The 144,179-nt window shown below is 42.8% G+C and overlaps 2 protein-coding genes across 2 annotated transcripts; one reads left to right on the top strand and one right to left on the bottom strand.

The window, feature by feature from the left end:
* The first annotated feature begins 61,359 nt into the window (after positions 1-61,359).
* On the top strand, positions 61,360-70,618 carry LOC122759538 (nesprin-3-like). The gene is made up of 11 exons (XM_044014464.1): positions 61,360-61,458; positions 63,398-63,566; positions 64,728-64,900; positions 65,186-65,495; positions 66,116-66,271; positions 66,362-66,721; positions 67,345-67,481; positions 68,174-68,348; positions 68,649-68,831; positions 69,971-70,143; positions 70,534-70,618. The coding sequence occupies exons 2-11, from the start codon at positions 63,423-63,425 to the stop codon at positions 70,616-70,618; spliced, it is 1,896 nt and encodes a 631-aa protein (XP_043870399.1). The 5' UTR covers positions 61,360-61,458; positions 63,398-63,422.
* Positions 70,619-88,422: 17,804 nt separating this feature from the next.
* LOC122758886 (heparan sulfate glucosamine 3-O-sulfotransferase 3A1-like) lies at positions 88,423-118,677 on the bottom strand. The gene is made up of 2 exons (XM_044013272.1): positions 117,856-118,677; positions 88,423-90,417 (listed from the first exon to the last, which is right to left on the bottom strand). The coding sequence occupies exons 1-2, from the start codon at positions 118,383-118,385 to the stop codon at positions 89,796-89,798; spliced, it is 1,152 nt and encodes a 383-aa protein (XP_043869207.1). The 5' UTR covers positions 118,386-118,677; the 3' UTR covers positions 88,423-89,795.
* Positions 118,678-144,179: the final 25,502 nt, after the last annotated feature.

The following is a 144,179-nucleotide window of genomic DNA, read 5'->3' as shown; positions in this document are numbered from 1 at the left end:
TAATATTTAATATATATAATGTATGTATATATATGTATATATATATATATATATATATATATATATATATATATATACATATACCTGTATGTGGCAGAATGTATTGTCTTTTTTTCCCTTGGATGTAATGACTTGCCGATCTTTTCTTGTTCAATGCTGAAACCCCACCCACCAACATCCCGAGTCTTCACATCTATCCACACACCTGAGAGTAGAAGTCACACAGGGCAAATACAGACGTCACCGGGTCCATTAGTGCTCACCCACTGCAGGGCAAATTTGCTGCAAACCGACGTCCCCGTCGTGCATTTTCGTGCCTTTCAATTCGTCATACGCCGTTGATTGCTTATTTCCAGTCCTGTGTAGTTTGTCCTCTCTGTGTTGTGTGTGTGTGTGTGTGTGTGTGTGTCTGGAATGCATAGTGGCGGCAACCCAGCAAGTGCCACACAACCAGTCTGTGGGCGTAGGGGCTAGCAAGCATGCAAGATGGAGGGATTGAGAGATTGAGAGAGACAGGAGGAAGAGGGAGGGCGCAGGGAGACGGAGCCTGCACAGTTACTGGATCCATAAAGGATGAATAGGTCCTTGGCAGCCGTCTTAAGGGGCTAATAAAATAAAGTTCTCTCAGATTAGTTAGCTAATAGAGCTGTAACATAGTGTTGCGTCTTAATGCTGAGGGGAACACACGGCCCTCTGTGCGCTGCCAGTGATATAGGGGACGTGATGAGGCAGGAGAGGGTAGGTGGGCATGTTAGCATGGGGTTGGGGGGGGTGGGGGGAGGGTTAGGCACTAACAGAGCACCTGCTGTGAAGAAGCCACCCGGGTCTGGTTATTCAGTGATGGGTGAGATGAAGAGAGGGAGTCTACCTGGCATGAAATTACTCTCCCAGTAGCTCTACTGCTTACCGTATGAGATCAATGCACACGACATAGCAGCTACATGTGTTTCTGTATGCTCGAGGAAATTAGAGCTTGCCATCTTAAGCAGCTCAATAGCAAATGCTATACCTGTCAAAACAGTCATTGTAACCAAAGCAGTCAGCCTCACACCCATCCCATGTAAAAAAAAAAGGAGAAAAAAAGTTGACATTATCTGCTGACCTTCCTTGATTGTCGGATCCACTCCTCTGGTGTTGCATTAATGTCCGTGTCCAGTGTTCTCCTTTTTAACTATACCCCCGAGAACTGAGAGTCATTCCGTTTGTAGGTGTTCTGTCGCATTTGAATGGGTAGCCTATTTCCAGGTGACAAGACATCCACTGTCTTTTCTCTTGACGGCGTCTCCGCCAGACAGGAGTGACCATGCCTCACAGACTATCTTCCTCTGTGTCAGTGCTTATCATAGTGAGGGTTTGCGATGAGTGTCGACTGTGTGCATAGATGGAGTTGGATTATTTATCACAATATGTAAATAAAGTCTGAAGGTGTACTGCGCTCAGGGGAACTGCTGCTGTCTCACTGCGATGTCCCTCAGACATGAAGAGAGAAACAGCAGGTTGACATGGCCCGAGAGGGAAAAGAGGAGTGGGAGAGGAAGAGAGCGAGAATAATAGAAAACTCTCTTCAGCGACTGAAGTGTGCAGAGGAAAAGTGAAGATATGAGGAACCATGTCTCCAATAACAGACTGCGAGTGGCTTCCTCAATGCTGTCATTATCATGGAAATAGTTAATGTGAAGCCTCTCTGAGTGGAGGCTGATTGAATGTGTTATCTTTTATCATTCATTCCCCGTGCCACCAAAAGGGTTCTGTGCTCCCTTGATTTCCCTCGTTTCTTTCTCACATCTCACTCTCTGTAGACCTCCATCTTGGCTCCCGTTCTGAGAAACACTCACTGCTCTGTGATGCCGTACTGGTCATTTTTCTGCTTGCGGAAAATGGCGCTAGTTCATGTGCGATGCTGTTCAGCGGTGGGATGGTTTGTGCATATACATCGGTATAGATGTCATTTGCCGTGTGTACTACATGCGTGCACATTTTCTTAGTTTCTAAACTTTGCCTCCGTTAACTTGACGTGTGTGCAGGGCAGAGAGATGGCACATAGGGAAAGATGTAGCTGAAGAAGCTGGGGGTTTTAAAACGCTTAAATAAAACTTGCACTTTTACTTGCAACATTTAAAAACGAGGCCGAGACTGACAGGAGTCTAGACATACAGAGAATAGTGCTAACAATGGACGAGACAGGTCTTGCTAAGCATAATTGCCAATGCCTGGACTTGTAACAAGGACAAGAACCTGAGCTGCACCCAAATCATTGGAGCATACTTGTTAAAACAGCAGTGTTCTTTTTCTTGCGCTCCATTGGAAATCGTGAACATTTTCCCCTCCCCCCACACACACACACACACACACACTTGCAATATCCGAGCAGCACAGCAGCAATTTCAGCTCCGCGCTCAAAATCATTGCGTAATCACTCTCCTCTAGGCCACTTCAGGTTTTCTATTTTCCGCTCTTCAACTGGTGTCCGCTCACAGCGAGGGGGAAAACCTCCTCTAATTCTCTCCATAGAGACATCGGATGATAAAGGCCGCGCCTTTGTTGCGTACACGTGTTTATACGGCACAATGCGTAGCGCAGGAGCGCAGTGGTGGCATCGGGACTTTGTGGGCGTTAAATCAGGCTTGTGTTCTCAAATGTTCTCAAATTAAACGAGAAAGTTGCTGCTGTCGCCAGAGACGGCTGCAAAAAGAGATGGCTACCTGCAAATGGCTTCCTTTCACTTAATGCAAACAAGTCACCACTACAATATTGAGCTTGCAAAATATGCTGCATTAATAAGTTTCTTTAAGACAGACATTTGGCAAAAAAAAAACCCTCTCTGAAGCACTTAATGTATTAAAATAAAAGTTTCTTAATTCATCACTGAGCTACAATGAGGTAGCCTAACTTGCTACAGCAATATTCATTATAAATTGACGGTCATGTGTTATTATTTATTATTCATTAAATATTCGGCATTGTTATGCCTTTATTGTAAATAATAAAGAGATGCGGGATAACGTCCTGATTTCCCCTGATGCTACAAAGTCTGCGTATCAGAGACAGAAACTTTTAAGCGCATTCACTCTCCCTGAAACATGACGAATAAAATCCCCTAACGTTCCCTAAAATCTGTGTCAGTGACATTTTCTCTACATAATGAATTCAGCGAGCACAGCGTTCCCAGGACATTCTTTTGTCCCTATATTAAGCTAATTCTCTATCCGAGAGCGAGCGGGAGAGTTAACTTCTTACTGTAGCGGATTACGTGGCGCCTGATTCTAAACTTTAAAGCTATTCTGGACATTTGGAAATGAAATTAATTGAATGCAATTTGTAGTCATTGATGGTCGCTGTGTCGGTTCCAAGGCCCTAATTTACCCTTCCTATGCTGCTGACCACTTATTTGCTCACGGTTCCCCCTCTGGATTTTCGATCTATGCTTTATGGCGCTGCCGCTTGACCACAAATGGAGGGAGTAAAAAAATAAATAAATAAATAAATAAAGTGGGTAGTCTGGTGCTGTTGCTGATGCTGTAATGATTAATGAGGACTGGGCTTTAGCCTCAGTGGTGGTATCTCTGTTGAATTAGACTCTGATTATGCCTGGCTGGGTCATACATGACTAATGGCTCTTGGGTCTAATTTATACTTGCTTGAGCCCGGCGAACCATGTGGCGTATGCTGAATGCAACCGTCTGTGTTTGATCCCATGTCTGTCATGAGAGCTGGCATGCGTTCTCTTAAGTCTATTTACATGAATTTATACAGTATGCTCCCCTTTTTCCATGTGTAGCTTTTAATTCCGTGATGATGGTTCCTGTGCCCCACGGGAGAGCCCAATTTATCCATAATTTAGATTTCCCCGTTATAATGTGGATCAGTGTGGCGCCTGATTTGCAATAATATATTTCCACTTCCCTACGTTTTATTTTTTTTCTCCAATTAAGTCTCCGTGAAATGAATTTCTGTTTACTCATCATATTTTGGTTGTTGTTGCTGGATTGTAATTTGCTAACGCGAGGAGGAGGAGAGAGGCAGGAGCTGTTGGTAGGACACTATGAAGAAGATTATTGTCATGCCCTCTGCCCTCAAAGACAAACTCGGGGAAATTGATTCAGGATGGAAAATATGACGCACAGAAACATAGGATGTTAAATCTGCGGTGCTATGCTATAGCTGTGCTATATCTCTCCCCAAGGAGAGATTATGCTACTGGAAGATTTATTCGTTGGACTCAGGGAAATGACTAATTGTTTGATGCTCTGACCTACAGTAAACTTTGACCAGCAAATGAACAGAACTGGTTCTGGCTTTTCCAACACGGACGCCGCACAAGAGTTCTTTTGTGTTGCAACGACTTCATGGGTCAAGTTTGCAGTTGCAGCAAATAAACTGCAGTTGAACTTGTGACTCTGGTCTCGTGCATAAAAGTCAACCGAACAAACGGAACCTCCCGCGCTGTAAATGAATGGGCAGCGTTGCACGAGATCTTTTATCAAGAAAGTGTTTGCAGGCTTGTTTAGGTAAAGCCAGTAGCTGAGGTCCCTTGATTGCACATTTGTAAGAACTTAAAATTGTAGGATAGCATAATATATATATCCATCTATGAAATAAAATCCCATGTAGTGACTGATATAATTAGTGTTATTAGTCATAAATGATATGTCAGTGATGTTCTGAAAAGAGGATCGAGGATACTGTGTCATTCACCGCTGTGCGTAATCCCTCACAAGCCTGGCTTTGTGACTTAATGACCCTGTTGACCTTTTTATTGATGAGAGGATTGTGGGAAAACGACTCTCCTAGGTTATCTCTGACGGCAACTAAAGAAACGCTGACACCCCCCTCACGACTGCCACGCCTCCATCACTGCCACACAGCGATGGAGGCCGTCCTGGTACTCTGATTATACCCCATCAGACTGGCTGTTGGGGTGTCCACTGTTAAAAGGGAGTTTTATCTCAAACCATTTGAGCTGAAGAACATGGTTTCTGTTCGATTTACTGACCACATTTTAGAAGGCCACTGGTTCGGGCACTGGCGATGGTTTCGTCCTAGGTGTGTCTTGTCTGTGGTTCTGCTCTGGACGCATTTCTATCAACAGAATCTATTACTCTTTCATTAACCAGTGATCACCCACACTCAGGCCTGCGGACTCATTTTTGCCTTCGCCGGTCACCATTCCGCTCCGTTTCCTCAGCTGCAATCACAACACCAGTCTCTGCGATGGCGGCCCATTGCGCCGTGGCTGTACTTGCTGGACGCGAGCCATGCGGAAGCATCGGGCATGCTTCTCAGGCCAGAGAGAGGCAGCAGCGTGTGTTTTTCCACTCAGGAGGGGTTGCTGTTGTTCACTGCTCAGCACTGGCAGCGTGGATCTCCACTGGGCTATTTTGTCACCCCATAAACACTGGACAGTGGCTGGAACACAGACTGGGATTTAGTGAGCTTGTTATGTTCTGGCAAGGATTGAGGGAGATTAGAGCAAATAGAAAGATGAACAGATAGGGAGGGGTTAACAGGTTTGTCCAACAAGAAGAGACGGAAGTATAAAAAGGGCTTTAGGAGAAAATGTAAGGTGAATGATGAAGAAATGTGCAGATTAGCACATGTGTGTGGTGGCTCCTCTTTGTCATTTCTTTTCTGTTGTAGTTGTTGGAGAGTAAGCTTGTTTTCTACTCTGAGGGTCTGTTGCTCATTAGGGTCCCGGCAGACGCCGAACACACATTCCTCAGCTGACCCAGGGACTGTGTGTGTGACTGCGGGACAGTTTTCTCCTACATATGCCAACATCCCCTGTGATGGAATTGGCATAACGACGATGCTTTTCAAATAGAATGCCAAAATATGAAATATTTCCTCCTTTTCTTTAATCCTTCTGGTTTTTTTCCCCCCACATTGTACTACAGTATGTTTTCATCTTTTATTTTCCCATCTCTCTTTTCTCCCACTGCCACAGGCATATTCCCCTTTCTCCATCATCACTCACATATCTGCTATCTTGTTTTCTTCTCTCGATGCCTCTTCTCCCACAAAGCCTCTCCAGGTTGCTTTATCTGTGTTTTTCCCCCTTATCATCTGCATTCACATTTCTCTCCCCCCCACCCCACTAAAGAACTTAAATTATATCCAGGTTGGACCAGAAAATCTACTCAAGTACCTCGGGGTGTCTACAGAAGTTGCTCATGCTTGGCCCATGTGGACGTCATCTGTCTTACAGGAGTGAAAATTGTATGAGCACTTGTCTCGGTGCCCTCGGGCTAGACACAAACAGCATTACCCAGGGCTCTGTGGCAGAATGTTTAAATGATGCATTCCCTCACACTTTCTGTATAACAGGGGCGCAGGTATGTAAGCATGTGCATATGCTGTGGTATGGAACGTTGCTGTTTAAGGAAGGAGCAGCAAGCCTTTCCAGAATGAGTCTTTATGTCCCGTACGTCCCTGTCTTGTTGAAAGTAAAGTGTTTTTGTGGCTGCTGAGATTTAGGGCTTCTAGTTTATGTAGCATATTTCTGCATGACATAAAAAACACCCTTTTTCCCCTCAGAGGAAAGGCTGCAGAGGGGTTTTTGTGGAGAGTAGAGTATATCCAGGGCCTTTAAGAATGACATGTTTTATTGTAACCTTGAACAAGCCCCCTCTCCACTGTTAACGGAAAAAAAAAAAAATGGCCCAAGGCGTGAATGCCTTGAGGCCTGGACATACCGCATGTGCACGACTTCCCATTCATGCTACATTTAAGTGCCCACAAACCTCGCAGGTTTTCTTCCAGACACCTGTGGCAGGAGGAAATTGTAAGGCACACGGGTCTGCTGAACTAATTAACTTTATCACCATTTCACAAAAAAAAAATAAAAAAATCCATTCTTTAAATGTTTTACACTTCAAAGCTGGATTACAAATAGGAAGGAATAACAGCAGGTGACATGCAGGAGGTGGAGTTGGATAATTGTAGTGGTTATGGAGAGTTCTGATTAAAACAAAGCCTGTTCGTCCAAGAATTGGGGTGAAATGAGGAAGTCATTGTGGATTTACAGAGATAGCGGCGGTCGGATCCGCTTCTTCTTCTTCTAATTGAAACAAGACATGAGTGAAACCCACATGAGGGGCTGCGGTGAAAATTCACTCCTTTTCATCCCAGTCAAAACTTAAGCTCTCCTTTTGCTGTCATGCCCCGGTGAAGATTTTTCTCAAATCCTTCTTGTTTCTCAGCCTGATATTAACAGTGTGGGTTGCAGTGACCCTGAAAAAGTTCTTACTCAAGGGAGAGGTGTGTACAATCCCTGCACTGTGTGGCTACTTCCTCTCTCTCTCTCTCTCTCTTTCTCTTTCTCTCTCTTTCTCTCTTTCTTATTTATTTTTTGGGAGTCAGGTGAATTCATTTGCATGGGGTAAGTGTCCGCAGTCGAAAGAATTAGACGCAGTATTGTGTCAAGTAGAAAGAGGGGTCAGGTGAGCTGACTGCACTTGTTCAGCATGCAGTGTAGAAGAACAAAGCCCTAACTGATTAACACTGTTATTCATTCATGAGAAGGAGCCCGGCGACGCAGAGCCATTTGTCTTAGATACATTTAACAAATGCAAAACCAGTAGGGTGAAAAAGGAAACACAAATCTCCTAACGAGAAACAATCAAATAATTATACCCCCTCAGCTCAAATCAAAGTGACAGGGTTCTAAAGCTTTCAGCACCCCTTTGTCTTAATATCGTGTTTCATCATGGCGGCATCGGGTTTCAGGTGATTTTACTGAAGCCTACACTTTGTCTGTGCGTCAACCATTATATTCAAGGTTTCATTCCATATATTCCATATATATATATATACACATATATATACTGTATATACATACATATGTATATGTATATATACACATATATATATACACACACACATATATACATATGTATATATATATATATATATATATATATATGCATTTCAACACACAAGCCAATCGCTCTGTCGCGATGCCGTCGCCTCAGTTGTTTCCCGGACTGTGTCGTTTATAAAGCGATGTGTGACATTTGTAGCGACGCCGTTTGCAGATCAGCAAACACTTGTCACGATGCGCTTCAAAGATTAGCATGCAATCTGTTTATTTTTGTTGGGAATAAGCGGTGAAACAGAAGTGGGCGAAAATGTCGTTTGGCTTTCTCTTCGTCTGTCTTTTTTTCGTAAGGTCGCTCTGTAGACGTCCTGTTTTGACTGCTTCCCCGGACTTAAATAAACATTCGATAATAAATGGTCACCAAGCCCTGGACCAGGGTTGTGTTTGTGGCTGGGGAATGTACACATGAACCCTTCAGGAAGGGCAGAGAAGTGGGAAGTAGCACTGGCTTTTTTTTTTTTGTTCTGTTTTGTTTGGATGACGCTTGTAACGTCCCTGGCAGTTATTTTAACTGCTTTCAAAGTTTATTTTGCTGGAGAACATTGCCTTCTTTGTCTGAAGCCTTTAGAGCTTTACCACACGACTGTAATATAATCCACTTTATCTTCTTCATCGTAAAAGTCGTTCTGTCCTTTTTAAGTTAAAGTTGGATATTTGTGAAAGTTTCATTGTGTCGTTTTAATATCTTGTATCTTTTTTTTTTATTTTTGATAGGATTTGATAGGATGAGGGTGCTGGCTCTGACTACTGTAACCTGAGGCTTATTTGGACTTGGCCATTTCCCTACTGGGTCAAAGAGATGATTGCAATGTATGGCATCTTTGCAGGGTTTGGCACCTGTCTTGTCTGAGTGTGATTTGCAGTGCTGCTGCCCCAACCAGCCCTCCTTAATGAGAGCAGAGGAACAACAGAAGCAGATGGAATTGCCTGTGGGATTGTGGGAAGACTCAGGAAGGGCTAGGATGACGTTTGTGGGGGGGGGAAAAACGAGTGCCATGTGGTAGCGTGCCCATTCTGCCCCGCGGTCATCTCTGCTAGTCCTGCTTGGTGGTCATCCAGGCACGCACTGGCCTGCCAATTAAAGATGGGCCTACAGTTAACCCTGAAGGATCCTCCAATCCCACTGGCTTCTCTCTTCCTTCATCCTTTTTTTTTTTAGCCTTCTTTCTTCATATCACACTCCAGCCAACACCCTGCTGTGCTCTCTGCTCTGTTCATATTTTCTTACTCACGGGGACTCACTGTGCAGAATTCGTTAGGCGTTTTTTTTTTTTCTTAATTTATCTCCTTCACCAGATACCACACTTCCGGTGGGATGGCAGGTTGCCTGTGATACAATTTGTACAACCATGTCTGACGACAATGGAGAAATGGCTCTGACACACGTGCAGTACTGGATTAAGAGCTAAAGATTTGCTCTTTGTGTTCGGTAATCTTAAAGTTTCAACCCCCGGTCCACTCTCCGTCACCTCTGTCTGAGGCCGAGTTGTGTTCTACTTTTCATAATGTCCACAGAGACCCATGGCTTCCATATGGAGTGGACAGATGTGAGGAACACATCAAGCACCCCCATGTTTAATTTCAAAGGGGTGTGTCCTCTGAACCTTCAGGGGGCGTTGCAGCTCAGTGCGTTTGGGAAATAGCTACAGTCCAGATTTCCGAAGTCACTGCAGAAAATGGAGGTGTTGCCAAAGACCGTGGTTTGAATATCTTTTCCTGACATTTCCGATTTTGAAAACTCCGAATGCGTCTTCAACTGTGTGCGTGTGCTCTTTAAATGCTTGCTAAATTGACCTCATGAGTGGTAAATGCGCTGCCATTTCTACAGTGCTTTACATTACTGAGTCACATTCATCCATTTGCGCACACATTTCATCCAGCACTTATCACATTCACTTTAAATGTGGGTTTTGACTATCCTGCCGAAGTACGCATTCAATTCGGTGATGTGGACAAGGAGCCTGAGATCAAAACATTATGACTTTGGTTATGCTTATTACTTCAATTTAACTGTTTAACTCTAAGAGCTGATTTTGCACATTGAGGGAAAACCGCCGATTCCTTTGTTTCTTTTCCTTCCACATAGTACGTTTTGCACATTACCTAGTTTTAGGTAAGCAGTCATTGAAAAGTCTGCCTTTCCTGTCACTGGTAAATCTTTGTTGTTGTCCCAGCCACACTTTATTAGTTGCAGTTTGAGCCGAGTGATTGACGACCGTTGTGGAAATGAGCAGGATGGATTGATTAAGTTTGACAAAGTAAAGGTCTGCAATTAGGGTTACACTCTTCATCACTGTCATTAGTCAACAATGCAATGCATTCCTCGCTCCCGAGGGTTTTGTTACCCTGCGTTAACCATGGTTTGTGTCCTCATTCTCATCATCTAATGTTTCTCCCCACTATGATTGAAATAAAAAACAAAAGGAAATACACAAACCTCAGATATCCCTTTTGATTCCATTCAATCTCACAAATAGTTTATGTCTAGGCTGTCGATAACTGTCCAACCCTTCGTTGAATGTCTCAAAGTTTTTGTCAGAAAAATCAAAATTCTAGCGCTCACAGAATAACAAATCATGTTTTGAATGATCCAGACCTCTGTTTGTGAACCTCATTGAGCTTTAGATAAACCTTCAGTCAAATGATGGTTTTTGAAGTTTAGATTGGTGAATTCTGGCTGATGCAAAATGACAGCACGTGTTTGTTTGTGGAGAAAGGAGCCCAATGTCTTAAAGCAGCCTCCTACCAAATTAGAAAGCCCCAGTCATTCTCGTCCTCTGCAACACGTCCCTGTCATCTTAGCACGCTATAGCTTTTTCTCCTTCTGTTGCCATGGCTGGAACGACTGCCTCAGAGAGCGTGATCGATAGCCTTCACAATGTTATGAGCACACAGGTCAGAAGTGTACCTTTCTGCCGCACAGAAAATCTCAGCATCTGCCTCCTGCCTTGATGTGGTAAAACCATCAATCAATTTAGCAAAAACCTGCCGTTCACAACTATGCACAGAGGTTATGGTCCTGTGAATGTGACGTGAATTGAGTGAAAGCAACACCTGTGCCCTGTCTGTCACACGTCAGTTATGTGAAAGGGAAGCAGGAATACCTACAGTTGCTGCATGTGTTAATTTGCACACGGTGCATACAGTATGTGTGTGTGTGATTATGAGAAAGGTCGTGCGGCAGTGAGTGCACAGAATGTAAGGGAAATCCATGAAGTTGAAGTGTTAGAGCTCTGTGGTAGGTCATGCCCCTACAGCCTACTCTGGGCTCATGTGGTGTAGTGTCCCATTGCTTGAAGCCCGGACTTCAAGCAGCAGGTTCGGCGATGACGCTCGTTGGAGGCAGCGCGTCTCAATGCTGTTGAATTGAAAACAAGATAATTGCACTGAAGAATGGACAAGACTGGATTTAATCTGTTTAAATAAAGATTTGTCATGTATTGAGCCCTGAGCTTGGGAGACAAAAACAATTACATGAGATATTACACTCGATTTCGTTTCATAAAGGGCAGCAGAGCCATTCGGGAAGCTCGAATGTGGATGCGCCAAATGATATCCAGACAACAGCCTCATATTTGTGACTCTTTTCAATTGCGGCAGTTAATTGTTTTGACCTAAGTTGCAGTGCATGAAGGAGATACGGTTTCCTTCCCTTAAGTGCTAAACCATGCAGCATTAAGCAATACCTTTTTTAATTAGAGACTTCCTCAAACAGTGGGGCTAGGCCGGCTGTGCATCACAACGGCCCCCATTGATGAGCAATTAAGCACCAAGCTGGAAACGGTTAACACATGGTAGCGTAACAGAAATTGACAGGCGTGTAACAAGTATGTGTTAGGTGGTGTTTTTTTTTTTTTGGGCGTGGAAGAGGTGGTCTGCGAAAATGGAACATTAGAGTGCGGTAGGTTAAGGGAGAGACGAGAGTGAGAGCAAGTGTACTCAATTACATGCTAAGTGACTCTATTGATCACACGGATGCTCGGGTTTATTTATTTATTTTAGTGTCAATGCGCGCCCAGGTCTGAAGTAGTCACAGAACATTTACTTAACTATTGTCATCGCAGTCGTTCCCTGAGCTCCCAGTGGTGTGGCTTGCATCAGGTGTTTTTTTTATACATGACTTGAAGGAGGGTGCAGGATGTTGCAATGCACTGTTTAACACCCCCTGTTTTTTTAAAAATAGGACAACTTAACGAAAGTCTGTCGAGGTCGTGAAAAGAGCACCAAAGTCAGAACTCGGGGAAAAAGTGATGATGGATGAACTGATTGCATTTTCCTCCTGTCGACTGAACAGTGCAAACAAAGTTACTATACGATTCCAGCGCTATTTACACGCATTGGGACGGCAGGTGCCTTTTTCTTATTTCTAAGAATAGACCACAGTTTATGGGCAAGGTGAACCGTTTGTTTCTGGTTGCATATTAAACTGAATGAGCCTCTTACTTTGGTGCTGACAAGAGAATGTCCTCTATCTGACTGTGCTGCTATATTATTCTGGAACAGTGGTCATGCCTATTACTCAAATTGGAGGCACAGACAAAGACCCACTGCCACCTGTCCAGATGTGAAAAGCTTTTATGGAAATCCATAATGTGAGTCAACCTGATCCAACCAACGAAGTCCCCTTATAAAAACACTATCAGAATCTATACGATTGCATCTGCTGGGCCTCTCGTTATTGATAGATTAAGAGCAGAGAGAAAAACGGCTGAATTATAACAAAATACCACGTGCTCAGCATCAGGAAACTGTGTTTTATAACCTGCTGAGTAGCACACACAGTTCAATCCAGAGTAAGTTCTCTTCACGTGTGCTTCACCTTTTTTGAAATCCTCATCATTAATGTAATGTCTCTGAAATCCAAGACGGAAATGGGCTCTTTTCTGGCTTTTAAAGCTTTCTTCTTGGTGCATGCTGACAAAATGGTGACTCACTAGATGTGTCGCCGTGTTCTCCGGTGCAACCTTTAGGCCACACATATTTCTTTTTTTTTTTTCTCTAGTCATTGTTGCCAGACCACCACTGGCCCATGAGTTATTTATTTTATTTTTTTACAGGCTACAAGTGGCCCACTGGCATAGCTTCTCCAGAGTGCTCACTGATTCTTCTTCAAAAAGAAGGTCCTAACATGGCCCATGCTGACTTTGTGTTGTTACTTTTGTGTAGGGCAATGTTTCCCCATCCTTTACCCTGTGGCTAGATCATCTGTCCACTACCTGGTGGAAAACCACCTTCTGACTGCAGAGACAGAGGCAAATGCAAATACTGGGACAGCACAAGAACAGCTGTGGGGAGAAATGAGGCCCATTCATCATTGGACTCTGATTTAAGGAGCTGAATGCATATGCTGAATCGGCTGATCTGCCGATTAGTTCAATAATACCCCATAACACTGGGGCCCCCTTTAGTAAAATCTCTTTCATAACCAAAATGTGATTGTGATGGAATAATATGAGGGCTCTTTTTATGCTGCAAATAGAAGTTAGTGTCTCTATTATAAAATATAAATGAAAAAAAAAAAAGTCTGTGTGGAAGGAGGAGCAAGCTGCAAATGTGACAGCTGCTAAATATAGCAGAAAACTTCATTCCTGGGGTTTCATTCATTTTGCATTGTTGCATTGTTCTGGACTATAATTATTTTGGCTCTGAGGAAGTGGCTTTTTACAAGCTGTTTTAAGGTTCCAACTGGTTTTGAGGCCTCGGCCCCAAAGGCCTTACGAGGGGGTGAAGGCGCAACCCTGCTATTACATCTCCATATATAGTCAGGCAGCTAGACCACAGAGTCAGGGCAGACTGCCTGTCTGGCGCTGGACTGGGTGTGGCCCACCCTGCTCGCACACAGTGGGCAGAAAGGAGGATGGAGAGTACTTCAAGCTGTGGAAACTCTCACTGCTACTGATTTGACACATCCTCGGGGCGTGAGCGCAGCATGGAAATACACAAGCGTTTTAAACCCTCGACACCTTCCTTGACATACATATCTCATAACCTAGATAGTGAAATATTAAGATTCACCCTGTTGAATATTCAGTAGCGTTGCATCAAACCCCCGCCGATTGCGTTTTACAAAAAAAGCCCGTACAGAAGCCGCGCGGTGCCCCCCAGAAACCCCTCGCTGCACGTCATTGGCCCTGCTTTTCTGACTCTGGAATTTAAGTACAACACTATATCAAAGAGAAGCAAGCAGCCCTGCGCTGGAAGTAGATCAGGAGTGACAGCCACATTTGCTAGGCTCTGTTGAAGACAGAAGGAGAGGGAGTAGAGCACATCCCCGGAGACACAATGCACTTTGGGGCAGATGAGATGTGCAAACGTATTTACTGTGTGCACATGCATGCACACGAACCCTCCTCTCATCCCTCACCAATGGCTTTGTCGCAACGAGTTTGAAAGGCGTCAAAAAATCGCACGTAAACAGACACAAACACTCGCAGGCAAGCGCACGGACTCAAAGTTGTACAGGCTGGTCATCTGTGCGAGAGCATCAAGGGGGAAAAAGAGAGAAAGATAAAGGGCACACATGAAAGTGACCGGGCAAAGGGAGAGAAAAAGCATTGCAAAAAGAAGTCTGAGAGATTGATGACGCTAAAAGAGAATTAAGTAGGTTTTCTCACAGCATGCCTATCCTTGAAATTGGTTGACATGTGAACTTTGGGGGTTCCGTCTTCTTTTTTTTTTTTTTTGGCCCCTCCCATCTCAGGGAGATGCACAAAGCTGTGCCGACTCGAGGCATTCTCTTGAAGGGAGGAATAAGGATTGGCTAAGAGTGGTGTCTGTGTTGGGTGAGTGTGATAGACCGTCTGTGGGAGGGTGGTATTGGCTCAGATTGGCTGTTATTTTCTCCTCACTCTTGACACCTGACGTGATGCACGTGCGAGGCATTATGAATGCATGAGCCCCAGGGAACCAAATGAGCTCCCATCACCTGGAATTTACATGAGATAGAAATCACTTATTCTCAATGTATTATTTTTCCATGGCACTTTCATGATCGCTTACCTATTTCTTTATTATTATTATTATTATTATTATTATTCTGTTCACTTCCATGCTCCAATATCAGTTGTTTTTCTCCCACTGAGGCACAATTTCAGTCATGAATTTGATTCGGTATTCTCTATTTTCAGCTATAAATCCACATTTCTTGATCTGTCCTTTTCCTAAGTAGGTCACCTGTCCAACATGCTGTAAAAGAAAAAAAAGTCCCCATTCCAATACCCACATAGTGTGTCGTAATCGAGGGCATTCAGATGAGGATGCGTTCGTAGCGTGGGTGCACTCTTGAGGCAGCGTGAGCCGTGGACCTCGGGAGACTTCACTGGCCCACTTCACAATATTCAACATCAGGTTACTGATAGTAGGATCCTCGGGGATGGGATGGCACCCTTATGGGAGGCACTGTAGCCTCTGTTCATCCCTGGTATGTATTCAAGGCCAACCTGAAGCTGAGAGCAGCTTGTCCTTGTCGTCCACAGCCTATTCCCGTCACAACAGCTGGGGGCGATAAAGTTTCTTTAACGTACGTCTGATCTCGTCCAGCCCCGTCTGTGTGATCCCATAATCGCAGTCACAATGGCCGTCTCATTTTACTCATAGTCTGCGGGACTTTCTTTCACAAGCGAGAACATTCCAGACCCTTAGCCGTCATGAGAGGCACATGTGCCATTCCATTATACCCACAACCCCTCATTTCACTCTAAACCAATCGTCCATTCCTTCACTCTGCCGTTTCTCTCCATCCCCCTCATTCCCCTCACACTTCAGACACCTGATACCCTTGATGGAGTTTTTCCTCTCCGGCCTAGGGCCAAGCGGCTCTCCCCAAGGGCCCAAGGCCTGGCTAGCAACACATGGCCAAATGGTTCTGTATTACCACTGGGGCCAAGGCCCTTCATGTTCTGGAGGTCACACTCTCTGACTCAGATGTTTCCTTTTGCTACATTGGTGTTTTCTTTGCAAACATAACTAATCCCTCAAGCACATTTTCTTCTGGCAAGGCTCTCCTTTGCGAGATTTATTCAGGTGTTCCTTCCATTTATTAATATACTGTGCAGAATGCAACTCGACGCCCCCACGTTTCATAACGAAATGGCGAACCTGGATTCAGTGCTTTTTCTGTAGGGGCCCAAGGTTAAATGTGGATTGACGAGAAGTGTCTTTGGAAATGTAAATCTTTATCTTTATCCGTGCAACTTGAGGCAGGTCCTCGCTGTCTTGGGCGGAGATGAAAATCAACCGCTACTGAATTTCCGCTGACTGCCATAATTGGCCCGTTAAACCCACAAATTGCATTGCAGATGGACGGACGAAGCCAGCCAGTTCTCGGCAATGGCAAGATGCAATTTAATGGATTAAATGACGGTCGGGGAACGGTCTCAGATTTACATGGGATTAGACGACCCTCTTGGAGTGCTGTTTGGGGACACGAGTTTGACAACAATAAAATATTAAACTGTCAATAGCAATCACTGAGGCGGTTGTACAAACACAAACATGTCTCTCCCTGTTCAAATATGAACCCCCCCCCATGTTCACTGTATGACGATCACAACACTTGAAAGCAGCTACTAATTACTCCTGAGTGCTTATAAAACATTAGGTCCATAAATAAGCATATTTATTTCTACACAATTTGATTCCATTATTCATTGTGTTTGTTTTGCCTCAGCTGTAATTATTTTTTTCATCAACATTTCAATGAGACTCTTTCTTTCTCTCTCTCTCTCTCTCTCTGTCTGTCTTTCTCTCTCTTTCTTTTTCCTCTTCTTACAAGACTTTCATAATTGATGTGTTTAAGCGCTAATGATGAATCTATTAATATCCTCACGTATATTACTCTTGTGTCGCGCAAGCCACATATATTTATCAGCCTGACAGTTGTTCTGGTGAGGGGAAGTTAAATTAAAACAAAACAAAAAAAAGGGGGGAGGCAGCATAGTTTTTATGTAAGCTCTCCTTCGCTGTCATCTCCCTGCGAAAGAAATGCGGTCTCGCGAAAAAAGGCAAGACACAAAAGGAAGAACATGTTGTTTAATTATTAAAAGACTTCGAAAGGAGTGAAATGAAATATCTGGGACAAATGAAAAATCTATCAAACAGCTGTCATGGTGGGCCATTTGAGCATTTTCACAGCTCTTTAAAGGCTCCGTTATCCACTTATGAAAAAAAAAGTCCCCGATGCACTGAGGAGGATCGGAAATCCAATTTTGATCCATTTGGCAAAGTACAACATGAAGCAGTGCTTTTAGTCTCCGAATGCAGTTGCAAACCTTCCTCTAGCATCGCGATGAGTGTAAACAAGGTTTATTGTTTTTGGTTTTTTTTACCTAACATTTATGACAAATCACTAAAAACAAATTGGCTGAAATGTTGCATGGTCATGTCAACTCGTGCGTTTCATGAGATAAAGCTCTCTCAAAGAGCTGTGATCCTCGTGTGTTTGCATGTTAGAGCCTCTTTCTCTCTGACTGATCCTCATCCTGAGGCCAGACCTTTACATTAGTGATTTCTGACTTACCTCCCCTCGCTGCAGCAGCATGTGACTGAGCTGGAATGTCGCTACTTTGCTCCCAAATCAATCAATTACCTGTATTACTCTTTCGTTACGCAGTTATAATAGGTATTCCTTTCATTTGCCAAGAAAATATACAGATACTTACTGCACTGAATGATTAGATATGTTGAATATATATATAGAACTTTTTTTATCTCCCTACTGTACTGTAATATTCGGCTGTACTAAGTCATTACGCTCGTAACATAATGAAGTTATGTGAGGTAAATGTAGTCTCGCGGTGCAACCTGGGGACTCAAATCAAAAGGTTTCACCTCTGTGCGAAGAAATGTGCACAGCACATTTTATGTAAATCTGCCCATTAGTTAACTGCTCTTTGGTTACAAACAAACAACAAAGTGAACGACTGAAAACAGAAAGACGGTGGTGAATGTGAAACAGGAATCAGCGAGTTAGGAGGAGAAACTGGTGCACCAGAGAGCGAGGGAAGATATTCAAAGAGACGTACGACACAGTCGGACTAATGAGTAAAAGGAATGAAGAAGATGTGCCGTGTGGTAGAACAAGAGCAACAGATGTGCTTTAAATTAGCCCGGCCTGAGGAATGTAGCCTGGGAAAGAGGCCAGAGATAGACCTGCAACCTGATACCCAACCACCCCCCACCCCACCCCCTGTGACCTGAGCATCTTTTGTGCAACTCCAACCCCATCCACAGCACAATGAGTGTGCCGGTCGCCTCAGACTCCACTCCAATCAGACTGGAATAGCAAGAGGCTGGAACCCTCACTCCCTCCTTACTGCGTAATAGACAGTAAGAGCTGGCTCAGCTCCCCAGTGCTCTGCTCTGTGCTGGAGTTTGTCCTTCATTAAGACTGGTATTCAGCTAATGACCATCCTTTCTCCTTTTCTTGCTTCAACTTTAGCACAGTGGTCCTGCTCCTTTGTCTCCTCTCTGCTCGCCCGATGACCATGACATTCAAATTGCATTGCCTGCATACATCATCTCTCCTTACACCTGGAATTACAATGTGACACCTTCTGACCTTTTGAACAGACTGGGGATATTTTTTTCAACTTCTGTCTCACCTTTTCTTCTCTCTTCTTTTTTCCCCTTTTCTTTTCTGCATGGTCTAATCATATTCTGTTCCACATATTGCTCATTTTGTGTTCAATCACCGTGTCCCAACCCCCCTCGTTCCTTTTCACCGTGTCATACAGAACACATTCTCCATTAGTTTCACTCGTGCAGCTGTTCTCTGTCCTTGTACTTTGCATCTGTCTCTGGAGTCTTCCGTGCTCCCCCTCGTCATGATGTCATTTCCCTTCGGTGCTGTGGTCAAAGCTAAGTCAGTATTAATCTGCATGTCTGGACGTGTTTTTTTTTTGTTTTTTTTACTTTCCCCAAGGTTATGTTTGGGTCATTCTGTGTCAGAACAGACCGAATTCAGTTGAAGTAAAACTGTTTTGAGTCCCAAAACAGTTGAATATTTGTGTTCAATTCCATTTTTTGTGATTTTTTGTTTTAATACAGTTTATATTTGGTATTTAGAAGTACTTTAATGATCAGGAATAAAACATGCTTGGTAGGGAAAGTGTTCTCGTATATTTTACTGGTTAAAAAGGGTAGCTGAAACAGGTGCATAATTCAGATGGGTAATACTCATTTCCTTAATTAATCCTGGATCTGTTTCAGGCTTACCTTGCAATAAACCATTCAGTGTGTAATCTCCCGTTCCCCTTAAATACCAGGTGCGCTTGCACATTGGCAGATTGCGGTTATAAATGCCAGGTTATAGATTTGCCAAGTTGGATGAGAGAACCTTTCTCGGCAGCGTGACTCCGCACGTGAATATCTGTGCACCCGCTGAAGGAGGAGCATTCTATAGAACCGTCGGCCCTGAAAATAGCGGTGACATTTTTGTTGGTCAAAGGCTTAATTGCTGTCCTCAAGATAGCAGTTTGCCAGCGGCGCGCCTGACCGCCTCTCATTTGAAGACCAACGCGCCGAAATACTTTTGTTATTTGCACAACATTAGAGCTGGAAAATGACAGCTGCATCAGTCTGAAAACTCGGAAAGAGACCCTTGTTGCACCTGGATCCGCTTTATGCCGGGGAATAAGATAGGGCTCTTCATGTGATGCAGTTATAATTACACGCGCACAGACACTACTATGACTACGAGTTCCCCTTGCCTGGCAGGATGTGTACACTCACAGTTTTAGCATAATAGTCATTTACATAGGGCAGAACTGTTACTAGTAATTCAATCTATATGTAAAACATTGTCGCGAGTGAAGCAGGTGGCCAGTGACGGCTCATCCAACCTGTGCTTCCCGGAGCACCTGTAATTCTAAATTAATTCATTATAGCCCCCAATCACACTAAGTCCGTCCATAGTCATGTTTGGAAAGCAAATGTCAAACCTGAACATGCTGTTTTCCCAATGTTTTGGACATCTGTAGAGTGTTTTTCTTCCATAGAGTCATGCAGAGTTGAATGAATTTGAGTGAAATCTGACGTGATGAGATTAGTATTGACTTTAGATTAACTTCCAGACCCGTGTAATGTATAGGCTAGACATTGTGGCACAGTCAGTCGGCTGAAGTATCCCTCGGTGTCGCTTTACTAACATACGCGCATGCGGATTCTTACACATTACTACCGTCTTGCCTTTGTTTTGTTTGTTTTGGCCGACACTGCTCCGACTGCTGATTCGTCACACATGCGCACCGTCCCGTCGCCATAGTGTCACCACAATAACAAGCTTCTATTTATCCATCAATGACAGCCGACTTAATACCGATTGACTCCATCGTTGTGATTTGCCAGGATCTCGAGCCTCCACTAAACCACAGCGACTCGGCCTCTTATGGAGCACTGGCTTTTACTTCCTCTCTCCCTTTTACAGGCCATTGTTTTATGTCGTGCCACTCTTTTTTCTTTTCTTTTTTTCCCCTCTCCTCGTTCGCCGTCGTCTTCCTCTTCATGAATAATTCAACGGGCGCTGCATAATTTAGGCCAGGCAACCAGAGATTTACACGGCTCTGTGTGTCACTGAGTTTTGTTTGGTGGCATATTCAATAATTGTTTAATATATCACATTGACTGGGAATTGGGAGCCCGGCGCTCTGTGTGAAGCGCTGCCTGATATGTCTGATTATGGCGGTGGTCAGTGCCAAATGCGCTTGTACAGTAGGGGAACTCCACATGACTGCCAGGGGAACTTCCTGCTCGCCTTCATCAGCCATAATTCTTCATTTTCCTATTGGCTGAAATGCCTTTTGGAGAACCCTGCAGCATGACGTCCACACTAATGAAGTACAGCGTCGGTTTATTGTTGCTCGCTGGGCAAGGGCTTCTGCGCTGGTCTCATACTACTGTATATCTGCCGCGTATTAGCCCTGCTGTGGGCTGTTTGGCTGCCAGAACTGTGTCAGAGAATGTTCTATTTGGTTTGGTGCTTTCATTTCTTCTATTCACAGCAGTGGTAGGGGGCAGTTCTAATCTTTAAGTAGATTGCTTACATTAATTTCACTTCTCACAGAGGAGCAGGCGTTATATTTGCTGGCCCTTCTGTGCTCAGCAAAATGTTATGCTCATCCCAGTGGAATTATGAAAAATAGTTCATTTTGCAGTTTCCTTTGTGCATTTCAAAAGATTTATGTGCTGTAGTAGTAGTAGTAGTAGAATGTTATTTGTTGTTTCTAATATTGATGGCTCTAAGGATGGATTTTAGCTTTGGGATACACCTTTTTGTCTTGGTTGTCTGAATAATGATCAGTTGAAATGATCCAAGATGAGGTTTTTCTTTTTTTTTCTTTTTTTCATGCTCAACAACGTCAACAACAATGCACATATCTCCCCTCACACACGCATACACAAAGCAAAGGAAAGAGACAATGCAATAATATCTAATCCTCTGGCAGCTTTACCTACATCCAAACACCCACTGTCCCATCCCTGGGGTTAGGGTTTATTACTGAAGGGAACGTCTTTGTCAAATCCTATGTAATGAACTCCTCTCAACCACTTCCCCTCTCTCATAATGTGACTCTTCTGTTCCTTTTTTACAGAAGACACATGTTTGTGCTGCTGGGTTTGTTAAGTTGGTCTCTGTCCACCACAAACTAATATTGACAATAAGACAATTCTTTTATCCTTTGGGTCTTTGTTGAAAACCAGCCATGGTTTACTTATTAATGTACAGTACATATGCATGTGTGTGTGTGTGTGTGTGTTATAACTGGATTATTGACCTCATTTGCCTCCAACATTCCAACACGTGATTGACTGCAATTTGTTTAGCTGTCAATGTTTTTAATGTATATACTATTTCTCTCTTTTTTTATTTGCACTATATTTCCATTTGTGTTTAACTGGCCTCTGTGTTGTTATGTATAACTGCCCTGTGTGCCTTTAATTGCCCACCCCCGGGGGACAAATAAAATTTTTTTTTAATTGAATTGAAATTGATTTGCTTAACAGCAGCCCCACCCACCCCCATAGTCTGAAAACTCGGAAAGAGACCCTGTGTCATTGGATCCGAGCCTTGCCGTTATGTAAGATGGGCTCTTCATGTGATGCAGTATAATTACACGCGCACATATTTAGGTATATATATATATATATATATATATATATATATATATATATGTGTATGTATATATGTATATATGTATATGTGTATATGTATATATATATGTATATATATGTATGTATATGTATATATATATATGTATATATATGTATATATATATATATATATATATATATATATATATATATATATATATATATATATATGTATATATATATATATGTGTGTATATATATATATATATATATATATACAGCAAGAGGTCCATTTTCATTGTAGGTATTTGGAATGGCAGTGGCGCTAATTGGCTTGACTGACTTAATTTCAATGCTGCATTCCAGCCACAAATATGATATGTTTAAATTTTCTAAAGCTAATTGTGACATAAAAGCAGTGTTAGTTCATTAGCTTAATATGAAAAGTTGAATGGAACACTGCAAGTTGATCTTTCGTTACCTTGGGAGCGGCATTTAAATAAAAAGGCACTAATGAAATCACACTTTCCTGTTTAATCCGTGGTTTGACATGTGGGTACCTTGATACCAGATAAATCCTCACTAAGTCCTTTCACTGCTCTGCAGCAGAGCAACGGAGTACAACTTTGCCGAAGAACACTGTGGTTCATAACTTTAGTATTCACGAATGTTACTCGTGAATAACCGATTACTGAATTCATCGTCAACTATTTTGGTCATCGATTAATCGGTCTGATGCTTCTCTTCATGATTAAAACAGTATTTCTGATTGTTTCAGCTTATTAAATGTGAATATTGTCTTAGTTTTTGACTCCGTGTAACAAAGAAATAATTGAAACTCAATCATTTTGGTTTGTGGACATAACGAGACGTTTGAGAACATCATCATGTCCAGGTTTGACAAACACTGATCGACATTTTTTAACGCTTTATGACATTTTATGAAGCAACTCGATTAATCGTGAAAATAATCCACAGATTCATCGATTATAAAAAAAAAAAAATCGCTAGTTGCAGCTCTAGTGTCCATTAGATTCAAACCATGGTCAAATGAGTTCCCCCAATGCTGCTTCAGCGTATCAGCTCCCCATCACTCATTTTATTTCTCAGTGTAGTCTCTGTGTTTGGATCCCATGTTGCTTGGTGACATCACATCGCTGCACCCAGGAAGTGACTGCACAAAGGTTTGGAGTATGACTGGTAAGAAAGAAAGAAAGAAAGGCGCTTGCTACATTTTGTGCAACCATAACGTCATATGTGTTTCACAAGAATAAAATAAAAAGAACAGAGTGAAAGTCTGAGGTCTTTGCCTAATGAGAGAGAAGAGGACCAAACGCCTGAGGTCACCTGTTAGGTGTGACAAAAGGGAGGAAGAGTAACAATGGAAAAAAAAACAAAACATAGGAAGGTCTGAGGAGAGATCAAAGGACTGGAGACGGGTATGCATGCAGCAGAGGAGGAAGAGAAACGGGCGAATGAGGAGTGATCGCTCTGTGACAGCTGCAGTATCATTAGTGCATTAGGATCAATCCTCAAGAGTCTTGTTTGCAAACTTTGGCCACACGGAGCGCCGAGGTCGCTCACATGGGCACGGTCATGCAGCTGCCGTAGATTGTCCCACATCTGTGATATCTCTTTCCTTCCTCCACATCCATGTCTGTTTCTCTCCTCTGTGTTGGCTTCATTGATCTAATGCCAGAAACTGGTCCGATGGGGTTCCTATTGCTTTGGCTTTTACATCTCGACATGGTGAATAGGTCGAAGTTCAGAGTAGCAACACTTTTATTCGCTGGGAAAAAAAAAAAAAAAAAGGGGGGGGTTCTGCCACACTGATGGCTTTGGCTTCCCCCAATGTTGGGGCTATTAGTTTGTCGGTTGCAGTCGGAGGGAAGTGACTAGCGAGGGACTGTGGGCGCGCTGACAGATTTACACAAGTGCTCCGGCACGCAGAAGAATGTGTTGCCGAAGATGCCGCATGTGGCTGTGTGTACTCGCGAGCGCCGCGCATGTTTGCCCACCCACTGCTGTGCTAACGTGTCCTTGAATCGGGCGGATACCAGCGGGAGCTCATTTGAGCACCAACTTTATGGGCTGTGTGAGGCCGTCGCATGTGGGTAATAATAAAATTCATGCATGATTGATTGCCCGAGTCATTATCGAGGCATGTATATTCCTTGCAGATCACTGTGTGTGTGTGTGTGTGTGTGTGCGCGCCAGTCCCCGGCATGCAGGCCTTTAACACTCCGCTGAGTGCTGTTTGACTCGCCAGTTCTGGAATTCTAAAACAGTTGGCGCGGCGCTCGCGTCAAAGGAGACGTCTCCTCTCCAGGGTTACACTGTGTTTTTCATCTGCATAGAGAAATAGCTTATGTGATATCCTTATTGGGATATTACTTTAGCCCAAGGTTTTCCTTTTGTCTTTAGATTTATCTTCATTACTTGACATTTGTGCTGCGTTTCAGTAAATGGATCGCGGTGAGAGAGACTGCGTTGACAATAGCTGGAGTCCGCCGTCTCATTTACTAAATGAGGCCTTTGTCTGCTTCGTCTGCCGAGAGGAGCGCGCATTGTGGCGTCAAGGATTTCATCGGTTCCCGCGGTTTAAGAAATTGTTTAACCTACTGAACCTAATGATGATATAGTAGACTCATATTATTGCCCATGACAGCACCTTGCGTGGGTGTGGCATGACTTGACAGACTTCTTTCTGGAATATAACCAGTTAGCAGTTAGCGGGATTAATGATGTAGCCGTTTATTGCCAGTGCGTCAACCAGTTTAACGGGAGACTTTGTCACAAAGTCAGAGGAAGAAATAACAGTGTCCTGTCAAATTGATTTATTTTTATCTCCTTTTCCATACTAGCATCCCCCCCCCCACAGTGCATACAGCACAACACATTGGAGATATATCTGCTGTGTCAAAGGCATTATAGCACAAGAGGCTTGACTCACTGGACTAACAGAAACCCAACTGTTGGTTGACTCATGTCACTTCCCTTGGGCACGTGTGAATCACTAATGGCCTTAACAGCGTCTGTGTCTGGTGCGTGTGTCTGTGCATTCGTATGTGCTGGCGAAGCTGTGTCAGGGGAAAAAAAAGATCCCTGTTTTTCTCCTCATCTCTCCAGCAGACGTGTGCAGACCTCCGTCCGTCTCTAATTGCCTCCACCTCACACATCATTTGTGTTTCTGCCGTAAACCAAAACATAGGAACTCGACCGCTGGGGATCCATAACCGTTTTCCAGCCTATATGTTTTTTATTGCCATATTTAGAGCCCTTCATAAATATAGAGCACAAAAGCATTAGGGGGGGGAAAAGTAGAACTGGTGTGGAAACGCAGCCAATACACCTGCAGTTATGTCCGCACATAATCAAGCCGGCGGACCAATAGAAATAACAGCCAAACAAGCAAAGCAAATACAGCGCACCAGGGTTTATTATCAACATCACTCACGGCACAAATCACAGGTTAGATTGCAAATTTAAATGCGGAATAAAAACACAGAAAGCTGTCTAAAACAGTCGATTCACATGCACGTGTGCGCGCGTGTGTGCGTGCACGGCACGCTCGTTTTCTTCACAGGCAGCCGGTTGCTCCTGAAGGCTGTGCCGGCAGCGCATGTCACTTGTAAGTTGCTTTGGATAAAAGCGTCCGCCAAATGACTAAATGTAATGTAGAAACACATCGGCGTGTGCTATTGAAGCACACTCTCTCACAGACACACACACACGCGCATATAAAGGAAGCCATATGCCTCCAGACTGTTTCGCATACAGCAAAGCATTCGCTCATTGTTCTTCCTGGAGTTGCAAGGTCAAGTCGAGTCAACTCCCTGATAGACTCAGCACGGGGAGGATGGAGAGCGGACAAAGACGCGCACATGAAAAGCACAGACGAACTGAACATACAGCGACGCGTGCACGTCTTGAGCTATTTTTTTTAATTTTTTTCTCCTTTTCCCGAGAAAAATAACATGGACACATCATAGGAAAGTTGCATGATCTTTGACCAAGCAGCAACCTATCCAGTAAAATATTTATATACCTCCCTTCCCCATACACTGCACATGAGCATAGCTGCATATTGAAATGCTCAGTCATGGTAGTTTTGTTTTTATTTAGATTTAAGTATGTATTTTGCAGAAATGAATACATGAATATCAATCTCAGTGCAATAGATGACATACGTGAATGTTTAGCACAGCATCACCGAGCATTTCAACGTTTTATATGAGAAATGATGATTTAATCGGACGTGCAATTTAAATGTCTACCTACAGTTCCTTTGAACTTTCTGTGAAAGTGTAGGTCGTCTACACGTTGATAAAGTGGGACAAGAGACCTAAAGGTAAAATGCTCAGGTGCAAGTGACCTTCTAAAAGTTAATCCACTTAAGGAACTCTGTTCTTTGGCCGTAAAGCCTTCAAACTAAGGGAAAAAGAAACTCAGACTGTATCGATCTGACTTCTCCTGGAATGGAGAGGGCCTGCAAGGGCTGAAGAGTTTCCAACTTGAAGTGGAGCCGGACAAGTAACTATATTTTATTTTTATTTTTATTTTTAGCGTGTAGTGATACATGTAGTTTGGCAGAATTCTCCAATTTCAGTGTTTTACCCTGCGGTTTTGGTCGAAACATGACAAGAATTTAGATTGTTCCGTTTCTTTTTCTTCTCTCCGCCGAACAGAAAAAACAGTTTGACAGGGCTGTTCTCTGTGGGGAAAAGAAAAGAAAGACAAGAAATCAATCACTGAAACATCTTGGGCCAACTTGGATGTTTGGGAAAATGTGAAATTTAGGATACAACCAAAGTTGTGTCGTGTAGCATATTGTTGTTGATGGCATGTAATGGATATATGATGATGTACCTCACAGGCTCACGCTGTGCCGTGCTGCGCTGACTTTGAGCTTCGTCTTCTTTCTTTTTTAACTGATTATCAGTATCTACCCACTTCATGTTCACTATGACGCTGCCTTTACTTATCTTCACTCTGCCAGACGACCCACTGAACACCAGGAAGAGACCAAGGAAATAAAGTTGAGGATAAGGGAGGCAAAAAGATGGTCAGTTAAAAGTTTAGGGTTATTATTATTACTATAAAAACAAGAACAGTTCATCAATTCTCCAAATAGCTAGGGGATTCATTTCATTTGTCAAGTCAAGTCAACTTTATTTTCGAGAAAAGCAACCTTTACATATTTAAAGGCACAGCGACATAAGTGAAGGCCAAGGAGAATAGGCGAGTCTTTAAAAGTCATTTAAAATGTTCAATGGTGAGGGCAGATTTGATTTCCATGGGTAACAAGGTTCCAAAGTTTAGGGGCAGCTACAGAAAAGGTTGCTGGATTTTGGCTCATCTGAAAGCAGCTTGTTATTAGAGCTCAGTGAATAAGATGAAGCCAAACCGTTCAGAGCTTTAATAATATTTTAAAATCAATCAAGTAAATGATTAATATCGGATAATATTCTGTGAACCCTCGATTGCACAATAAGATGTGACTTTATTGTTTGGTGTGTCGGCGTCAAGGTGTACTTGTTCAAGTTTCCCCAAACAGTCGACCACACTTCCACCACACCTCGCGACTCTTAAGCGTGGTTCACCCCGAGGGCACAAATACGATGTGAATGTTCGCACCGCACGTGTGAGATGCGCGTCTATTTTTGAGCTTGGGTATCTCGCCTGTCTTTTCACCAGCAAACAGAGACAGAGAAAAGGTCGGGTGATGACAATGATGTTGTCATTACACCAGCAACATAAAACCTTTCACCGTCGCGTTAGCGTCTGTTTTAGTGTCTCGTTCCCGTCGTGTCGTTTTTGCACCTTTTGGTTGTATGAAGACAATAAAGATGCTTTCCTTTCCCTTCCTACATCTCAATACAGGACAAAAGAGAAGCGAAGGCATGGCATATAATCTGGGATTTGTTGCTCAGTTTGTCCATGTCACATTTTGCCCTTGTTGTTTCGGGGCATGGCAGTGATTAGCTTCACTCTGGCTAATAAAGAAAGTTCCCGCTGAAATGGCATTGCTTCCCATCTTCTCTTTCCAACTCTTTTCAGGTTAGTAACTGTGTAACCACCCGGAAACAGCCTGAAACCTTCAGGAAACATCACAGTGTAACAGTACGCCAGTTCAGATTAATGGGGCCTCTACAGGGTTTTTCCTATTGGCTTTTTTGTCATTGAAAAATCATTAAAGATGCCTGATGTAATTTATACGTGTCAAAAGGCCATTTATACGAACACGTTTGGTGTAGTGTGTTAACGCCGTAGACGAAAGCGAACACCACGTGTCCCTCGACTTTGTTACGGTTCAATCAATTGAAGCTCAGTATAAAATAATAAGCTTAATTTCATTTTTTTTACACCAACACATTAAGGTTTGGAAATGATTGGCTCCTCCTCTGAGTCTATTAATTCACTTCCTTTCTTAGTTGCTCCCCTAATGTCATGTCCCTCTATTTAATTTATTTCCTTCAACCCTGCCCTTTTCATGTCCCTCTCGTTCTGTCCCTCTGCCTCTGTGTTATTCCTCCCTTTTACTCAATTCCCCCTTCACTAATTCTAATTAAAGACAAGAAACGTCATCGTTTATTAATGAAGCCGTTAATGAAATAGCACCGCTTTTGTCGTGGACAAAAGTTTCCACCAATTAATTTATCGCAATTAAAGTTGACGAGGAAGATTCTCCCAGAAGAGTGTTTTGCCCCAACCCCCCAATCGCGGGGTGTGTATTGTGTGTTTTTTTTCTCACCGTGTGCTGAAAGCCTGAAGATCTTCAGGGGGTTTTTAGCCTGGAGGCTATATTCTGGGAACTTTGTGTAGAGTAAAATGGTATTCCTCGTGCGCTTTTCTTTGTATTTATATTCCTTAGGCTAAACCACCGAACAGTTTCCTCTTGTGGGATGGTTTACATGTACAGGTGATGTCATCTTACACCCTTACACTGAAGATGTTACATCTGTTATGGAGCCATTTCACCTCAAGCAGCTTCCCGATGTACGTCACCTTCTCATCACCCGCAACAAGATGATAATATTGTTGGGCTTATCCTGTATTTAGTCTGAAGCACAGCGTGTTCTTAGTCGATAGATAACCCTGAGTGACTGTTTTTTTCCACGGTGACTGGGGAAAAAAAACTCAAAGTGTACTAAAATAAATGCGTTTGAAAGAATAAGTTAAGAGAGTGAGCTTTCAAGACGTGATATCCACAACAAGGTCTCCATAATGAAGCTTATTGCCGGGTGATTCTCCTCACTTTGCGTTTGTAGAGAACGGCACGGAATGATCCATTACGCTTACAAACTCGTGGATATTTACAAAAGTGGTAGCAGATACTCCACTGATGCCCTAATTAGCTGGAGAGGCACTGAGCGTTGAAGCCATCTGTATTTCCCCTGAGTGCTGTGTGCTATTGACAGAACTGCTCTGGCAATTTTTGAATGATGGTCTTTTTTTATTGTGTGTGTGTATCCTGCGCGTGCGCCACACATGGGTCAAAGATAGCATAGTTTTCCCTCACCACGAGTCCCGTACGCGTGGTTATTCCAGCTGTGCGCTGTGTTCTTCTCAGTGGCTGCTCAGTAACCTCACGTGGACAGAGGAGACATGGACAGACCCACTGAGAGACTAATTAACCCTAATTAAAGACTAAAAGTGGTGATAATAGAAAAGTGAGTTATTGTGCCAACTTGGTGGGAGCAGCTACAGGTCACTGCGTCTTCCTGCCTTCAGAGAGACGGGAGTGTAGGAGGAGCCGGGGAAAAAAAGTCATGTTTGAATTATTAGTGAAATTAACACAGCAAAGGTCTTATTTCTTTTCTATTTAATATGATGTTTTGTCCGAGCAACTCTTCAAAACCCAAGTGCTCCTCAATTAGCAGTGAAATTGTCCGATTTTGCCTCGGCGTGTGATATGTCGTGTAAATGATACGCTCCTTTTTCATTTGTCTTTTGAGCAGGGGGGACGACACCTGAGAAGGATCATTTCGCAGCTTCGCAGGCCCCGGTGTCCATAATTGTGATTCATAGAGCCCGTTCTTCCCCGACCTTACTGCTCATCCTCTCCTCCACGTAGGAGGCCGATTATACGCTCAGGGCCAACTAATAAGTGTCACTCTAAATGAATGGCCAAAGCTGCCAATTGCAGTGTTGACACCGCCAACCCGCAGGCCCATCTCCCTTCACTAATGATAGAATTCCATACCTTTCCCTCCACTCCTTCTTTCCTTCCCTCCCTCTCCTCGTTCCCTTGTGGTTCCCTTTGCTGTTCTTCCAGGCTTGCTTGTTACTGTCCTTACTTATCGGGGGGGTGTAGGAGAATGGATGACGGTGTCGTCTCCTCTCTGCAGTCGGGTGCATGTGCGCTTTCTTCACCGTTCTATTGAGCAGACACTAAACAGTGGCGAGGAGCGGAGGTTCGACGAGGTGGATCCAGCTGCTGCATTGTGCTTATTGCGGACGCGGGTGGCAGAGGTAATGTGATTTCTGACGGGAGCATGGCGAGAGTAGGCTGAAAATGTGATGCGTTGGGCCTTTTCTCGGCGTGTGGGTGACGCTCTGTGCGCGCGTGCAATAGGAAGAAAGAACGGGAAGAGAAGGAAACCGCACTGCTCGTGTCAGTTTTGCACCGCTGCGATTATATACAACAAGAATGATTGTGCGCGTGTGGTTAAAGTGTGCCTTTTTGTTTTAAAAAAAAAAAAAAGACTTAATGTCATGTCTGTGTCACTCCCTCAGGCTAGTTTTGATGTGCTGGTATCTGATTTGGCACCCTTCCACTCTCACTCATAACCCCCCTCGCCCTGAAGGTAACACATTTCACAGTCGCTCCATTCTGTCTATCCACTGATTTCCCCCCTCTGGCGTCCTGATCTGCCGGGTGTCTGTCCATCACAGTGCCTGAATGAATGTCCAGAGATGGTCACATTTGTCCCCCGCAGGCATGAAGGCCTATCTGATGAGTTGGGAAGACATAGTGTACATATTCTATATGTTCCTTAATGGTTATTGTGGCTGAGACGGGGCTTGCTCTTCTGTTGAGGCAGGAGAGAACGATGCACTCTCTTGATCTATGATTGTTTGATATCATTTGATTCGATATGATGGAGGACGTTACCTCCGCTACCTTATATGTCTGTTTGGCATATTCGTGCCTCTTGTGTAATAGACAGTTTTCATTCCAAATTGCTGCACGAGAGAAACCTCTGCTCAGGTTTAATCCTGTTGATGTTAAAATCTGATTACAGAACGTAGCCTTCAGCAGAAAGACTCTCTCTCTCTCTCTGTCTCTGTGTGTGTGTGTGTGTGTGTGTGTGTAATGTAGAGTATGACGAGTGGAAAGCTAGACAAAGATAGTTTGTGCATCTGCATGCGAGGATGAAGTGTGTCTGGATTACTTAATTGTTTGGTGCCTCCAAATCATGGGGACATTGTAAATACGCTCTGAGGGGGAAAGGGCACATGGAGAATTGAATTCGCTGCGAGACACTGACTGATGCAATATTGATTAATAAACATGAATAATTATTTTTATCGAACCTTGTGTCACAAAGCGAAAGAACTCGGCCAATTCCAGTGCACCACACGTCTCTGAAATGTTAACTCCCGAACCAAAAAAATGCGGCTGTCATTACGTGATCAGTCATAGGTTCTTGTGTTCCGGCGAGGCACTTATGGTGCACTAAATGAATCGTATCGCCGTGTCCTCGGATGCAATCTTCCAGGTTTTTGATTGTCAAACTCAGATTCCAGGTCTGTGCTTTGTAGGATTGTGGTTGCAAAGATAATGCTGAACAGTTTCAGCAATTTCCCAGTTGATCGCTTGTCCTCTCTGACGTCTTTGGGTGAGGAAAATCTCTTCTCGCCATGGAAACAGTAGGCTAGTGTCTCGCTCACTTTGTTTTCAGAGGAAATCTCGAAAAATAAATCTCAAATATGTGTCTAAAGTTTCACTCCGGGTCCATTCGGAGTGTAGCTCGCGCGGAGAAGGCAGCCGACTGAATGATCAGGGTTTTACGCTGACGTGCGAGGCTGAATTGAGCCTGAATTTCCACATTGCATAGAATCTTCGGCGTCAGGGAAATTGATATGATAACACATGAAAGGTAATGCCTGTATTTGGGTCATTTGAGTTACCCAGTGTAAGTCAAGACTTATGATTGGCTTGTTTGAAATTAACTTTAGCATCTGAAGCCTCTACGTGCCACTTTTTTGACTCATTAGTTAGCTTTTCTACTTTCTACTTTGTCGCAACATAAAAAAAGAGGGATTCATCGAGTATAATGGACCTGAAAACACCTGCATGGCACAATATGTCCGTGTTTCGTAAGCCTGTCCTCATGTCAAAGAGACACATGGGGAAAAATGGTGGAACAGTGAGGCATTGTACGTGTTCTGGACTTTGTTCTCTTGAAACAAGACACATAAAAGTGCTGCACTGACCTGGAGACCCCCCTTCATGTATGCATGCGCGGACACAAGGGCGTATGCGTTTGTAGCCGGTTCCTCGGACTCGCACCAAAGGCCGTCATCAAACACAGAAATGGATGCAAAAAACAAAAAAAAAAGTGATGATCAATGATAGCAAAAAAGAAACATCAGTGGTTGTGTTCACACAATATTTTTTTTTTTCATCTTGCCACGGGAGATCTTCTTAATGGCAATGAATCTTCAGAGTAAAGAGTTTCCTCTTAAGACGTATGCAGAAAGCGGAAGAAACAGGAGGCAATTCTTCAGCTCACACAGCAAAGGCCAGATTGACCCTGTTGGTGCGGATGACATCACAGCAACAGTGATAAAAGGATAGGGGCCCCGAGACTGTGCCAGTGAATTCCTCATAACAAGTCGCCAGCAGGAGGTACAGATAATGTGGCCACATTCATATTGGCTGCTTATTCAAAGCCAAAACATGGTGTGAGCCCATGTAATAATGCAGACCCTGACCTGACACCAAGTGACGACCAGCTGTGTGATAAGTGAAATGGATATTCATCCCAGTTGACAAACACGTCGTCTTGTTGTCATGTTGCAGTTATTCGGCGACAACTCTTTCTTCTTTTTTTGCTTTAAGAAACTTTACGTCCAAAGTTTTTGCCAACTTGGTCGACTCCTGTCATGAAACTTTGGCATTTGAAGTCTTCCAGTGCATACATCAAAGAAACAAAACAAACCCAAAGATCCCTTAGGAATGCTTATGATCAGTAACTTATAACAGACTTGCCATCTCGTCTTGATGCTTATTTTCCACAAACCATCTAACTTGTATTTGCTAGTGTTGGTCAACTCATAAAGTGTAGATTTTGATAGCAATTTGTACCAATCTTCTGATCTTGTAACTACCTAAACACTTCAAACACTTTTGTCTAGTTTCAAATAACTCACTATTCATAAGTTTAACGGTGTTTTTTTGAGATCGGCCGTGACATGCCGTACAAGAGGAGACGGATTAAAAGAAAGTGAATGCGCTGCGAACAGTGGAGAGTGGGCCATTAATTAAACATGAATACCAGCCAGTGGTACATTTTTATCATGTTTGTAATTGTGAATATTTGATGAGATGAAAGACAACTCACTTAGCGCAACAACCATATGTTAACGATGGCCTTGTGAAGTTGCCAGGTTTGCAAAAAGAGAAAAAAAAGGCATTCTCAAGGCCTTCTCCAGGCAGGCTGTAACTGCTGGAAACGCAGGCGAGCCAACGCTCGCACAAACAAACACGCGCACGCACACACACACACACAGACACACACACACACACACACACACACACGCTGCTGCTGTGTCGGTGAAGTTTAGCCCAGTGTAGGATGACACTTCAGCTCCTGGAACCAAAACAACATTGAGCTGCCATAATAGTAGCTGCTGGGAGTGGACTGTCTGCCCCGCTGTTCTCAAGAGGGACCACATACCAGGTTTCTGCATCACTCACACTTCACCTCGTAGCCACCTGCTAACTAAAGGGCTGGATGCCCTTCAATATCCCTGTCCCTCTGCGTCCCTTTGCTTCCATTTTCTGCACAAAGGGGGTTCATTACGGGATTCGATATGAAACGTTGTTCAGAGAACAATTCCTAATGTTGAGTGTCATTAAAAACAAACATCATTAAAAGATGCCATACTGTGGAAGGAACGCAAGCACTCTGACGTTCAAAGTTTCTGGGGAAAAGAAAAGTAGCACAAATGGCATAATAACAACCTCCGACTCTCCAGTTTTAATGACGACCCCTGTTTACAGGCATGACCTGCCCTGTTGTACAATAAGGAATTACAATCGATATTTCAGATGCGTTTGATTTCACTTCTAAATGTAAAGTTCGGAAGTTTGGAGGGATTTTACTTCAAACTTTCACTCCTATTTAATTTCTTCTCTCTCACTCAACCTTCTTTTCACTCAATACATCTCCTTGTCACTGTACTGCATTGTGCTCGCCCTCTTCTGCGCTCCATCCCTCCCACTCCCACTGGTATTTTACTTCAAACTTTCTGCCGTTTCTCCCCCAACTTTGAAACTGCCTCTCTCGCTAATTACCCCTCTCTCATGTCTTCTGCTTGTGACTAAATGACAGTTATGCCCGGTCGTCTGATTCTCCTCCCTTTGCACGCCCTTCAGAGCTACAGCGATAACATAGCATGACATTAAGCCGCTCGTACTCGCAGAGCCCCCAAGTTGAAAGTGTCACTTCATTTAAGGGGAGTCGACAAAGGAGCTTCTCCCACTGACAACCCTGCTCCTGCTGTCTGCTGTGCCCGACGGACAGAAAATCAGTATAGAAGAGAATGGAGTGAGTCGCTGGTGATGTTCAAGGTGGAGAAAGAGCAGGCAGCCGTCGGATGTGTGTATTGTGCCTGCTAATTTCCTTGCAGATTATTGTTCAGAATAGCTTATTTCATGCTTGTCTAAACCAGTTCTGTTTCTGTGTCTCGCATGTGTGTATGTTTTTAATGGCCTTTCGTGAATATTACATTTGGGGCAGATGAGGAAACGGATCATTAAAGGAGAGGAGAGATGAAATATGGCAAACAGAGCAGAAAAGGGAGGAACAGGAGGAGAGAGCGAAGAAGAAGTAGAAGCGCAGAGTGAAAAGAATTGAATTGAAAAGACGATAGAATCAAGTTAAAGTGACGAATTGAACAGAGGCGATCTGTGGCGAGCAGAGGATGAGCGATGACCGGCGGAACAAAACAACAGAAGAGGGAAGGAGGAGGAGGAGAGAATGAGGAAGGAATAAAAAGGGCTTGGGATGAAATAATCATTTGGACTAAAGTAACTTGAATTTAACGGAGAAAAGGAAAAGCAGCATCTGTGGCTAGTGCGTGTGCAGCTTGAATGTTGATCAGGCGATTTCGCTGGCTTACCTATGCGTGCTCAAACGGGCTGCACTGCTCAGACCAAGGGAGCCTTGTTTATGGAGAGAAGACCAAATCCTCCAATCAAACATGTTTGAGACGCTGAGACGCACACACTCGCGACACACACACACACACACACACTCCGGAGACATCACACGAGCACAAAAGGCGCTCACGAAGGAATACACAAAAACACAAACTGTCTCACACCACACACGCAAGGGGATCGGGATTATTTACTCACAGTGCAGTACCTGTATGGCGAGGCCTTGGGGGGGTCCCTGGTGTGCGTAGGCATGTGCGTAATAGCACAATGTCTCCACCTCTTTGCATCTCGCTTAATCACACACAGCAAAAACACACACACACACACGTGCACACACACACACAGAAATGATGTATATCTCAGCAGAGCTTAGAGCTGTATTTTCCCACTGAGTTTTGCAGTTGCCTGCCCAAGGAGACCGGATGCTTTCAGCTAGGATTTAAATAAAGAAAATGCTCTATACCAGAGAAAAAATAAATAAAACACTTATTCCATCGACAGTATAGTTCAAAATATTTCATTTTGTAGGTAATATACTGTATGCAGACAAACGATGTCTTTATTTCCAGCATTTCAGCCCATGTGACGACACAGATTGCTGATGATAGCGCTAGATAAGTCAATGAACACTGGTTAATATTCCACCTCAATTTTCTGTTTATTTTGCTGAGCTTCTTTGGGACAAAAGTTACGCTGACTTTGCTTTTCCAAACAATTTTTTACAAGTAAAAGTAAAAGTATATATATAAAAATATAATATTCATTCATTCATTGTATGTAAGCCTTTCTTCTACTCTTTACAACAACATTAGAATAAAAAATTAAAATAAAAAAATTAATCATTCTTGAAGCAGGGCATCCTCCCTTCCCGCAGATTTGTAATTGCAGATCTGACTGACGTATACGGCCAAAGGCAATTACTTAAGGGTGAACGTGATATGAGAAGGAGTCAGTGTACTTCAAAATAATAACATATTAATAACTGATTTCCATGCAGCCTCATGTCCCCACTTCTTATGTACACGTACACTGTTCAGTGTGATACACAGCAAATAGAATCCTCTTGTGACATTGATGGCTGGGGAAAACATTCAATTGTTGGGGGTGGGAATGAAGACAAAATATGGCAAGGAACGACAAACAGGCTGCTGATACACGAGACTGTATGCAAATAAACCCATACCAGTACCTGATTTTCAAATAAAATAATGCCTTCAACGATTCTTCCAAGAATGAACGCTTGAGAATATTGAGTAGAGTACGATGGGGGTGTTCCCCGTTTTTAAAGGGAAGCGGGACCCGGGTGCCACCATCAAACCCCATTGCATTATTGTGTGACAACAATGTCACAGCCTGTCACACACTCCACGGTCCATGGCCAACATGGTGGGTTCAGCCCTTTGCGTTCAAGCATGTGCGAGTACCTTGACTCGGGCATGGTTTCATTGGAACATCCCTGTGGGTATAGTCGCTCCTCCAAGGTGTCAAAAAGGCAGTGGCACCGTCTCCTCTCAATCATGGATGAGTGGTGTCTGCACAACAACGTAAACACTCGCCGCTTTCAAACTGTGGTGAAGCCTTTCTCAGTTTGTTTTCTTTTTCAGCACTAAAACATTAAGAGGAACTAACATGCAAAGCTTTTTACTGATGGCCCCCTGCACAGCGTGCCTGCTCTACTCCAGGCTGGCAATTAAAACAAGCCATCCACTTATCAGGAGTGTCTGTTCCCACCCACTCAAATCACACCTCGTCTGCTTCCCACTACCAGTGCGCTGGGTTGTGTGTGTGTGTGTGTGTGTGTGTGGAAAGAAGGGCACTTCTCAATCTGACACTTCACTGCATGTGAAATTTAATTAAACATGCTTCACAAGCGTCCACACATACACGGAATACACACACTGGAAATGGTACGCATGTATAATGCAAGGCGGCTGTATTCGTTTTCATTATGTGTTCGTTTTCTCGTGCGTGGACCCCCTTTCCTATTATGGCCTTTTCGGTGTAACTCCAGTAAAAACAAACATTTTTGTGCGTGGTACACAACTGTGACGGCTCCTGTACAAACTAATTATGAATCATTCATTCATTGTCTAGCGTTTTATCCTCCACATGAGAGTGGCAGGGTCGCTGAAGCCGATCACAGCTGACGTAGGGTGAAAGGCAGAGTAGACGCTGGACTAGTCACCAATCCAGTTCTGTGTATATATAGTAATCCGGATGCCTCATGACCGCGCTGGATGTGGGGAGGTTTGTTGAAAACCAACCAAACAGACTGTTTAACAAAATAATTGTTCACACTTGTAATGATGGCAATTTGTTTCTTAAACACTTTGTATCTCATGTGTTGAAATCCTCTTGAAATCCCAATGAAAATAAATGTGTCTGAAAAAGGCCAAATTCACAATTCCACTACAGACAATGGCTTCCAGCGTTTCAGAGGCATAGTTTTGACACGAGGGCTGGTGGGAGGAGGTGGAATATATAGACTTGCCAACAATAGCTTTAATTAATGAGAAGATTCTGCTTCACACATGTGATCTGAAGGTTCATCACAAAGTCTGCTTTTCTGTTTGTTTTGGATTATAAATCCGCTGTGCTATAAAATGAGCCATCAGAGTTTATGAATTAATGTTACAACAAATCTTTAATTGCTCTCCCTACGCCACTGCATACGTTTCCTGCAATGCTCTTGCCTTAGCATCACCGCCGACCTCTCCTCTGCAGTCTTAATCCCGTCCAGTTCAGAAGTGTAAACAATCTTGCTGGGGACGGCAGATAGACGGCTCCCTCTGGTCCCGGTGTTCTTGCCGTCCAAGCTGCCCACGCCCCTGTAGTCCCAGATGGCCACGTATGCTCTCCCTCCACTTCTTACATGACCAGGAAATGCACTTTGCCTTTTAGTCTGGCAATGTTTTGCTGGAGTCAGTGTGCATATGGTGCGAAAGTGGGAGTGTAGGTACGACAAACAAATGCGTCAGAAAGGTGACTGTGCAAGTGTGTCAGCAGGGGTATTTAGTAGAGGTGTCAAGATCCTCACAGAGCACAGATGGGTCTGCCTTTTTTTAGACATGTCTAGTTTAGTCCACGATCATTGCTTTTATGTCAAGATAACTCATCTCTTTTAATTCCCAAATGGTGTCATGAGTAATATTGTGTCCATCATTTCTTTGCCACACTAAGGCTTTATTGTCATATTTAAAGGAATACTTCACCGCTTTGCATTTAGCTTTGTATGACTAGAATAGGGTAGTATTTTTGAAAAATTGTGCTTTTCAACGTCGGTTTCTCCTGAGTTGAGAAATATCTTCATTATTTTCTTTGTTGCGTGCCCACTGTTAGCAAAGATGGCTGACACTGTTTACATTCTGAGAATGAGGTCCCCTCCCCCTACGGGTGGAATTGGCGTTGCAGTTTCAATCCTCGGACCAAGTGTCACTGGTGGGCAAGTAACAAAAAAAAGAATGTAGATATTTCTCGACTCAGGGGAAACTGAGGTTGGGAAGCATGATTTTTCAGAAATACTACCCCTATTCTAGTAATACAAAGCTAAATGCAAATAAATGCTCATGTCTGATGCTACAAACATGCCAATAGTTTGTAGTGCTTTAGCTAACTAGTGCTTTAGCCAATAGCGCTTTAGCTAACTAACTAAGGATGAGCTTGAGGACGTTTCGCTCCAAATAAGGACAGAGGAGTTGTCTGTTTCTAGTTGTTTTCGTAGTTACGTCTACGTCCTTATGATGCACGTGGAGATGTCCTATACTATGCTACACGCACATAACGTAGCTTACACACCGTGGTTTTCCTCCGTGAAAGTTACTATAGTTACTATACTAGTTTGCGACAATGGCTTCAACCACAACACTGCTTTTTTTCCACCTCTGGCTCGCCTGCAGGACGTCACACTGGGGGCGTGGTTAAATCGGCGATTCCGCCTTCGCTTATCGAAGGTCGAGATTGCGACATCGCTTTGATCAATATTCAATTATTGACAGTACAGCCATTCACGGCGTAGATTCTGGATGCACAAAATGTGCTCTTATATAAGGTGGAAATGATATTTGTGTCCTGCAGCACTGATGAATTTGATGGAGGTAAACAACTTTAGCAAGAGAGCTCTCATTAATCTCATTGAATTACAGCAAACAGCTGGTAGTAGTAGTAGTGATGTAGTATGTGGGTGTTTCTATATTAAGCTGCAGCGTGTTTCTTTTCATGTTCTACCAAACACCTACTTTTACTGTTGTTGTTTTTTTTGTTCGACACGCTGACCCGTCTCTCACCCAGTCAGCTTTTTTTTTCTGACACAGATGTTCATATCTGTGTTTGATGCTGAACTCCTGGATGACAGCTGCTTCGTACAGCACAGTGGACGCTGCCCCGAGGGGCGTTATTTCAACCTATCACCTCGTCGGTCTTTGCTCAGGTTCAGAAGTGAGTGCTGGTCTACCCACTGGGATTCTCTGCAGTGCAGTGTGAAGGATGAGATAGAAGAGAAGAAAAGAGAGAGTTCAACTCAGGTTCCTTCACTTTGCAGAGCTTGCAGGGAGAGGCTGAGTGTTTTTTGTCGATAGTGGGCTTAACCTGCACATAACTTAAACCCATCACCCATTTCTTTCAGAATTTTAGTGAATGAAGTTGGAACCAACAACCTTTTCCTATAGCCAGTGCATCTTGTACTCTCTCGCCACTTCTGTTCTGTTTTTTTAATTATCTGCTGGACCTTTTTCTGATTCCTTGTGTGGCTTCAAATTAGTATTTAAAGCACTAAACACTGCTGGCTACAAGATTTAGGATGATGTTTGGCATTTAGAATTCTCAACGGGCCGGAAAATTACAACCGAGCCCGACCCGGCCCGAAATATTTCTCCCCCTCAAAAAAATGACCCGAACATGCCCAAAGTGTCGGGGGTTACGCACACAGCAGCAGGTCAGCAGCGTCAGGTCTGCCCCTCTCCATCAAGCAGGCAGCCAGATTTACTCTTCACCAAACAAACATGTTTTACAAACGTGTTTTATGAGCGGAAAGAAGGAAGCCCGACTTGACCCAGCCTCATTTGCACATTTTCTCGGCCCGACCCGTCGAGAACTCTATCGACATTTAAAGCACAGCGGATGAAAATAAACTGAGATATTGGTTAATTTACAATTTCCATGGATCAGTGAGAATAAATGAAGCCTTTAAAATGAATGCAAATGATTCCTCGTAGTGCTGCAAATGTTGACTTACAAACCCTCTCGGCTGTAAATGTCTGCAGTTAGAGGACAATATACTTCAAGAAGTATTACGTATTGGTATTAGAGTGGATTCGTACTCTACAGACATTTGGGCACCACCAGCTTTGTTGTTTTGTTCAAATTCTGTGATCTTTGGCATTTGGGTTGGAATGATGTGATTTGAAAGTTGATCTCATACATTGGCAAACTTTAAATCAGTTAAACTCATGTGCTCGTATGTGCTCATGCATGTGATGCTCATGCATGAATTGAATAAACCTGGCATAATGGACCTTTTTTTTTATTACAGCAGATATACATTAATTAGGGTCCCACTTCAGGTTTAAGAGAGTCAGGTTTTCCCTTGACCGTTAAGTCTGCAGAAGCATGTGTTATCCTGTACGCTGTGTTCTCTGGATGTTTTCCAATAAGTGAAAACAATACAGTTATGGCCTAAGACCGCACAGTACCATATATAGTATTATTTACTTCATTGAGTTATTGCACTTTGTAGATTTCAATAATAACAGTAAAGGCCGACTTGCATCCGTGGCGGAGGCATCAACTGAAAAGCTTTGCGTGTACTTTGAAATCGACAGCGTCAACACTGGGTGCTTTACTTCACTTTGCATGGGTCGCATTCAACTTTCCAAGCTGCAACACAAGTGCTAGCCAATAATTGCATCATGTTAATGTTAGCCCAATAAATACGCAGTAGAAATCGAGAGCTTGGACAAGACCCTTCTTTGTGTGTCAACAACAGCCCACATATCACTGCCATCAATTGAGCAAACAACACCAAACTAACCAATGCGTCTGCGTGAGCCCCCGCCCCCCACCCCCCCTGTATAAACGGAGGCGACTAAAAACTTTTGACCAGTAGTGTAAGAGCGTGTGTAATTACAACAAAGTGCACTTTTCCTACGAGCATCACTTAGTGTGCTTTAGCCATTCACTCGTCTCCCACTTCATACCAGGAAGCTATGACCCATTCGCCAAAAAGCACACAGCCTGGACCTAATGCCAATGGGCAGATATTAGATCAGGAACATTTTAGAGCTTGTAATTTACCCTTTTACCTTAAAATCCCCCCTCGTAGTTACTTCTCACACTCGGTGTCACGAATGGCAGCGCAGGATTTAGGTGGCTTACGTAACAGTCCATTAAGTTTTCCCGGAAATGGCCTGTATTGCCTGAGAGGGGCCGCAGCGGACACCTAGAGATAAGTAATGTCAGAAACAGACAGTGATACGGACGGGGGCCCTCTTTTATCTCTTATGGAACATTAGACTGAGTGAAGTGATGACCTAATTTGAATTGATCGTTTTTTTTTTTGTTGTTTTTGTTTTTTTTCCTCAGGAGCACACGCTGACACACACGGACACAAACGGTCCAGCGCAGTCGCGTTGGCACGAGATGCACAGACGGACACAAACACGCTGAATTCTAGCTGATTTAGGTTTCTGTATAGTTGTGTGCTACCCAACAGCAGCTGCTTATCTGTGGCAAAATCCTTTCAGCTGAATAAGCTCTAGTTTGATTACACTACTTTCTTCTTTCTCTCATCCCCCCCATATGTATTAATGAGGCTCTTCTTTCTTGCTGAAAACTCCCCTCATTGTGTTGTTGTGCGGTTTATGGTCCAGTGGGCTACTGGCCCACAGATGTAATTGTTTTAACTTGCGAACTGTACGATCGCTCACTAAGGACAAAAAAAAAAAACAGTGTTTTTTTTTTTGCCTCTACAGAATAAGAAAGACGTCTTGTGCACACGCACCCCTAAGGACTAGTTCTTATTGTGCACTATTCAGGAAGACGTACTGCGTTCATCTTTAATCCCATCTTCTCATGAGCATTTTCTGCTCCCCTGCTTTGTCAGGGTTTCTCTGTATGCATTCAGTTTAATTAGAGCTTTGGTAGTGGCCTTTGGCAGTCAACAGCATATTGTATTGTTACATGCAGTATCCTGTTTCCAAAAAAATACTTCCATATTTAAGGGTTTTGTCAACTTATATATCATGATTTTATCATTTAATTACAGATACAGTATAAATGCCTTTCAAATTTAACAAGATGTAAAAAACATCTATTGAGTTTGGTTCAAAACTACATTTTTCAGTAGTTAAGTAAAGTAAAGTGAGTTAAGGTCATTAAGGTCAAGGATTTGGACTATCATTTGTCTTACAGTATAGCAGCACTACTCGAGAATATATCCATCCAGCATCTCCGATCATCAATTTTAATGCACTTCATTAAATGTCACTTACGTTTAAGGCGGCTGGATGGGAGGATCAGAAATCATACTACTGAAGTGATAAATACAGTATGCTACACTACTAATCATAAAAGGGGATGGAATAAAATATATATTCTCACAGCTGCTAATCATTGAAGAAAAAGTAAAAAAAAATGAAGCAATTTGAAATAATATCAAATGCGTGTAACTGTATCCAGATGAGCTAACGTAATCACAGGAGAAAATGCAAATACAATCAGACGCTGTTTTCATGAAAAATTCATGTTGTTTTCACATAAGCCTATTTATAGGCTGCAGCCTCACAGGTATTAACCTCCTCTGTAACATTAAATAAACCTGCCATGAAACCACTTTTGGCTTTAGAATAAAAATGTGTTGTGCCCAGAACAGACACCTGAGGTATCCCATACATCATTAGCGCAGCAAACCCTGGGGGGGGGGGAAGTTGTAATTGATGAAATATTTACAAATAGAATCTCATTATTCTGTTAGAAATACTTTTAAAATAATATTTTATTATTCTGTCAGGACAGAAGAAGGGCGTCATGTATAAAATCAGACGCAGACTTTTGACTGAATCGGATTCAAAAGACTCAAGAGGAGGGAGAGAGTGAGAGGGAGAGAGTGAGAGGGAGAGACGGGGGCTTTTATATTAACTGTAACATGTTGAGTTGCTGGCGTGATGATGTGCCTGTGATTGACTGACACTTTGTTAACAATGTGAGGAAGTCTTGCTTTGGCGATGGCTTACTTTTTAAAGGTCTGTTTGTGTAGCCTAATGAGAGTAGCGAGGATGTTTCTCCAACAAGTTTCTTTACTGCAACATTCTCATCAGCTCTTACAGAGATTTTCTTCCTTTTTCTTTTTTCAAATGTATTTTTCCATTCACTTTCAAGGCGAGGACACACTGAGCTGTAAGCAGAGAGGAGGAACTATTGAAGCCACCCTCTTTGCATCCTTATCAAGGGCAGCACCAATGTCACTTACGGAGCATATGAATACTTTCGAGTACTTTTTTATTTTTATTTTTTTAAATTTTTAAAAGAGCACAATCTTGTCACCTTCATTTGGACCCGTGTGAATCATAAATGAAGAACTGCTTTACCAAAGTGTATTTAAAACCCACAGTAATTCTTTGGCTTTTAAACCTGCGAGGGTTTAACGTCTTTTCTGCTTCCTCCTACATCGCCACCTCTACAACGCCTCTCTCTTCTCTCCTCTACTCTATCGTATGCCTTTCCTCTTTACAGTTGGATTAATTGCCCTTGAATGAATTGATAATTGAGAGATGCCGGGTGTCCCAGGTGACACTGAGGCAAATGCATTTGTAGCCCTTGGAAGTCTAATAATGAAAATAAAGGAAGGTGGCAGTTGAGGTTGATATTTGGGAGCGTGCAGGACTTCATGAGTTGTGCAGGTGTCCGCCCGTGCGCCGACAAATGAACTGTAATTGGAAATGAATTGAACGATGCGAGCACAAATGGATTATGGAATTCATGCAGCTTTCGACTCAAATTGCGTGTTGCGTGAGCCCCTCCCCTCCTTGTCCACAAACAAAGATGCTCGCGCATGCTGTGTAAACATGTTCACCTGAAATAGCAACCGCTGAATGCACTGCAGCGTGTGACATTAATAGTGGATGACACACTTACGGATATTGGGTCAAACAAATTCCTGAGGTTCCTCCGGTATGTGTTTGCATATCGTTATAGTCAGACTTTCAATTTTCTTTCTTTCTTTTTGTTTAACCCGTGTCATACTGAGTCATTTCAGTCTTGTTTCTAATCAAAACGGAAATCTTTGAAAGGAATTGGAAGCTTGGGGTGGGGCTGGCGGCACTTAACCCTTATATAGATTACGGGGCTGTGAACAGGCTCAAGATTGAGCTTGTTTTGGTGATTCTTGGGCACTGTCGAGACCTGCTAAACGTGAACTGTGAGGAAAGCAACTGCAACTCTCAGCTTTTTCTCAGGGGTCGTCCACACGGAAGTGAGTTTTGGTGAATGCGCGTATTTTTCTCTTGCCGGGGAGGCGTTCCGTCCACACGGAGACGGTGTTTAGGGGACCTGAAAACCAGAGTGGGAAAATCTGAAAACGCCGGCCTCAAGTTTCCACGTAGACGGACGAATGGGCTACTTTAGGAAAGCGATGACATCATATTCCCAGCTCTCTCTTACGCTGTCATTCATTGTCTTGTGAGATTGTTTGACAGTGTCACCAACTACTGTCAATGAAAAGGAACTAAAGACTGTAGATATCACTAGAACACGTCCTGTCTTTAGAGATTTCACACGCGGCTGTGAAAAAAGCGTTGAGTCGTAAAATAACGAGAGGAGAAAACAAAGCTGCATGTTCTGCTGCACTGAACATCTACGGCTCGTTCTTGTCTGTGACTCTGTTTATGTTTGCTGCGCTCACACGGCGCTTCTCTGTGTGCGTCCGCCTCTCCGCCCGCAGTAAATACAGTTAGATGGATCTCTCCCGTGCGGGCAGAATTGTGCGTTCTCGTTAAGTATTTAGGTTTATGGCAGAAAGTCGGTACGGAAACGACACGAACCGTCGGACGTTATTTTCTTTTCTGTTGTTATGTCTCATGTGTACTACGTCTTCATTGGCCTAAGGTGTTTGACAATCAAACCAAGTGCTAAAATGTACCGTGGTTTAAGAAGATAGATATATGTAGATTATCATGAAATTGTGTGTGGTGCTCAAGAAATAATTTGTGAATTTTAGTCACTTATTTAGGGATTTTCCCCTTAATTCCTTGTGGCTTTGGAACACCGTCAATACATGACAAACGCAGACTTATGTGGCTGTCACACAGACAGCAAAAAAAAAAAAAACTGTTTACACTCACTAAGTCCTGTTGTTGCTTTGAAAGTTCAATTTGTTTTTCCTCCCCTTAATCCTTTCTCGCTTGTGCATGTGCATAAAACCACAGAGGCAGTTTTTTCGAAGCATTTTTTAAGTGTGCAGAGGAACGCAGCAGCGTGCGAATGCACTTTGAGGGTAATGTTTTCGAAACTGAGCTTGGGCGTTTGGGCTTTGGAGGCCATCTTAAGTTTGACACCGGCCTGACCGCCAAAATGTGGTGAGCCACACTTCATTCCAGCAAAAATCTCCTCTCGATGCGAGACCAGGACTTTGCGAGACTCGCGTGACCCCTCAGGAGCATTAACAACATGAGTTGGTTGAATTAAAGCAGTGATATAGCTACCTTTCTTTTTTTTTTTTTGTATAATTAGTGTGAAGTCACACACATTTTCCGTGTGTGGAGAGGGGACAGCTTTTGTCTTTTTTTTTGTGTGGAGCTGTAGTTGATAATGTTAGACACGAGCAGCCTTAATACAAATGAGAATGATGGCATCAATAAAGCTGGATTGCCACCATGAGGGGAACTGTTAGAGCTTCATTGTTTTGGCTTTAACAGAGCTAAGTAGAGACCTGCTTTACAGCCCAAGCTGCTCCAATTACTCTCTGATAGACTAGTGCTCCAGAGCTGATCAGAGATGACACTTTTAAGATGGAATGCTGAAATTGTGCCACACGGTGTGGCAGAAACAGGTGAAGTGTTTGCAGAAAGATACAGGCAATTCATAGAAGTAAACTAAATGTTGTTTGGGTTTCCCCCTAGCAGGATTGTTTCCTTATTATCTGCATGACTGGCCTAATGCAATGCAATCACTCTGGCTGACAGTGGAAATTAAAAACTGCGGAGCACACATTATGCATAAGAAACAAGAGAATGGGGAGTCTGGAAACAGTCGGATTTAGATTCTTTTGAACAAAACATGTCCAAAAGAATTAAGGTAGAATGTCGGTATAGGTGGGAGCTAATGTGTAAGATGTGGCTCACTCTGACTGCGGGGTTTGCAGAAATGCAAAACACCTGACGTGGTTTGACAGTGTACCTGAACAGATATGAAATATGTGGAACAAGGCTCACTTTTCACTTCTCTCTCCGTTCTACCGACAAACTGAAACAAGCTTTGGAATCTGTCAGGAGATCATTTCATGGATCTTCCCCTCACCCTCTTACTTTTTCCTCCCTTAATCTTCCAGTTGTTGACTGCACCATTTTCGATGCATATGTCGGAGTTGTTGTTCAGTTAACAGGGCATGAGTCTTCCTGAGAGCTCGCGAGATGGAAGAAGCATTTCCCTCTTTTGCATGCCCTTCTGCTCATCATTCCCCGGCTCGCTCCGCTCTTGTCTGCTCCTTTCTCAGTGTTCATTATTATCCTTTGGATTTTTTTATCCTCCCTTTCCCCTCCTTTCTTTTTTCTTATCCCAGCTTCTAATGGAACCACAATGAAACCATAAGTCCAGAGAGTTGGGTTGTTTAGAAAATGGCAGTCATTCAAAAGGAAATCAGCAGATTCCTCTTAAATCCTTTCTTTTGTATATTGATTTCCCGTAGTTCTATTTGGTTTTTAATGCGTCACTGATGCAATGACACATATTTAGATCGATATTACATTCACATGTGATGCATGTCTGGTCACAAACACTATAGGATGCACGTATCTCACGCCCCGAATATGATTTAAGAGGATTTTCACTGATACACTTGTTCATTTTCTCGCTGCCAGGGCAGTTGCTTTATTGCTCACTTTGCAATTGTATGTGTCGCTGCTCACTGTGTTAATGCTATAATCATCGCTGTGGCTCCCCTGCAATACTACTACGGTTATTGCTAATGCTCACTGTGTTCCCACTATGGTCATTGCTGCTATAATATGGCTTCAAGAAGTGCCGCCGCTCCGTATGTAAAAAAGCTTTCAGATGGCAAAACAATCACTGCCAAGGCTGCCGATGCTCTGCGCTTTGACTCCCTGCAACTGCATAAAGAGAGGCCTGCTGCCCACCGCCGTGTCGTCATGTAGCACCAGCAGATTGGGTTATTGGTGAAATCAGAGGACCGGATTCCATTTAGAAAGACATATGATAAAACAGATGCATTAGGGCTGAACGATTATTATTATATTATTCTCATTTTCATTTGAATAAGATACTTTGAATGATTACTGTGTGATATTTGTGCAGATCTGTGAGGGGAAAAGAAAAGACGTTTTCTTCCGTCTGCGTATCAGTCAGGACAATATTTCATCTAAAATGCAAATTTGACACGCACACAATTGTTCAGCCCCACACAAGTTGGAATAATAACGATGCAGGATTGCGAGTTGTTGTGGCTATATCACTTAAATTATTTGTCGAAAAGTGTCCGGCACTAATACTGCACATTTAACATTATTTATTCATCAGACATCATCTGTTTATCATCAGAGCACTGAGGAAGTGGTGTGGTCGGACTGCGCACGCACCCCGCCATGGAGTTGCATTACATTAAAATGTGGGATTAGATGTGAAGACAAACTCATTAGATTCAGGGTTGTTAATTTACCTCAGTTGTTGTTGTTTTTTTCTAATCCGATTTTGTTTTTCTCTCTCTCTTTTTTCTCCCCTGGTGCTGTTTCCTATAAATGGTTCTGAATGAAGGTAAGCGCTCTTCTTTTTTTTTTTCTCACGCATGCATTTTGTACATTTTGTGATACCTGAGAAGAAATTTACAAGTGGCTTTGGGGACTTACTAAAACCTCTCTGGATAATTACTTTAAGAAAGCAATTAGCAACCCCCACACACACACACACACACACACACACACACACACACACACACACACACATTGGAAAGTGAGTAAACAACCTTGTGGCATGATTCAAAGTAAATGAAGGAATATTCTCTCTACTGACAAACTACTGTTGCATTTTTTCCTCCTTGGATTTATCTGGTTAACTCTCATGCCAGGGAGCTTATGGAAATTGAGAAAAGAAGAAATATGGCTTGAATAATTAGGATGTCTACTTTTATATTCATTTGGTTCTACCTGCCAGAGCAGCATACATTATGGTGCACTGCTCTTAACAAAAATACAGCACTTCTCACTATTTCATTTTTGATGCCAACCAGTTGTCGGTTTGTTTTATTTTATTTTAGTGTTATTTCAGTGTTCTGCTTCTCATCTTTTCTCACCCCAATTCTCTCGGGAAATGCCAGTCGTTATTGTTGAGCCACATGTTGACAGGCTCATCACAGGGCCGTGTCTTGTCATACAGTAGGGCTGGACGATTTGGAATAAATCAATGATTCGCGATATCAGAGGGAATGGCAATTTTTACGCCATTATTCTCATTATTATTATTACGATCACTTACTGTGTGATATTTGTGCAGATCGTTCTCTTCAGTCTGTACGAAAACACGTGTATAGATCAAGACAATAATTCATCTAAATAGATATTTTGACACACATGTTGGCTTTAACATGTGTATATATATACTATCTTGCGCCTATTCTGATCTTATCCTGGCGTTTCGCTCTTGCCCCCCTCTGGCTATCAGAGGCCATGCCCGTGCCCTGGCTCGGAGACTCCTCCAGTCCGTCCTCCCTTTTTCTGATGCAGTTATGAGTGGAAATGAAAGTTACAGGCCTGAGGTTGATCACAGAGACTCACATTTAACTGAGAGTTAAGTACAGGCTGAGCTTTGGTAAAGCCTTGCAAACATGGGGAGGGTTGGGGGGGGGGGCCTGCTTTGACGATAAGTCCCCCACATGCAGGCAAGGGCGATCTGCCGCTACACCCGCCAGAGACAGTAAGTCACTCTGGCACAATAAGAAAAGGGTACCCAGCTCTTGATGAGGCATCCCATATGGGATGAATAGCATCTCTAATGACCCCTCCTCTGCTTATTGCCGCCATGATTACGAGCCATTTGTTTGCTTTATCATGGCCCTAAACCTCAGGGGATTTAATGAGTGTGGGGATGTAAAAACCATCTCCCCCCAAGGATATGAAGGTCACGGGGATTGTTTGATGTGGCACAGAGGGTGCCGTATGCTTTTCCACGTTCCTCTTAGCTGTTTGTGGGTTTGCAGTCATCACAGCCTCAGCTACTGTCAGAATTATTTATGTCCTCGTCGAGGATCGCTGTGCAAGTTGGGTTTTGTAAAACCAGCAGAAAAGAAAACATGGATGAATATAGGCTTTAGATGTGGAGACTCGAGTGATGATGAAGGGCTTTTGGGTAAAGTTGTTTATCTGATGATAAAAACGATGTCTGGGATAAAGCGAGGATGATCATACAGGGGGAAAAAAAAAAAGCCTTCAAAAGTAGCAGAATGAGTTGTGCTGCTGTGGCTGTCGAGGGTATATGGCTGTAATTGTTCTCATTACAGCACCATCATGACTCGTGTTGTTGTCTGACTGCATCAGTTTGCCACTTCCTCTTCATCTTTCCCTGCAGTCTCAGTGGGCTTCATTATCAATAATTAAGAAATGGCAGACACACCCGTGTCTGTTGCAGCCACCTGACGGATACACACGTGCACACACAAACAAATACACGGCGTTTCAGAGTAGCAGGTTTGGGGCGGCCTTCATAGCTCTCCGTTCCCCATTAACCTTTCAGTAAGGCTCACAAGCCAGCTGGCAAAACGCAGTAAATAATGAGTGAGAGCGTAGTCGAAAAATCAGCTTACGAGTAATTAATGTTTGTTTGGTCGCAGCCATCTCCGAAGAATCTGCAGATAATCACACTCTCTGTGTTTGCCACCTGTAGTTCAAACAATATGGCTGACATTTGGGTTGATGTGTTTGTCAAGCAATCTCCTGAGGGGATTAGGCCCCTTATTCAGCCCTGATTATAGTATCAAAGTTGCCTTAGAATTTCCCGTTGGGAGTCACAATGACGAGGAGCCACACGTGTGTGTGTGTGTGGCCGTGAAATTACAGCGTCGCAAGATTAGCGATCATATCGAGAGTTCTGAAACTCAGAGTACGGTGGCATTTAGGTGAGCGCGTTCCCCCGACACACGTCTGTCTCGCTTTGATAATGAGGAAATAAAAGATAGTGACGTGATCGCTGCTTACTCGTAACAGTGCATTTATACAAACTTATGCTGACAAATGAAATATTCTACAAACCATGTGAAAACATAACCCCCTTCAGGGAGCTAATAAAGAGGTTGCCGCTTCCCCCCCCAGTGTGTTTAGGGTCAAAATTAATTCATGACTCGTAATTAAGTTTTGTCTTGAGCTTCTGGCTCTCCAAAGGTTCATGGTGAAACCGTTGTCTTGCTCCTTGGCCCACTCATTAAAATTTGTAATTGATTATGGGCCAAGATCGTGGCCAAAGAGGCCGTGAATCAATTATTAAGCCACATTAATAGATTAAACTGCAAGAATGTGCAGAGCATTTAACTTATGTAACCCACCAAAAGTGGAAGCAATTATAACATACCTAAAAGTCTCTCTGTAGTTGCTCTGGCGTTTGCCCCCCCCCCTGGACCCTGTGAATGGCATTTGACACAATTAACACCACCCAGTCGAGATTTGCCACTTTTATGTTTCTTAATTGACATATTATTTTCTTTTGATGACAGACAAAGGCTGGAGAGTGTTGGCAGGGTCCACCCAAACACTCATCTCTCTCTCTTTATATATTTGAAACACCAAATGATCCGTCCTTCCATCTGCTTCATCCTCCACATGAGGGTCGCTGTGCCGATCTCAGCTGACTTAGGGCGACAGCTCGGCAGTCCAGAGCAGGGCCACATAGAGACAAACAACCATCCACTCTCACACTCACGGTCAATTTAGAGTGTCCAATTTACCCAATCCCCAAATCTGCATGTCTTTGGACTGTGGGAGGAAACCGGAGAACCCGGAGAGCACCCATGCACACGCGGGGAGAACATGCAGAAAGACCCTTCTTGCTGGGCAAGAGTGCTAACCACTACTACACCAAATATTGTGAATATTGCAAGGCTTAATGGTTGCTCTGAGCAAAGGATTGTGTCCAAAACAAGACAAAAGAATGCGACCAAATTGTTGTCGTTTTTTTTGTTTTGCCCTTTACCGCAAACATTGGGTTCCAGAGGAGAACAGGGGTGCATTCAGGCTGTAATTTAACCTGATTGGTGCTTCGCCTCTTCAGTCGAGTTGGACTCTTCACTAAGAATAAAATGCTGAAAATAACCACAACTTGAGCAGGTACAGGAAAGTGAGCAGGCCTCTTATGACAAATGGCACGTCAGTCAGCTGGGCAGCCTATTGATTGGGCAGCCTCTGGCTGCAATTTATGCCTGCCATTCCTCTCCCATTTGAAGGGGGAGGCGTCAGGAAGTGACAGAGTTATGCACAAGTCCTCCACATGATTGGTGACCCCAAGGTGGACTTTTACCAACCCCCAGACTGTCCTCCTGCAAAACGCCACACATGAAGAGGTTGTATTTGATGTGGAATGATGGAGGGGGATATACTGTGCTGCACTGTAGGGCACAAACAGCATAAATATAATAACCCTCTCAACTCTGATTAGTATGAAACGTCTACTTGCCTTGCCATTGCCTTGATTAAATCTCACATCTCAACATGGCCCCTGTGGCAATGCAATGCAGAGAGAGGTACAGGGATGGAATGAAAGTTAGCCATTTTTCAGCAATGATTGCTTTATTGAACTTGGCAATGATGACCGCCAGCATCGCCGCGTGTTTGCGTCCGTTGCTTACAAAATGGAAAACAAAAGTAAACAACACACAAAGAGGCACGAAGCGGGATGTTCGGAGAGTTGCAGCGCCCGCCTGCCACTTTCAGTCTGACTCCTCTCCATCAGTTGCTCAACTGACGCGAATACATCAGGAGAATGAATCCTTATAAATGTTTCAACCTATTGGAGTCATCAGCGCCCTTTTCTGTACAAACGATGATGGGCGCTGACAGTTTTTTTTTGTGCGCGTTTTTTTCACTTTCTTTCTCTCTAACTCATTTCAAGCTGCATGTAGCAGTCTGAAATGAAAGGTTGGACTGAAAGAGAGCAGGGTTTCAATGCATTTGGCAGACATTTCCTGTAATTCAGTGGTTGATGGTGGGACCTGATAAGTGACTTGGTTTCCTGGTTGGAGCTCTGGAAACCATTGAGCTCCATTTTGGTATTTTGGCATATGCGCAGCTGTGTTTTTGCGGCCATGGGCACATTGCTGTTTTAAGAAGCCGAGGAAGGATGAAAAGTGAACATTTCAGAGTGGTTTCAAGTTGAGCTCAACAGTGCAACGCCACAGCTTTAAAAATGTCAAAAGTTTGGGAGCAGAGTTTGAAGACTGGCTCTTAAGCTAAGAAAATTTCCTTTGGTTATATGGGAACCAAATCAAAGTAGAATGTGACCCAGTTTTGGTTCTGATCCAAGCTTAGGTTCAGGAAGTTTAGGTCTGAAGTTTTACTCGACATTTGGGGACACACAGTAGATTGAATTTTATATCCCATCTGTCTTGGTCAGAGTAGATCATAGACTTGGTCAAGCTGAAAGCATCCATTTAAGAAAAAAAAAAAAAAAGAGAAGCTTCACAACATGACTTGCAAAAATCCTGTTATACCGCAACATCACTAATGTGTTCTTGTATGCTAAAGCCTATGGGGTGTTTTTTGAGGTGAGTAGTGGTGAGAAATGAGTCTTAGGAAAAGGCCTGGATAAACTCATTTTCCACACACAGTGGAGAAAAAAGCTCCTGCCGTTTTTGAAGGAATGTTTTTCTAGATGAGTCCCACTTTGTGGTTTTGTTTGTCTTCCAAATGTTCTCCTAATAACCAAGTCACCATGTCATGGAGTTCAGTACACACCTTTGTCCGCCTAATCTGGCTCATTCACTTTCGATGTTAAGCCAATTAGCATCGCGTGGGCCTCAGTATTTCACTCTCCATACATAAGTCGTCTCCCACAGCCAACGTTAAAAGCCTGTCATCCTGCTGGGATTTGTTGCTGAGGCTTTGTGAGTGCATGAAAAACACTCATGCAATGCCCCATTCACCTTTATTAGCCCGACTTTGTGATCTCGGGCTTTAATGAGCGCGAAGACGGAGCAAAACAAATCCAATAAGACTTTGCTAGGCACATAGCGCAAACTTGGTTTGCCTCTGCCCCCTCTTCAACTCTCCTCTTTTCCCATTTTGACTAATGTAATTTATGCAAAAAGAAATTATAAATAGCATATCGATACCGCCGCAGTTTTCCGGGCCAGCAATGCAATACCACTTGCGGCTGTCAGGGTAAGTAGGTCGGGGTGTGTGAGTGTGTCTTTAAAAAAAAAAAAGAAAGAGGAAAATACTGACTAGACAACACCCCATCCAATGATGTGTGTGTTTATATGTCTGAAGAGAAGATTTAACAATGGTACACTCCAGGTTACATCCAAATACAGGCAAAAGATGGAAGGGAAGTCGCAGCGTGTGGTTTTAAACATTCATCAGAGGCTTCTTTTCCATGAGCTCAGAGAGTGTAAAGGACACGGTTTTAGTCAGCATGGGGTTTTTTTGGTCTGCTACGGTCTGGAAGTGTCCTATTTTTGTTCATAGCTACGGTGAATCATAGGGAAAAAATCTAGACGCACACTTTTTATCCATCAGTTCTTTCTTTTGTCAGTGTCACAGGAAGAACACGGGAAAGCACTTTGAGGGTGACTTTGCAAAGAGTGTCGCTGATGAACTTAAGACACAAGCGGTTTGGTGTCCTTAAGTAAGGCGGGAGTGGCAGTTAGTCACCAGGGGGCGACTCCACTGGTTCCACTGGAGTTCCATTTGAATGGAAGTCAATTGGAAAATGGGCTTAATTCTCACTTGATTTACTACATCAATTCCCCGAGTTAATGGCCTTGATCACTAGTTTTAAGTCTTCTTCAATATCACACTATGTCAATATTGTGAATGATGTGCTCATTTACACAAAAATGGACATGGCCAATGTCGGTGGACACCAGTGTCATTGACAGCTGGAATCAATTGTTGTAACTTATGGGTTACATTAGTTCATTTGTGACGTTATTTACAGTATTGATTAAAAGCTGCAGCTTCATATTATTCTTTAAGTTAAAAACAGAGTTAAAATCATTTAATTCATAATACAGTCTATTGATATTGATTACATTGAATTTCTATTTGTATTTGCCTACAGAGGGTACACTTTAAGAAACTGGGGATGTCCCATAATGCTTTGCGTGCTTATCCGGATGTTATTTAGGAAAAGACCGGAATCAGTTTTTGTCCTCTCAGAGCAGCTGCTAGTAATGAATGAATGCTAAGTTATGCCAAAGTGATATTTTCTGCACTTTTTTTTTCTTTTATAAAGCCAAGCTTTATTTTTCACATTTCTGACGTCCTGCAAAGTTATTTTGATCGTAGTTAATCTACATCAATACCAAAAACTAATATGTGCCTATGCCAATGGCCCATTAACGTAATGTGGCAGCGGCAGCAAGAATATAGCAGTTAGTGGACTGCATGTGTATGTGCAGAAATGATAAAAATGCAGATTTCTTGAATGCATTTTGTAGCCATTCCGTTTAGTTCGGTCTGGGAGTTTAGAATATTCAACGAATAATACCATTGAATATTTATACTTGTTTCCTTTTTCTTAGAAATGCCCATCCCCATTTCCCCTATTCTCTGATTCCCTAATTGTTATTCAACTCCTTTTTCTTCAGATGTTAATTCACAGAGTATGTGAATGCAGCCACCTTCTCCTTCAAACTTTCCTTCCCCAGGTGTCCTGCACATAATAGCCTCAGCCTGTTCCCACATTTGCCCTACCTGTGCTGCACTCTGTATATTAATACCTAGATGAATATTAATGTCCTTACAGTTACTTAGTTGTTTCCCAGGCCGCGCTGCCCCCTCTAATCTCTCGGTGTAATTAGTCAGGTAGAGCACAGGGAGACACAAGATTAAGTATGAAAGAAATACAAGGAGGATGTAAGGAAACAAGGATAGAGAGAGAGAGTTGATGGGGTAAGAAAGGAGGCGATTGCACTGGGGTGGGGGAGGACATGTAGGCCCTTGAAGGCTTTTCTAATAAAGTGGTTTTCAAAAAGGCATCTGTGAGGGCACATGTGGTATATAAATAAGCACTGAGTCCATCATATGTATAACATCTGTCGCTTGCTTATATGTAATATACACAGAGAGGGGAGGAAAAAATGTAAAGATAAACAAGCTGCTGCAAAAGAGAGAGATGTAAATAAAGAAAAGGAATGAGAGGGCTTGGTTTGTGTGTGTCTGTCGGTGTGTGTGTGTGTATACGCACGCATATGTTAAGAAACAGGGAGTAAACACTTGATTTTGTAAGTGGCTCAAGCGTAGCTGCTGATTGCAGACGCAGCAATCATTTGGAGAGTTTAAGGAAATGAAGGGAACCAAAAAGGCAAATGTTGACATTATTTACCCCAATACAGCACAACAGTCTTTGCACTAGTGTAGTGCTGCCAGAGTAAGATTTTTGTCTTTTAATTTTCTTAACCAGGTTTTTGAGCGACCATGTCAGGTGTTCGACAGTGAAAGGCACAATCAGAACACCCACATGTCAACACGAGCATCGCCGCCCACTGAAATTCAACAGAAAGGACTGAACTATGTTTTCACTCAAGCACACTGATGATGATGATGATGATAACAAGAATGGGAATATTAGAGCAGTAGTAAAACAAACTTGTATCCATGACATATTAATCTTTCATTTGTTGTTTTCATGTTCTTCATTTGTACTAATTAGTCCAGTTCTTCTGCGTGTGACACAGAAGAAGCAGCACTGGCCCTTTTAAATATATTATTATTATCATTATAGTATATGAAGGATACATAATGGAAAATATGCAAACCGTGCCGTCACAGTCCACAAATGCTAATCGCTGCATATTAACTGAGTCCAGTATGTTTTGGTTACCTGAGCATGATGGCAGTTCGCAGAGCAATGGTCTTGTCATAGACAACACTGGCCATGGGTGAGTTTATAGGACCTTTTTCTGGCATAAACACTAACCTTGTGAGGACCAGCAGTCCTCGTGGAGACACAATGAGGCGGGACCTAATTTCCGAGGAGATTTTGAAACTGTGGTTAGGATTAGGCATGAACTGTTTGTGGTCAAGTTCGGGGATAACACTTTCTCTGGGCTGTTAAAGTGAATGGAAATCTATGTGAGTCCCGACTAGCTGTGTGTGTGTGTGCGTGTGTGCGTGTGTGTGTGTGTGTGTGTGTGTGTGTGTGTGTGCGCTCCATTATCCAGTGCCAGACAGGATGGATGAGAGCAGAGAAGCATTGCTTGTCATTGCTGGATGACTGAGCCCTTTCAGTCCCCCCCCATACCCACCTCCATGAATGCCAAGATCAAACCACAGATGGTCGTCAGTGTTTTGTAATGGAGGTTGACGATGTCACGACAGGCCGGGCCAGTGGGCTGCGGATCCTTTCTTTTTTTTTCTTTTTTTAAAAAACAAACTCATTTTCACCTCTGCTCTGGAATCTGTCCACTCAGGACAAACTCTGGCATTTTGTTGGGCATAAACTGCCCGGGTGCCGCGCTGATATTACCAATAGGGCTGGTTGAGGACACGTACCGTGCTCCGTCTTCTGAAGCCGCCGTCGCTGCAGAAGTGCTGTAATTGTGTCATTTAGAGCAAAGGCTCAAGTAGCATTTACTCTTTTGCTTTTCTTGTTTACATTTTTCGAAGGCAAAGTGGAATATTATCAACTCTTTTCCATAATGGCTTTTCCAGGCCATTTCGGCAATATATACAGTTAATTCTTTTGAGTTTTACCCCCCCTTCCCCTTCTAATTAATTAGGATGAGTCACAGAGTAAAGCAGCAATTTCCTTGAATCTGCCGTTTATTTTTGGATTCGCTTGATGCCTCAGTTAAATCCCTCTTCGTTTTCAGTGCTACTGAAGTGGTCTGTAACTAGGCAATGCACCGTTCCATCAAATGGAATACAAACAAAATAAATAAAAACCTGACCAAAAATATGTCTGGACTCTGCTGTCCCCACTTTTTTTTTGTTTGTTTGACAGAATGATAGGGGACTGTGGTTAAGAGACTCGGGCATCTCAGTTGTGGGTGGACAACTGTGCAGCAACCGCCAGATGCAGACAGACCCTGAAAGTAAGATGGAGGAAAACAATAGACTTTGCTGGATGGAGGGAGTAGGACAAGAGCAGATTAAGAGGGCAACAAGAGTCAAGGGAGAGGGAGATCATGGGAGTTCCTTTACTGAATGATGGCCAACAGGGATCACTGTCAAAACAGCAGATATCAACGCTGCCCTGCTCTGTCAACCCCTCCCCCCCCCACCCCCATCCATCAGCTTAAGCAGCGAGGGGAACACAGAGCACACTGTGGGAAGAAAAGAAGAGTAAAGGGAACGCTGGTGATAGAGGGGTCAGACAGAGGGCGCTAACCTCGTCACAAGGCCTAAACCCTGCAGTCAGTCACTGTTGACCCAGGCCCACCCCTGCAGCCATTGTTATCCCAGAAACTCATCTGTCCGGACGACCTCGGGGATGCGAGAGAGACGGCAGTGAGCGGAGCGCCGTGCGAGTTTGATGTATGAGCCCGCGTCGAGGATTGACGTGGGAGAGGCGCTGAATAGCAGGTTCCATCAGATGCAGTCTGAAAAGTGTGAGCTGTCAGATGTTTTTTTTTTTTGTTTTATGGAGTTGTCCTGCCCTTACCTTAGTGTTTCCTGATTCTTTCATTTGATTCTTAACATACCTGCTGTACATGTTAATCATGATACAGATTAGATGGAGCATGGCTCTTGTGGTTGCTGTGTTGTCTGAAGAATGTCTGAAATGATTTCCAGCAGCAGTACTGCAGTTTTTATATTGTCTCCTTCTACTTCCGGGCCAAAGACCAGGGAGGAAATAATTACTGACTAAAATCGTACTTTTAACGTGCATGTAAACCCACTGACTGATTGGACAAAATAGAGGCAGGTGATCTGCTGTTGTGACCCCTAAAGGGAGAAGCACTTATACCCCTTTGAAATCCTAATTCTGAATATCGGGTGGACGGCTGTCAAATAAGTGTCAGATTTGAATATACAGTACTTGGCCAAGGAGAACCTGACACTACCTCCAATTCTGAAGATCAGTCTTCAAGAGGACACATATAATCATCTGTCTAATAAATGAATAATCTGGTTTTAGAGACAACCTTGAAACTAGCTCAATCTGTATTTAACATGATCTCCTAGTCTCTTAACTAGCAATGGCTCTATGTTTATAATAAATGACATTTAATGATGCAATTAATAAAGCTTATATGTGGTGTCTGTTATGTCTACTGTGTGTATACATATCCCTCTCATGTTAAACATCTTTTAGAAAACACAATGAAGTGCTTGTTGTTTTTTTTACAGTGCTTTACTAAGCAACACAACAACAACAACAAAGCAACAGCTTTTATTGAAAAGAGATAAGACATCTCTTTTTTTTAAGGGAGACCTGGCCAAGGAAGCAGTCCTACAAAATCAAAACAATATAAAACACGTACAGTACATGTTACACAAATGAACAATAAAACAGAATGACAGCTATTCAAGTCCTCTCAAGAAAAACAGTGACATTCCTCCTTCCCTGGATTCTTTATGATACTCTTCAAATCATTAATGGACATGATTTCTTTTTAGAGTTTTTTGGAGATTATTCCAAGACTATGGTGCATGGCACCAAAGTCTGTCAAAGCCAACAAAGAGCAAGAGCAACCACTTGGATATGGAGGCGCACAGCTGGCAACGACTAGAGCTGACAGAGAGGAGGGTGCTGAGGTATTCTGGAAGTTTACCCTGCAGGGCTTTATAGATGAACAAATACCAGTGTTGTCTGCGAATGATGATTTCCAGCCAACTGAATCATAGAGAATGCAGTGGTCACCCTAATCAATCACAGAAAATAGAATAGAATAGAAAAGTGGCTGCCACCAGTTTGTTCTCTTTGCAGAGAATGTGAAACATGATTTATTTATTTATTTTATTTAAATAAAAGCTTAACTACATTAGAAATATGAACATTAAATAAAAAGCTTTTCATCTATTCCTATTCCCAAGCACTGTACCATCAGACGTAAAAATTTATTCTTAGCATGAGATGTTTAATGCTCTTGTGCTTCAGAAAGTCAAAGAAGAAAGTTCAGTGTAGATCGCTCCAGATCAGTTTTGCCAGGGGCCTGCACAGTGCTTTGAAATGCCCCTGCTGAAGATGATAAAAGTTCTGCACCACACAAAGGTTCACTGTGGTTATAACAGAACCCCAGAATACGGTCTGTAAGTTTGAATCCAGGCGGGAAGTGTAGTTTCCCGCCTAGAGTTATTTCACTGCACACTCAGCAGCCTGAGGCTCTGGGTTGTTCTGAGCTAACAGCTGCTGTAGAGTTTCCCTTCTGGTTTAAACTGGCATGCTGATGAGTTCAGGTGCTGTTGGAAAATGAATGTATTTGTGGCGTATGAATGCAATACAATTAGGCATTATTGATCAATAAGTCAATTTTAATTGCCCAGTAGGTAAATCAAATAACACAAGAGAGAACAACACCCAGGCATATAAAACGAAGTCACTGCAGTTTCACGCAGCCATGCAGTGATGACTCCGCCCACATTGAGTAGGTACTTTTTTGTAGTGCAGATGCAACCTAACCTCCAACAAGGGATCATTTTCCACCACAGTCAAGTCTGAATGCTGCTCATGTTATGTGTGTTTCTGCCTCTTGCAAACTTGATAGGGATGCAATACTGTGGTGTTTCTATCACATTATATCTCCATAGGAACAGTGGACTGATGGATGCAAGTGTAGAGGGAGATTGTGCAGAGGAGGGGTAGGGTAAGTGTTAGGATAGAAGATCCTAACACTAAGAGGAGCTGGGTTTTCAAGAGCTTGGTAGGTCATTCCACCAGCGTGGAACGACACTTGAAAAGAGAATCCTTTGATGAACGGAGTACTCGAGGGGTAACATAAGCCTTTAGGAGAGCATTTATGTAGGTGGGAGCAGACCCATGAAGCAGACCCATGAAGCACTTTGTAGGCTAGCATCAGTGATTTTAATTTGTTGCGGGCAGCTAAGCCAGTGGAGCTCAATGAACAGAGGAGTGACATGTGCCCTATTAGGCTGATTCATTCATACACACAATGTCCATATTTAGAGTTGTGTTTAAATGATTGGATGTGTAATAAGTAATCAGCTCTGTATTTATACAATATAAATAAGTATATATCAATATGAGCAAAATGAAACGCACAAAAATATGAATATAAAATATAAACCTTATAAGAACATAACACACAGCTATACAAAGAATGAAAAAAATGCATATAATGTTAATTATTAGAATAAACTATACAAGTATAGAACTATAAGAAACATACCCTGCAGCAATAACAAAAATAAGGAATGAATTATTTAAATGCACATAAATATACGCAGATTGGTCATGGATAGACTTGACCAATAAGGTGCCTTTATGGCTGGGGCTGTGAACGCCTCAGATTTGAGGACTATTCTTGTTGTTTTGTTGCGTTTTCGTGTGGTGATGAAGTTAACGTGGTGTCTTTGAAGGCAACACGTTAGTCGGTTTTCTGTGTGTGTGTGTGTGTGTGTGTGGGTGGGAAACCCTCCTCCCCTCAGTGACAGCAGCGCTACTTCCTGCCTGCTGCCATAACTTTACTGTACACTAGTAAACACACACACAACAGACCAGAGCAACGCGGTTGTCTCATAGTAGCGGCCATTCAGCAGAGAAACAAAGAGCAGTAAGTGCTTTTATTCTTACTTTCCTGCAACCGCTGTTCACCAGACTGTGAGAAAACAACGGGCCTATATACGGTTTAAACACAGAGAAGAGTGTGTTTGTAGCCTTCTGTGCTTTGCTCCGGCTCAATATCAGATTACTGTAATGTCACGAGCCGCGAAGATAAACTATATATATGAGCGTGCGTGCTGTGTTCGGGTACATCAAGGTAAAAGCCCATGTCCTAATGTGCCACCTTCGCCTCAATATTAGCATAGCTCGTTGTTAGCGCACACTTCCCTATATAAGTTTCACTGAAGCCGTTAAAGTGAACACGAGTACGGCAATAGCACTTAGCATCAACACAATAACATGTTATTACAGCAAGTGGTGAGTGAGAATGAAAATAGTTAATATGAGTTCACGACACGAGCTGTCAAAGTAGAAAAAAAGAGAGGGGGTGTGATTGACTTGCTAAGAGTTAAATAAAGCATCACATGAGACTGTGTTTGTGTTTTATGGCGTACATTAATAAGAGAAAAGAGGAAACACTAGGCGTCAGTCAAGCTAAGCTATTCCTATTTATTTACATTGTTGTTAACTGGTTCCTCCTGTTTACTGTCCACTGAGAGTGGAACATAAGCAAGGAAAATGTTTTGCTAGTTTGACTACAGAAAACACAACTAAATTGTTTCAAAAAACAACAGGAAAACAGTTTTCATTGAGGACAGAGAAGACTACATATTTCCATACTTTAAGAGCCTGTGGAAGAACCAACAGGAATGTTGTAGTGGGGAGAATGAATCATTGGGCAGAGATGCCTTTGCTGCTGCCAATTTTATTTTCCCTCCAAGTGCTGGCAGCAAAGACTCCACCCGCCCATGCATCATATTACAGATTGACTAGACTCTAGTCACTAGAGTGTTATGGAGATTAACCTTTCACCATTAAAATGCACACATTAGTCAGTTGTGGTTGTGTATGTGTGGTAATTACAGGGTATTTTGCACGAGGTACACATCCTCCAGTGTGTCATATTTAGGGTATATTGGTAGATCTTAAATCTAGTGCCCACAAGTATGTATTTATAAGTGTGAAATCACTAAAATAAAAAATGTTTGGCTTCCGTAGCCTAAGAATCAGTCTGTACTTAATGCAAGGGTTGCACTTTTAGTGATTTTTGTAAATGCTGATCGCATGCTGCCTCTGTTTGGTCTTTGTGAACAGAAACAATGTAACATTATTTTTTTGATTTTCACTGATAGAAAAAGGGGTTCCCAAATCAGAAACTGTATTTTAAATAATCTACAATTATTGCAAGTTAAATTTCCCCTTAACTTTTGACCAGGAAGCTATGAATCTGGATATCAACTTCAGTGCTGTTCTGTCAAGCAATACAATCAGACCTGACTGAGGGAGCATTTGTGGGTTTGTGACTGGGTTTTTTGAGCAGTAGAATTTTGCTTCTGAAACATGGACACTTCTTTGTGTTTTCTGTCATACTAGTGCAATGAATCACTTCCTGTGTGCAGCACATGATCTAATCACCACCACTATTAGAACCAAAGAGAGAGTTGAGTGGAGCTGATAAGCACTGTGTGAACTAATTGTCTCAGTGTAATGGGAATTTGTTCATATTTAAAATTCACTGTCTAAAGTTATAAATAATTTACAAATAATGTCATATTATTTATGTTCACACAGACCAAACTGAGGCAGAATAATAACATCAACAATGACAAAAATCACAAAATGTTCAAAAATTTCCCAGCACGCAACCAAGATCGACTTTAAGTTGGGAGTACCTTTTGATACAAAACTAACGATTAAAATACAGTGGTTTATTCTTCAAGATGAGACTATTTATGCCATTTAAAGCTCTCTTAACTCTACAGCAGTAGAGTTGTAATGTAGAATGATACAACGCTTTTTCCACTTATCTTGTAAAACCATTTTTTCAGGCTGCTCTCTTCTTCCGGTCTGAGAATGACTCAGCAGGAGCAGCAGGATTTCATGGAGAGCCTGGAGGCAGCGCTCTCCTGGATGCAGGCCATCCAGGAGAGGCTGAAGGCTAATGACAACACGCAGGGACCCCGTGATGCCCTGGAGGCCCGACTCAGGGAGACAGAGGTTTGACTCTGCACTCACCATCTGACCCTTCACTTCTCACCCCTGCTCCTAGTACTCTGTTTTTAGACTGCTTTATGGACTTTGTGGCAGCTGCTGTTTTTAGTCTCAGAGCAGGAATTTTATACAACAAAATGTGTAAAAAGACTGAGCTAATTACTTACTGATTAACGAATTATACCACACACTTCATAGATCCACAAATCATTATTTATACTACCCTCTTTTCACACCTTTTCAGCAATCAGTTTTGAATTCACTAAACAGGGACTGTAACTATTTTACAATTACAGAAGTAACTTTTACATGTATTACTTAACTTTTTGTGACTTTTAATCAGCCTTTTTTTAAGAATGAAATCAAGCTGTCTTTTTAAATGTAAATAGTTTTTAGTTTATTTGTTGAAAACATTTAAAGTGAATAATTTTAGTTTGTGGACAAAACTTGTCATTTCAGAAAATCATCTTTTTGAGTTTTATTAAACAATGATCAACATTTTCTGGCTTTTTATGGATCAAACAACTATTTGATTAGTCGAGAAAATAATAAACAGATTCTGATCGATTGTGAAAATAATTGTTAGTTGTAGCTCTAGACATTAGTCTGTTGTTAGTCTGGATGTAATGCTCCTAAAAATACAGTGGCTTTAAGGGGTATTCCCTTAAAACTAACTTTAACCTTTTGCACACGGTTCTTGATTTGCTTTCAAACTGTGAAAAACAGATCAGTGAACAATGAGATTTTTATTTTGAAAATTAATTTAAAGGTGTTATGTACTGTATATGTTCCAAAATTAAGCAAAAGTGAGTAAATGGGTAAGATGAGACCTGGGCAGACTTCTTCAGAATTCTTTCTAAAGACTTGCCTTCCAAGTCCACAAAATTATTAACACTGTACAATATACCAAGTGTTATATCTGTCAAGCAGACAATGGTGCTTTAATTATGTCCACCTTTGAGAATGTCGGGTTATTTGTGTAGCAAATGGAAGACTTTGGGGTGTTGGAGCCTAGAAGAATTCAGAACAAAATAACTTCCAGCATGTAATGATTTAATAAATAGTATTACAAATTATACATTTTTATTATAAAGCTGCTGTATCAGTCACCTCTGGAGCCATACATACATCACATAGAGTCTATAATGCTATTCCCTGTCTCCTTAGAAAATCCATCAGTCGGAGCATGAAGGTTGGGTCAAGATGGACCTGGTAATGGTGGCGGCTGAGAACCTTCTGCAGAGTGGAGATGAAGAGATGAGGAACCACACCCACACTAAGCTCAAAGAACTGAAGAGCCTGTGGGAGGAGACATCTACCTACATCATTCACTGTCACAGGTACTGTTCTACTCACTCCACATGTACTGAGGTCACTACAGTAAACTTGGTTTTAGTGGTGATCGTATTCAAAAACAATTTGCAGATTACTACCACAGTTACTCCTTCAGCTAAGCCCGAAGGTGGTGCAGCAGTGAAAAGGGTTCCCCATCGAAAAGCTTTTTTTTGCTTGTAGGGTGACACTGTTTATGGAGGTCTGCGTCACGGTGCCGCCCCCAAGTATAAACAAGTCTTCTCACCTCATCCATATCCATACCACTTGTGTTGTTCCCTCCTCACTTACAGTCGTATCGAGTGGGTGTGGCTTCACTGGAGCGAGTACCTGAAGGCTTACGAGGAGTTTGAGCTTTGGCTGACGCGACTGCAGTGTGTCCTAGACACTGGGGTGGAGCTGCAGTTGGGGGTGAAGGAGAAGCTCTGGCAGGTGGACCAGCAGAGAGTGGCGGTCAGTGATGTCCATGGACAGGCAGTGCTGTTGGAGAGGCTGTTAGACGAAGCGGCCGCACTGCACAACCGAACTCAGGACCCCAGCGTGGATTCCCAAGCCCAGAAGAGTCTGCAAGAGGCCTACAGAGATGTCCGGGACAGAGCTGAGGTGTGGTCACACTCTTCTTCTCTCTTCACTTCAGACTGTAGCTCAACATATTGGCCCAATTTGTCAAACTGTTGTAAAAACCTCATCTCAAGCTAAATTCAACTACTTTTATTTAGCAACCTGTTGCGAAGAAGAGAGTAATTGAACTACATCTAAGGTTTGAATATTGAAAGAAGCTGTATATTTGCATAATCAAAGAGATAGTTCAGGTTGTATGAGGCGCTGACACATACGGTCAGCGCTGACTTTGCCTGAGACACAGACAACGAGGACACAAAGAAAATCAAATTTTAGCCACTAAAGAAAAGGGTAATCTGATTAAATGTACACAGTCCCAGCAACTGCACACAACAAAGTCAGCACTTCCGAACTCATATGGTACATCCACACTGAACAAAAAAAACCCCTGAACTTTCCCTTTAACCACCCACCTACATCAGTCTTTCTTGGTTTTCTGGTTGGATAATGAGAGTCTCTTCTCTTATCTGAAATGTCGGTGTGTATTTGAATGTGCAAATTCACACTTAAGCTCCTCACTCACATAGACAAACGTTGTGATGTGTGCTCAGTGATGATGTTAAAGATGAACAGAAGGTGTGTCTCCCTGCTGTGCTTTGCAGGAGCGTCTTTTGCTGCTTCAGAAGATCGCAGAGGAGCACCAGACATACCAAGGCTGCGTTCAGAGGTTCCAGTCCTGGCTGCTGTCGAAAACCAAGGAGCTGACCGATCTGATGGACAGAGAGAACACGGCTGAGGACAAGCTCAAAGCCTTACAAGTGAGACTTGAAAGTGAAACTAGTATTAAGCATGTTTTCTTAATCTTTGATGATGTATCATGTCTCCTGTGTATCTGTCCCCTGTCCCAGGCTCTGGATGACAGTGTAGCTGGTGAGGAGAAAACCCTCCAACACATTGAAGGTTTGGCCGAGGCAGTGAGGAGAAGCACCTGTCCAGCAGGAGCAGAGGTGGTGGTGGAAGAGGCTGAGGAGCTGAGGCTTGGCTGGCAGAGGCTTCGACAGGGCCTGTGTGAGGCTGGGGAGGGCCTGCGCTCCAGCCTGGACTCTCACAGTCAGTACATGTCAAGAAGCCAGCGGCTGGAAGAAGACATCGGGCGCCTCAGAGTGCTGTTGCATGAGCTGGACCATGAACTGCTTATGGGCCACGAGGCTGAAGACCACACTGACTGCAATGAGGAGCAGATGGTGGGCCAGTGGAAGAAATACACAGTAGGTGCTTTTAAACACATCAGGGGTAGTATTAAGGTCAGTGTCACTGTAATGTAAGTAATACTTCAAAGTGTTGTGGTCAAGTGAAATAACTAGCACGTAATATTCTATAATATGTTCTACGACAAATGTAACTTAGAATACAAGATAGTTCGGATGATACCTGCAATATCATTTATGTGGTTTTCACTGTAACAAATTTCAATATCTGAAATTACAACATTACCGATTATTCTATTTTAAAAATACAAAATTTAATTGGATAAGAACAGTGTTGTTTTATCTGTTTCTCAATCATTGTCAAGTCAGAACTGGGAGTGTCCACTAAGTTCTCTCCAGTTGAGAAAAACGGAAAAACCATGGACACGAGCACATCTCGGGTTAACCATAGTTAGCAATACCAGTTGATAACAAGGCTCTACATGGTATTTTGTATGGATGAGCCGAAATGATTTTATTTTGCCATTAGACAACCAGTTACATTTTCTCAAGAATGTTTTTCTGCATCATAGTCTGTTCAAAAATATTAATGTTTTAAACCCATGATTGGCCCATGTTGGCAGTCATAATCAGTATTGTTTTTTATTTGATTCATCTGATTGTTCTCCATGTATGTGTTGCAGGGTGTAAGGAATACACTGGCAGGGGAAGAGTCCCAAGTGGAACTTCTAAAGTCTCAGCTCAAGGAGCTCTTTAAATTCTCAGTGGACTCACAGCACCTTTCTGATGATGTCCTGGCTGTTGTCAAAGAGCATCAGAGGTACAGTATGTCTGACAATAACATCTTAGCCAGGTCTCCCTTTGAAAAGAGGGTTTAATCTCAATGGCATTTACTTTGTTAAATAAATAAATAAATAAATAAATAAATAAATAAGCAATAAATATGCTCACTTACACTAAATGGGATTTTCCACGGGATAGATTAGATCCATTCTTTTATTTCAGTTCTTCAGTTAAGTTGCTCTTTGAAGTCAGTGTGAAAATACTGCATGAGAAAGTGCAGTACCATGGAGATATTACAGCTTAAAGACTGTTTGGGGGTACTGTTTGTCATTTCAAGGAATTCCTATTAAAATCATCACCACAATACAATGTCGTGCCTATAAAATCACTATAGATGTAGGTGTTCCATTTTTAAGAATGGCTTGTTTTGATGAAAACAGGATTGTAGCTGATTTATTACATTACTTTGGTAGCAAAAATCCACCACTTATGTCACAATAACAATAACAATATAATATAATATGATATGATCTTCGTCTGTCAAATTCTCCCCGTAGGGGTTGCAACAGCCCATCATCTGCTTCCATCTTGCCCCGTATGACAAACAATGCCATGCATTATTATCATTATTAAATGCATGGCCATGTGATTTCTTTATTTTTTTTTCCATTATGTCACCTCATAGCCTCTGCAGTATTGTACAGTAAATATCCTGTGTGTGTGTTGCAGTGTGAAATCTAGAGCAACCAGGCTGTGTTCCGATTCAGAGTCAGGACTGAGAAACGTTCTCCAGGATCCTCTGCTGGTCTACGCCCAGTGGAGTCACATGGTATCTCAGGTGTTGGAGGCTTCTGCTGAGGTTACCGATTTCTCCCACATCGCCATGCTGGTTCAGAAGATAGAGGTAAAACACAGAAGTCTGACAGACTCTTTTTGATACTATTTATTGATGCAGATAATGAACTTAAACTTAAGTGCTGTCTTTTTAATTCATTCCACTGGTAGCACTTGTTTGTCAATCATGAAGTTGCTAGAGATTCCCAAACCTAGTTATAACTGTGGATAGGTCACATTGCTGCCCAAACCCTTGTAAAACATCTTCTTAGATGGCTGGTGTTTAGCACATACTCTTTTTTGTAGTGTGTAACAAATAGGTAGTGACTAAAAATCTGACGAACATCATAAAAATGTTGTCTTTTGTTAGCATCTGCTGAAGGAAAGTGTCCAGCTCCAGGAGCGTCTGAGTCTGCTGCATGTGAAGGGAGACCTGCTGGACTCTGTGTTTGGTCCAGAGAGGTCTGATGGTTTACAGGGTGATCTAAGTGCTGCCATCAAAAACAGAGAGCTGCTGCACACCCAGCTACTGCAGAGGAGGAACAGGCTTCAGGTAACAACATGTTATTGTCTTAATGTGGTCAAGTATGTGTAGATTTAGTGTAAGGACTGGAAAATACCTTGTAAAATACACTGTATTGTTACAACCATCACATGGTTGGTGTAGTAGTAAGAAGACCTGGGTTTGCAACCCGGTCAGAACAAGAGCCTTTCTGCATGGAGTTTGCATGTTCTCCCTGTCTGTGCGTGGGGTTTCTCCGGGTTCTCCGGCTTCCTCCCACAGTCCAAAAAAATGCAATATGGGGATTAATTGGGCACTCTAAATTAACCGTGAGTGCGAATGGTTGTTTGTCTCTTTGTGTGATGGACTGGCGATCTGTCCAGGGTGTGACCCCGCCTTTCGCCCTATGTCAGCTCCCCCTGTGACCCGATGTTACAACCATGATTTTTGATACCCGTAAACATCAGCATGCTCATGTATTATTTATTGTTCCTTTTACAATATTAATAATTCAAATAACAATATCTATTTACACAGTTAATCACAGCAACAGTGGTCAGGTGATCGTCATGTAATGTAATTTCTTAAAGCTTTACTGTGTTGTAATATGTGTTTGATTTTAATTCACTCCTCATCTAAAAATGTTGTTGTTAATTATAAGCAAAGATGTGATATTTACACAGGTATTACATTGACATTATAAAATAATGATTCCAACCATCGATATATGGGATCTGCAGCTATTTTTTATTTTCAATTAGCACCCTCTAGTGGTGAACATGTATGGGCCTATATTTTTTTTACAATTGAAGTATTTATTTGCACTTGGATTAGATTGATTGGATTTGACTACTTCGACAAAGGTGTGTGCCAGTCAAGGAATTAAACATGCTAATTATTCTGTGTCGTACAGACATAGTATGTCACAAAACTGATGAAGTATCCCCCTCTGAATCCATAAACGCTAACCTTGCGTTTAGTATTGCCAAGATATTAGACAATATACTTGCAAGTTACTTAATTCCAAACCACATTGTGGCAGAACAAAAAAAAAAGATTTTGAAAGATGTAACCAGTGGGGTTGCAGTTTAGAAAGCGATTAGCTCACTGTATTTCATTATAGTGAATATGGAAACAAAGCAGACATGTCTGGCATTGCAACACAATCACATTTTTTTTCCTGTTGTCAGGCTTTAATTTCAAGAACCAAGGACTTTGGTGACGCCTACAATTTGATACGCTCCAAGCTGGGCCAACTTCGTGACCGACTGACAGCAGCAGATGTCCTACAGCCTGACATCTTGGCCAAGAAAAGTCAGTCAGACCAGTTCACGGTGAGTCAAAAATGCCACACCAGGGCCAAGTCTGATATCAGGACACGCTAAACAATACAAACAATTTAAGTACACAATTAAATAAATGAAATGCAGTAGAAATATGATCTACACAAATAAATCAAAGTAAGAACTAAAAAAAATGTTCATTAATCTGGATGTCCTTCAAAAAGTGAACAACCAAAGCAGAATGCCATCCTCTCTGGTTTGTGTAGGCCACTGTAATTCTGATGCAACTGGGAAAGACAGCGCTGAGTGGAGGAGTCCTCCATTTTGTTACAATCTGCAGTCTCACCATTAGGTGTCACTAAACATTACACACTGCTCCTTTAAAGTTTTATATCAGTTTATTTCTGTAAGTCAGTATTTGTGATTGACTGTGTCTCGCTGTATCCTTAGCTGTGCTATGTGTTCTTTAGGTGTCCAGGGGGCATTCAGGTGATGCAGGTCCCCTGCTCTTCCCAGTGGAGGAGCCAGCTAATGAAGAGTGGCTCCGGCTGCTGAACGTCCCTCAGCACCACCAACACCACCACAACCAGCAGCAGCAGCACCACCGCCACCACCACCACCACCCGCATCCCCCCCCTCGCTCCCTCCATCTCTGATGGCTCTATGGGGAGTCATCAGCCTCAGCCTCCACTGCTGGGTGTGTTTACAGTCGGTGTTAACAGCAGCAGCAACAGCAGCAACAACAACATCCAGCCTCCCCAATGACAAGCCTGGGGGCCCCCTGGATTGGCTCCTCTCTGATAAGGGGCCCTTCCATCACTCCCAGGAGTACATTGACTTTGTGGACAAGAACCGGCTTGGCTTCTCCACCAGATACAAGATATATAGGTAAGTCATTAGTGCAAGATGAAGTTCCGCACAGTTTCCTGCTGTTTTATGATTGCTTCTATTGACATTTACATTAAACATTTAGAAGCTTTTATCCACGAGGGGAATAAGCTACATAGAAGAAGTCTTGGAAAGAATTCCACTTGATAGGAACAGTGGACTGAGTGCCGAGGTGGATGCAAGTGCAGAAGGAGATGGGGAGGGGGTAGGGGTAGGGTAAGTGCTAGGACAGAAGATGCTCTTAGAAGAGCTGGGTTTTCAAGAGCTTCATGAAGATATACAGGGACGCCCCTGTTCTGGTAGCGCTTGGTAGGTCGTTCCACCAGCGTGAAACGACACATGAAAAGAGTCTGGATTGTCTTGTGCGGGGTGTTGGCACCGCCAGACGACAATCCTTTGATGAACGGAGTACTCGAGGGGTAACATAAGCCTTTAGGAGAGCATTTAAGTAAACGGGAGCAGAGCCATGAAGGACTTTGTAGGCTAGCGTCAGTGATTTGAATTTGATGCGGGGCAGCTAAAGGTAGCCAGTGGAGCTCAATAAACAGAGGGGCAACATGTGCCCTTTTAGGCTGATTGTAGACCAGGCAAGGCGTCGCTTTCTGGACCATCTGTAGTGGTTTCACCGCACAGGTCAGGAGTACTGTTGCAGTAGTCAAGGCAGGAGATGACCACAGCCTGAACTAGGAGCTGGGTAGCCTGTCGAGTGACATGATTGAGAAGCTGGTCAGGGCTACATATACGTCACAAGAATAATTATCCACTATAGATTAGTCAGCATTCATTTCTTTGTGGGATCCATATGCTGCTTTAGAGGTGGCTCATATCAAGCCATTTTAGCGGATGAAGTTGAAGATTAAGCATCACTCCTTAATGAAGGAAGACGGAAAGACTGCATGCTTTCATGAATACTGCATATGCTGAATACATACTGCATATTTTTGCAACGGTAAGTGGGAGCAAAAAAAAAAAAAAAATATGGCCTCGATTTAAAAAAGCCGCCTCCTTGATTAATGCCAACGATGAATTTCAGTAACTCCAAGGCCACACCAAATTTGTACAAATCCTCACCTGACCCTGATTAAAGTGCTCGAGTGAGAATTATATTGCTCGTGATGAAATGTACTGCAGTTAAATCAGGGGGAGTTGAATTAAATGATAGAGATGAGGAAAGAAGGGTGGTGAACTCCATTCTCCCTTGGCTGAATGTACATCTATTGTGACGTGTGTCGGGTTCAACAGGACAAGGTCAATCTGAGGACATCTCCGTCTAATTACATGTGAGGAGGTTACAGTAGTTGTATCAGACTTGGCTGCACTGGTTTTCTTTGATTTATTTTTTATTACCAGTGCATTTGTGTGTTTATTGTAACATCAAAATGATGTAAGGGAGAAAACTCCATATCCGATATTAGTGCGCACAGTAGAGAATGTGCTTTATGACAACCATATTCATGCCTGCTTGGTAGGCAGTCTGCGTTTCTCGTCCTATGTTGTCATGCAGAAAGGGGTCTCACAGTGCTCAGCGCTCACAGCGTGGTCTGGCACACGCCTCCGCCGCTTCACGCGCAGCCTTAAATGCACACATGTTGCTGTCCGCTGACCCTGCGACGCATTCGAACGCTCACATGATCAGGTGGAACGACAAAAGCGTGTTGATTAGGATCGGGAATTAAAATCGATGACTTGTTGTGACAGCGACGCAAGCCTGAGCTATCGGCATACGGCCGAATTAGCGGAGAAGGTGTCATGAATCATATCCGTCCTCGTTGAGGAGGATGTTGTCCAGGCGTCTGGAAATAGACGGACAGGGTTCCTGACATCTATGGATCGGTGCGAGGATGCTTTATGGCTTTAGTGATTGGTTGCTGTGTTAGAGGTCTTTAATATTTCCTTCTCTGGCAAAAGGCAGTGGTCCATTGGAGCTGAGCTGCACGAGAGGCAAGATTAATAGTCTTATCATGTGGCCAAGTGATTAGTGAGCTCTTAGTACTTATTACTCTGCATTATCACAGAATCCCCTGAGAGGCTTCTGTCAGCTGCAGGGCTGTGTTTGAGGCCCGCTAGATTACCACAATGCGGCATTGATTAATAGTGATGATATTAAAAGGAAAAACCTAGCCTAAAAAAGTAAATAGCCTGTAAATCTTCCTAAATTGAATTCACTTGGATTCAGTCCCATTTGATTTAAAAAAAAAAGGAATCTGACAAAGACAAGGGGGATGCAGCTGCAGTGGAGCCTCCTGTTTTTATTTTATTTTGCTCCTGTTTTGGCGAATAATAGCTCTCTGTCACCGCTGACACTGGCAGGGTGAAATGTGGTGATCATTTTTTGGGAACCCACACCTGGAGCTAGCTCATAAAAAATTCAGCGGGGTTGTTTTATTGCAATATTGCAATATTCTCTCCGGGGGACCGAGCATCCTGCTGTGTGTTATACAGTAACAGATGTCCTTGAATTTCCTCATCAAGCCCTAACGCTTGTGCTAACAAGAAAAGGAAATGATGCTGCATGGCAGTAATTCCCATGATTTGTATAAACAAGTGTATTTACTTGCCACCCTTCACCAGTGGTTGACAATACATCGGAGCGGCTCAAACGGAGGCTCGTGTTTGCAACATTATTACAAAATAGAAACTAGTTCATTCATGAAAGACTTTTTTTGTTTCACGAAAGATTCCACCAAGTTTAAGGTTACAATTTAATAAACCACTATACAGACAAAATATGGCGTCTTCAATGTGCTGGTCCAGTGGTTCTCAAAGTTTTTATAACAAGTTCCACCTGAGAAAATAGACCAAGCAAAGTCAGCTGCAGACGTTTCACAGGAGGCAGATGTATTCCCATTAAGATAACTTGCTCTCTCATCATCCTCCCCTTCCTCACATATACTTGACACACTGGTATAGTGAACTTAGATTAAGATGGAGCGGGAGATAAGATGACTCTTATTACTTTCATACAGTAGTATACACCAGAGGAAGCTCACCTTGAGAACCATGGTTCTGGACAATGAGACGATTCTAAACGACAGTGAATGGAAGGCACACTTGGAAGTTGGAAGTAGGGGCTGGACATTATTATGGTTTCAACTCAGTCTCCTGAGGGAAAGTTGGAACCAATCCCATTACTTGTGATTTGAAACTTACGGACAGACGGACTTTGTAGACATTCCCAGCTAATAATGTACGTGTTGTGTCCACAAGTGCGTTTGCAAACAGAGGCAAAACAACACAAAACCATTCCGGCAGGAAGTCACACTGTTCAAATCCAGTTTATCAGAGAGGTGATCAGGTCTGGTTACTGAAGGTGTTTCCATAAGGCATTTATTACTTCATCTCTGTGGATTTAAAGCGTCCAGTGAGGAGCCAAATCTTTTCCTGCCACCATGGAGGTGTAAACAAACTCAGTAAATCAATCTCCTTGCGCTCTATAGGCAAAACATTAATTGTGACATATTGTTATTGAATTATTGCTCAGCCCTAGTTCAATGTAAACTAAAATTACTCTCACATAGGTCACTTTTTTAACTCTGACTCTAACACATAAGGCAACCTTCCTGGATAAAAACCACCATATCAACTCTGCTGAAGCTACTGGTACCTGCTTTATACTTAAAATGGATGGCAATCATTCACAATCCTGCAAAGGGGAGAAAAGAAAAAAGAAAGGTGTTTTGTTTCGAGAGGTGTTAACTACAGTACGGATAATAGAAGTGTGTTGGTAAGCTTCACTGTGCATCAACAAACAGTGAGTTAAAACAATGGGACTCTTAGAATTAACTGCAATTAGCTTATTCTAACTATTTGAGTCGAACTGGATCAAAAAAAAAAAAAAGCTGCTCGCTGTTTGATCCGAGAGCCTCTTCAAACACAATGAACAACAGCAGATTTTCCAAACCACGGGGGAGACTGCAGGTGCTCTGAAGAGTGTTGAGCTGAGTGTTTTAGACTCGCCCTCAGCGCTTCTTCTCAACATCCCAGTATTAGATTCTCACTGATGTTCTCTGTCTTTCTTTACCTCTCCTGAAAGTCACTTCCAAGGTTTCAGCAACTCCATGAGGCCCCTCGTGGCAAATAGGCTGACAAAAGGAAACTATTATTTTTGTTGTTGTTGTTGTTGCAATATTCCTTTTTAAAGAAGTGTTAAAACTAGACACTGTACCTTCTGCCAGCCCCATTAATTGCTAATCTAGTTCTTTAGTTGTCACTCGCATTCAATTTGGTCACACTGCAGGCATCTCTCCCTAGTCGAGCTGACGCACAAAAGTTTGATTCAATAAAGCTCATAAAAGTGTGAAAAGAGCTGATGAATCCACCGCGGAAAGTCTCATTATTGTCTCCCGTCCTACGTTTTTAGCCACATTCAGTAACTCACTCAATGGTGTAGAATCAATTATCTAAACAGCTTTTGGACGGATATAGACAAAAAACAATCAAAGATCATTTTGACACACAAATTCGTCAGTTGGGGGGTAAAAGTTGGGTTTTATATGCGCTGTAACACCAGTAGGTAGTGCCAAAGCACCCTAGTGCATCACGCCAGTGTATTTATACTTAAATTAAACTACACAACTGGACCAACGATTGCCCGATATTGTGAATTAAAAAAGTAGAACTTCCACATTAAAATGACATTAAAAGTTGCAAACATATGGTTGTCATGGTAATTTCACTTGCGCTGTTTCAGAAAGCCTTAGTCTTAGTCACCAAGAGCGGAAAGAGATGGAAAAACGTCTCCATTGTTTGGCCAGTTTTTGAATATGGAGACAAAGACGCAAACAAATGTTATTTTTAATATGTCTTACCCTGCTCAAATTTCAAATTTAACATGCAGAATATGGTGTTAAATTCCTCTTTAAATTGTTAAAACAGTATTTTAACCTGCATTAAATTGTACATAACAGCCAGATATTGAAAGTTATTCTGGACAAATGGGCAGAAGCACTTAGTTCTGGCCCTTTTCTGATTAAAATGAGCAAAAAAAGGGTTAAAGACAAACAATGTGACCTCATTTAAAATACAAACCACAACATGAGCAAATTTGTACATAATATGTAACACTTCAAATTGAAATTTCATCTATTTTGACTGCCACTTTTTTGACATTATGAATGAATATAAATACTTATTTACATTATTTGTTACGTTAACACATCTTAAGTAAGATGCTGGAAAAAAGTTCCGCAAAGTTATTTGGTGACCCAAATCTTGAGACGCATGTGTGGGTGCTGACCCAGTGTCTAGGTATGACTGATGTATGACAACAGCAATAACTCATGTTTAACAAGCTGGAAACAGCAGATGTTTGATGCACGGCTGGTTAGGCTCTCTTCCTTCCACAGTGTTCTCCTCTCAAACGGCGCTGTTTTTAGTGACTTTTACTGAATTCTCCTTTCTCTTTCGCTCTTGCCTTTCCCCTCAACAAGGCTCCTCCGTCTCTCCTGCATGCCTCAGTGTCTGACACGACTCCAAACAGAAGTCATGTGTGATTTCGACACAAAGCGCTTGTGTCGAAGTGGAGCAAACTCGGCATGTACTTTTATAATGAGAGTCTAGGGATTGCTGGAATGTGGGCAGGGAACGCATCATTTTAAATGTACATTATAATTGCAGATTATATGTTTCACTCATTGATTGGGTCATATTTACACTACTTATTTATTAATATATATTTGAGAAAGTCAGTGAAAGTCTGTGATTATTCTTTTTTCATGTAGGGCAGGTGGGGTCAGCACCTATAGTGCCCCCTATTGATGATTTGCCACTAAAATCCATGTTCCCCCTAGAGCAGTGATTCCCAAAGTAAAAGCTGTGTATGTATGTTAAAAATAACATCTCTTGGATTTGCTTACCAATTCAAAATAATATTAGGTGCAACATTATCCACAAATGTGTTCCTGCTGTCACGACTTGGGTCACAATAGGTTGCCATCTTAAAAAAAAAAAAGGTAAAAAATTGGGGAAACATTGCCCTCCTGAGTAAATCTTACTGACGCTGAAAACTCTGCAGTTTGTCTGTCTGTGCATTTCCGAGATAGTGAGTAGCTCATATCAATAACTCAGTCCGCAGCCACCGAGCGAATCCGGCAGCTGTAGCGCGGACAAATACATCTTGAGCTTGTGTTTGTTGTAAATGATAATTTTTGACAGTCCACTTTGGGGCTGAGAGCCACATCACTTGTGCGGAACACGGGGGCCAGAGGTGATTGAAAGTGACAATATTATTTTCTGCCCCGGTCCTCCACATGTGCAGTCCAGATCTCAGGCAAAATCCTAATAAATGCCCAATGACAGGAGAAGATGAATGACCAGAATTGCCTCTCTGAGTTACAGCGTTTCAGCCACCTCAGCAATGATGTAGTAATGAATTCACACCACGTTGCCCCTCCACTCAATTTCCTGCCTTTCTTACTGATTGAATTTGAAAGAACTTTTAACAAGTCCTCTGAACAAAATGAAAGAGAAATTGTGTGTGTGTCTGTGTGTGTGTCTCTCTCTGTATGCTGGATATGGAGGAGCGTAACCATTGCTTCCAATGCAAACACAATGTGAGCCTTCCGCCTCGGCCACCTGTCTGCTGTGAACGTTGCCAAAGGGAATGCTGCCATCTTCACCAGGGTGAAAGACATGAGTGTTTGCCTTACATTTGGCCTTATTTTCAACATATTGCATTGGATTATTGATTTTTTTTTTTTTTTGGAATGTGGAATATCATGATACTCTGGATAATAATGCTCATTAGATATTAAATTGGAATTTTAAAAGACTTCTATTTCATCATTTTCTCAATCTACATAGCACCTGCTGAATGGCATCAAAGGTTAGTCATTGTCTGCATAGGAGAGGGCTCCTGCAATAAGACTGAGGTTTATTGTTGTATTGCTGTCTGAGGTGGAGCTTGTGTTAAACTGCTGCTACTTTATATTCAGTTATGGTCGAGCGAGTCACAATTTAGGGGTTGGGCGGCCTCCGAAACGATCGCAAGATACATCCGGAAGAGTTGCGAGATGATAAATGGTGTAGAAATAAAAGACTAAATATAATTTGGTTACACACACATTTCACATTCTATTTTCTCACCAACCTTTCCTTATTTGTGTGAAATGCTGGAGATTTTATAAGGGGCCTGTAGACATTTACAGTATTCAAATGTTAATATCTCAGAAGGGGGAAATATACTCCTTCTTGACAATTGATCGCAACTATATTCAGTGGGTTTTTAAAAAAAAAAAAAAAAAAATACAGAAGATGCCCACTAATGTGCAGTGAAGTCAGAGTGAAATGCACTTTCCTCTGCCTTGGTTTAAAATCTGAAAGCGTGTATTTCAGAAAATAGGACCCCTCTCTGACTTCTGAGAAACTCCAGCACTTGGCGATGATAGCAGCCAAAGATTTAAACTGATGAAAGTGATGTACCTTGGTGAAAAGGTGCTACGATTGATAATAATAATGACATAGCAAGTTGTGGGGAGGATTGCAGCCCCTAAAATCAACTCCGAGGTGAAACCCATTTCATTTCCTTCTCTTCCCTGCAGGATGAACCATTTGGCCTTTTGGGGGTTTAAGATAAGACAGTGCCAGCTTATCACAGTCAACGATAACTGGAGAAACGAATGACAGCGGGGATTTGTGAATAGTCTTTCTATACCTGTTTTCTGCTCTCTCTCTCGCTGTCCCTCCCTCCACCCCTCCCTCCCTGCCCGCGTGCTCCTCCTTTTCCACAGAATGTGCTGCGGCCTGGAACTAGTGCTTCCATGCTGCAAAGTGGAACTCAAGAGACACGGTGTACCATTTGAAGAGGTCATTTATTTGTATGGCATGAAATGAGGTGAAGATTAATCGCTACACTAGATGTATCTGAGCAAGAGATTAGTCAAAGGCTTTGTCTGAATAGTACAGTGTCAGCAAAAAGGTCAATGGATACCGCGTATCCATTCAACATCATTATGTTTACTTCCTACTCTCCGCCTACAGTTTTTGGGGTAATATGTGCATTAGTGTCTCGTTTGATGATTATATAATCATAAAAAAAAACAAAACAACAACAACAACTAACAAAATAACTGATGTGCATTGGAAATCGTTGCGGCCCGAGTGTGTTGACTTCTACGTGCAGCAGTTAGCGTGTACACTTAGCAGCAGTCAAACACCTGGCTGTTGGAGCATTACTCATTACTCCTGGTTTAATGTGATATATACCCTTTCAAAAGGCCAAACTACCCCCATCTGTCATGAGCGGCCAAGGGTGTTCCACGCGTTCTGATTAGCAGTCAAGAGGGCGAAAAGAGCAATATTTGAAAGACTGGACGACGCACTTACTGGGAATTTCGATATCTGATATATCGGTGGTGTTTGGGCCAATAATTGATATTGATACATATATGCATATCAGTCTTTTAAGCCCTTTTCCCACTAGCGCAACACGCCTCACCTCGCCTCGGCACAACATGGTTATTACGCGTTCCCACTAGCGATAGTACCTGGCGATAGTATGCGTGACATCGCCAGACAGCCGTCCACCGATCGGTCAGAGTGCCGTCACAGGAAGAGACGTCGGGCACAAGAATCAAGCCGAACTGTAGATCAGCTTAACAATACCAAAAAACGTGGGTCAATCTCAAACAATTACCAGGGAAATGTCTAAAATCTCAATATTTGACTCAATGGACTGATTCTAATGATTGCCCGTGACTAGTCTGTGTGTGTCGTGTGTGAAGCGAACTCACCGCCGTTTCATGCAGCCGTGCAGTGATGACTCCGCCCACGTTGAGGAGGTACTATGTTGTAACGGGAAACCAACCGAACCGCGTAGAGGAGAGGTGAGTCGAGGCAAGCTGAGACCATGGAGTGAAACACGGCATTATTCTGGAACGGAAACTTTATATTTTACACATGCATGTGGGAGCATGTGTAAAATCGCTTTGGATAAAAGCGTCAGTTCCAATAATACATTTTGAAGCCAATATCGGTGAATACGCACATCATGATGCCATAATATTGTGCATATCTCTAACACACATGTTCTTTGTTCATATTTGCTGCACTGAAATCTGGGAAAATTATTAATAATCCATGAAAACACTTTCAAAATTGTTCCTTTTTGGTTATGATGTTCATATAGGGATTTTTTTCACATCAAGATACTGCACTTTCCACTTTCTTGCTGTCCATAGAGACTTTGATGAATATGTCTTCCGACCCCGTCTTCCTATATAGGCAAGTAAATTGGGGGCAGGGGTGGCGCAGAGCAAAACTTTTTAAAACTAAAAAGTTTTCCAAAATTTAAAATAGGATTGCACTTTTGGCCTGAAAATGTCGCTTTTATAAACAAACACTATCGTAATTTTCTAAGCACACATTTAATTAGTGGTAGTTTTTCTCCAGGTGGCTTGTCTTGCATCATCTCCGATTTCCACTGCATCTAATGAGTTTGTATTAAAAACCAGACAACCATGAACAAACGCTTTTTCTTTTCTCTTCTTTTTAGCTCACCGTCGGTAGCAAACTAAGTAGGTGGTGTCGTTTCACGAACTACGAACTACCATCAGTTCGTAGTGAAAAAAAACAGTGTCACTTCACAGACAGGTGGACGACATCAAACCCATTTGGGGAGTCTAATAAAATGAAAACCTTCCAGCACCTGTGGATTTATTGTACATGTCACCTGTGCCTCCAAATATGACATATAGAGATTTAGATGCTATGTAGGAAAAAGTACTGCATGTTACTGATATTTTGCAGTTTCAAATACTGCACTCAGCGGCTTTGTATTTGCTTCTTCAAAGAGAAAGTAAAGACAGATACTACACGAGGTTTTTGACTGACTGTGTAGCACGTATTACTTTCTCATAGTTGAGCTTGGTTACACATCATAATTAATTACCTTTCAGCCAATATAGTTAAGCAACAGAGCCATATATGATCCATCCATCCATCCATCCATCCAACAGCAGCTTCCCCCCAGTGTTCCTCGGTTACATTAAATGTGAAATCTCTGTGGAATGTCCTGGGTCTTCCCTCGGGTTCCATCTCAGGCGGCACACTTGAGCTGCCTGAATGGTCTCAGACGGGTCCTTAAAACACAAAGGTATCGCAGCTCTACTCCGATTTCCCTCCACTCTATCCCACTTCTAAGTCTGAGCCGGGCTACCCAACGGGATAAACTAATTTTGTCCACTTGTGTCTCATTATTTTGTTCGCTACCCCAGAGCTCATGACTACAGGTGAGGGTTGGAATATAAACTGAGTGGCAAATTGAAAACGTTGCCCTGCAGCTTAGCTCCCTCTTCACTACTGATGCTGAATCTGCACCGTTCCCTCTGTCCTTTTCCAGACCTCAAAAGGCTTAAAAAACGTACACCCAACCACACTGACCACAGTTGTCCTACATCCATTCATTCATTCATTCATTCATTCATCATCTACCTATCCTCCACATGTGGGTCGTGGTGCTACTGGTGCCAATCCCAGCTGACTTAGGGCCAAAGGTGCGGCACACCCTGGACAGGTCACCACTCCTTTGCAGGGCCAAAAGAGATGAACAATCATTCACCCACACACTCACATCTATGGGCAATTTAGAGCCACTTACAGTCTTACAATTAAACTGTAAACTGCGCCATGGGCGTGTCAAAACTAAGAGAACTTTGACGTACTTCCAAATTTCAAATTTCACGAATGTAATCACCAATTTAAAAGATTTTTAGTACTCATTGCTCGGGTGTGTTTATGTAGTTGGTGAAAATGGAAGAAAATAAATATTTTTCATCAGATTGCCGATAGGCTGTGCTGAAAAAAGGACACAAGACACTCCATAATGCACATTCGTATTGCCTCTATATATACATTTTGACATAGTAATGGAAAAAAGCATCCTGAATGCTCTGTGTTGTGTGATTTATGTATTTATTGAGCGTATATTTGACACTGGGTGGATATTTAGAGCGCAAATAATTAGGAGATGAGGATACTTTTTTCATGTTTATGTCATAGACGAACAGTCACAATGGATTAGAGTAGGAATTTTGTTCCTGTGTTCAAAATAAATTCATTCTTTTATTCATTCTTGTTCAAATCAATTCAGCTGTGAGCAATGAGTCTGTCATTATCACTGACAGATTAGGAGTTTCCCTTGAAACACGAGCAAAAATCAAACAAAAAAAAAAACGTTCTGTTCATCAGCGAAGTAAAAGCATTTTCCAAAAAAGTCAAATCCAGAGTGGAAAGCTCAAGCGAAACACAGCTACAAAAATAACACGTAAGATAACCAACACTCTCTGACACGCAGTGCATCTGTGTGGGATTCCATCACTTTTGAATCCAAAGCGACTTAGAAAAAAAGACATTTCAGGGCCTTTAAACCCGACGCAGAGGAACCAGATTGAATTGTGTGCTCTCAGAGCATGGATTTTTCAAAGCAGCCAGTTACGTGCATATTTTTCTACCCTCCGCTGCCTCAGTCATTGTTTCTTTTATTGACTCAAAACATGTCCAGAGTTTATGGAGTCAAACAGGATTGTGCAGTGACAAGGAACAAGCATGTAATGATTTATTTAGACCATTTTGTTTCAGGCCACGTTGGCTAATTCCCCGCTTCTTTATCAGACACCTTCTCTCTGCCACTTTCAGTCTCTTACTCCACTCCCCAACATCACTTGACAGAGTCTCACGCGGCAGCCATTTCACAACATGTGTGAGAAATAAGGAAAAAAAAACAAAAAACAATAAATACTATATGTTATTCTTGTCGTGAAAATCACAACCTCCCACAGACCGCAGAAAAATAAATAAATACAAGAACAGAACAGACGTTTTGGCAAATGTGACGTTACATTGCTTGTTTTCCCCCACGAAACCTCAAATTGCAGTTCAAATGACAATTTGTGGTTTCAGGGAGACTTATGAGCTGTGACTATTTCTTGACAAGTAGCAGATAATCCACAATTAAATTAACAAGCTTTTGGTCAGTGTATTCTTGAAGGCTGTTTCCGTCCTGCATGCAGTCTTAATGCAAAGCTAAGCCACTTGCCTTCGGGCCTTCGCTTTATATTTAGCATGCGAGCAATTCCCCTTGACGTGTTGGTATTCCAGCAAATGAGACCATTTCCTAAAATGGCCAACTATGCTAAAGATGTTTAAGCTTTATACGTGTTAATATAAGTGCGATGAGTGGGTTTGAATCTCTCAAGAAAGCAAATAAGTGCCATTCAAAACTCTAGTTTTACATAAAAAAACAGTGGGAGTGATCTTTACGTCACTATACTATAGTATCTCAATGCATTAAACCTGTCTACTATGTCTTTGTTTCACCAAAAAAGCGACTATTTTGCCTCACACATTCGCTTGGTGTTCCTTAACCTCAGAAAACCTGATATTCATTGTCCGCGCCGATGAACTCTATGATCGTGTGACTAAGAAGTTCCAGCGCTGAGTGGCAGAGCTTCCAAAAAACTTCCACTAACAGGGCAAACTTCTCCCCAGGGGACATATTTGGACTCGACCCCTCAGACAATCTGGCCTTCTTGTTTAGAGTCCTGTCACCCTGCTTTTCATCCAGAGGAAGGAAAATTTGAGCTTAACATGAACACATCCTTAATCATGTGTCAGGATCAATTAGCGGCCCTTTGAAAAGCAGCAGCTCTTTTAAAAAGAAGGTTTTCCGAAGGAGAGATGCGTGAAAACTCCGAAGTCAAAACACACATGTCTGGAAAGAGTCCTGCTCCCAGACTTGATCTTAATTGCTAATTTTGTGTGTTGTCTGCTGTACTCCAGGCCCAGAAGTGACATTTCAAAGAGCAGTGCCTGGTTTTATTACTGGCATGCGAGGCATTAGTGACATGGCTTTTCATCGCCGAGGAACAATTGGTCATTTTCATGAGAAGGTCTTTTATTTTAAAACCGACAATGGCTGCAGAAATGTTCGACATTTTTTTCCCGGTATGCATTCAGCAGGCCACAATCTCTCTGTTCTGTCACAATGAGGAAAACCTGACGTGTGGCTCCAAATAAACTACAGAAGAAAAATACTTTTCTGAGAAAAACGTGGCTTCCTCTCTCCATATGAATCCGTATATTGAATGGTTGCGTGCTATGCTTTATTCAAACCCTAACCTTTAACATAAATGCATATGTTGCAGCATAAAACACAGGTATTTGACCACAGAGCACCTGATAAGATTTGAAATGCTGTTTTTTTTTTAAAGTTTGAAGATCTCTCAATGAAGAAGACTTGAAAATGAAAGTGCAACCCAGTCACCCACTTGGCTGTTTTGATTAAGGCTGTGCGTGGAGCGTGCCTGCCGGAGGTATTTGCCCGTACTAGGCCGGGGATTAAGGGCTTCTCTTCTGAGATCTAGGGAAAACAGAGGTCTGATCTCCTTCATGTCCCTCCGCAGGGTAGAAGTGGGTGGTGACTGTGTTCGTGTGTAGAAACCGGTGGGTCAGTGTGTGCGTGAGGAGCGAAGCCACATACTGGATCTATGTATGTAAATGGGTGCACTCGGGGAACGATGCACCAACGATTCTGTTCTCAATGCTGCTGCCTTCTTCTTCAAAGCAATCTCTTAGATCCCTTTACATCATCTCACATAACACACACACACGCGCTGGTTTTGCATTCTTTGTGTGGACACTCATAGGCATAATTCTAGGTCCTTACTCTAACCTTAACCATTAAAACTAATTGCCTAAACCTAACCCTTACTCTAACCCCAACTCCTAAAACCAGGTCATAATCCTCAAAAAGCCTGTTAAAGTTGTATGAACCAGCCAAAATGAATGTCCTCAAGGTCAACATTTTCTCATAAAGATAGGTTTGCTTGACAAATGGTCAAGCAAAACCTTTTTGAATGAAGTGGTCCACAAGGCCTTGATATGTATTTTATGGCAGTTTTTGGGAAGGTGACATTTACTGCCACTAGGAACAAATTAGTCATTATTTTTATTTATTTCTTTTTCCATAAAAAACAGTGGAGTTGTGCAAACATACTGGCCTGTAAAGGGTTAAAATCTCAAAATTGTATTAATATTTGATAAGTATATTTTCAGGCTGAAGTAGTTTGACTCATTAAAAGTAGAAAAACATATTAATATATAATGTTTTTTTACAGCAGTTTTTGGGAGGGTGAGCTTTTCTGCTGCAAGGAACAAATTAGTCAGGAAATTAAAGGAACTTTTAAGGGTTAAATTTGTATGAATCAGCCAAACTGTCCTCACAAGGTCAAAACGTCCTCACAAAGATAGGTTTGCTTGACAGTTGGTCCACACAGCCTACGAAAGACAAGCCGGTGTTGCATTCTTTGTGTGGACACTCATGGACTAACCTTAACCAACAAAACTACTTACCAAACCCTTACCTGATTCCAACACTACCCCTGAAACCAGGCCGTAATCCTGCGAGCTCACTGTGTACATGCAGCCTATACTGTATGTGAGTGAGTGTCTGTGATGCCATATCAATGAAATCAGCAAGAAAACGAAAAAAGGGGAATTCAAGAAGAATGAAAAGGCCGATCAAAGACTCTTCCAAGGCTGCCAGAAATGCCTGTCTTTCTGCAGCAGCTTGCCCCGCCCTCAAACAAACCTACCACATGCTACAAGCTGTTTTTCACTCAATAGACTCGAAGTTCTCCCCACGTCCATGCCAGCGAAAGTGAGCTGGATGCTCTCTGACAGTGGTGGTCTGTGTGCCGTCCCGCAGCAGATGCATTTTCTCTCTCATAGTTAGCCGCCCTTCGGAGATTTGAGCGGGAGGATGAAAACTGTCTCTGTTCATTACTGTGAGTAACCGCTGACGAAGAGGCCCCACTGCTCCCCACGCCCCCCCCCCCTTAAGGAAGGAATAACAAGCAAATTGAACAAGTCAACAAATGGCTATCAGCCTCCGCTTCCCCGTCTGCTCCCAAGGCCCTGCGCAGGTTGTTGAAGTCACATTATTTTAGCACGAGGAGGGCTAGCGTAAATACACTTAAAACATCTGTGGACAGGGTTTTCTCGGGAGGAAAAGGCCAACGGGATTCCTTAAGCAAAAGAAAAACAAACAGGTACAGCAGAGTGTGGAGGGGGAAAAGGTGAAGACGGGACGGAGAGGGCAGTCACTCTTGCAAAACACAAGCATGTCCTCTTGCTTTCGGGGCATTCAGAGAGGGTCTGAGGCTTGAATGGGTTTTTAAGGTTCGACGTTTTTCATCATCATGAGGGGAAGTTAGGAGTGCTCGGAAAGTAGAGAAGCATGTACATGCATAATGTATATCAGAAAACTTCCCAGGAGCGTTGAATATGAGCCAATCATTTACCATGCTTAAAAGCTTGTGAAATTAAACATACACTATGTGAAAGCACTTAGCATTCAATTATTACACCGGCTCCATTTCTTTAGAAGTTTTCAAGAGTTTTAAAAGGGATTTAGTTCTCAATGTATTTATGGGCAAATTGCTTCCCTAAAGCAAGCCGACCACTGAACATATTAATCTAGACTTTAAAGCCGGCTAAATTCAGAGTAAAACTACCTGATCATTCAGTTAGAAGGGATTACATTGCCTGGTTAACAGCCTGGATGATCAGATTGAGGGATTAGATTATTAGAGCATCTGAAAACTAAGGTCGGCCGCAATGTTTTCTGTTTTTGTGGATTTCTGTGCTGTATAAATAAAGCTGGATTGGATCGGACTTCCTTTCAGAAATGTTGGCGCAGCGTTCACAATCCTGGCACATTTTCTTTTTGTTATTGTTTTCTGAACAATGAAGAATGTATGCATTGCATTTCTCTTTCTTTGGTGTGTGTTGGGGATGACTTCATGCCTGAACAAAAACTTACCAGACATTTTGTTTTTGAGGCTCAGCATGATAAACAGACTCATGTTTCAGCCACTGCAATAACACTGTGTGTGTCTAACTAATGCAGCAGATCTGAATGTTTATTTTATTTCTTTATTCTGGTGTCTTATGTATATAGGACCACCATTTTGTTGTTCATGTTTGCACATTTTCTCTTTTTCAGTCTTATTCTTATTAACCACTTTGTGAATCCTAGAACAGCTGTTATTAAATAAATTCACTTATTACTTTCATGTAACATTTTGGCTGAAACTGCATTTTGTCAACTCAAATCAGGCTTTCAAGCTCCCGAGATCTAAAGAGAATTGCTCTTATGACAGAAACAATAAGAGTGCAACAGTGGGGGCAATAAGGACAGAGTACAGTACGTGTGGTTGCAATACAGCAGGAAGCTGAGCTTGTTAGATGTGTGAGCAGGACTGTAACGAACTGTAATGTTCTCTCATTAGTGTTGTGGATTTGGCATCCACTCACACTCGTGCGTACTCTCATGCATTCATTTCTGAGGTTGAGTCACTGTAATGAGAAACACAACAGACAAAAAATAGGCCAGCACAAAATAAATCAATAGCATATAATTTATTTTATTCAATGTGTGCTGTAAAAAACCCTAAAACGTGGAAGTCAACAACAGTCAGAACAGCACAGATATATTGGTAACAAAATGCCACTTTCCAATAATATATATATATATATACACACACATATATATATATATATATATATATATATATATATATATATATATATATATATATATATATACATACATACACATAAACATCTGCTTTAGGAAAGTGGCTCACAATACAAGTAGACAGCAATTAGGAACAATTACTCAGCCGTTGTTCTCAAACTCTCCAGGTTCAAACACATACACACACAGGTTTGTGCAGCACTTCTTCTTCATAGGACGCTGCATTGACATCCATTCATTTGGACAGCCTAAATAAAACCTTACCCCTAACCTTAACCATAACCACTTAACCCTTGAGCTTGAATTGCATTTAGTCAGACAGGTAAAGTAAGGTTTTTTACCTTGATATGCTTTGGCTATCATCAGAAGTGTCACGTAATGTTACCATGACATGTCTTGCTCAGCTGTTCCTTATACAGGTTTGTCAGACAGCAGGAGACGTCTATGTGGTGATTGTCCTTGGGGCCCATTTTTTCCGGATCTCGATGGTCTCCCTGATCCAGAGGTGGTGTTTGTTGCTTTCAGAGCGGATGACTTTGGCCTCTTCCCAGTCCATCATTGTTGTGTTGATGTTTCTTTTTCACACTCCTACAACAACAACGACAAGGCGTCAGACAGAGGGGCGGTGCATAGTCGCCAGGAACAGCTGAGCAAGACACGCCTGACGAAGACTACAGTTGATAGCTGAAATATGTCAAGGTAAACAACCTTACTTTACTTACTTACTGACTAAATGAAATTTAAGCTCAAGTATATCAGGAAAAAGAGAGTATGAACCTTTTTGGACTATAACCAGGTAATGATCAGCCCTAACGCTAATTCAGATCTCAGCCATAAACTTATCCAGTTTCTCACAAATCAGGTTCTGCCTCATTAGGATTAGGTTTTGGTCACCATGAAGACTACTGGTCCTGACAAACTCAGTGTTTATGCCATAAAGGTCCCAAAGAGGTAACACATTCAAGTACACACACACACAGCGTCAAGGCAAAGGAGACCAGTGACATGAAGTGCATTCAATTCACAAGGCATGTTGTGGAAATTTGAGTCACACTTTTTGCTCCTGAGGTCTCTTCCCTCCCTCCACTCAAGTCGCTGTTGCTTGAATAACAGTCAGTGCTGTCTTTGCCTTGTAACTTCATTAACTGATATAATAATAATAATGATAATAATAAAATCTCAGCTCTGCGACTAAAACCGGAAAACCTGAAATTAAAACGACGATAGCATGTTTTTAGTATTCAGTATAAAACAAACTCCAAAAGGCATGGGGAGAAAATAAACACCATGGAATTATTCAAAAATACAAACATAGCATTTGTGTGAATAAATACATTTCAAAAATACATTAAGGTTTTTTTTTGTTTTTTTCATACACTATTTCGCTAGAAAACTTGAAAGCAGCTACGTAGGTTTAAAGTATGGCATCAAATTCCTCAGTGAGAGCTTTTATCCAAAGCCCCAGTGTGATTTCAACCATCTTCTTCAAGAAGCACTGGCTTCCATACTTCTCTCTCTCTCTCTCAAAGACTAATATAAGGAAAAGTTTCCTCAGATGCAGCGAGAGATGACGAAAAATCCTTCAACGACTCAATCATCCTTTGAAAATGTCCCCGTGATTGTGGATTAGAGGCAGCTTTGATGATGAAAAATGTAACTGTGAGACATTGCATATATCCTGGGTGCTGCTGAGGAGAGACGGAACACATCCCTTCTCTCCTGTAACAGTCACATATTGCTTCGGGTTTAGTGCAGCGGCCATTATTTCTGTGCCACAGTAACAAGGACACTGTTTGTGGAGGAAAAAGTCTACCACTTTGACTACAAAGTCAAAATATATCTGTCGGCAGTCAAAAAAAATTACAATATCACAAGGATAAAGTCATAGTAAAAGAATTCATATTAATAAACCCATAAATCTGCATTGTAATCTGTTGCCTGTTACATTTCTTGATATTAACATAATCTGAATATACTGTACACTGTATTTTTTTGAAGAGAGCTACAGTGCAATGTTAAAACACACAAATTAAATTAAATTAAAAGGAATTATTTCACCAAAATAGAGCATCAACTTTAGAAAAATATAAGAATCATAAATCTATGAGACAACATAATAAAACAGAAACATTTCTTTGTGCAAAACAAAGACTTATAACCAATAGATTACCAGATATTGATGGGATGAGTATAAGAATATTTAGATGAATATTGTTTTTTTGGTGACATGATGACTTATTTCATGAAATATGACTATTTTGTCAAAACCTTTGTATATCCAACAGTCCTCAGTGTCTTTGTGGAACACATTCAGTCGTCCCAGCCAAAAAAACGCCCCGTCATCTGGTAGAACTTCATGTTAAATGGCCTGTAGAAGTCCCGCAGCCTCTGCACCACCTCTGGGTCAATGTTGGGATGGGTCCTCCCTTTGGTTTTTCCTAGGCAGTGAGGCTTGCTGCTGCCCTCAGCCTTCTTGAGGCACGGGAAACCCTTGGTCTGGTTAAAATAAAAGTGTTTGTCAGTGATGATCCTCTTGAGGCCCAGGAAGTCCTGCACGCGGCCCAGCTCCCCCGCTGGGTCGCTGATGAGACGCTCGCCGCTCACAAACAGGATCTGCTCCATGGGGAAATACTGCAGCCAGTTGTCCAGGTGCTTGGCGTAGATGCCAATCTGGATGGCGCTCCACGAGGTGTCGATGAGCCCCGTAGTCCTGTTTTTGAAGGTGAGGCTCTCGAAAGAGGGAATGTCAGGCTTCTTAGACAGTGTCTGTGTGTAGTCTGAGATAGCTCTGGTGACCGGGTCCCTCACGACCACGATCAGCTTAGTGTCCCGAGACATGGCGGAGATCCTGGCTGGAGCCTCTCTGGTCACAAAGTAACTGGGCGTTTTCTCCATGGTGATCTGGCCCTCCAGGGTCTTGGGCATCAGCTCTCTGAGAAGAGGAAAAAAAAAAAAGAAATGAGATGTTTGTTTTGAGCCGCACCTTTGACTCGGTTACCGACGAGCAACTGACACAGTTGTAAAACCTCTCTTATTACGATAAACATTACAAGTGGATGAACTCAGGCTAAGTCATCAAAAACCCTAAATTGAATCAATCTAGAATAACAACTGTTAACTGGCTCTGCTTGGAGTGGCGTATTTATTTGATCTCTACGTGACCAAGTGTTGATTTGCAGTTTTGGCACAGCGTAACGCTCGGACTCGTCTCAGGATGTAACGATATTCTTCCTTTATGCGGCCAGAGGGTTTGTGAAATCAAGAATGGCAATCCCCTGGGTACATTTGAAAGAGGGTGTTCTTCACTCTCACAGCAGGAAGAATAGCCATCTCCATACCCACACTAGAGGTAGTGATAGCTATTAAATATTGATACTTGAGCCCAAAGGCCCTCTCAGCATACAGATCACCTTCCTGCGTTTTTGCCTTTTGGCTACAAATTGGAATCACCAAGAAGCTGCTGTTTTCCCTTATTTGTTCATGATTCAAGAGGATAATCCTGTAGCTATGATTAAACCTAAAGCAGGTTTAGGGGGTGACTTAATTGGTTGCAAAATGAACTATGATGATCTATCTATCTATCTATCTAATTCTTAGAGGTGTGATATTGGACTACACAAAAAATATTTGACTTGACATTTTGGTTTTTACGACAAGTTGAAAACATGACATTTGATCATAATTAGCAGCCTCATTATGGTCTGTCTTTATCTTGGCACGCCAGTTGCGTAGCGCGTAAAAAAACAAGTCAGTGAACTTGTCACATTTGACCACATCATCCTCCAAAACCCTATTTTTCTTTAACCATGCCTTTTCTGCTGTCCCGGCCACGTCACATGACCACTCGTAACTCCTCAGCCAGACTGGGTGTTTGAGTAGAATCAGTCTTCATGTTTACATTTTTTTTTTCCCATATCCTCGTGATTTTGACAAAATATCATATTAGCTCATCCCCTAACGTTTTAAATCTCTATGAATTTCAATACTAGTGATGAAAATTATATTCAAAACAGAAGCTTTCAACGAGGCAGACCCTGAGGTTAGAACCGGAAAGGGTAAAAATGTATTTACCAAAACCCAACTCCACCTGAACCCTTTTACCATAAAGTCACAAAAAAGGATGGGGAAACAAACTAATCCACTCGGCCACGCCACCCCTCTACTCCCTATCCTCTTGCTCCACTTTCCCTCCGCTCACCCACCTCCAGGACAGTGACTCTAAGCAAAGCGGGTAAAAGCAGCTCATGAATGATTAACGTCCCCGCCATTCAGAGCCTCTACAGAATACAGCTTTAAAATTCACCCAAGTACAGAATGCAGGCGTCAATTATTCATCTGCTCGGCTGGTGCGGTTTAAAGCGAGGACGGGCGCTGACAAAGTGGCCCCAGCTCCTCCCAGGGTGGTCCGCTGCCTGTGACGGAACTACTGAGAACTACCTGAAGGAAGAGGGGGTCGTGTGAAATGTCAAACTGGACCGGCGAGTGCTGAAGACATCGGTGTGAATTGTTCAGTGTCCAAAACGGTGGCACATGCAATCCCAGTGCGGCTTCGGCCTACCAACGTGCGTCTTTGTCGGATGTGATGGGCACAGTTTTTCTGTCTCGCAGAAGCGCTGGTAAACAATCATGCTCCGTTTAACAGACACAGAGAGAGAGGGGCATGACGAGGGCCAAGCTTTACACAAACACAGTGCTCGCATGTTTAACAGACACCAGCTGTTGTGACAAATGTGACGGCTGCTTCCAGTGAAGGCTTTTCTTCGGCCAACGTGAAACAACTTCACAGCAAAACACATATTTCCATCCACTGTTCACAAAGCGTTGCTTTGTGAACAAGACATGAGACGAATGAAACATCTGATCTGACACGGCTGTGATCAACGTTGGGTTAGAATTAGGCACCACAAAGGACATCAATGCTCTTGACATTTTCTTGACCCATTTAAAAAAAAACAACAAAAAACCCAGACTGTCTCCTTCTGTGGACTTCATGGCTCTTTAACAACTCCACATTACTTTTACTTTGCTGGATAATTCATAATGGATAAGAGTCAGAATTGCTGTTTATGTCAGGGGAGTCTTTTCTCCTCTCAGGCAACGCTGATTAAATGAAAAATATTTGGAAAGCACATGCTTTACAACATACAGTATATGGAACTGATCAGTGATCCTTGCAAAAATATTTTGGGATTGACATTGTGACAATCAAACAAAAACCCAAGTCTGAGTCACAATAACAGGGCAAGTGTATCTCTGCCAGTTTTCCGTGTGGCTGTTCCTGGATTTGAAACAGCTGCCGGGTTGAGCTCAGCATACGGGGGTGAAACTGATCTAAAAGCCATCAGTCAATACCTCCAGGCCAGTGTCAAAACACATCCACTTTATGTGGCTGAGTAGCTTGAGTGGATTTTCTCCGTGTGGAGCAGATCACAGATCACAGGGTCAGCACAGATGGGGGGGGACGGGACACAGGAAGTGGTCGATAACAGCAAGAGCAGCAACACGGGTGCACCGATGTCTTGACATACGCTGGCAACATTGACCATGACCTGACCCTGCAAGTTCTCCCAGTATCTGTGACCTACACCACAGCTGAGGACAAGACTTCCTTTCCTCTCACATTAGCGCTGCGTCATCACCCCACGAGTCCAGGGTGAGGCTGTACAGGATAATGGTGCTTTAAAGTAAAGTCATAAGGGTCAATGCTCAGTCAATAAAAATCAACAAGAGACTAATTATTGATTGGCGTGTGGTTGTGGCGGTGATGCTAACATGCTAGTAGTCTTTCCTTACTATTGTGTGCGACATGAAGATGAGAATGTTGGAAAGTACAAGTATGGAGGTTATAAAACAGTGCCTACATTACACACAAGATAGAACAACACAAATATTGATAAGAAATTCACTTGTTTTGCTGGTAGCAAATATTGGGAGTCTTCTCTGGAAGTTTTTATTTCTTTCAAAACACTGCACTAACAAACCTAACAAACGCTGCTTCAGGTAACATTGAAACACCTGTACAAAACACAGTAAGTCAAAGAATATGTGAAGTTGTTAAGTGTAACCGCCTACTGTGTAGTAAAAAGAACTTCAGTTCCCAGCTTTAAAGTTGTAGTCGGGCAAAAGAACAAGAAACGCATGGTTTTAAAGTAAGTGAACTACCCAGAGGTATTTCTTTCCATTCTACCACAAAAGTGTTCAGTGCTTTCTAATGAAACTTTATTGGCATGGTAGGTGATGTAACAGATGACAAACCGTCCAAGTGCTTGAGATTTACTGTGGCTCCAGATTTGGCTTTGATGTCTTCATCGTGCTGCTAAAATACGACTCCCTAAGCACACTCATGCATGAAACACGGGCAGCAGGACCCACTCACGAAACAAGACGCAGACCCAAACCGAAATAAGAAACGCGGCGCATGAACCTTGGCCTAACTTTAAATCATATTCCCTGCTCTGGTACGCAATCAAGTACTGCAAAAAAACACAAAAAACTAAAATATATATATGTATGTACGACTAAAAACATCACCAACAGCTTGTGTACATGACAAAACACAACACGTGCTGCGAATGTCATTCCTCACTAGCAGGCAAGAGATGCCAAGACTCATTCAGTGTACTCCCTCATAAAAAAGTCATTTCCAATGTACACAGTTAAGTGCAATACATCATAATGCATCCTTTGTAGCCTCGTCTGTAAAGTAACTACGTTGAAATACGAGCCCAAACTCACTCGCAAAACCAACTGTACTCGGCCGTGACTCACGTCTGTTTGTGACATTAACGCCATAAATGTATGAATGTGCCAGTCTTATTTTCTGCGAATCGGGCGCAGCCATAATTTGACAGCACGACATATGAATTAGGGAGGAGTAAAACGCTAACAAGCGTTCAGCTCTGAAAAAGGGCCCGTTTCCTCATGTTATCCTGGACCTTTTAGAGGACTCCTTGGACCCGTGCCAAAGTCTGCCAATTGACAGGAGTTGTAAAGACATAGCGGCAAGTGGGCATGAGTTCTGTCCACTTTCTCAGCCCCCCACCCCCCCCCACAAGGCTTTGATTCATGTCTCCTCTTCCAGCAGGGAGGCCTGGCAGGCATAAATACACACCCACAGCATTCCCCTGCCCCTACCACCAGATAATAATCTTGTAATTGGCTCAATATTTCTGCTGTTAGCAGACTAAGCGAGGGCCAGCGCCAGTCTCGGTGGCTTGGACTCACCAGATATTTTCCAGGTCAGTGGATGCTAGCGGAGGTCAGAGAGACAGGAGGCGGAGTGGGGAGTCGGGGGGAGGGGGGGTGATTTAGAGTAGTGGCTCTTGTGCAGTGAGGGGTAAGCCCATTCCTTTAAACTCAAGAGCTTTACTGCTCCGACTGCATTGTGCAGCGGCACAACCCTTTATCTCGCTGGCAGCACTGATGGCGAGCACAAGAGGAAGTGTTTGATCTCGCTGTGTGACTGCTGCCGCAATTGACTCTGGCTTTCCAACAGAAGCATGAATATATATAAATCTAATGTCCATACATTCAGACCAATGAGTCCACAAAATGCTGATTCTGCCCATCAGCTTCACAGGACTCTCAGTGTTGATCAGCATAGTGTGGTTTTGTCCACAGACTCACCTGAGGAGTGGAGAATATCTGGTATCGCTGCCCACTTTAGGCTGAATATGCCAAGACACAACCACGACAAGTTTCCTCCTAATCCTCATAGTCCCGACTCGTGCTGCAGCTTTTATACACACAGAAAAGGGGTGTCTTCCTCCTTGCCTAGAACAATGTGGTGCAAGGTGGCCAAAACCGATGCCGAAGATGTTTTAAGCGATACCACTTACTATGATTTAGTAACTACAGATGTTTCCAATCTGGATTATCTGTTAATCTTTTATATGACCCCAACTGTCTCAATCCTCCAGCATCAGCCCACCAAACCTTTTTTTCTCACCTCCAATGGATTTATAGCCCCCATGCACTGTGTCACCTTTGCCTGCACACCTGCACTATAAAAGCTCTAAATCCTCCATCCGACCAGACAGTTTACTACACCTCAAGCATGGCTGTGCGGGATTAGTGATGTCTGAATCGCTCCCAAAACAAAACCATTTATGTCGCGTTTTCTGTTGTCGGCATATCAAACCATATGAGGGACAATCAGTGCGTCAGAAGGTGGACCAGGGGGAGTTGTGAAATGCTGTTGTATTTGGAAAAAGGTGTGCACATCATAAATCCTGGGTCTCTCACATGGTTTTAATACAGCCTTAGTCCTTGTTTTAAGTTTTGTTCACATTGATTTACTCCCATCTTGATCAAAAGCCTTTGGTATGATGCAGATGAGGAAATCGGCTCGAAGTAGTTGGGAGTCATGCTTTGTTAAGGATACGGAATCTAATAATTATCTTGTTCATGAATCAAAAGAAACGTTCGTCTTGAGGAAGGAAATATCCAGGGTGTGCTCCCGGGATTCGAGTGAAACTGGAGCAGAATATGGGAACTGTAGGGGGTAGGAAGCAATTTTGAGGGACACACAATTACGAGATAAGAGAGTTGTCTATTCTTGGAAAACAGCATGGGAGGACAGGGTCCACTGTTTACCTCTGGGAAATGACAAGCTTTCGATAAAGAGTGAGTAGGAAACCCTGCAAGACACTGGGGACAAACAAGATAATACTGTCACTGTGGATGAAAAATGTTTCAAAACGTCCGCTTTTTAAAAAAATGGAAAATTCCTAGTGAGATTGATGATTTGGTATGTTTTACATTAGAGGGCAAGAATGGGAATTAGTTCCAAAAGCATGTGGTGGTTGTGTGTGGGAGGAGAGCTGAAAACCATGCTCAATTTAGACCCCAGTGTAGTCATAAAACTATGTTAAGTTCCCGGTGATGTTAAAAGGAGGGTAAAGTCTGCTGTCCTCCCTTAAGTGGAGATAGAGAGGGGAAACGGAATAGAACAATTATTTTTTTTTTTTAAAAAAAAACACAAGTGCAGACTACAGAGAAAGCCTCACAGTATTGTGTTTTTCACGTTTTTCATGTGATTTAAGATTCAGGGAGGCGGATAGCTGTTAGAAACATCTAAACATCGCTAATGGTCTCAAACACAAGGTTTTTAAATAAAAAAAATAAAAAATAGTCCTGGCTTGTTGCCACTGCAATTCATCCGAGTTGAACGTCTGGCCACATTACACACACACACACACGCACGCACACACAGACACACGCACACGCACACGCACACACATATGCACTCAAATATTACAGACCTCATAAATAATGTCTGGACAGAAATAATAATCAGACCTGTGTGATTTGTTCCTGGGTTAATTTCATTATAAATGGAGTACTGTGTCATATACTGTTGAAAAAAAATAAAATCTAGTATAAATAAATCCCCCTATTGGACACCCGCCTTAACACTGCACCTCTCTTTTTTTCCCCTACACAACAACCGCTATGCAATTTACTAAATCATTTATAGCGTAGGCTTTGCAGGATGTTCTTATAAATTTATCAGACGTGTTTTTAACAGAATCTTTCTGGGTTTTTTTTTTTTTCTTGGCGTAAGTCCCTGGTTGATTGCATAAGGGGAGGAAAAATAAGCTTTATCTTTATGGCAACTTGCTTGTGAATAATTCACCCTTGCTTACTGTGGTAGGAGGGTGAGTGAGGGCAGTAAAAAAAAAAAAAAGGACGCATGACAGTCAACGAAGTCATCTGAAGCCTTTTATGCATCAAGTAGCAGAGGTTGACTCACCTCCAGAGCCAGACCTTCGATCAGGACTGATAGGAAGTCTGGGTGAGGAGGGTTTGAGGTAAGGAGTGGAGTGGGTGAGATGGGTGACAGTGACGAGGGAAGAAACAGAAACGTGCTGAAATATTGTATTTATAACAGCAGCCCCAAAGTATGAAAAAGCAGGAAAGAACCTTGGTCAAAACAATGTGGACCGTCCAAAAAGACACTGAATTATGTCGTGAGGTGGTTACTTAAAGTGGAACTCTGCAAGTCTGAGATCACTTTTTTTGCCTTTTTCTATACAGAGCGCCCCCTACAGTTTCTTAATACATTTCAGCATCCATTTTCCATGCTTCTCGCCATTCAAAAAAACTCCAGTCTGATGTTTACTCGTCATACAGCAGTTTCCTCTTCCTCGCTTGTTCCAACAATGGCCATATAATGTCATCTCTGCCTCGATCCTATAGCTGGTACCCGGCTAGAGGGTGTGTTTGTAGTGCCATGAAGCAATAAGTCTGTAGAACAGACGGTAGAAACGAGTGGAATCCAATAACTGATGAGACATTTTGTTCAAAAATGTCAACTTCATGATGGCCAGGCAGAAAAATGTCAGTGAGCTTCATCCTCTTGAGACCATTATTGTCTGTACTGGATTTCATTGTAGAGCATTGAAGAACGTGGTGAGTCCAAAAAACATCTCTGGAGCCAGGCCACAAAAACAAAGCTTGTGTTCTGTACCAAATGTCAGCCAACTGTAAATGACTGTGCATATATAGAATCCTTTCAAACACTGTATGAAGGGATTTTATATGAATTATAAAGTTATAAAGCTATATAGGATGACCTTATAGCCTAAAGCAGTATATTTTTTTTCTGTCACTCTGCTAAAGACTTCAACATCTGTAAAATTGTTGGCGACTGGTTGAGTTGAAAAAAAAAACCCAACTCTTCTTGTGGTTTTAGAAATTGAATTATAATCTGTCACAAGGCTGCTTTAGAGCCGTTATACCTTGATTTTCATCTGGATAGGTGCAATTACACCAACGTGCAACCGCATGGGTGCATTTCAGTGTTGGCCGCAAAATGTAGTGAGAGTAAGCCGAGTGAAAGCCTGCGTCCGAGTGAGCCGAGACGCTGAGCCGGTTACGATGATTGCCTGGAGAGTCTGACGAACCCACACCACCTGAAAGCGTCCAGCAGTGCAAGGGCTACATTTTGCAAATTAGTGATTCATGTTCCATTGAAACAAATGACTATAAAGTAAAAACCTAACCACTAAAAATAACCCAACAAGGAGCTCTGTATTCTATCTTATGCCATCATATGTGGTGCACGTGGCTAATCCATGAGTGGATTCTCAGACACGGAGCCTGTATTACTTTTTCATACTTCTCTGACCCACTTGTTCAGAGCTACATGAAGTGTGAGACGGAGCATGTGGAGCCGACTCTTCAGCGGGATCGGCTTTAGCAACAGCTCACGCAGTTTTTCTTTTCTTTCTGCCAAGTCAGTCTTTCTTAAAAAGGTCTCATCAGCTCATGGGAGATAAGAGACCTCTACTTTGTTTTAATACCAAAGCTCATTTTCAAGGTATTGTGTCTCCTGAACGTTCACTTCTACAGTGAGGGTTGCTTCATTAAAGTATTCTCTCTACAGCGCTCCTCATCCTTTCTCTATAGTTTCTTGTAGTGAAATAAAAAATGGGGGGGACGTGGAATCAGAGAGGACCACATGCCTCAAATTGAAACGATTTCAATGGATATTTAAATTCTACATTCAAGCCTGATTTGAATAGAAAAAAAAAAATCCCTGTCTCAAATGCATGAGAGCAAAATTAAATGTGAATTTCTTTTTCTTCCACCGCCAAATGGAAAGCTTTGAGGGACTGCTCTGCAATAATTACCCATGACAAAAGGCTAAGGGGCTTTAGTCTTTGGGACCATCATCGCCATGGTGATTTTGAAGCTGCTAAAACATTCAATATCAACATTTCAGCGTGCAGAATAATGCCACATAAACTAAACTCACTAAAAAGAGGTTCCGTTACAAGGCTAATTTTGTGGGTAAACATCCCGTGCGTTCGTTTCCTACTGCCGCCGCTGCTGCCCTGAAATGTTAGAGCTCGATAAAAGGAATAAAAGCTTAGCTTACGACTTAAAAAATACGGCTAAAGCCCGTTAGCATAAGCCCAGTTTCTGATCATACTACAAACACGGCAATAAAATGATGGCTTGGCAAAAAAACAATCCTTTTCCCCGGTTTCTTTCGCTGCAGAATCAGACCCCAACGCACATTGACCGACAAACCCTTCATCCTCACGCAACCCAAGGATCTTTTTACGGCTTTTCATCTTTTATTTTTCTGATCATTTTGTCTGTGTTGAAGCATATGGCATGACATTCACCAAAGCGTTGTATTTTGGCATCTGTTCCTAAAATACAGAGTAAAATAGTTACGACACAGACTCTTTTTATTGGGGTTAAAAATCACCACTTGTTCAGCGTTTATTGCCTGGTGGTGTACTGCACTTTTTACCCTGAATGAATGTCTCCATGAGAATATGCTGCTGTTTTCAGACATTATCTTCTCCTGAGTACCGAGGCTCACTCTGCACCACTTTAACCCTCAGCGCTCCTTTAACGCTCTTATAAGTTCTCCCAAAATGCAGCTTGTCGAACACATTCCTGTGTTTAATGGCGCTCTCACAGTTATCAGTGTGATAAAAATGTTCGTAGACTCAAGAGGGCGTCGCACAAAGAGCTCCGTGCACACATTTGCAATATTATAAATGCAGCATGTACATTCTTATCAAGTGTCGCTCCATTATCCTCTCGTAAAAATCACATACAGTGGCGATGATGACAAACTGTATCTAAACTCGGGCACGTGAACAATCGGCAGTTCTCGCAGCCACTTTTAACCCCCGAGCGGCTTTCACTTGCATCGGTTTTCCATTACACTAAGAATGACGCAGCAGCGCTGGCTGATACTCGCTCATGGTTTGTGTTTCACCAGAACAGTTGATTAACATCCAGTAGGGAGAGCTCCTGTAAAAATGACTGACATGGGGTCATGGTTACCCACTGTACAGGAAGAGAGGGAGGGAGGAGCACACGAGGAGGCTTCACTGGTGCAAATGTTGTGCATGTTAAAGACCAAACCCAGCGATGCATTGGTGAAATCTGCCAGTGCTCTCCAGGATCCTATGGGATGCAACGCTTTCAAATCGCATTACAAAGCTCACTTCATGAAGTTGAAAAAGAAAATATCTGGTGGACTATTGTGTTTCAGGCGTGTGTGTGAGTGTGTGGTCTATGGAAATTTGATTGAGAATAAACTACATTCCCATGTTCCAAATCAGACTCTGGCAATACATATACTGTAGTATCCATTATAGCGTGATTTCACTCTTGGCTTTTGTGGCATTTATTACCCGTTTACCTGGGCAATAGAAAGTGTGAGATCACGGTTAGGGGGTTAGAGCAGGAGCAGAAAGGTTAAAGGAATGACGAAGAGCTGGGTGTGGCATTGTGTGTGTGTGTGTGTGTGTCATTGTGACTACACGACTACACACATTTACACAAGATGAAAAGCTTGTAGAGAGAGTGTCATGTGCATCCTTGAAACCAAAATTGTTTTCAGCAGCGTCTGCTTTAATCTCCCATAATATTTCCATCTCAAACACAAAAGACGCTGTGCTGATAATATTACAACTGCTTTTCAAATCATCCAGTACTGCACCACACACACACACACAAAACTTGACAGGTTGAAAGCCCAAGTCTGAGTTTTGCTGGCATACTTCTGAGAGCGCTGACTGTGAACCACTTGGGATTTTCGAAAATAGAACAACTTCTGAAAAGGAGTCATTGTTTTGCTCAAATGCAAGCGTATAGAGAAGCCAAAATTAGTCAGGTAGTATCTTAGCCAACAGGGCTGATCAGAGCATACGTGACTGGCAGACTGTTTCGCTGTGAACTCAGAGAATCTTTCGATTTTACACTCAGACGCTCACTGTGAACTACCTCGCGGTGGAGAGCCAGTGTCGGGGCTCTTTCTTTTTTTTGCGCCAAATTGCATTACAACTTTATACACTCGTACAGTACTTTGTTTCATGGCCTGCGCAGGCAGCAGAGGGCAGGAGTCAGTAACACATAATTTCCACATGAAACCCAATAGCTGTAACGTAATGAAAGCCAAATATTTGACAGTTAACTTTAAACAGTTTTAGGTGCACACGGAGTCAAGCGTCTACGCTTACGTTAGACGCTTAAGAAGAAAGTTAACAAGATAGCAATACAGTGCCGCACAGATGCAACACATATGAAACCTGCTCAAGTTTCTGTTTAGACTGGGAAAGAGGGAGCGAGAGAGAGAGAAGAGGGAAATGGAAAGACACCGTGAGATAGTGGGAGAGGGCAGTGCTGAGAATGCTGGGGGTTAAGAGTCAGGCATCAAGCAGACGGCAGTATCGTGGAGTGAAAGAAGTGATAACACTGTCTCCAAGCTCTCTTCTGTGTGCCACCCCCCCCCCATTTCATTTTATCCCCACCCTCCTCCCGCTCCATCCTTCCACTCCCAAGCTCAGAATACAAAACGCCTGGCACCGTCACATCGCTTCCCCTCATCTCTGTGCCAAGCCACAGCGAGAGCACACCAGTGAGCTCGCACCCGCCGCACCACTGCCACCACAGAAGAAGCAGAGATTAGCATGTATGAATGCTCCCTCTTATCGCCCCCTTTGACATAAACTCATTACCAACGGGCTCACACAAGGATTTTTATTTTTTTTTTTTCCCTCCTCGATCCTCAAGCCACGGACCAACAGACTGAGGCAGATGAAGATTATGTTCGCTTACTCGCACCTAGGAGCTTTAAATATTTGGCGGGACTTTCTTGCTTCACCTTAAACATCAAGAGTTTGGTACTAACAAGTTTGTAGATGAAATTCTGGAAGGCTGCCAGAGAGGAGCAGGGATTAAAGACATGGTCGAATTGCGCGATTTCCATTTTTGCGTCCCTTGCATTATCTATTAAATAAATAGCCCAAGGACAATGGAACTTCGTGCGGCTCATTCCTAGTGAGGCAAATGCATAACGAACAGGTGATGCTGTGATGCGTGAGGTCACATGCCACCACTTGCACAGGCTCATGGCGACTGTAGGCAGTGAAGAACAGGTTGTAGCTCAAATGAAAATGTGAAGACTTACCCACTGTGGAATGTCACAGGAGGGCACAGAAGGCGATAAAAGCAGGTTCAGCGATGGCCTAGGGCTGGGTCGTGACCCAGAATTCAACACTCAGGAGGCCCCATTGGGTTAAAGTGGTCGCACAACAGGGAGAAACGCCTCCTCTTCCTCCGAGGACTGTAGTAACGTAGCTCCATCCAGGACGCGAAGATAATGTGAAGTGTAATGTACAAAAACTGCAGCTTCTGACGAGCCGCCGACAACGTGCTAATGTTTTTTGACTGTCAGCTCTCCGTGAGCAGAGATGGATGATTTTAGAAATAGAAAGTAATTACAGGGCAAAGCCTCATTGTTGAGGTTAGGCCCATGCACATAGTGTAGTGAAGGTTTCTTCTTTCTCCCTGCTAAAAAAGAAAAAGAATAAAGAAAGAACACTGTGCTGTAAATGGAGCCCGAGTTTGAGAAGCAAAACTGACAAAACCACCGACACAACGGATCAGATTCGGTTTGTGTGCCACGTCCAATGGATCTCGTACCTATTTTTCAGTGCTGCAATCTGTAAGGCCAATGCAGCACGTGCAAATGCACTCAACATATGTCCAAATCCACTTGTTTGCTTTATAGCAGAAGACAAGTGGCGGTGCCAGCTGCATAGTTTAAGAGGGCCGCACTAAGTCTCATAATTAATCATTGTGTGTTTAGGGCAGAACACACAATGAACCAACTTGAGCGCAAACTCCCTTGAAAAGGCCAGGTGTGCTCCAATTTAGCGGAGGAAACACTTCTGTTGACAGCCACACACAGAAACAGCGACTCAGGTGCAGCGGATGATGTGGTCGCTCAATCACACGATTGCTTTCCTTTACGTCAAAGCACAGACACTCGGCACGTGGTGTTCTGCATCGAACCCGGTAAGAATTGCTGGGAAAGCCAGGTGACGATTACTCACTGGCTTTCCAGGAACTCCTGCCCAAATCTTCTTTTCATTATGAATCAAATTGTTTTCTTTGCATATTCAAACAGTGAATGTGTTGACTGCAGTTCACAATGACTCACAATGCTGGAAAACCAGTGAACCACACAGAGATTGTGTCAAAAATAAACGTACTAATGTCATGACTAGAATTGCTATATTGTTAAACTCTAATCCCAGGTGGGTACAGTGAACGGATCTTTCTGCAGAACTTATAATTCCTTTCATTACTTTACCTTTGGTGCTCAAACGGTTAAGCCTTGGAGCTGAGCCAGGAGACTGACTAAAAAGGCTCTTACACTTAGACAGCCATAGATTAACATTTATCTCCATGAGGGATGTTGCACTTCATTCCTTTACGAGGAGGTCTGTGCTGTATTTATCTACGCCATTATAGAGGCAGGGCCTACGTAGCCTCCTTTCCCACATCGCCCTAATAACGAATGTTCTAATTCTCACCATGACCCACCTGATTATTACACCGGCGCCTTAGCGGTTGCATGGAAAGGCAGATCCCCTCACACACTGCCATGAATATGGCACACGATGTGTTCGGGAGGGGCATTATCAATCAGGGCGGTTATTTTTCAATATTTCACACTGATTTAATCGCCCTAAAAATACATTAACATTGAGGGAGTACTCCACAGAGAGAGTCAAACACTGCCAGGCTTGAAAGACGAATGTAGCTCACGTACGGAAGGGGGGGATGTGGCATGAAATAAATGTGGTCTGTCCAAATCACAATTACAAAATAAATAAATAGAGTGTAAAGACAATGACGAGGAGGGGCCGGGCGCGTACGATCATTCAAGAGAACACGTCGGCGGGGAGAAGCAAGCAAAGCAAAACGAAACGCATATTAATTCCATTCGTATTCGTGACAGTCAAATGGAGGCCATTATGAACTACTTTCAATCACATTTGCATTTACATTATGGGCCTGTAATGCAATACTAGCTCTGCAGAATAAATGGTGTAAAGTGCAACATAGGTTTAAATGAGCAACTGTATAAACGAGCGACTGTAGGTGAAAATGGATCAGTGTGCGAGTATTCATTTCTGCAAAAGTGTGTTATATGTTGCAGCGTGTTTATTATTGTGTGGCCTCTTGTATGAGTGCGTGTGTTGGTACATTCACCGAGAGGCTCAAAAGAGCTCTTCTAAAGGGCCATTTCTGCTGTAATGTGCATCCAAGGGTTCATCAGAGAGAGCTAGAAACACTCACTGGCACTCAATTGCCAGAAGTAAAAGCTTTGTGGGTGGGAGGGGGGTTGGGGGCAATCCCTCGTGCTGGCTTTATGCTATGCCAGAACCGACCCCTGTTTAAAAGCCAGTTGGATACAAGAAAGAGAGATGAAACATAAGGGCGGTGAAAGAGAATATTCACTGCTGCTGCTGCTGCTGCGGAGTGGAAAATAATATGATGTAATAAATGGTATGTCCGAAACAGACGTGCCCAAGACTGCCATGTATGTGTGTGTGTGTGTGTGTGTAATAAGGCCTCTCCATTAGCGCTCGCATAACATTTATTGGGGAAAAACAATATATACAGAATCATCGACGAGGACCACTATAGCTGAGGCGATAGTGGGGCGAACCCTCGACAATATGAGCCTAATTACACACACTTGTCTCAGAAGGGCCATGAATCAATGCTCGTTGTGAATCCCAAACAAGAAAATCAATACGGTTGCATCTCAGCGGCCATAATGAGAATCAAGTTGAAAGTAAAGATTTTAAATCAGCCACGTATTGGCTTCTCATTCCGGTGAGCTACAGCTCGCTAAAGGTATGAGGTACGTGTTAAATCACGGCACGATGATTAAAACAAAATGCGCATTCTGACATTTTGAATGCATAAATCTCACAGGAGGCAGTTTGCTAATGAAAGTAACAGCACAACAACCTTGGACTGTGATTAATGGAGTCATAATTACGTCTTTCTTTTTTTTTTTCCCCATTGCCAACGTCTGTTGTGATAGGGAGTTAATATTAACGACTGTCGTACAAGGGCCGGGCCAGACGGAGTCGGTGAAGAAAACGTGACTTTAAATGTGTAGGAGCAACATTTAAGCCGGTGGGGGCCTTGAACTCTCATTTGTGTTAATCAAACTTCTCTGGATTGTTTGTATAATGAAATTAGGGTTGTCAGGCAGGCCTGGGGGACATCAATTAGGCAGATAAGCAAATGAAAATAAATCGCTTTTTATCAAATGCACGGCCGCCCGCCTGTGTGTCCGGTAAACAGGAAGTGATTCTGTACAGCGATTTGAGGCTCCATAAATCCCAGTGACAAGCAATCGCTGCGTCATGCGTCGAAGCTGTGGGAAACAGTGGGAGGCCAGAAAGAATGACTTCCTCCTTTGAGCTAAAGATTCAGATTTTTTTTTTATTCTCATTTGTAAACAGTGTAAGGCATTAGAGTTAATTCAGAATCTTGAGAAAAATGTTTGTTTCAGTCGACTTTTAATTCATTTTACCCTCAGTGTTTTAGTTTCAATCCATAACAACGCAATGAATTTTAACCCTAATTACTTATCATTAATTTTACATTTGCGTTGTTGTAGTAATCGGAGCCGGTCTGCTCAACATAACAAAGCCACCGTTTGTATCCGTAACAAGGTCACACATACACACTGTGTCCATGCGAGTTCCTGTGTTTATTGACTCGCTCTCCTCCATGAATACAGTTGTCATTCACCAGCTCTGGCTTTATTAACAGCTGCTCCGCTACCTGCACAACAGCACGATCGTCCAGAACCTTCACTGTCAACACTCTCCACTGTCTGGGTTTAGTGTGAGACAAAAGGCCTCAACACTGGTCTTTGTTGATACAGACCGAGGTGGCTGATGGCCCAACATTGATCCTGCATGTACACCTATGAAAAGCCTATAAACATGAGGCAAATAAAAAGGGGATGTGTTAATGTCACCACCACAGTTATGGCCCCTTTCCACTATGGTCCCGGCTCGGCACGGCACGGCACAGTTTACATTGCATCTCCACTACAGAAAAAGTCTCTACTCAATGTGGGCAGAGTCACTGCTGCAAAATACACCAAACTCCTCTGTTAAATATTGAGATTTTAGACATTTCCCTGGTAGTTGTTTGAGATTAACCCACGTTACCTGATTAAGCAGGTATTATGCTAGTGGAAACGCAATTTAACCGTGCCGAGGCGAGTAGAGCCGCTAGAAACACACCATTACAGTCCTTGATGTTACTTCACTTTTGCCTACTGCTTCTTGTTTAATTTTAGTGGGACTGCATTTAATTGTTTTTAATTAAAAAAAGAGGATGAAAATAAAACTTTCTGTGTTCTATTTGTGATTGATTCCATCAAGTCCATCATTTATGTAACTACATTTATTTATTTTTTATTATGTTACTATGGTTTCATGACAGTTTCTGGTCATGAAATTGACACTGTAATAGTACTACATTAAAAAAAAAACTCTACCCAGGACTAACAACCATTAAATGGAATTATGAACAATCTTACAGTGGTTTTTCTTCTTTTTTAAAAAGGGTGTACATGATTTAAGTATTACTGTGCCAGGCATGTTCTAAGTGTGCAACAACTGGAAAAAGTAAAATATGGGGGTGAAAAAAAAAGGAAAAAAAGAAAAATGATAATGAGGCACTACACAATTTGGTGGTCAAATGTGTACGGCGGGTGAACAGACTGTGGGAGTGCCGCCTGGGAGAGCCACAATGAGGCAAGGCAGCTTTGTTAATGATGTGATCACAGTTTCCTGGTGAATAATGCAGCCATGCTAATTGGCTGGATTAATAATTGATGGGGGTGTGGTGGAGGAGGTGCAGGGGGAGACGACTTTCAAAAGTTATAGCATGTTCATGTGTCCACGCTGATGACTGGTTAAATTACCAGCTCCCTCCTGCTCCTCCTCCTCCTCCTCCTCCTACTGGTGATGTGACCGTGTGAATCAACAATGTCAGAATTAACAATCGCCCTGACAACATAATGATATAATGAGCCGCAGCCCCACCACATGTTTAACGGTTAAAATGACTTGGGCTCATGTCAAGTCCCACAGGCTCCACAATGTTGATACACCCTACACCCTCCAAACTGGCTGTGGCTGACCCAGAACAAGCCAACTGCATAAATAAAAATGTCTGAAATGTTGTAGAAATCAAACAAAAGGTAGTGATATACGAGGGGTCAATTCTTGGCACTGGATGTGTAGCTTGGTGATCCAACTCAAACTCAAAAGCAAGTAAGGCTTTTTTTCTGAAGCAGGCACAACATGGTTTAATCAGATAAGATAAACTTAAATCTATTTCCGGTTCCATGTGGTGTCGGATTTCCAGAGAAAGCACAATATCAGCTCAGAAACAAAATATGGTCTTCCTGTCTCTACAGGTCCACACCTTAAAAGCCAACAACATGCTCATACAGGAAACAATAGGATCAATATCCCAGGGTGTGTTCAAAAGGATTTCTGACAATCTGGAGACATTTGCTATCGGGTTCAGAAACACAAAAGAGCAAGAAAAACAATGACTGGGTACGATCGATAAAGCCAATAATGATAGGTCTATGTTCGTTTCATGCACAAAGGCATCATGTGAAGATTTGATGAGTAAACACAAATTACACTTCATTGCAATGGTTACATTTGTGTGCAAATGTGATGCAGCCCTAGCATAAAGGCAAAATATGGTATTACTCAAATAGTTTGTTTGAATGTTGAAGGCAAAACTTCCTTTTTGCGAGCGTGTCTGTTCATCTCTCCAGTAAAGCTCTCATTAAACATCCAAATGCAAATACTAATCTTTAAGAACAAAAAGGCAAACAGTGAAGGACCAAGAAGCCCCTTTGTGCAACTCCAGAGCACGGAGGATGTTCCTTCCTGCTTCTATTAGCCAGACGTGTCCCTGTGACAGCAATTTCCCTCATGTCTAATGTACAGTCGGACCTGGTTACAGTAGCAATTACTAGTGTTCAGGTTAAGATTAATTGAATTACTGGGTGGCTTCCCTGCACTCCTCTGTGGGCATATCAATCACATCCTCCATGCTACACGGACCCTTTATCACCCTCTTCCATCTTTATGCAAAAAGACGTAGACTGTGCTGTTGCACTCCATCTATCAATAAACGAGTCTGGGGTGGCAAACTCGTTTTCGAACACATTCCTCTCTTTAATCAAGCAGCCCGACATTCGCTGGTAGTTAGTGAAAGCTATGCACCAATCTTTCCTCCAAATGAATGAAATGATAGTGGAAATTAAAAACAGAGCAGCTGGGGTAATGACGCTTGTTTGACTTCATGAAAGAGAAACAGAGTGTAAACCCGTGGAATATTTGTTACACATTCGAATTGACACTTTGTCAGAGAAATGGCTTGGACCGCTATAGAAGGTCTCTTTTGTGCCGTGCAACCCGTCTTTAAAACACAACAGACTCTGTACACAGCGTTTGTTTGGGCAGCTGCTTTTCTACTTGCAGAAACCAGGTCGCTTTTCAAAACAACACATGCGGTGGATCCACGGTGCTTTTATTTGAATGAAATAGCTCTCAGGGCAGATTAAATGCCACTCTATCATTTTCTCTCTCCATTCACCACCTCCATTATTAGCCGTTCTAAAAACTGTGCAGGATTTCTGGTCGGGGTTTACAGTACTGCCAGACCCTAATCTTCAACATGTTTTATTTCACTCGTCGCTACCACACAACTCTTTGTTCAACACCTCGTAGGGATATACAGAATACAGTGGAAGTGCTGAAAGCTGGGAAATAACATCTAAAAGGAAGTAATGTGTTAGCGCCTTTGTCAGCCTTGCCAAAAAATGCCAATCCCTCACACACACACACACACACACACACACACACACACACACACACACACCTGCACCTGATGCTTAGCTACAGTGTAATTCTGTATTTTGCATGGATACAGATGCATGGATTGGGCAGTCAAATAGAGGTTGTGCCTGAGGTGTTGTGTGGCATTGCCTTTACCCATATCTGCCGGGCTGACTCTGCCAAGGCGACTGGCACTGGACGTGCCCTTTTGGAGCGACAGAAAAAGGATGTTCGGTGCCGCCATCGTATCACCACACAGGCAGCTGCAGGTTGGACACATGGCAAGTGTGTCGCAGCCCCGTGCCTTTAAGCACATGTGCAGAAAAGCAAAAGGGGAAAACTTCTATGTTTGGTCAGTAAGCCATCAAAAAAAAGTCTCTTGAAATGAGATTCCTGCTAAGCAACCGGAAGTTAAAGTCTAGAAAGATGGACCTCCAGCTTCCTTGAGTAGTAAACATTTGAGTGTTTTTTAATTTTACAGGGACCTGAAAAATAGGAATGAGGTGTGAGCCAGAAAAAAAAAAAAGAGTAAATATGTAGTTAAGAAAACACTATAGTTGGGACGGAAAATGGAGGACCCAAGAGGAAAGGGCTTCCTTCTTTTTATTGGTTCCCAGGCTTTCCACAGCTCTGGTTCTCCCTCGCTTTCTGTCTGTCTCTGTCTTTTTCTCTCTGGTGGAAAATGCATAGGGCTCCCTGTCCTGTGATAAAGCTGTTGCCTGTAAGATGGGAAAGAGAGATCCATCATTCTGAGGCATTGGTTCACCCTGCCAATCTACACCACTGAGGGCTGTAACACATATATGCTCCATCCATGCATCATTTACCAAGCCCTTCTGTGCCCAAATAACATGGGTTTGGCTGCATAATTCTGAAATCCTAAGGCACTCTGGTAAATCCTGAAAGTCCTGATACGCATGAGTTCTGGCGGTTGTTTTGCGGTTTGTTTAGTTCGCTCCTAGGAAGAGAGCTGAAACAGTTTGGTCTAAAGCCCCTCGACTCTCCCTTGCCAAATGATAGGGTTACAGTCTCTCTTTGTTTGTTGAGGGATAACACTTAACTTCCATCAACCTCAGCCTGCCAAGAAGAAAAGAATGAAACATGGATGAATAGAAATATAGTACATAGAGAAAATTGCAAACATGATTCTTGCTTCTTTTTTTCTCCAATTCAGTCATACTGCTTGTAAAGTGCCTGAAGGCACAACTGCTGTGATATTAGAAAATATGAACTGGCTGGTTTCCACAAGGTTCAAGGAAAATAAATTGCTGAGGTTCATGGGCATTGCTCAAAAACCACTAGACTAAGCTCTTCAGGTTATCTCCCGGAGAAAGACCACTGAGCTGCTGGTGTGAAACTCAATGTTTTGAAAAGGTCAAACATCTCAACTTCCGACAATTGCATGTTTGAAATGATTACAGTGTGTTGTAGTTGTTCCAGAATAATGTATTACTACATAGTCAAGGACAATAAAAAGTGACCTCAATTCCTCCTTTTGAAATCTGAATCCTAGAAAAAATGCTTCATAATGTGGGGGCCAATGCCTCGAAAGGACCGACAGCTGCTGAGCTGAAAGGGCCCGAGATACGAGATACGACAAGCAGGTTGCTGACTTAAGTGTACACAGAAAGCCAAAAGTGAACAAACAACCGAAACCTAGAAACAACGTAACATGATCTTAAGGCTAAACAATGTAGGATTTCAACCTTCAGATAATTGCTCCAAGATTATTTTGATGGCACATCAACTTATAAAAAGGGTGAATGTCACATCTGTCAAAGCCTTGGCAGGTCTGCATTGCACAGGTGGAACAACTCGCTGAGTGTATGCCATGGCAGAGGCAGCACACAAAACAGAGGAGTTTTATGGAATAAGAGGCTAGACAACGGATAGCATTGATCCGGGTTTCACTTGCTGGGGTTCCATTTTGCCCTACTAGTAGAGGGACACCTGAACAAGGGTGACCTAGTCCTGTCACTGTTGGACTATTAAGTGTAAACAGTTTGCTAGTCATCTGTAGCTTGTGTGTTTGAGCAGCGATTCAAACAATTTGCATAAAGTTCGCGACAGATTAAAAAAGCCAGGTAGGAAAAAGCAAACTAAAGCACTATCATTATTTTGTCATATCTTTCAGGGTTAGTTTTCATTTCTTATATATTGACAGACAAAACAATGTCATATTGGTATAAAATGCTTTAGCAAAGGCAACTCTATACGTGGTCTTAAGACATTCAGTTCACCTGCACCATTGGCTTGACAACATACATTTTATCAAAGTTGTAACAAACAACACCGCTTACCAACTGTGGGGGGAACCCAAGAGCAAATTTTACTTTACTACCATCTGTTGGCACTGTGAACTCTGAGGGTGGCACATTCTGTGGCAGGCCTTTAGATGACTCTACTGACCGTGATCAATCACACTCGGTTGAAAGCTCCTGGAGATCCTGATCCCTGACACTTGAAATATTTGCACAAACGTAGCTAGAGTACAAGGCTCCCTTCATCTCGCCAAGCTGTAAGGAAGACAACAAACAGCTCTTATTTTAGGTGTGTCAGGTGAATACATCAGGTGTGAGCATCTGGTGGAGATCCAGGTGGTGTCTACAGAGCACCCTGCACCTGCTGCCTGTCCTCACCCAACCATCAGGGGGGCAGATTCCCAGGATGCCAGAGGACAGCTGCTGACAGGCACTACTGTGGATAGCTGCCTTGCTTCGATCGACCTCCCCAACATGGGGCCTCCTTGGGTCAGCTGCTGAGAGCACGCAAAGATGTTGGAGGGGGTGGCGGAGGTCAAGGAGTTGGTGAGGACGGGGGGGGATTACAGCCGTTTGTGGTTTGCATGCCTTCAGCAGGAGGTGGCCTTCACAGTTTTACAATTATACCTCACGATAATCACTTTCACAATCCAAAGGCAGCTCAGAGCTCGTGCTCAGGAGGTCTCCGGTGATCATGTTACGTCCGCTGTGTGTGTGCCCTTTAAAACCCTAACCGTGACCCTTCCACCTCGGCCAGTCCTCTCCACCTGCCTTCCGCAAACCTGCCCCCGTGTCAATACATGTAGTTGTGGTCCTGAAAAACTCTACACCCTAAGATGCTCTGTTCCCAATTCTGTAAAAGCTCTTTCATACATTTAAGAGTACAAATTTGAAACTTGAAGGTACATTGGGTTTTCCATGCTTGGAATCTCCTTTCAATAGAAAAGAACACTCCCTTCCACGTTGAATTAAATTAAAATCTCTTACCGTCCGAAGCCATTTCAAGGGACCTTTAAGTATATTTTATGACCGCTTTGTATTTTCGTCATTGCAGCAAAGCACAAATAAATCAAATGGGATCAAACGGGGGAAATTACATTTTAGGGGTTTGCACACACAGATAAACAAAATCAGAAAAAAACATCCCAGGATTTTCCAAGAGTGTTTTGCTAGTATTAATACAAATATCCACATATATATTTTAGAGTTTAGATAGAGAGGTGCAAGGGAGTTAGTAAAACTCTGAGGAACATGTCATTCCCGTATTCCCATGTAAGATTACATCCAGAGATGCAATGACCACCAAAAGTACTACTTAAAGTTCTTACAGGAAACGCAGATTTATAGACAACACACACACACACACACACACACACACACACACACACACACACACACACACACACACACACACACACACAATGTGAAAGTAAGCCTCATGTACCAGGTGCAGTGTGGTTTTGTCGTGTCCACCTGGTGCAGATGCACAAACATAAAATGCACACATGTCAGAACTTGTTTCACAGGTCTAGGTTCAGATGTACAGTATATAATGACTGGTGCAACAACTTTATTATTCTATAAAACTGCCAACTGAAAAGTATCATCTTTTTTTTTTCTCAACAATTAACATCTGGCCTCTCCCATTTAGAGTTGTCTCATGCTTTTTCTGGACATCCGAAGTTGTAGAAAACAAAGCCAACACTTAAAATTGGCCACCCAATTCATTGACTCCCACTGTTAACACAGCCAATGTTGGAAACATTTTGGACCTTATTTTAAATGCTGGGAATTCGGCAACTTGCACTTGACAAATGTGACTTATGTCAACATTACTGACTGGGTAGGCTCATGTAGGAAAATGGCAATCCCTAGAAATAAAAAAAACAAGCCTGAAAACGTTCCATGTATCTACATGTGAAGCACTGCAAAGCACAGAAATACACATCGGCTACACCATTCTGACACATGTCCCCACTGGGTTGCTGCTTTTACTATACGATTAAGGCCCCTTATTTTTATTGCCATTACAGAACTTCCTTTTAAATGAGGCCAGTTGTAGGAACAGAAAAAAAATCAACTAATGTAATGTGTAATGCAATTTATTTTATATTATTTAATTTTGTTTGGCCTGCCTCAGCTGAGAGTGTGTCTGTATGGCAAATATGAGTCTTAGTTGAGGGTGGGCGTGTGTGTATGTATATATATATATATATATATATATATATATATATATATATATATATATATATATATATACACATATATACACACACATATACACACACATATATACACACATATATACACACATATATACACACATATATACACACATACATACATATATATACATACACACACACACACACACACACACACAGTAGCGTACCGTGGGGTTTCAGTCAGGGCCTTCAGTAAAAACACGCCATAGCACACGCACACCACTGCTCATCTACAGGCTACTGCATCATTACCACCAAATCTTCCATTAAGTCACTCAGCAACCGCAATTTCACAAGCCACAATATGACACAAAAACAAGCTTCCACATAAGCATAGGCGTCAGCTACGCGGGGAACACGTCCCCGGCACTATTTATGATCAACAGTTTTGTCCTCACCACTTGTAAAAAATGTTATCAATTTATCATTAACACTCCAACTACCGTAAATGATGTACCTCTTCGGTGTAGGTCTTCCTCTTGAAATAATTTCCTTCTTTTCTCCAAACGATCGCCGTGAAAAGTGCACACGAAGGAGATCAGAAACATGATGGATCGGTAGTGTTAATGCAGTGATCATACCTTACTTCAAAACCCGCCAAAGGTTCAAACGTCGTTGATGACAACAGCGGGGGCTAGTGCCAGACACATCGCTGGGCCTGGGGCGTTCTGTCACTATGCATCACATTTTGATTGGCTGACGACACACGTCAGTCAAAGTTATAACCAAATAGGAAATGGCAGCTTCAACGAAAGGCCAGCAATACTACTAGAGCAGGTCCATGGAGCTATGATGCGTTTAAAGACATTATGGAAGATCCAGCTCAGCTTCACAAAAAAATAACAATATTCTTTCTGGAAATATAGTCATAACATACTGAAAAAGTAATTGAATTCAGACGTTCACATACACATTAATTTGATTATTAAAAATAATAATACAAAAAAAATACTTTTTTGCCAGCAGAGAAGGCCCTGCTGGCCCTGACAGCCCACCACTGTGTGTGTGTGTGTGTGTGTGTGTATATACACACACACACACACATATATATATATATATATATATATATATATATATATATATATATATATATATATATATATATATATATATATGTATGTATGTATGTATGTATGTATGTATATATATATATATATATATATATATATATATATATATATATATATATATATATATATATATACACATATACATACATACATACATACATACATGTATGTATATACACACATATATGCATGCAAACATGTGTATTCCTGCATGGAATACGGCTGTGTTTGTTTGCGTCAAGATAAATATGCGTGTGGCGGAGTTGAAGCACATTGTCCTCGTCTTTAATTAACCCATTAAGGGATCTGGTGAAGCCTGATCTAACCGGTCTGCAGACATCAAACGGGACCTGCGGCGGCGGCTGGGTCTAGACATGTGAAAACTGGGTGTTCAGTAACCCAAGTAGGCCTAAAACATAATCGCACACTAGTCTTTGGCATGGCCCTCTGCTTTAGTTGACAGTGTTTGTGCTTGACCTCCTTGTTCACTCCCGAGTGTCCATTTCCACAACAAAAGCTCAACAGGTTGTGTGTGATTATACAGATACACTGCTAAGACATGTGCACTGAAACACTGACTGACTGACTGGTGTTGGTTTCCTGTTTAACAAAAGGCCTGGTTTTACACAAGTCGCTGAAATATGCCTCTGCACAAAAGATGCATGAAATACTATTTAAAATTCTGTGCAAGTTAAATGGCAAAATTGATTATCTTTTACAAAAATCACACTTATAGCCACCTAAAAACTAGAAATAATGCCTAAATGTAACAGTTTCACGCTCTGACAGCCATGCTGTCAAAACAGCAACTTTTATCCTTCGCCATGAATTACAGAGCTTCGAGTGCTCGACAGACTCTTTTTTTTTTTTTTAAAGCAGTTGATGGAAATTCCCATAACAAGCCAGACAAGTATAATTCAGAGGGAGCTGGAAAAGATGGTACGAGCTGTTGCCACGTCACATTAAGAGCTTAGAGGTGCAAAAAATATGTTCCACACATTCCCATAGGGACGGAGACAAGTGATTCATGCTGGGGACACACATATCAGCCTCAACAATAAACAAAGAATCTCCAGAGACGGAAGCCTGTGTTTTAAGTATTCACTGTTGCTAATGAAAGGAATTGCATAATTCAAGCAAATTAGACGTGGTGATTAGTCACGGGGAATCTGCCACTGTTTGTACAGAGTCTTCTTTTTATTTATATTCTTATTTTTAACGTTATTCTTCAGTTTGACACAGCCTTTGGCACTGTAAGGACAGTTGTGCAGCCTCTAAGAAACCAAGGTCGTATCCATTTTTGACCAAGAGGCAGCTGCATTTAGCATTGCAATCAGATGGATTTCCTGGTTTTGACAAGCTCACCCGGAGTGCTCGAAAACACCGATTCATGTTCTCAAGGACAATGACTTCAAATGAACGTGAGCCAAAAACACACAAAAGCTATCAAGGGGAAGATTCTCAGGCGTTGTTGAGGATAGGTGACAAGATGAACTCCTGCAGAGGGGGGCGACGCTGTTTTAACAGTTATTCATTCCTCTTTTTTAATCCAGAGGTCCTTCTGTTTTAAATGGACAGCATTAAGGCGAAGCGGCACTGAGGTCTGTCCTTGGAGGCACGGTCCAAATTCCAGAGAATCTTGGCAACTCCTCGGGATGGATGGGACCCTCATGGATATAAAACCTCACAATGGATGAATAGGTAAACAGAAGGGTGTGAAAGAGTGATGGTTAAAAGAGAATGTTCACTCAGAGAAGCACAAAGAGGGAGGTGTGTGAGTGGGAGATGGGAGAGAGCCAGGATGTTGTGGGGGGGTGGGGGGTGGGGGAGAAGAGGGGGTGAGTCACAGCGGTCTGAAGCGAGTTGTCGGTGAGCGAGAGTAAAAGTTTCGTCTCCAGGCTTTTAGTGGGCGCTGTGTGCAGTGTTAACTCAATCAGAAGGTGAATTATACCTCCTGAGACATTCAGGTAACCTTTCATTATGGCCCTAATCCTTCTTAATAACAAAGCTGCAATGTCGGCAATGCCCCATTAGACAGAGAACTACTGAGAGGGAGAGCCATTATTCCCCACTGGCCTGTGGAAATGTGAACACAATGCTCACTCACACAGTCAGGGTGACAGATGAAATCAATCACAAAACCCAACTCGAGCGAGGAGCACACTCCTCCGTGAGGACAGGGAGAGTGTGACAGAGTGTGAATGTGCAGTTTCTCTAAAGTTTCACCCGAGTGTGCGACGCTGAAACTTCGGACTGAAACAGTTAAAATCAGTCAAGTGCATTTAAGAAAACACACTTTCCAAAGTGGTAAAATAAAGTTGTATCTGCTAAATCACAGCTTCAGTTCAAGATATTCTCACTGTCAAAATTTCAGCAGTAAAATAACTTGTTGAACATTAAGTTTGGCTTTAATCTAGAAGTTAATTTATGATTTACTTCACTTTAAAAAAGGCATTATTAGAAACATTGTCAATTTGACAGAACATGTGATTCATGTAGGGTAAAAATTTCAATTTCTGCCACATTAAAAATGTAAGTAAAAATGTTCTTGAGGCCGAAGCAAGAGAAGATGCAAATGACATTGTATTTGAAACATGTAAATCCCCTGGTTTCATCTTTGGCTTTTATTTCTCAGACTAATCACGCAGGGAGACTCCACTGTGGCCCAAAAAAACCGTAGCAACTTGAGGGCAGTCAACCCTAAAATGTGCAACAAAATGAGCCACCTGATAATATCTAATGAAAGCAAGACTTAATGTAAGGTAATAAATCAGCAGACATGTCCACGGTGCCTCTTCCAGCAGCAATTAGGCCACTTCTCTCATGGTTGAGATGTTAAATAAAGATTTCTGGCTTGTGGAGTCCAAACGTTATCAGTGATTGGCTTACAAAATATGAACTTTTAGGAAAACACCATCAATCATCGGGGCAATTTAATGACTAATGACAACAGAGTAGAGCCCGCAAAAGGGAAATTAATGTATTTTATACTTTTAACCCCAGTTTGATATGGATTTGAATGTATACATGGAGTTAAAAACTGGATTTAATATATAACAAGTGTGACTAATTTAAATATTTACCTGTACCACTCCAGTCCGTTGTCATAGTTGCGGTCGAAGAAGTGCGGCTCGGCTCCCACGGCTCTGATGTCCGGATGAACCCGCAGGAACTCCAGCAGAGCCCGGGTGCCTCCTTTCTTCACCCCGATGATGAGCGCCTGTGGCAGCTTCTTGCTCCCCTCGCCGAGCGGACTGAGTTTACCTGCGAACCTCGGCGACACTCTCCCGGAGGAAACTAAATCCGGAGGCGGCAGGATGACGGACTCCTCATCCGCGGGAGGCGGCGCGCCGCGCCCGTAGCCCGTCAGTTCCGACCCGGCGGCGCTCCACTCGTGGACCAGCCTCTTACTCCTCAGTGACCGTAGGTCCTCCAAAAGCTCCGCGCACCGACCCCCGGAGGCTCTGACCGGCGAAGGGGAGACGGTGTTGGTGGTGTCGACGAGGCAGTGCAGGAGGAAGAGAGAGCAGAGGAGGGAGCAGAGCATGACCGCCGCTCTCCTGAAGACGCCTCGGGACGGGGGGTCCAGTTTATTGATGCGGCTAAAAGCCATGGTCCCTGGGTGGTTGGTGCAGCAGCCACAGCCATGCTAGGGCCACATTGTTCGGTCTCCTTTCCATGAAGAGAAACAGTGAGTTTAGACACCTCCACTTCCCAAAAATAAAAGAAAGAAACGGAAGATACCTGCTGCACCTGAGCACGCAGGCAAGATTAAAGCGCGAAAGTCTTTATAAACACAGATTAATGCTCAGATTTACTTTATTTCCTTTCCTCTGTGTGTAAGATGCCACCACACCACTCCAGTCCTGATGTACCAGCCGCACGTGTGTGGAGTTGTAAACTTGTCTCTCGTGTCAGGTGGTTTGACGGACACATCTCTCTGGCCAATGAGACGAGCAGAGGAGGAGACACGAGCCAATGGTTTGTCCAAGTAGGCGGGAACGTTGACACGGTTCATCTCTGCCAAATTACAGGGAGTCTTCGTGTACTAACAAAATAAAGTTGTAATTCTGGGCCCATTTTGACAGGCGGAAAACACGCAGGTGTAACTCATCAAATGAATTAGTTGAATTCAGCTTTTCTCCCGATTTACCTGAACTTACCACCGCAATCAGTGACACCTGTGCTTGTCCTGCTGAAACATGTCAACATGGCTGCTGTGGTCAAAGACAGGCAAATATACACTTTAGCCAAAACTGCAAGTTCTTCCTGTCTTTCCTTTGCACACTTTAGCTGACATATACATTTAATCCCGTTTTATCAGCCCTTTTTTTAATTTATTATTTATTTATTGTACTGCATTTCCTTACAGGGATTATCTGACATCCACATTTGTCTTTACTTTTCCATAATCTACTAACTTGAACACATGTATACAGTATATTAATTTAATGCACCTAACTGCTGTGAATGTTTTCCCCCACAGATGTGTGAACGTCCCTCTGTTTAACAAGTTGGAAAACCACAGTTAAGTTAAACTCAAGCTTTAGTTATTTGACATGTATCACAATCCTTGTTGACTTTTCTTTTATCGCGAAAACCTTTCGCTCATGTAATCCAGCCCCTGTGTTTGAATGTGAGTCAACATTTTCACGGGGAGCTCCAAAAAACTATTACATTTCACCAAGCGTATCAAAGTAAAAACCCATAAAAATTCAGGCAAATATATTCAAGTAACCTTTGCGCTCACAGTAAGTAATCGTAGACGTGTTTGTTTAGCGCACCGTCCCTCAACTTTCCACTGTAGCGGCGCGCTCGGCGATGCCAGAATTATGCATCGGATCTTTAAAACATGAGCGCGGCCGTTTTCAGCCGCAGGCAGCTTAAGTCGGGGGCCACCAAAGAAGATGGCCTCCGCCATGAACTCATTTTTTATGACACGCCGAAGAACAAAAAAAAGTGAAACACTGATAACGGGGCACATTATTTCTTTACAAGTGAACAAGAAGAGAACCAAATGTTTCACATCTGCTCCTGCCTTTGGGGATATTAGCATGAGAATATGCAGGCAGTGCTTCAATGCTGCACAGCTCACTGCTCAAAGAGGATGGAGACCTTCACAGTGGGCTGTATTGCCGGTGCCAGATGTCCCCCCCATGTTGTCAAAACAATACAAGTGGGTGTCCCGCATTTAACAAACTGCACCCTGTGTCTTTTCTCTGTCTCCCTGACACTGGTGAGATGCTCGACCCCCTCGAACAGCCATGATAACACCCACCATTCCTTCACAGGGGTCAAACGCTTTCCCTCATTTTTCTGCTAAATGCCTTCATATTTTTTTCTGTATTTTCATGAGAAATTAATAGTTGAAAATGATTATACACAATTAGTGAAAGGGGAAATGTAAAAGCGTAGTGATATAGTGGTTCCCATGCAACCTGTTGGTCTGATTCCCTTAAATAAAGGTCAGGGGAGAGGTTTGAGGGGTCAGACATGATTAACGTGAAAAGCAGACAACAGAATACATTCTTTCCACTCGAGGTAATGGTTTGTTTTTTTTCTTCTGTCTCTTCTGTTTACACCTTTTCTAAAATGGAGGGTATTTTTTGTATAAAAAAAGGCAAAGAAGACACATATTTTTTATTAAAAGCTGTGAATGGTCCTATATAAGTACACACAGGCACACTGTGTGAATGTACTCCAGCTTATTTCTACTCTTACTTATTCACCTTTTACTTTAACCTTTAATCAGTGTGTCATATTTCCTAAAATGATCATACATAATGGACTACGTTCAGCTTATGAATGTATTGGAGTTTAGATGTTTTTATTTAGTTTGTTTAACATGGACCATGCACAGCACTCGTTAGCTGTTTTGTTCATTTGTGAACTGTTGTCAGACGATGTAAAACAACTAGCAAGAATAAATGACACATAAGACATCACACAAAGTATAAAGAGCCATGGGTGAAATACAAGAATGTCAAAAGTTCAAACTCAGAGTAAATGTCTGTGCCCTTTAAGGCCTCTCTGAAAATTATTAATTATCGACTGCTCATATAAAATACATTTATGTGAGGAAGGGGGTCAGACATTGCTTCATTTTAAGTGGACACGCTGTCAGCCAAAAAAGTCAGGAACTGCTGATAAAGACCATCAATTAGTTTAATAGCACTGTTGTGCTCAGTGGCGTCTTAGTAGGGACTCTAAATCTCGGGTGTGCCTCGTGCAGCGTACCCAGTCGCTCGGGTTTAATGTTTGTGCAGCAACACACACTTCCTCAGGAGAGAAAAAAAAAAAAGGGTGTAATTACACACCCAGACATTGGTGCTTTTAGAAAAATGTGCAAGCAGTCTTGAAGGCATGTAAAAACGTAATTCGGCTTTCATCTTCACCATTTATCCAAATTGCAGCACCATGGTTACACTGACGCAGCCTTTTTGGAATCTTGGAGGCAAGAGTTGGGGTTTTAAGTTTAAAGCGAGTGCAAACACAAAGTGTTTATTATCGTTCGAATACAAAGATGCGTTTGCTTTGCATGTTGAATAAATTCTCAGGGCATGCCATGGGAAAACGCGCGCGTGCCAAGGCGAAGCCAAATAAGGAACGGCAAAGGGATCCGAGTATGATTGTTGTTTCTTAGCAGTGTATGAACCCTTACCTAGACTTGTCCTTTAAGGTCTCTCAAATGCGCCATCAACAGTGAGAATAGAGTCATGCAGAAACACTTTCCACTGGTGAGCAGGCCAACTATTTAGACTGTGTGTCTCAGCCGTGCACATAATCTCAAGACAGGTTTATGAACTGAGGTTTGGGAGCTGTCAGTCTCGAGGAGACAACTTTATTGCCAATATTATGGCTTTATGTTTCTCGAACCTAAAGAGTCTACGGTGATAAAAAAAAAAAACTGTTTCTTTTTTTTTTATTTTCAGGACAATATTCACCCCCGACTTTGGACGGCTCACCTTTTTTTAACGGTGCATAAATTTAACAAGTTGCGAAAGACTTAACTGCGTGGAGGATCGTCTTGTCAAAAAGAGTGCATGCCCTGTGGGGGCAAACATGGGCAAGAAACAGATGCGGCTAGTAGAAAAAAAACACACAACAAAAACCCACAAAGTACATGTTGGAAATGGTATTGTTGTATTTTTTGAACTATGGTCAGCATCACAACTTTCCACACCAGCCAAACTTCCTGGCTGCAGCAGTTTGTAAGTGAACTGAAAAGTAAAAATTCAAATATACACTAAAACATGCAGTTACTTTAAACCTATTCTGCATGTGCTATAGTTGCACATACGTATACTGTGTGAATGCAGTGACTCAGTAGTTTTTCTTCACTGTGAGAGTAAATGTACCCGCTCTATATACACAGCTGTTGGCCATTCATCGAGGTCGCGCTCTTCGGCTTCGCTGGCAGGCTGCACGCGGAACAGGAAGGGTTTCTATTGAGCACGGAAACACAAATAAATTGTGCTCTTAATCAGATAAATGCTCATCTGAAGTGGGCTGTTTCTCCAGATCGCCTCAAAGCGGCCACATGTACGCGCACACGGGCAGCTCTACGCTCCATTTATTCACGCTTTGTCACTTGATGTTTGCCACAAGCACACGAGGACTTGATTTTCTTGTTTCGTATCGGCTACAACTCCGTTATAAATCCGCGTATTTGTTTGCACGGGAAAAGATTGGAGCCCAGCTGTGATGAAACAACACACTTTTTTTTTTCTTTTTTTTTTATTACCACTATGTGTGATGCCATTTCCACATGGGCCTATGTTTGGTGTCACATTCCTTCCTCCAAGAGGCAGTAGGATGCTGCTGATCATGAGGCAACTGTTCATGTTAGAGGACTGTGGGGCTGTATGTCCGTCACTGAAGGCCAGTGATCAGGTTTTAAATGCAAGACGGTGTGAGTACAACAAGGTCAATGGCACACATGGCTCGCTCTCTTCTCTGGCAGACAGCACAGCAGTTGTCTAGATTAAAAAAAACTGATTTTTTTAATTTTCTACACACATATATATGTATATATACATATATGTATATATATATGTACATATATATATATGTATATGTACATATATTCATTTTACTTTATTTAACCAGGTTGATCAAATTACAAATTAAAGTACAGTTCAGTTTGTATTCATAGATCGGATGATTTTGGATGGTTTTGTAAATAAACACTATTCATTATTTTCATTTGACTTTGATAAAACATATTTAAAATGATGACAAATGTGTGACACTTGTGCAGATCTGTGAGAAACACAGACACTCTCCTCAGTCTGTGGAATAAGACGTGTACAGATCGCGGCAACAATTCATCTCGATCGATATTTTGACACACATTTTGGCTTTAACAAATACTGTGGGCTGAATTGCGATCTCGATAAAATGTCAATTAATTGTTCAGCCCTAACATGGTTCGCACTATCCAGCTTGAGAAATCTTGAGTAAAATATCAGTAAATCTTGAATGGTGCCAGAAGTATGCAATATTGATGTTTTCCTACTGTGAGAGGAGGATGAACAGAAACTCAAATCATTGTTCAAATACTGTCTGTTTAATAAACTTTGACACATTCTATTGGATGTGAACGTTCATCAGTGAATGCTTTTTGTCTCCGTCAGGACTCTTGGCCCTCATTGTCCTCCATAACGAGCCTGGTGGAGGAGATGATAGCGTCATTACACAGAGAGACACAGAATCCAGGAACAAATGCGCACTGTTTTCCTTTTGACCCTGCTTCACGTCTGGGACAGGGCCAACAACTGTGGAGAGATGGTGTTGGGTGATACGGGACTGATATTGGCATCCGAATGACCAGTGACCAGATGATGCGTCATACATGAGCCCATTAGAGCCGCGCCGGGCAGCGCCGTGCTGTGTCCATTAAAAAGCAATATGTGGGAGTGAGATCTGCCATTTCCTGTAGATAACTATCTGCTCGTATATCCAAAAGACGACAGCTAGGTTGCGGGTTGTTTTAGCCGCTGCGCGGGGGCAGCGTAATCACAAAGCGTGGATCTCACAACTGTGAGTTTCAATTAACTATGAAACTATGTAGGACTGAAGGTTAGGGTCTGAAATCTGGCCAGGATCTCCTTGTGCTGTTTGGTGTCGTAATGTGATGATGGAGCCCAAGCAGAATCGATTAAAGTGATGATGTGTTGAATCGGGTGTTTTTTTTTTTTTTCCGCTCGGCTGCAATGCCGGCATGATGTTTCTGTGACGCTTGTGTTCTGCTAAATAGTCTTGGCCATGATGTAGTGCAGCAGCAACCTTCCTTTTGGCAAATGACCACGTTTCCTGTCAAATCACTGACAAAGTACAGTATCACGGGCCATATGGAAATTATATTGGCTTTGTGATGTTGTGGTTTTAAGGCATGTTGCGCAGCCACAACTGGGACTTGTTGGATGATATCATAGCAATCAGACTCATTTAAAGCAACTTCTTGGTGGAGTGTGACAATGCACAGTGAGTACACATCAAACACCGGCGAGGCTGCGTTGCGCCTGCTTTTCGTTCCCCCCCTCACTTATTTTCTTTGAAAGCGATAACTGTGTCCCTGCTTGTGCGTGAGTGTGTGTACGAGCTCGGCTCCGTGCAGTCTTCAGCCCACAGCGAGGTGTGAGTCAACCCCAACGCCTGCCGGGATGGACATGTGAGAGGCGAAACGCTATCCAAGACAAACACGGGCACTCCGTCTGTGTGACTGTGGCGGAAGTTCGAATAATTCTAAGTAAAAGCAAAGGCGTGGACTGGAGGGCGCAGCTGCTGTCAGGGTCAGGAAACGTGACGGCGTGCAGTGTGATGAATGGGGAGAGACTGTTTTCGGGGATCCTAGCCCACCCTCCGTCCCATTAATGACCTCCCTGAAGGGTATATGAGCAGAGATGCAGCGATATATATATAAAACGGTGGTGCTGGACACGGCGGATATTGCCTTACCTCTGGAGAGGGATCCATCGCTAATGACAAATGGACAGTTGAAGTGACTGGAAAAAGATTCATCTGCTCACATTTTACCTCACCGACATTCCATTTTTGCCTTCACATGAATTCAAACCCATTATGGCTGTCAGATTTCTTTGTCCCAGCTGGAACCCACAAACTCGAAAATACAGTCTGGGTCACACAGGTCATCAGGACGAATGGCCGTTGGATTACGTTGCTGTACTAATACACTGGAAATGTGCTAGGAAGCAACATGTAACAAAGTGATTAAAATAATAACCTCAAAAGTAATTATTTGGTCACTTTGTCATATTAGATCTGATCTAGAGAGGTGCATGCCTCACGTTTGTGATTATATTAAATATAACCTTGTTCGGATTTTAAATTACATCAGTGAACACGGCTGATGAGAAGGAAATGATATTCTGCGGTCATTTTTCTTTGTCACTTGGACAATAAACTCGTCCTCTCTCACTGCCAATGAGGCAGTTTTTTTTTTTCAAGATCCAGCGCTAACCTCTCACCCCGCACTGGAGACGTTTACATCCACTCACACTATTTGTTAATGTCAGCATCTAAAGCCCCCTGTGAATCTTTGACTTCATTTCCCTCAGACACCTCTGAGGTCTAATTAAATCCCTGCCTGGGACGACTCAATAATAACAGCCGAGGCTTGAATTATACCTTGTTAGCTGCAGTACATAATCAAAAAGCAGTGCCTTTTTCCTAACCTCTTTGCCATCGCTGCTTCAGAATGATTGTTTTGGTTTGAAGGATGTAGTATTTGTCTGCCCCGAGTAATACCGATGCACCGGTGCTCAAAGTGCTTCTTACAGGTCAGCCCTTCACTTATGTCGGGCATGAAAACTCTTTAATTAGTCGCTTTTAAACAGGCAGGCATCCTGTAATTCCAGTATTCCCCATTTGATCACCTACCACAGACTTCAATAGCGTGCTGGGAGCCCGAGCCAAAGATCAAAAATCATGCTAACTTGGATATTTGAATACAATTAAGTTGCACATATAACTGCAGAGCCCCCCCCCCAAAAAAAATGGGGTAGCAGCTTTTCTACAGTATGTGATAAAGTACCTTAATCTCAATGACATGCATTTAAAAAAAAATAATGATATTTTGCTTTGTAGTCAAGAGTAGAACTCTAACAACGTTCAAATCCAATGGATGGATAAAAGTTCAGGTTACAGTGCATCTTTAAAACCAAGCTGATGAGATCACCACGTCTTTTTCTCTCCACCTTGTCAAAGCTCCCCTAAAGCCACTGAAGATCTTACACAGATTGGAAAGTAATAACACAGTACGAGTATTAAGCAGCTTCTGATGCATAGATTTGGTGGAAGTCCTCTTTGAGATGCAGAACACAGTGAGGATTGTGCGCCAACGATCACGGAAAACAACTTTTGTAATCCAATAACCTATTTGTTTTCTATTGGTGGATGAATGGGCATCTGAATGCAGGCACTTTGAAACAGGTTAAAATAGTGTACTTATTGCTCTTTAAGCCATTGTGCCTGTGAGTGTTGGTGGAAAGTATTTGTGGCCAATGTGGAAACTTGAAAGCGACACATTCAGTCTTTTCCCTATTTCGCGTCGGGCTATAGCGCAACCTTCAACTGTGACACCCGGGGTCTTAAATGTCTATCTTTACAACAAAGTCACTTAAAATTAATCACTGCAGAGTGAGTAAAGCCATCAGAGCCATAAATGTTGCTCAACGGTTAGAATTGTAATGACTCGTGGGCCTTCGCTAAAGTCAGGTGGAGCCTTCGCTTGGGTGAAACTGCTAAAGCTATTACGGGATGAGAGTCCCTGTGCTGCAGAACATTAACTCAGATCCATCAGCACCAGCGCGGACGCAGACAAATAGTGTACACACAGAGACAGACGCGCCGACACAGCCACACATTCTGGGAAACTGACACACACAGGGACATATTTATACACTTGGAGGACACCGATCGCAGGGCCGAGACAGATGTGACCGCTCTGACAGTCAGAAACTGAGCCACATCTGGGCGAATGGTTAGGTATGTGGATGTTTCCCGGGAGTGTTCCCCTCTCCACCCGCGTAGGCTAAAGGTGCAGCGTCGGTGTGTTGTGTGTGCGCGCGCGCGCGTGTGTGTAGGAGCCGTGTTTCTCGGTTTTATTCCTCGCTCTCAAACAAGTGTCAAAGAGTCACATTCCGCGCAAACACCTCACTGCAAAGCTTTGAGTTCGCCGGGAAAACGAGAGAGCCCCTCTCGCTCTGAAGAGCTGCCAAAGGAGGGGAAATGAGAATAAAACATGGTGCTGTAATGCAACCTTTCATATCACTTTTACCACTTGTGGGATGGGAGGCAGTGATAAAATAGAAAGTCCAGGCCAAGGTCGCGTCGACTCCCCTTTGCGTGTAACGAGGAAGGGGAATGCAGACGCATGAGGGGGATCAGACCTGTTGCAGAGAAAACAGTAATTATTTGTATGATTTAGGGGAGTAAAAAAAGAGAAAGATACCAAGGGTGTATTTCTCTCTTCTCTCCAGATTACCACATCAGCCTACACTCTAGCCTACAGGTAGTCTGCTGATTATACTCTGCTGTTTTGTAAGTGATACCCGCATATTTGAGGAAAGAAAATCTGGTTTACATAGAGACCAGTGAAGGTTTCATTGAACAGGAAATAAACCAGGTTTGCTGAGTGTCGTACTGCTGCAATTACACTGAACTCCCCCACGCTTCACACACACACACACACACAATGTCAGCACAACCGTATTCGATGTACAGATAGGCGAGATAGGTCCGACACCTCTGCCGCCACAATTTGACACAAGTAATTTAGAACTGGTCTTTTATGGAAGCCTGGAATATATTGCCTTGCCGGGACATAATAATAATGGAGGCGCATCAATCAAATAGAGCCTGTGCATACATTGTGTAATAAAGCTTATCTCTGGGTGCCACAGTCTGTCTGACTCGGCCTGCCAGCCGGAACGAGAACCATACGCGGGCTCTGCCATCAGGTGCTGGTTAACACCGCATAAATATGCAGTTTAAAAGTCAATGACATTTTAATAAGCTAGAGCTGACGGCTTACACACAAACACCCGGTTGTTTCCAGCGTCTCGGTATGAAAAAAAAATAAAAGTCATGCTGTGAGGAGGAATATTGTTTCTCTGAATATGTATACCCCCTCAGCTGCCATCACACATGCCCCCACCCCCCACCCCTCCAAATTGTCAGACATCGGTGTCCCTTCCTCCCCCACCCCTCCTGTCAAATGTTTCTATAATTTTTCCAGTTCACTGGATTCAGCTGCCTGCAAACTGCTTTGGCTCTCATCTCCACTTTCCATATTATTTAGAAGGGGCCCGTTTTTGTTGATGTACGGCTCCGAAGCTTGTTTTGCTGACTGTTCCTCCGCTAGCAACTCTCAAAGTCCTCATTGTGTTCGAAGCGGACGCGCGCGTGATGTCATGCCTCCCGTACACCTGGGAAATCCTGGGGTTTATGTCAGAGTCTGTTTGGATGACGCGCCTCGTAGGCGTCTCGCATGACTTGTGCGTTTGGGACAGCTTAGTGTTTGTTAGCGGTGATTCATGGCAGCAATGGGTGGGCTTTTGGAATTCCGCAGGAGAAAAGGGGCTGTCCGAGTTGCCGGCGGCGTTCATTAATAACAACGAGGTTTGCGCTAATAAATCTATGAATTTGCAGAATGTGTCACGGCGAAACTTCACTCATTAGTACTTGAATGTTCCCTATTCACATATGACTTTTCTGGTTAATGTCCAACGCATTACTGAACTATGTTCCACTAAGTCCACAGTCGAGGGCTGTGTTATTTCATGCCACGGCTTCCACTCCGCCATGTCCATCAAAGGGAACGTCCACTGTCATTGCGTCACACGACCGCCACTCGCGACATGACATAGACCAATAGACGGGACTATCGTGGCCCCAGATGGGCTGGAAAAACATCAGCTTCACAAACACACACACATTTTTCCGTCTGTTGAAGCAACACCGATTAGGTCGGTCGGGCCTTCTGTATCAACTGGGATATAACTGCAGTTGGTGACATCCCACTTTTTAGTCCCCTCGTCTTTGGAAAGAATGCCTTCCAGCGTCAAGTAGTAATCCGAAGACTGCCACACACCCACACACACACACACACTGTAGCATTGACTCTATTTGGATCTCCATTCGAGCCTGTCTTAGAAGGCATGAGTATCATTTTTGGTAGCCTCTGTTTACCCGCCGGCACCTACTGCACCACATTTAGCATGACACCCGGCCTATGGAGGAATGTTGAGATGGATACAGACGGAGTGAGGGTTAATGGAGATGATCCTGCAAATGTGAACTGTCGCTCATCGTCACCGCGGCTTGGGCATTCTCGGCATTAGAGAGACGAGCGTGCGGATAAGGCTCACTGGAGTCCAAACTCCTTCCCTGCGAAACGACGGCACTCGTTTCAAAGCGAGCTCAACATCGCGCCGCGACAGATCTGAGACGCTACTTGATGCAGCCGGTACGGCGACATGAAAGTGTACTAAATCGGACGCGTAGATAACAGTGGCGGTGTCCTCGACGTGCAACTTTAGCGGCCTGCTCATCAACAAGGAAACAGCGCGAGACACGTAGCTGTAAAACATTGTTATGGACAGACTTCAAAAGGCAGACAAATCACTGGTTAGTCAACAGTCATTATGCTTTGTACGCATGTTTGAAATGCCGGGTTAGTGATATCTCATTAGGTGACAGCCAGTCCGACGATAAGCTGCAGTCAGACAGGATGAATCCCCCCGTCTCAGACACCACACCCAGTCCAGACCTGGATAAACACGTGCGCTAACACACACGAGCATGAACCTTTGCCACATATGCGTCACGCATGTACAGTGCATGTATATATACACACACACTATCAGCTGTGACTGTGTGGATTTACCAGCTGTGCACAGTACTGTCTCACCTCCGATTGTAAAATAAATAAATAAATAAATAACTACCCATGGTGCACTTGACCATCTAATTACTCAGTGCCGTGTCGGCATGAGAGGGTGGACTGTTTGTACGGTTTACTGCACAGCAGTCAGCAATAATATATGAAGACATAAAGCCACTGTGATCACATTTTGCAGCTTGATAGCACTTATATGTGACGCCCGTAGCCTTTATTGTAACTTTACACTTAAAAACTAATTTCAGTGCTCAGTGCTAGCAGTGCTAAGAGACACATAATGTATTATGACGCTGCATTGAGGTCTTTGGATGGACATATACTGGTGTAGGTCTATGGATCATGTGTTCTGTATTGGTTACGAGCTATATAGTGTGTTTTTTTTGTTTGTTTGTTTTTAAATGCCAGATATTGAAAGTTATTCTGGAAAAATTTGCAAAATCATTTACTCACAGGACATTTTCTGGCCCTTTTATGGTTAAAATCTTCAATAAAGTCCAGAATGACATTTTAGGTGTTAAAGAGTTAATAATAGTTGGCTTGTTTAAGCACTATTATACAGAAGAACATGGGTTTTCCACCATTAATGTAATGCAGTGAATTTTCAGGTTGGGGTTAAATATTGAGAGTGTTTTGCAGTGGAAGTCTGTCTCTGTAGATGAATAAATGAATATAAAGGATAACATTTATTAACACTTATATCTGATCTTATTTTGTCACAGTAACAACAACAAAAGTCCTTTATGAGATGAGGTGTAGAGATTATAATATTTATAGAAATGATCATAATTTGAATAGTAAAATTAAGCATGAGACAATCAGCAACTGTGATGTATAGTCATTCAAGTGTAACTAAACCCCCTTTTCTTAAATGATATGAATGCAGTAGCTGGTGTTTGACCAGAGAGTTGTAGCCTTTTCAAACTTTACACTAAACTGTGAAGATTTGCACCTGGATCAACAGATAACATTCATAAATGTCCATATACACTGGTTTTCTGGAGCACAAACTTCCTGCTTTAGAGGCTTAATATTTAGACTGAACAGAAGTACCGTGCACACTTTCTACTACGTGGGGAAACAAGCAGGGGGAAGTGGGGGATGAAACACCTTCAAGGGCAAAGGACACGTTTCCATGAACGTTCGTATGTCGCGACTAAGCCACAGGCCGATGACGGATATATTATCTCTTTGTTTACGCTGCGTCCTCGCCATATAACAGTTTATATTACACTCAAATCAATCTCTGCCATTTGCAGTGGAGTGTGCAATGGTGCGGACAGATGGGACATCTCCAAATGTAACAAAATGGCAACCTCTAAAGATGTCAAGTCCTCTCTAAACAAAACTGAAGGCTTTCCACTGGGGCTGCCTTGTGTCACGAACAGCTCCGACTCGTCAATGTCAAAGTGAAATGTCTCCTCTCCTCTCCTCTCCTCTCCTCTCCTCTCCTTGAAGGAACTTAAGTCACATATTAGACACAGAATCTTGATCCAGACACATATTCCGTGTCAGACCAGTGCACTGAGCCACATAATCCCTGGCGTGCCAAATGAGTACCTGCTTTGCTAACCCTTGATCTACGTGGGTTAGGACACGAACTGGTTCAATTACGTCCAAGCTTTTATGAGAGCGCAACAAACATGTTCTTTCAAAAGCACCAGGATTTAAGGAGAGGCTTGTGTCTCAGACAGCACCCTGAAGTATTAAGGATTAGACATAATGGGGGGCCAGAATTGAGCTGACCAGCTTTTATTAATGCACGGCCACATTTTGGCTTGTTGCGTGGTTTCATTCTAACCTCTGGCCCTGGAGGACAGTAAAAACTCACCACAGCCACTGCTAGTATTTCAGCCATGAAGCTTGAGGTTAATGACTTCTTGGCCAAAGAGAAGGGTTTTGGACTGCGAGATGAAGTTGTTATATGCTGTCTGTACAATGGAGTGATGCGTGGAGTTAAAGAATATGTGAAATTACTCCTTGGTCAGTTTTAAAATAAATTTGAGTTTTTTTTTTTAGGTATAGCATTTTTTTTTGTGGCCTAAAGCATTCAAATGTTATTGGGCAATAGCAAGAGCAGAATCGAGAGCATCTAATGTTGTCTGCCGCTTATGACTGGATGGGGGTTTTGAGATATGTGCCTTTTACACACCTCCACATCTTCATGGTTTTCTGCAGAAGCAAGCAGCAACAGTTTTAGACCTCCGGTTATAGGAGCCTCACGGGAACACTGAGCATAATGGACAAAAAACTGATGAAACATCCATTCCCTGACAGCCCAGTGTGTTGGCTCATATGTGTGTCTGTGTGCATCAGGCGTGTGGATAACTGCTCACTGGGGTCTTGTAGTAGGTTTCAGAAGGACTGGTTTTAATAAGAAACCTCTCCATCCTCTCTGCTCACCATTTCAAGCCCCCACCCCCCACCCCCCACCTCCCAATCCCCTGCTTAACTGGCCACATTGGCGGAGATTAAAAAAAAAAAAGAAGCTGAGAAGATCCAAAGGACCAATTTCATTTCAAAACTCAATCCAGCAGTGCATGGGATTTGCATAGCTAATTAGAGTTTAGAGTCTGTCTCGCCCCTTCTTTCCTCTCCCCTCCTCTCTGGCTCTTCAGCGCTCGGCTTTGTACTGACAGCAAAGGGAGGCTGAGCCCCGCGAGCAGACCTCTAAACTGAGCTTATCTGGGTGAATGAAACACCGTGTTTAATGTAAACTATTTTGTAGCACATCACCAAGCTGCGGTGTCAGCTCAGACCACCTCTGGTGTTTGCTCTTTTTTTTTTTTTTTTTTTGGTTATAACTCCAGATACTTTACCCTGTGTGACTGGCCTACTTTTACTTATTGTCCTTTATGGCTCTATTTGGGTTGTACAGCTATTGTAGAGTGTTGAATGGTGTAAAGATGAGTGTGCAGGCTAATCTAGCTACAATTGGTCATTAGAAAACATCAGGGATGGACATTGAATTCATTTTCAGTTACACTGACGGCGTTTTTTCCGCTAGTACCACCGCACCTCTGCACGATTTGGTTGGTTTTCCGTTACAATATAGTACGTCCTCAACGTGGGCGGGGTCATCGTCATTTGATGACGCTGCGCAAACATTAGCATTAGCTCAGCTCGCTTGGATCCTAAAAAAAGTACCAGGCACCAGGTACTATGTCTAGTGGAAAAGCAAAATCACAGTGCCGTGCCGTGCCGTGCCGACGCGAGTCAAGTCACGCTAGTGGAAACACGCCATAAGTCTCTCCCACCACTCAGAACAGAGTATTTGCCCTTTTTCCTCTCTGCCTTTATCTTCCTAACTCAATCATTTACCCACTGGAGGCAGGTTAAATGAGCATGCTCAATGAATTACATTGTTCTTCGTCAATGACTGAGAAATAATGAGGTAAAAGGTGAGGCACGACAAAGAAATGGAGATGAATACAGAAAGTGATGGGGGGGGGGGCGGGAAGAAAAGAATACTAATATGCATCCATGTGTAAGAGTGAGAAGTCAAACGTACGGGTATCACTCCAAGGCATTTTTCTGCCGCAAACCTTTACACCTAATTACCCCTAAGTGCTCTCCTGAGCAGGCGTGAGGCAGGAGTCGCGCGATCACAATAGAGAGAGAACAGTCTGATGCATGTGTAAATGATCGTGAGTGAAAAATAGTTCTTTCGGACCGAGTGGAAATGGATAATAAGGGTTCAAGAGTTCAGCAGGAGCATTAGAAACATAAAAATGCCAATTGAAAAGGACAATAGCTTTCCTATTGATTTTCAACACTGAGAAAAATGTTATGATTCCAGGATTAAATGGAGGTAAATATAATCTGTATCCCCACAAAGACGTGCATCAGACAAATTCAAAAGTATTGTGACCGTCTCCGTCACTAATGTATGTAATAGCTGCTCAAATGACTTGAGGTTGAAGTCTTGTGCTGCAGGTTTGTTTTTGTCCATGTCCCTCCCTCCTCTTCCTCCCACTCATTTTCAGGTCGACCTCTTCGCCGCTATGACTCGCCAGTGTCTCCGGGCAGACTTAACACGTGTGTGTTTTCCTAATCTCGCGCAAATTAGCCCCTCGTCGCAGATAAAATCCTCAAATCCTTTCGGCTTCCACCGCTGAGAAGAGCGTGCTGCTGGAAAACTCTGCCTCGTCATTTATTTTCACAACGCGAGGGGCGAGGGAGGGGGGAATATGCACGGGTTGTGTTTGTGGATGTGTTTAAGGCCCACGGCGTATACAATTTCTTGGCGGGGAATTCCAACTTCAACACTGGTCCTCGTAGCCGACTGTGTGTCTGTTTGTGCTACACGCGCGTGTGTGTGTGTCGGGCTTCTTTCTGTGTGGGTCTCACACACCGGGGCGTTAGGCGTAATGGGTGAAACAAATCACAGGCGGTATGAATCAGAGTGAAACAGTGCAGACCAGGCCTACAAATGATGGGCCAAACTTAGTTCAAATCCCTCCCCCTCCTCCTCCTCCTCTCCCCCCCGCATCTGTCTCCATTATTTTGCCCTCTCACTCTCTCTTAACAAGCCCTTTATCTTCCTCGCTTTCCCCACTATCGCGTTGCCTCCTCCTCCTCCTCCTCCTCCTACGTTGCTATCTTATTTTCCCTCCCTCACTATCTGTCTGCGTCCTTGACTGCCGAGCTGCTCCTGTAAACAAGCCAAGGAATCACATCGTGGCATTCCCGAAACAACTCTGGATTTGATTTTACAACCCAATTAAAGTCGAGTGATAAATCAGGAAGGCCCACAGGCACTTCTCGTTTTTACATCTTTTTTCTCGGTGGGCCCCTCGATAAAAAAATTTAGGACTGTCCTGAGTCACAAACAAACAAATGACCAGGACCTGGTCCCCCTTTAAAGGATGTGAACAGGAGACATCTAATGAGCCTGTTTACAGTGCAAGAGACGCCACTGGGTGCCTTAGTGAGGAATGCCAACACACACACACACATGCACGGACCAACGCACATGCATGGAGACACACTCTCACTCGAAAAGTCAGTCACGCAGTCATTCATTCCAATGTTGGCGCTCTCCGTACAGCATACACTCCACTCACTCACTCACCCTCTGTCTCGTGCACACGCACGCACGCGCGCGCGCCGACTGTCACGCCTAAATACGGCGTACGCTAAAGCTGTCACTAAAACAGAGGCATTTGATTCATCAACAAAAGAATCAATAGTGGAATATTCTCCACTCCGCCGCTGTTCCATTAATCTGCCGGTAGATTAAAATGTCACACAGAGTAGCGAACGGCAGCCAAGGCAAAGCTGTTTTTCATGCAGCGCTGCGGCCCAGACAGTAATTGCATACGCTAATCAATCAAAGGGATGCGCGTGGTAGTCATTTTTCACTGCAAAGACAACAGGTTACGACAGCCTGTCAACTTAACCAGAGAAATGCGCGTTAATGACTTATCGATGGGCCGCCTGCGGTTGCTTTGACGCGCGGTGATTTGAATGGAAGACGACGTGGATGAAAACCGTCAAGCCACAAATTACAATTGGAGGATTATGTAAGGGATTTTTAGAAGAGAAACCCCAGAGACAATGAAGCAGCTTGAAATGAGTCTTTCCACTGATGAGCGTATCTTCTGACTCCTTATTAGACATCTCGTGGCAAACGTGAGATACTCGCTGGATCCGTTCATGAGCTCTTGGCACTGACGTGCGATTTGGGAAGCTCGGCAGGAAAGGGAACAATCAGGGCGAATTCTCTGTGTGGTTGCACGAGTAGCTCTCTTACCACAGAAAGACGCTCAGAGCTTTGTTATGAAACTTATTTCTGAAAAATACATCATGAGTGATAAATGCAGCAAGCGTCCTACAAAGACTGGACGACACAGTTAATTCGGCCCCCGACAGACACGTCAGACCAATGACGTTCCATATTATTGCCCCTGCCTCACAAAGGCGCCATTATGGTGCGGTGGGATGTCGCACGTATCCACAGAGCTGCTTTTTTTTTTTTTTTTACGTCTGCTTATTAACTTCTGCTGTAGAGCCAGAGGCGTTGCAGGAGGAGGCATGAGACTAACCGGACCCCAGCTCAGCGCCCGGTGCCAAACAACTGCCACGGCTCTTTGACAAATAAAGGACACAGGGCAGGATTTGTGCTGTATCTATGTTATTGCTTTGTTTGGGCCAAACGGCGGAAGGAAAAATTATGAATGGCAATTAGCGAAATAGAATGAGCACATATGGTCTGTCATGCATCACGGTTTTGGTGCTCCTGCGCAAACTTACTTCAAATGCTAGATGATGTGTCTCGCTGCGGCGAGTGTGGATGTAGTGTGGTGCGTGTTAAGGGAGGAATCCGCTGCCAAGGTCAGTTTTACACGGTCATTATGTCATGCTTCTCGGCTCACTACAGTGCCTTTACTATTCGCCCTGGCTGACAGTCCTTCTCAGGACACACTTTGGACAGCAGAGAAGAATGGAGTGGATAATAGAACTGGGGTCACAGGGCAAGAGGCGCCAAAGACTTTCACAATTACACAGGTATCTCAACAATGTGCCGCTTTGTCTCCGCGGTGAGGGAGACCGATATGAGGCGAAGTCAACATAAGGTCATTTTCGCAGTGAATCAAATGACGAATGTCCATCAGAGGGGGCCGTTTCCAAAAACTGTCAGGGACTGGAATCTATTCTGCGCTTGTTTTAATACGCGACGCGATCCCGATTCAAAGGACGTTCTGTGTCCTTTGCAAATCCAGCGCTGTCAAACTCACATGAGACACCCAATTTGTCACGTGTTGGATATGTTTTTTCAGCTGCGGCCTCTCTGAATATTTCCACTAAGTAAACTTTAGGTAGGGAGGACTCCCACCTGTGCGAGTGAGGAGTGTTGCCATGGACAGAGAATAGCTGTAGAGCAGCATCAATACTCCCTTTCCACTGGACGACCGGGAGTGTTTTATTTGAACAGGTTTCTGACGATTGCGTCATTGTTGTGGGCTGAGAAAGAAAAGAAAAAAAAAGGTTGCTAATGTTATTAATGTTGTTCTTGAGCAGATTTGCGTCGACAGGTTTCCTGCCGCCTTTGACGAATATCTGAAACGGCGTACTTGTCAGGCCGCGTTTGCGCTCGACGCGTCGAAATTACAGGGAACGCCTAGAAGGAAGAAGAAAGAGTTTGTGAATTTGTTCACATGCACAAATAAACGACGGATTGATGCTTTTAAAGTGACGAGGAAAACAACTTTTAATTCAGTCCAGAGCGCAATATACACGACCCCGAGAGGACATTTTTAATTAAATGACATTATTGTCAGCTTATGTGTTTAGTCATTTAGGAAATCTTCTAAACTAAGACATGACACATGACAAATGCTGCGCTCTAAACGTCAACATCTTTAATTTGCCATTGTGTTGTTCCCAAACACGGCCTTACAGATGTCGAGCATGGCCGGCTATAAAGCCACAGATCAGTTTTACAAAAGCATGATCTGTCTAAGAAGCTGCATATAAACAAAATCAGTGAGACGGGAACGGAGAAGAAGAGCAGAGACAAGACAGACAAATTATAATTATCTTTCGATGGGACAATCAGTCTGCTTAATTCATTCTCTTTTCGCATCAATCTCGTGGCAGTCAACTCCGGAATCCAAGGCACAATCATGAGCCAGTGGCTTGAATTTAGTATCAAACCTCCCAACCTGTGACTCACATGTGAGAATGCAATAAAACAGCAATATGTGAGACAAATCACAGCAGTGTTGGGAAATAATAAAAACATATGGCCACTTGATGCCCTCTCCAGCTGGACCTGCAAAGTGCTGCCGGGATCTCCGTATGGAAGTGGCGACTTGTCAATGGGTGGCACTTCTCCTCGCTGCCATTATTATGTGGAGCAACTAAGTGGTTTAAGGCATCGGTTGGCACTTAAATCTACTTCTGTGTGAAATGAAATGGTTTAGTGGCATGGAAGTGGGGCCACAGGGGCTGTAAAGAAGAAAAAAAATAAAGGACTGTCCACAGTGGGACACGGGGGGGTCTGTGAGGGACGGAGATGGGGACGTAAAGGGACTTCCCTTAGCTCAACACATTATGTCACTATACCAGACTGTATACTAAAACACTAAGTGCAGTGACGTCATGTTGGAAAAACAATAATTGTTGTGTTCGTCCAAATAAAAACAGACTTGTAGCCACTGAAATTGTACCAAATGGATCCACGATTGCAATCTGGACCCAAAATGGCCACAGTTCCTGCCGCTGAGCTTTGACCTGGAGGAACTAATAGAAGCTGGTTGTGTACCATGAGGACGACAGGTAGAATAACTGATGAGAGATTGGTGCATTTCTGGACCAATAAGAAGACTGGATTTCTGTCGTCTTAAAGAATCAACTATTTCCCATCAAGGTACCAACGAGCTGCAAGGTCAAGAAGGTCAACTGGAAAACGCCGAATACTGACTGAGCCGAAATGGGTCACGACGCCACCAAGCATTGCAAAGGTCCATTAAAGAGAGTCCACTTTAATGCGTATTGGGACAATAACAGTAGTCCCATTAAACGAAGACTTCTAGCTACAACTTTGTCCACCACTCCCTTTACTGTATATGTGTGTGTCGAGCTGGAGAAATGAGAGCAGATATGGATTAAGAGATGAGCACTCTCCCCAAATAAATATGTTTTAGAAAAGTTTTTCTCATACGTCCTTATCAGGCGAACCTAATCTCCTCAGAGTCCTGCGCTTCTGCTCGGTGATTCACTGGAAAAGGGAGTGTTTTGTCAGAGGAAATGAAACGGACCCATGGGAGATGTTTTACCGAGAAAAAAAAGTGCAACTGGAACGACGCTGTTCGGGATGAAGGGCATTTTAGCTGCAGGGCTTCAATTAAGCTGATTCAAAGTTGACTGTGCCATTAGGTATTTACTGCATTTATCACTTAGCACCTAAATGGGGCGTTGGTGCTGAGTACACAACTTAAAATATTCCAAGCCCTGTATTAGCAGCGTTTGAATCCCTCTCTTTTTCGGCCCTAATCCTTACTTAGTTTGTGCCTGTGGAGGTTTAGAAGAACAAGATCTTTGTTGGTACAACATGGGATTAACGTGAGTGTGAAGCTACTAAACCCATGGGATTACAAAGTTTACTCATGCTCAAGTCATACAGCGATAAGCAACACCACTTCCTCTGCTTTTTCAACTCTTTCAACTGAGCCTAAGATCCAAAGATGGGTTTATTACATTATTATTATTGTTTTATGAAGAGAAAATGTTTTTTTCCTTTGTTGTACTTTTTCTATTTTTATTCTTATTCATTTCTCGCTGACATGGCCATGGTTAGTTTCAAGGAAGAATCTATTCTGGTCCTCTCAGAAGATATATTTCCTTGTGATATCATTTTCAAACTGACATGGGAGATAACAAGACAGGGTTTTAATAAAATAAAATAAAATAAATAAAAATAACAGAGGAGGCTTTACATATGGTGGGTGCCTGTAATTATTCTCCATGAGGACTTTTCTCAGTTTGATGTCTTACAGCCCAGTCACTACAACAACACTGAAATGGAAAGAATGTGCAGTAATAGAGAAAAAGGTTTAAAAATGTAGCTGCAAAACGCCAACTTGAATACTTCCTACGATGGTGGAGTATGAGAAACCGCAGTCTAAATGTTATGCCAAGGCATCAGCTGGCAACGCTGCGTTGGCTGCATTTGATCAGAAATACCAGCCGAATTTGTGTTATCAAAACAGTGGTGCCGAGGGATTATGCCCAGTCATTACTCATCCTACTCAAAGTAAGGGTAAAAGGTGGGGGGACAGTGTTACTCACTCAGCTCAACAGTGACTGGCCAGGGTCTAGAATCCAAGACCCTTTTCAGCCATGGTAGAACAGAACACATGACTCTCAAGGGTCCGCCACTTACATCCAGACTCTAGGAGATGGATTCCTATATAATGACGTGCTGACGTCCATACTCCGTAGAGATGCATTAAGTCTACTATCCTTCAGCATGTCCATATATTTCCTGAAGTGTCTTATAATAGTCGTATGAGTTCAGTCATGCCAGTCACCAAATGCCTCCTTTATTCCAATTAGCATTAGCTGTAGCCTATTACACACGATATTAATTTATATTTTTGACAAATCGCTGCATGCTAATTGTTGTTGTGAGCATGTTGCTAACTAGCATTTAGCTTAAAATGCCTCCACTTTCTCTCAGTCTTTAATTCTTTAGCACTGAGTGTCTAGTTTGGTCAGTAGGGGAGACGGTCAAGTGAAAAAAAGACTTATACTAATAATATTATGATGATATTTAACACAATTTCAAAACAAAAGTTGCTTATTTTGATATGGAATGATACATAGTTCACTTTTATGAATCTATTAATATAAAAACATAACAGAAATACGTCATTTTAACTTGATATTAAGTGGTGTTTACACGTTTAAGGTTGAATACTCATCAAATAATGACATCTTTTTTCATTTGTTGTGTCTTTGTGGGACTGCTTCTCCTTAATTACCATGTGTACAGTGTCATGAATGTAGATCAGCAGCTGGAGAAAGTGCCACAGGGAGCATCCGGATCTCCTTTATTGGATGCGTCACATTAAAGTGTACAAACAAATGGAGAGGTACAATTGCATGCGCTCCCTCTGAAAACAAACACACACACACACACAAACACACACACACAGACTGAGGAGAAACAGGCAGTATGCCAAGTCCCTCGGGTGCGATGCTCCTTGACCACAAAAAGCCTCGCTTAACACTTCACCCCACTCGGCACACCCCGAACACCACCCCTACAAAGACAAAGAACAACTTATTTGCCCTTTTCCCTCATCGTTGTGCTTGTATCTGTCCATCACCCTGCTCTGCCACTCCCTTCCTCTCATGTCAGCTCTTCAAAATGAACAAATGATGATTAATGCCTTTCCTCTAATTAATAAACAGCTGTAGATTGGAAAGAACAGATTTGTCCCTCTGAAGGGATTTGAAGGGTAGGTAGTCAGTGTGTGTGTGTGTGTGTACAAAGGGGGATTTTTGGTGTTGCTGTGTGAGGCAGACAGGTGGTGCTGATGATGCTACGTGATTCACTTTGCTCTCTATTTGCATACATATGACAGCCATCTGTGCTAATAGGCCTCTGCGATATCTCTATTAGGCCCAGTGCCACACTGTTTTGCCTGAGGACTGCGGCGGCGTACCAACATTGTGTCCATGCCGGTCGACTTTATGCAGCTGATGTCATCTCATGAATGAACGGAGGGATGTGCTGATTTGGTGGGAAACGGAAGAAGCGCATGAGGAAACCACATGGGCACAAAACTCCGAGAACCGCTTCCAAAACCAGATAAAACGTCCCTTCTAAACGATGAGTTGATACAGAATTCACAGACGTCCATGACGCGGACAGTATAGATGTTGGTCATTTCAACCTATTAAAGTGATATAACCGGGGACTGAGAGATGCCACAAAGGTGAGGAAGTGAGTCATATTATTCACCTCTAAGTGAGCAGATAGACCTGCGGCAAAGTAGGCCTCATATCGTAAAACCTAATCTGGAAGACAGTGAACATATTGGGCACTGAACAAGATTGGTGGAGAAAGGAAAGCAGCAGTAGACAGAGAGGGAGAAAAAGAGACCGAGTACCCTGTGTGGGCAGACTGCCAACATCAGCACTCCACTTTACTGTAGAATGCAGGCTATTTTTCTTAGATTTTCCTTCGGCTTGTGTAGAGGAAACAACTCTGAACTGTATATCTTGGAGATACATAAAAGTCGCCGAACTTGTTGAGTTGCTGTGGCGCCTGCAGAGTTCCAGGCGCTGCACTTTGAACAACTGCCCGTGTCTGTTCCATAAATTTACCAATAAGAGAAGATAAAATAGAGGGGATAATGAAATCATGCTTGTTTTCTGCTACAACCTCTCAATGTAACTTCAAAGACCGAAAAAAAAGAAAGAAAGAAGGACGGATACCAGAAGATTCAAATGTGTCTGCACTTTCTTTCATACGGTCCACGAGAGGTGACTGAAGTTCATGGCGTCAGGTAGAAGGAGATTAGTTATGCAGCTCTTGTTTCATGCACACGGAGTTCAAGATTCTGAGCGATTATGCAGACAGTTTTGGAGTTAATAACCTCTGTGGTATTTCTGTTTTGGATAATTTGAAATTGCAAGTCAGCGGTGTATGAGAAAACATCGACCTTCAAGCGGTCGTCCTCCACCTTGGTCTCCGGTTTTCAGCCAAGAAGGTCCACGTGGACGTGGTGGAGGGTGTTACTTCTTGCCGGATGAAAAAGTGGGGCCCCTGAATTTAAACATGGAAGAGTGAGCCTGAAAGATGACCCACATCAGCACATAGAGGCCCATGGATGAGATACAACTTCTTGTATTGTGTGAAAAGTGACACAACAGTTTCATTTTGTTCCACAAGGTTGTGTTGAAGGTGATAATGTCTTTCATGTTGTTATTAGGAAGCAAGGGAGTTTATATACTCCATTCAGACCTGGTCTTGCTTGATAGATGTAGAACTGTAACGTCCGATCACCTAGACCACGTTCAGAAGTGAGCTGGGTCTCCATCCACGCCGTCCACGCTGACACTGTACACCTGCCATCTACACTACCCCACTGTCGTCCTGAAGCTTCAAAAAAACTGCTGGCTCAGTTTCCATTTGAAAAAGGCAGCGGTGGCATTTTTAGTCCACACAAGCGGAGACCTCTGAGGACAATAATGCAGTTTGACACATTTGCACATTTCTCACCAACAAGAAGCTCTAGAACTTTCACCCTGAAAAGTCACGCAATGTGCATTTTTTAGGTGTGTAAGAGTGGGTACAGATTATTCCCGATACAGAGATGAAACATTTACCTGGACACGGATGGTTTTCACTCTGAAAAAGCCGAAAACGTAGTATTCTACAGGTGCACGGTGATACCGGATCTGAGCAAAACCACATTGATCAAGTGTCAAAAGCCGGTAACCCTGATCTGAACTTTTAAAGACTGTATTCTCTTCCTAAAACTCCAGCTATTTAGCTCTTCCTCTTGTTGAATACTAAAAGCTTGCGTAGGTGTGATGGGTTCAGACACAATGGAGCCACCGACTAATGTAATTTTCCTCCTCACAAGTCCTCCTCCTCCTCCTCCTTTTCACCTCCCCTCCAACATTTCCCTGTGATGTTTTAACGGTGTAACTTTACCTTCCTCTTCCTCGTCCTCCTTCTGTCATTAGCGCTGAAAGCTTTTGTTGGTGTGATTGTTCAGAATCAAGAGTGTTCTGTTGATACAGCGCCCCCTCTTCTTTTCCCCACATTCTTCTCCTCATTGGCTCTTCTTCCTCCTCCTCCTCCTCTCTTTCACCTCATGTTGATAAGTGACATCTTGCTGAGGTGGGATGAGCTCCATCTGCAGCTGCTCCGTTGGCGTCCTCCATCAGTGGTTTGGTCCAGACAGCAGACTCCCTCGGCGATAATGACCACTGAACAGATGATGATAATAGCAGCCAGATGAAAGACACAGCGTATCCTCTTCTCAATTTCACTTTCCTTCTCCCGTTCCACCTTTCATTGTCTCTCTTTCTCCTTGCATTTGTTACATCTGTGATGCTCATGGTGCTTCAAAGGGTACATTTGCCTGGTAGGTCATCCAGTTGCAAATAAGCAGCATGGGGTTTTAATAAGTTTTCGTTGGAGCTGAATCTTTGTACATTATGAAAAAAAACTGAATAAAACAAACAGAATTGATGGGAGGACCCACCAACATTGAATTGGAGGTCTCCTCACTTGAAACCGCGAAGGCCCCCGAGCCTCTTGTTGGCCCCCAACTTGTTGCATAATGATTTCTTGATGTTGCTGCTGCCTGGATGAAAATCAATTAGCAAGCCATGCAGTCGCAGACTACAGGGAGAATGGTCGATGTTGGCCAAGCCGTTTAATTTATTCCTGAAGGGGCAAGAACTACACTCTGCTTGCTGTCCTGTGTGTGGTCTTCGGGTATAATTTTTCCAATCAGTTTTTTCATCAATTCTTACAAAAAAAATACTCTTTTTTTTCCCTCTTCTCTCCAGCTGGCTCCTGGTTTTCTTAGCATCACTTTGGAGGACTGATGCTGAATTGAGGGCCTAAAAGAGAAGGGCATTTGAGGGAAAAGGCAGCTTAAATTTTTACCCTTAGCACAATGTATCTTTTACTTATTTGTTGTGTGAAGGACAGACTGACGATAAATCCTATCACCCAGTGGATTAATATGGGTCTTCCTCGATGAGAGCGACTGACAAGGACATTTACATTAACCCTGCATGCCAGTTCTACTGGGGAGAAGCTCACGCCTTCATAGTTTAATAGAAATATGACAAATGAGCTTGTGTGGTGTATGCAAATGAGGGATTAAATAAGCTAAGCACGGCAGTGTGTGTAATGCTCTGCAATACCGAACATCATCGCACTTAATGGAACGGCGTCAACTAATACAGCCACACACACAGAGAGATTCGCACAGCACCGCCGAT

The sequence above is a fragment of the Solea senegalensis genome, linkage group LG18 (assembly GCF_019176455.1).
Source record: "Solea senegalensis isolate Sse05_10M linkage group LG18, IFAPA_SoseM_1, whole genome shotgun sequence".
NCBI classification, from domain to species: domain Eukaryota; kingdom Metazoa; phylum Chordata; class Actinopteri; order Pleuronectiformes; family Soleidae; genus Solea; species Solea senegalensis.
The sequence above is the reverse complement of the archived record's forward strand: the minus strand, read 5'-3'. Positions and strand labels throughout refer to the sequence as shown.

What these genes read in the sequence shown, in the direction of transcription:
- LOC122758886 (XM_044013272.1), bottom strand. Translation starts at nt 118,385, where the DNA reads ATGGCTTTTAGCCGCATCAATAAACTGGACCCCCCGTCCCGAGGCGTC. An exon ending in AACGGACTGGAGTGGTACAG is followed by an intron (nt 90,418 to 117,855) that starts GTAAATATTTAA and finishes TCCTCTTCTCAG; the next exon opens with AGAGCTGATGCCCAAGACCC.
- LOC122759538 (XM_044014464.1), top strand. Translation starts at nt 63,423, where the DNA reads ATGACTCAGCAGGAGCAGCAGGATTTCATGGAGAGCCTGGAGGCAGCG. An exon ending in ATGTCCGGGACAGAGCTGAG is followed by an intron (nt 65,496 to 66,115) that starts GTGTGGTCACAC and finishes TGTGCTTTGCAG; the next exon opens with GAGCGTCTTTTGCTGCTTCA. An exon ending in GTTGTCAAAGAGCATCAGAG is followed by an intron (nt 67,482 to 68,173) that starts GTACAGTATGTC and finishes TGTGTGTTGCAG; the next exon opens with TGTGAAATCTAGAGCAACCA.